The sequence below is a fragment of the Choloepus didactylus genome, chromosome 6 (assembly GCF_015220235.1).
Source record: "Choloepus didactylus isolate mChoDid1 chromosome 6, mChoDid1.pri, whole genome shotgun sequence".
In the NCBI taxonomy this organism is placed as follows: domain Eukaryota; kingdom Metazoa; phylum Chordata; class Mammalia; order Pilosa; family Megalonychidae; genus Choloepus; species Choloepus didactylus.
Genome location: NC_051312.1, coordinates 72653982 through 72798160, shown reverse-complemented (window position 1 = coordinate 72798160; position 144179 = coordinate 72653982). Strand labels below are relative to the sequence as shown.

Below are 144179 nucleotides of genomic sequence, written 5' to 3'. Positions count from 1 at the left end.
GGAAAGAGAAATTGATGGTTATATGTATTCTCAGTTTCCTTCCCTAATGGGTGATTCCAATTTAAAAAGTACAATTTCTTAGTCATGTTCAAGATGTTAATTAGTTCTTTCAGTTTCCCATAACGAAAATATGGCACAATACTTCTGAATGTCTGTTAGTCTACAAAATAATGCAGTTCACATTTTTAATTTATTTGCAGATGTATTAATTTTGTTATCAGAAATATAAAGTACCAGTGATTTCACCATTCTACAAAAAAAAAAAAAAAATTACATTTTGGTGTTATTTGTTCCTGTTATTTTCCCCTATACCAGTTCTGTAAAAACAATATTCTGCTCCCTTTATTTAATGTTATATATTAAGCATTTTCCTTTTCTCTACATAGTGTTAGTTTTCAAATACATTTTAATGGCTAAATAATTTACCATAATGTGCCATATATAATGAACCATTTCTCAGTTGTATTTCTACTACCTAAAATATTGCCTGTGACACACTGTAGGTACTCAGTAAATAGATGAATGAATACACATTATTGCTTTTGAACTGGGGTAAGTAGCCTTGTAATGGAACATTTTTTGTGCCTTTATAGATAACAATATTTTCATTGAATCCTGGTCAGCAGATCTCTATATTTTTAAAATTTCTGATACAATAGAAAAGAGTCATTTTGATTATTTTAGCTACCATTTCTCTTTTACTAGTAAAGTTGACCATTTTCCCTTTGGTTGTTTTTTAGATAGGAATCTTTCCCTTTAAATCCCAAATTTTTACTAAGAAATTGAAAGTGGCATTAAGGTGGGATCTTGACACCTTTTATAGACTTGATTATGTGTATTAGCAAAATTAAATTATACTAGAAAATTGTTTATCAGTATGTATAAACACCAGAAGCATTGAAAAAGTGGAATTGGTTGAGGATTTTAAAAATATAAACATGAATTTAAAAATTACACCCTTATAATAATTTAATGGTACTGCATATTACATGGCGTGTAGTGGTTTCTTCTGTTGGACTTAGAATGATGAGTTCATTATATCTTTGTGGTTGAAGCATTCTGGACAGCATATGAACTATTGAGATCCTTGCAGTGCAGTTCTCGGTTTATATGTTTTGTTGGACAAAAAAAATGTTTAAGATACTGAGTCAAAATTGTACAAATAAGTAAATTTATCCATTATGGTGGGAAAAATACTGTGAGGCTGCATCCAGGAGATAGAGGAGCTATATGAGGTCTAAATTTTGATCTTTGTTCTGTTTTAGAGCTAAAGAGACAAAATTGTGAAAATAGTGTTCATCTGGAATATGTCAGTCCCACACACAGAGTCAGTGCTCTTTTATTATAGTATACTTACTACAAAAGTTTTATCTCAGAAAAAATAGTTATCTTCAGAAGGGATATTTTAACATGTGGTCATAATCATTTTTGAAATAAAATAAGATGGGATATTATTTTGATTCTTGGATAGAGCAAAGCAGGGTATATAAATCCCAGCTATATCCATTATCCTTGTTTAAATAAGTATGGGACTCTGGGTAAGCGTTAATTGCTCGTCAGAGAAGAAACAGTGTTTCGCAGAATTTAGAAATTAATTTTAAATAACCTTCCTATACACTGGTGATAGTTTTTTTGTTTTGTTTTTTGCTTTTAATTTTTTTCTCTTTTGGGGGGGCTGGGTGAAAAGTATTAATCTAGATTTTGCTACATAATCAGTTTGGGTGAAGTATTGTTAAATAGCAATGTACAATTATAGCAATCTGATTGCTGTTATAGAAAATAGTAATCTGATTTTTTGAATACCAAATTTTCCTTATTAACAATTTGAAGTGATAAATGATTAAAATACTTAGATTTATAAAATTTGATCCTTTTTATAACAAATAGCAACCTTTGTATGATTACTTTAATTGTAGAAATTATGGTTTCTAAATTTCTGTTTTGATTGTCAACTTTTAAAATAATAGAATGAAGTTCTTTTGTTTATAAGAGAATAGTTTTACTAACAAGGGTTGGTCTGAAAGAAATAATTAAGGTTAAAAGGAGTATTCATAGTGCTTTCACAATAAACATTCTTTTGTTAAACTGATCTATATTTTAGGTGTTATCTATTTGAAAAATATGATAACACAGTATTGGCCTGATCGGGAAACAGCACCAGGGGATATATCCCCTTATACTATTCCAGAAGAAGATCGACATTGTATTCGAGAAAATATTGTAGAAGCCATTATCCATTCTCCTGAACTCATCAGGTATGTGTATGTTTGTTTTTTTTTTAATATAGCCATTGTTGTATTTATGTAATTTGCTGGGTTGGTTTTTTTATTTTCATCTTTTCAGAACATACATGCCTGTCATTTTTGTAGCAGAACTTACCCAACAAATGCTATTACAGAAAAATGCCTTTTTGATTTATATTCTTACTGCAGTTGAATTTTATATTTGTGAAACCAAAAACTTTTTAAACTCCATATAAAACTTGGTTTTGGAACATACTGTGATCAGATAGAACAGGGTGAAGAAAACTATACAATGCTGTCATGTCTTTTATATTAAGTAGTATCTTTATTTAAAAGCTTTTTATTTTTTATATGATTTTGCAGAATTTTAAGTGAGACTAGTTATAATGTGATGTTTTTAAATGACCCTTCTCAGTTAATGATAGTCAAAAATGAAAAAAAAAGAAAAACAAAAACACCTGCATTTGTAAAAATATTTGTTGGGTTTTGCAGAGTGACTTAATTTTGAATTATCTGCATTCTGTGTACATCTAAATATCAGATGAGTTGTTTGAAATTTGTTTTGCTCTAAGCAGCCATTTTCTGTGTATGAATTATCAAAATTTTTATCTAGGTGGCATTTCTTATTGTTTATTTTTGACTTTCAGGGTACAACTTACTACATGCATTCATCATATCATCAAACATGATTATCCAAGCCGCTGGACTGCCATTGTAGACAAAATTGGCTTTTATCTTCAGTCTGATAACAGTGCTTGTTGGTTAGGAATTCTTCTTTGCCTATATCAACTTGTAAAAAATTATGAGTAAGTGTCTCTGTCTTGTCCTTTAGAGATTTATTTATTTATTGTCCTGTAGAGTTTTGAGACCTAGGCAAGGTTGGGAAAATTTAACTAATTTGTTTGAACATCTAAAATTACACCTGGTATACACTTTAAAATCAGTGAAATGTTTGTTGATTTCAATTAATACTGTCTTTTTGAAGTAGCAGTCTTATTCTAATTCTGCAGTTCCTCTTCTATTGAATTGACTCATACTCTTTGTGCCCTTTTTTTGTAATCAGTCTCTACCTATTCATAAACCAAGTTATCTCTACGGTAGGGCTCCTCAATATGTGCTAATAAAGGCCGATAGGTAAACTTTTTAAAAATGAAGTTAATCAGAGCACATTGAACATTAGAGTTCTTTTATTTCTGGCTTTCTGTGAATTTTTGTCTTAATTTGGGTTCTTGAAAAACCTCTGATTCTTTAAAAAAAAAAACATGTGAATTCCATATTTATTTTAATTCACTTTTTAATTTACACTCACCTGTCTTCAGGGTTTGAGCAAATTATAGTTCATATAAGGGATTAGTTCCAATAAGAAAGATTTTAGGCCAAGGGATAATTTTAGATCTGGGTTTAGGGATCAGGAAAAACTCTAACCTTGGAAGTTGAGGTATAGTACTAAAGGTGGTAAGCCAAAATGTTTAGAGGATTTTTCTCTTAAGCATGTGGTGAAAATACTGAAATCAGTAGGTAGTTGAAAGTTTTGATCTAGGAAAATTAGGAGGAAGGCACACCATGATGGTGACTTTGTTTCCAGTCCTTACAGCTACACAGATGCCTTTGTGAGCTCTCTAGTTCTAAGGTTGGCTAGTTAGCCTGCAATACCCTCTTTGGGTCCCACCTCAAAGTAGCTGATAAACTGCTGCTTTTGTTCTGAGCAGGAGAGAAATATACCATTTACAGCATTGGTACTGGTGTTTTCTTGTGTTCCCACCAGCTACCCATCTTCCTGCTAAGGAATGTTCCAGCTGTTGCTCCAACTTCTGTCAGAGTGCCAGTTGTTGTAGTTCTGGTAAGTGAGTGATTAAAATTAGAGAGATTAACAATAATATTTCATTGTCCTTGAGGAGGTTCAAGCCTCTCCTGTTCTATAATCTTAGCAGGAGAGAATGTGATAGGGATTTTTTAAATGGGAAATACAGGAGGCTGCTACATTTTTGGAATTCCAGTTATTTTCAGTCAGTGTTCAGTTGTGGAGTACAAGGTGTTCATAAGGGATGTATGGACTGAAGCATTTCTATGAAAATTCATGGAGAAATTGGGAGTTGTGGTGGTCTTCGGAAGCATAGTTCCTCAGTAAATGCTTGTCAGTTGGAAGAGCACAGAAGGATTTGAAGACGAAGGCATATCACATGAAGGAGCACGTATGGAATAGTGTGGACAAAGAAAGAGAGGTACAGAGGTGGAATTTAGACACTGTCTTTAGTGGATAGAAAGGAGACCACTCAATGGTATGGATAATTTCTGTGGAGAAGTTGGGGCTGATTTCGGATGGTAAATTGGGACCCCAATACAGAGGTTTTTGAATGCCATGATTGAGAATTTAGATTTGATTTTTTAGATAGTGAAGAACTAATGAAGGGTTTTATTCTGTTTTGTTTTAAATAGAAAGACAATGGACTAGTATTTAAGGATTTTCTTTGAGCATGGTTTACCATTTTGGCACCCTGTATCTTTGTGGTAATAGACTATTATTAGTGTCACATTTTCATGCTTTCAGGAACTTTCTGGGGCTTTCGGGTCTTAAGAGTCAATAATTTGTTTGGTATCATAAATTACTTTCATACCCGTTAGTGTAGATTGGCAACTACTAGGATTTGTTTCATATTCAACTAACCAAAGTGTTAGTATTATAGCATCAGAGAGTCAAATAATAAGGCAGCACGTTATAGTTTGTATAATCATACTGGAGAGTGTAATTAGCTTCTTTTTATAAATTGTTATTGTTGACGCAGGTACAGATGACCTTTAAAAATGTTTGCTAGGTATAATTTCACAGCATATTAAAATAATTTAAAATATCTGTCAATTAATTGTATTAATAGTCTTGATCATTTTTAGTGTGACCATTTCTGTTGGTCTTTTCATTCTTGATAGTTTACTTTGGTTCTATTACATAGCAGGGAAAAAGAATCTTGGTTTTTAAGCGAGTCTCCCTTTATCTTTTAAAAATATGCTTAGATACTCAATTCTTAAATACATTTTTGCCTTTGAAGAAGGAGACTACCAAAAGATAAAATTGGGACCGGTAAGGAAAGTGAATTTGAAGCAGTTTTAGAATAATGACTCTGTAACCACTACTCTGTGTTGTACAAAACTACTCTGCCTATTGAATCCTTAATAACAGAAGCTGGAGTGCTTTTCTATAGTGCTAACCTATAGATTGGATTAATATTTAAAAATCATTAGACCATTTATCAGTATTGTTTAGGAGTTAAAATGCTAAGAAATCTATAAGCAGAAATGTCTCAGCTCATTGAAACCTTATCACAATCCTTGGAGCAAAATGTAATACAAATGGTTTTTGTATTTTAGAAAGGTAATAAGGTTCACATTATACATGTTATGTAATACTCCACTGAACTATGTAGCGACACCCGATGGTCAAACACATTATATCTGCTATAAAATATGTGAATACTGACCCCAAATGGATAAATAAGGAAAAGAGAATATTTTCTGCTTTAAAGTTGCCAATTTTCCCTTAATGGTGAATTTTATTTATTCATTAGCTGCTAATGTTGAAAAGTCAAGGAATTATAGCTTATTTGTGTCAGTAATAATTAAATAATGCATAGTGTAGTGCTTAAGAGGGCAGACCCTGGAGGCCAATTTCCTGTGTAGATGTTCATACCTAGTTGTGTAATATTTGGAAAGATATTTTATTTCTTTGTGCTTCAACTATTAAAGTCCAGATACTAATAGATATCTCAGAGAATGCCGAGCTCATGGTAATTGCTCAGGAAATGTTAGGTAAGATTCTATTATTACTTGAGGTTTTTCTCAAGTTGTTTTGTTTTGGTTTTGTTCCATAGGTTTTCCTTTCTCTTTCTAGGAATATAAAGTTGGCTAGGAAATATTTGCTTATATTGTGTAACCATAAAGGGATAGTTATAAATATATATATATATATAATTGAGACATAAATTCTTACAGAATTAGTTTGTATTCCTACCTAAAGGTACAAGAAACCAGAGGAACGGAGTCCATTGGTGGCAGCAATGCAGCATTTCCTGCCAGTTCTAAAGGATCGTTTTATTCAGCTTCTTTCTGATCAGTCGGATCAATCAGTCCTCATCCAGAAACAGATATTCAAGATCTTCTATGCTCTTGTTCAGGTAATTTTTATAAAGCATTTATATATATAAAAAGTCTGTTACCTGCCACATTAAAAGCTAATAGAATTTTAGGATCTGAGTTATAATTATGTTCAGAAATCTGTATTAAGTGAATCATTTGCTAGGAAAATATAAATTGCCAAAATTATGAATATGTTAAAAGTCTAAACAAACCAGCACATCTTCCCTCAAATAAATAAATAATAAATTTTCAATTGTAAAGGGTCAATCTCAAGTTGTCTCAAATCATCCAACAGTATTTATAGTATTGGTAGAATTTTCTTATTGTACCTTAAGAATTCATGACTCTGAAAATCAGCTTGATTATAGCTTAAATCTAATGCATAATTTGATATGCCAAATATACATATTGTCCCAATAATTATAAAAGCTGTTCCAAACACAAAAATAGTAATAATGTAGACTTGATTTACTCTCTCATTTCTGTGTATTCTAAAACGTCTTGGGGATAAAAGATATCCAGTGAAGAAATATGGACTATAATTGCTTGTCAATTGCCAGAATTTGATCAGGATTCAAATTCTGGTTCTTTATGTGATACTTAGTCATGGAAAGATTGGTCTTATCTACTTTAAACTTTGGTTCAGGTCATACCATTACTTACTTTTTAAAATCTCCTCTACCAAGACCTCTGACTTCACTTCCACTAAGATTGTAGCTGACTTCATTCTTAGGTTTGATTTTATATGTCTTTGCTAGATCTTTAAAGGCATTGTTATTATTATCTCCCAGTCTTATTGCAGGGCACTTTCTTGACACTCCATTGGATCCTTATTATATAATTATTTTTAAAAGTGATAGTTGAATAGACAGTATCTATAGTTTTTATATTTTTCCTAAATGGTAGTATCACAATTTTTAAATTAAAATAATAACTATTTTGTAAATTGTAGTAGGGCATAGGACAAAATAAATAGAATATACATACTTCCCAACTCATACCCCTGTTTTACTTGTGAAAATTGGTATCCTAAAATCCTAAATAGGATATTGATAGGATTTATCCCAGGAATGTAAGAACGGATCAATAGCAAAGAAGAAACTTTTGTGATTAATTCTTACATCACATTAAAAGAGAGACCTGAAAAATCTTCATGGGTGCCAGATAAAGCATTTGATAAAGTTTAACAACCATTCCTGTTTTTAAAATTCTTAGAATCCTAGAATAGAAACTTAATTAAAAGCTGTTCACTAGAAATTTACAGTAAATATCATACCCTAAAGTGAAAATAAGATACATTGCTAAAAAAGTGGGAACAAGACAAGGATGCGTACTGTCACTGCCACTGTTCACCACTGGGGAAAACTATCAGATCTACTAAAAGCAGGAAATTTGGATTGAAAGAAACACTTTTTATAGTTATTGTGAAGAGTAAAAGAACTGGAGGTATTTTGGTAAGGATTTTAAAATACTGATTCTGGATTTTAATTTAGTATACACTACCACTGGAACTGATAAACCAACAGAACTTGACAGAATGGATAGAAATTTTGAAGACTGTTGTGAACAGGGATGTGCCTAATGTAAGTTTCCCTATACTGTCTTTTATTGCTAAGAATAGATATATAAAATAATGTTTTTGGGGGATTATAAGTGCTATTTTCTGTAAATTTTTCTATGAACTTTTATAATTTGTGGTGCACATTTATCTAGTTACAGAGATACCATTTCATTGTTTGCATATACTAAGTGAGAAATTGTGATGGGTTAATTCACATATTATTTAATTGTTTATATGTATCTCTAATCCTCATTCCTCTTTTTCTTCTCAGTTCTTATCTAAGCATAGAGCTGGATTTTTTTTTTTCTGGTACCATATAAAAACAGGAATTTGTTACTTAGCATTTTAAACATGAATTACTAGATGATTTACTTTTCATCATCACCATTTTATATATCATTTTCTTTTTGCTTTTATTATGGTAACATATATAACAAAAATTTGCCATTTAACCATTTTTTTTTTTTTTAAACCCACATGAATCACTGTGGCATCCAGTTTCTATTCACAAAGAAAAAGCTCCAGTCCATCTTTTAATTTTTTTTGAAAAATTCCTGACATTACAGAACTAAACTGAAATGTATTAATATTCCACTCTTACATTTCCATGACAAACAGAAAAAAAAATTCATGAGCAAAAAAAAAAAAAAAAAACAGGGAGAAGCTTATAAAACTAAATATGGATCTCAGCATTAACAGCTGAACAGAGAAAGGAATTAAAATGCTTTAATTAAAAAATCACGAGTGGATGATAAAGTGTGTAGAAACTGAAAATTTACAAACTATTTAAAACCTGGAATCGCTGACTGTTCAGAAACTACACAGATGGATCATGGGTGGTGGTGAACAGCAGGAAGGGATTATGGATGAATCTGCATTGTTCTAGCTGCTCCCCATGCCACCCGTCTCCGAGGAAAGCCTGACATTGATTAGATATTGAGCCAGGCTAATGCTCGCAGCAGATCCAGTGATGGTAACCTGCCTATCAGTAGATCCTTCCACTGGGTTCGCAATTTTGATCTGCGCCCCAGACATCTGACGGATCTCATTGATTTTGGCGCCCTGACGCCCGATTATGCAGCCAGTCAAATTGTTTGGAATGGTGAGTTCATGAGAAGTAGTCTGAGCAGATGCATCCAAACCTGCCCAATAGCCTTTCACCTCTGGAGAGCTGGATTCAATGCCACTGAATCCGGTGTTGCCATGCGTCATGGGAAAATGAGACTGTTGCATCGCCAACTGGTGCAGCTTGGTCAAATCTGGCTGTGGAATGGCATACTGTCCTTGAATGGTATAGGCCTCTAGAGGTGGTCCCTCCAGGTCAGGGTTGAGGCACATGGACGGGGTGGTGTGGGGAAAGCTCGCACTGTCGCTGCCTGTGCTGTACCTGTCCTGACCACCTGCAAAGATGACCGGAGAACTGGACGGCTTGGGCCGGTACGGGATGGTCACGCCCTTTGGGGGGGGACTCCAACATGACCACGCAGATCTGTTTGACACACTCAATGATGGATTGCGGAATACCAGCAATAGTGATGGCCCTCTCAGTTGAGTTGGGGAGCATATCCCCGGCTACCTGGACCTGAGCCCCTGTACTCTCTCGTATTTCCTTGATCTTGCAACCACCTTTCCCAATGAGAGAGCCACACTGACTAGCAGGGACCACCAGCCTCAGGGTGACTGGGGGTCTACTGGCAGCCGTGCTATTGGTCATAGAGCTGCTGATGTCCTCTTCCAGTTTGTCAATGATCATAGCAAAGGCTTTAAAGGTGGCGTTAGTGGGTCCAGCCAAAGTGATAATTCTCTCAGGACAATTCCCTTCTGAGATGTTGATACGTGCACCACTCTCCTCGCGCATCTTCTTAACTGATTCTCCTTTCTTTCCAATGATACTGCCAACTTCCTTTCCATGCATAAGTAGCCGAATGGTGAGAGTGACATTTAATCCACCTTCAATCACACCGGTGTCCATGTCGAGCAGTGTTCTCGGGAGCTGGACTTTGAGTGGTCAAGTCTTTGGTCACTGGTGGGGGTGAAAGCCAAAAACTGCAGGCGCGAAGCGACTGTGGGGAAAAGGGGAGCGGGCGGGAGGCCGGGGGCGGAACAATAGGGGCGGGCGGGAAGGCGAGGGGGGCCCCCGCGGGCGGGCGGAGGAGGAAGGGGGGGTGGAGGAGAAGGAGGAGGAAGGGGGAAAGAGACCCCGGGGCGGGTGGAGGGCGGCGGAGGGCGGGCGGGAGAGGGCGCAGGCTGCGGCTGCTCCGGCTGCTGCCTCTGCTGGTCTGGGCGCCATTTAACCATTTTTAAGTGGACAGTTCAGTGGCATTACTGTGCTGCCTTACCATCAGTATCATCCATCACTAAAACATTTTCATCACCCAGAACTGAAGCTCTCTGTACCCATTTAGCAATAATTCCCCATCTCCCCAGACCCTGGCAACCTCTAATCTACTTTCTGTCCCTATGAATTTGTTCTAGATATTTCACATGCTCCTGAATAGAGGAAGAACTAGATTTACAAGTAGGCCAAACTTTATAGTTATGTGTTACTTTTTTTAGTAACACCTTAATTGAGATATAACTCAAATGCCACAGAATTCACCATTTTAATGTGTACAATTCAGTGGTTTTTAGTTCATTGAGAGTTGTGCAACTGTTACTTTTTATATTTAATCACAATTTAAAAATTACCCTAATTTTTTCTTTATAATCTAGTTTTCTAAAGAGATAGAGAATTGACAAGTTCTGAGTACCTAGTGTACTTCAAATGCTTTTTTACATACCTTCTCTTATTTAATTTTCAAAAAAAGTCCCCCTGAATTTTATTTTAAACTCAGACAAGGAAAGGTTAAGTAGTAGGGTTACTAGTGACAATGCTGAGAGAGAATCGAAAGCCATCTTTCTGATTTGTAGTTTATTGCTTAAAAACTTTTTTGTGCTGAAGAAATAAATGAAACATTTCTTCTACTCCATAGGAAACTAGTTCGGTGTGAATTTTTCTGTACGTATTAAACAGTATAAGATAAAACTTTTTAAAAAATCTCATATATGTATTCTTCATGTTTTTGGGGTGTAATTTAAATACAGTAAACGCATGGATTGGAAATCAACAGTTCAGTAAGTTTTGACAGTTAAGTGCACCCAGCCCAGAATGTTTGCTTGTATCTTATTCTAGTCATTCATCCCTGCCATCAAAGATTACTTTTGCCCATCCTAAAGCTTAATATAAAAGTTCTATTTTATGTCTGGCTTCTTTTGCTTAATGTAATGTTTATGAGATTCTTCCATGATGTGTATAGTAGTTGTTACTTTTTATTGCAGACTAGTATCTCATTGTGTGGATTTACCACAGCTTACCCATTTACATGTTGATGGACTTCTAGGTGATTTCTGGGTTTTAATGGATAAAGTTACTATCCATAACTTTTTGTGAATGAACACAATTTCATTTCTTCTGCATAAATACAAGGAATGGAATTGGGCCATATAAATAACTTCCAAAATGATTTCCAGAGTGGTTGTACCATGTGCTTTCTCTGGCAATATATGAGAGTTTCTGTTGGTCAACATTCTTGTTAGCTTTCTCATCCTAACTTAAAAAAAAAAGTCATAGATATCTTAGGTTAATATATAATTATCCAACTCATTCTGTTAATGGTTGTAAAGTAATCTATTAAGGGTGTTCCATAATTCCCTTATTAATGAATATTTAGGTTCTTAGCATTTTTTCTATTACAAATATTGGAATGAATATTCTCATACATACATTTTTGTGCATTTATACTAATATTTCTGAGACTAGATTCCCTAAATGGAGTTTCTAATGCCCTTCCGTTATGAACTCTGCTGGTTTTGACTAATATACCATAGTCAAGGCCTTTATATTATTTGTATTTTGATTGAAAGATTATATAGATTTGACCAATAATGTTTCTGTTTAAGTCTAAGAATTTAAAAATCATATCCTTCGTTAACCAAGCAGTGAGGGTACCTCTAGATTTAAATAAGGATTAATACTTTCCCCATGTTTAGCCTTTTATTGAGAAAGGCTGACATTGGAGGAACATTTACTTACTTGTTTATCTGTTCTCACTTCATGCTGTTCTTCCTAAATTGCAACAGTGCTGAATAACATCTCTTTAAATAAATGTCTCTTTAAATTAAGGAAACACTTCAAGTTGAAGAAGATGATAGACCTGAGTTACCATGGTGGAAATGTAAGAAGTGGGCTTTACATATATTAGCAAGGCTTTTTGAAAGGTAAGCTCCTGTCCATATATGAGGATTTAAATTAATGTGTTTTAGCTTTTGCTTTTATTAGTTCTGGAATGAAGCATGATAAGGAATCAGTGGGCATTTTAATTTTCTTTTAGGTATGGAAGCCCTGGCAATGTTTCCAAGGAGTATAATGAATTTGCTGAAGTATTTCTGAAGGCGTTTGCTGTTGGTGTCCAGCAGGTAAGTCTGATAGTATTTTAAACAGAAACATGTCATTATTAAGTTAATTTCTTTTGCTGATTTCTAGTTTCTTTGGCATCTGAGCATTGCACATTTGAACCCTATAAAAATTCTCAAACATTTTTAGTCTCAGGACTTCTTTATACTTTTATATTATCACAGACCCTAATGAGATTTCATTTGTTTAGATTATATCTAGTGATATTTTCCATAATAGAAATTAAAACAAATTTTATCAGTATTAATTCATTTAAAAATTACAGAACCATTACATGTTAACATAGAAAACATAATTTTTATGAAAAATAACTATTTTCCAAAATGAAAAATTTTTAGTAATATGAGTGGCATTGTTATATACATTTTTACAATCTGTTTAATGTCTCACTTAGTAGAAGGTAGCTGCATACTTTCCTACTTCAGCATTCAGTCTGTTGCAGTTTGTCTCGGTTGACGTAATTGAAGAAAATTTGGTTTCACAGAAATGAGGTTGGAAAAGGGAAGGAATGTTTCAATAGACTTTTCTGATAATTGTGGAAATTCCTTGATATCACACCCAAATTTGACAAATGGCGGTTTCCTTAAGGTTAATTTCATTGTGATGTTTGAAACATGAAGCTCAATGGTCTCCATTGTACCTTGAATAGTTCTTTTTTTCATTTATGGTTTTGGAACATCATGTGTTGCTGATTTTGAAAATGTTGACTCATTGAGTCAATAATTATAAAATTATTTTTAAAAAATTACTCTGAGGAGATGGAGAAGAGGCAGGGTTTAAATCAGCAGAATTCAGAACAATGGAGAGGATATAGAAAAGTACAAGTGGCTAACATTGGGATAAGGCTTCTGGTAAAATACATTCACCTGTAAAATGGGCATAATAATATACCTGTGAGGCTATGACTGCATGCACATCTATGTTTAATAAATGTTAAGTTATTAGCTCCCAATTGTATATATTTCTTCATTTTTAAAAAATCACATTCATTGATCTTATCAGGAAGAGCATTAATTATTAGAAAGCTATCAACCTCATGTGATGGATCCAAATATTCCAGAATTTTTAATTTTTGCTTGAAACTTCCATTTTTAACATCAGTAACAAATATTATCATTTATATGTTCATTTTGTTCACTTTTGGGGAAATACTCTGTCCATAGGCACATATCTAAATACCATAATCTGTCAGTTGATCTTTTCAAGTATATAATAATTTCGTGGAAAAAATGACTCAGCTTAAAACTTTAAATCACACAAGTGCTCGTCTTCCAAACATTGTACCTTGGCAAGAAGCTAAGTGCTATAAAAGTATACTTCTCATATAATAATTTTTTTTCTGGTTCATTAAGGAAATTCTTAAGTAAAACTTGTTCTGCAAGTATGTGGCTATAAAGAATGCAGTGACTGCTATACAGTTTAGAAAGTTTAAACCATTGCTTTTGTACCATTAATGCAAATGTCAACACAATAAAAAGACTGATAACTTTGTCTTATCATTATTATGAAAATAGTTTTGCCCTTGCAGATTAAAAGTGTCTTGGGGCCCACCAGAGGTCTGTGGTCTACAATGTGAATTCATAGGCTGAAATAACATGTAGAATTAGAACTCTTGACAGACGGACATTAAATAGGCAGATGAATAGTTTGGGCAAGGATTTCCTAGAAGATGTTTTTAACAAGACAGGGCTGTCTCAAAATATTGTTGTATGTTCAATAGGTAATATATTGTTTTCTCTCCTTTTTATGCTTAATCTGAAACTAGTCCTTTCACACAATATTGTTGCAAGTTTTTTCTTGTTTGGGTGCTTTGAGAATAAGTTTATTTTATAAAAGAATGTGGTTAATTTTAGGGGGTGATGTTGGCATTACGATAAGTGTCAGATGTTTTTGGTGGCTTATATGAGAGTTATTAAAATTTTTATGTAACTTTGGATTTTGATTAAAATTATTTTTCAAAGGTTTTATTGAAGGTGTTGTATCAGTACAAGGAGAAGCAATACATGGCTCCACGAGTTTTACAACAAACATTAAATTATATTAACCAAGGAGTTTCCCACGCTCTTACCTGGAAGAATCTGAAACCTCACATACAAGTAATAATTTTCTATTTGATATAATGTTTTTCTAGTAGATATTAATAAAAGCAACGTTAATTGCCATAAAGTTTGAAATATAAATAATTGCCCTTTTTTGTTGAGTTGTGTTAGTCTAGTTCTGACAGTTGTTTTGAGAGTAATAGCCAAAAAATGAGATGTAATACCTTAGCATAAAGTTCTGAAAGTGTTTTGTGAATACTTTAAGATCGTTACCTTAGCACTTGAATTTAAGTCCTTATTCTAGGATTATGCTTAGTTTACATTTTAGTCATGTAGCTTGAAGTAAGCAAAGGACTTTATTTCACCAGCTTTTTTCCCAGGATAATTGGCTAATCTACTGTTTCAACAAGTAATTTGTTTTATTTGGAGTTGTAGGATTTGATGGACTAAAATTTTATATATTTTATTGCCGCAGAATACTTAACTACTACCTAGGTTCAGATGTGTCTATTTCCTAATTACTAGTTGCAAAGAGGGTAAGAATATTTAGTCTGATCTTTAATCTGAGAATATGTTAACATGCTTTACTAAAGTTTTGATAGCCTTTAAAATACATATTTTAGGATTACTTTTGTTTTCAATTGAAGGTTTTAAGCAATTAGTAGTATTTTATTGAAGACTGACTTAAAGTTGTTGCTTTCTTAACTTTTAAATTGCAGGGCATTATCCAAGATGTTATTTTTCCATTGATGTGCTATACAGATGCTGATGAAGAACTTTGGCAAGAAGACCCTTATGAATATATAAGAATGAAATTTGGTAAGGAACTTTTATTTTTTAAAAACAAAACATGTCAGTAGGTAAAAAGATTTAGAGCAGTTGTGTATACCAAATCTAAGGATTAAGACCTGAGTTTTGGTACTGAAAAACTTCTTTGTTCACTTAATGTGTATTACCCCTTGTTTAAACCTTTGGGTCTATTCCTTAGGGCATTTATAATGATTATTTTAGTTTTAGCAGACACATATACATTAGTGTTACTAAGTTAAGATTATACTCCTGACACATGGTAAAACTATTAGAATTTCAACATTATACCTCATACTAAGTGACTAAACTATACATTTGGATTCCTGTCAGTCATCATGTATTTGCTAGACACTAGAGTCACATGGAGTCTCTGGAAGGAACTAAGATTGTAATTTGGCTAAAGTAATCTGTGCAGAAAAAGGATAAGGAATTAGGCTTGTGCAAAGTTATGTGGAGATCTGAGTTCATTTTCATACTTACGTAAAGATTTAGTAAAAACCTAAGTACCTTGCTTTTTAGAGGACATCATTTATAAATTATATAATGTTAGAGTGTTTTGGAGAAATTAAAATTGCTATTTTCTGTCTTAATTTTGAATTGTTCTCTAGATGTGTTTGAAGATTTTATTTCTCCTACCACTGCTGCCCAGACACTTTTGTTTACGGCCTGTAGTAAGAGGAAAGAGGTAAGTTATTTAAGGTATGCTGACTTTTTGTATATTAATCTGAAAACAACTTTTGCTATATTTTTAAAAATCTGTTCAAGAATACATTCAGATTTTAATGTTAGTTGTGTAAGTCATTTTGTTTTTGGTATGTTTTTTGTGGTTTGTTGTGATTCCTAATACTTTTACTCTTTTAACCTAGGTATTACAAAAGACTATGGGATTTTGTTACCAGATTCTTACAGAAGCAAATGCTGATCCTCGGAAAAAAGATGGAGCTCTGCATATGATTGGCTCTTTAGCTGAAATACTTTTGAAGGTATTATTTCTTGTGTGTATGTGTTTGCGTGCATGCAAAAAGTATACAATTCAATGGTTTTTAGTATATTCACAGAGTTGTACAATCATAACCATTATCTACTTCTAAAACATATTCATCATCTGAAGGTAACACCATGCCTATTACTCCTCATTTCCCCACAAACTTCCGAGACCTAGGTAAAAACTAATTTACTTTGTGTAGATTGTTCTGAATATTTCATATTAATGGAGTCATCCAATGTGTCCTTTGTGACTGGCTTCTTCCATTTAGCATGTTTTTCAAGGTTCATCCATGTTGTAATATGTATCAGTATTTCTTTTTCATGATGAATAATATTTCATTGTATGGATGTACCATATTTATCCATTCATTAGTTGATGGATATGTAGGTTATTTCTACGTTTTGGTTATTATGAATAATGCTCTTATAAACATTTGTGGAAAAGTTTTTACATGGATGTCTATTTTAATTCCTCTTGGATATATACCTACTTGCTGAATATTTTGAGTCTTTTTTCGAAAGCAGCTGCATAATTTTACATTTCCATCAGTGTATGAGGTTTCCAATGCCTCTGCATCCTTGCCAACACTTACAATTTTCTATGATAATCATCCTAATGGGTGTGAAATAGTTTTGATATGTATTTCTCTCATGCTAATATGTTTATTGGCCATTAGTGTATGCTCTTTGGGGAAATGTCTGTTCAGATTCTTAGCCCCCCCCCCCTTTTTTTTTTAATCTTCATTTTATTCAGATATATTCAAATACCACACAGTCATACGAAACAAATCGTACATTCGATTGTTCACAGTACCATTACATAGTTGTACATTCATCACCTAAATCAATCCCTGACACCTTCATTAGTACACACACAAAAATAACAAGAATAATAATTAGAGTGAAAAAGAGCAATTGAAGTATAAAAGAACACTGGGTACCTTTGTCTGTTTGTTTCCTTCCCCTATTTTTCTATTCATCCATCCATAAACGACACAAAGTGGAGTGTGGTCCTTATGGCTTTCCCAATCCCATTGTCACCCTCATAAGCCACATTTTTATACAATTGTCTTCGAGATTCATGGGTTCTGGGTTGTAGTTTGATAGTTTCAGGTATCCACCACCAGCTACCCCAATTCATTAGAACCTAAAAAGGGTTGTCTAAAGTGTGCGTAAGAGTGCCCACCAGAGTGACCTTTTGGCTCGTTTTGGAATCTCTCTGCCACTGAAGCTTATTTCATTTCCTTTCATATCCCCCTTTTGGTCAAGAACATGTTCTCCGTCCCACGATGCCAGGTCTGCATTCCTCCCCAGGAGTCATATTCCACGTTGCCAGGGAGATTCACTCCCCTGGGTGTCTGATCCCACGTAGTGGGGAGGGCAGTGATTTCACCTTTCAAGTTGGCTTAGGTAGAGAGAGAGGGCCACATCTGAGCAACAAAGAGGCATTCGGGAGGAAGCTCTTAGGCACAATTATAGGGAGGCCTAGCCTCTCCTTTGCAGCAATTGTCTTCCCAAGGGTAAAACCTATGGTAGAGGGCTCAACCCATCAAACCACCAGGCCCTATGTCTGTGGTCATGTTAGCAACCATCGAGGTGGGGTAGGCCAATACCCCTGCATTCTCCACAGGCTCCTCAAGGGGGCACTACATATTTTTTTCCTTGTTTTTCTTTTTTTTTTTTTTAACTTTCCTTTCTTTTTTAAATCAACTGTATGAAAAAAAAATTAAAAAAAAAAAACATACAATAAAAGAAAATTTCAAAGACACCATAACAAGGGAATGAGAAAAAGACAACTAACCTAAGATAACTGCTTAACTTCCAACCTGTTCCTACTTTACCCCAAGAAAGTTACCTAATATAGCAACATTTCTGTGAACTTGTTCCTACTATATCCATCAGAAATTAACAGACCATAGTCATTCCTGGGCATCCCCAGAACGTTAAATAGCTTATCTGTTCTTCTTGGATTATTGTTCCCGCTTCCTTAATTGCTCTCTATTGCTAGTTCCCCTACATTCTACATTATAAACCATTTGTTTTACATTTTTCAAAGTTCACATTAGTGGTAGCATATAATATTTCTCTTTTTGTGCCTGGCTTATTTCGCTCAGCATTATGTCTTCAAGGTTCATCCATGTTGTCATATGTTTCACGAGATTGTTCCTTCTTACTGCCGCGTAGTATTCCATCGTGTGTATATGCCACATTTTCTTTATCCACTCATCTGTTGAAGGACATTTGGGTTGTTTCCATCTCTTGGCAATTGTGAATAATGCTGCTATGAACATTGGCGTGCAGATATCTGTTCGTGTCACTGCTTTCCTATCTTCCGGGTATATACCGAGAAGTGCAATCGCTGGATCGAATGGTAACTCTATATCTAGTTTTCTAAGGAACTGCCAGACTGACTTCCAGAGTGGCTGAACCATTATACAGTCCCACCAACAATGAATAAGAGTTCCAATTTCTCCACATCCCCTCCAGCATTTGTAGTTTCCTGTTTGTTTAATGGCAGCCATTCTAACTGGTGTTAGATGGTATCTCACTGTAGTCTTAATTTGCATCTCTCTAATAGCTAGTGAAGCTGAACATTTTTCATGTGTTTCTTGGCCATTTGTATTTCCTCTTCAGAGAACTGTCTTTTCATATCTTTTGCCCATTTTATAATTGGGGTGTCTGTACTATTGTCATTGAGTTGTAGGATTTCTTTGTATATGCAAGATATCAGTCTTTTGTCAGATACATGGTTTCCAAAAATTTTTTCCCATTGAGTTGGCTGCCTCTTTACCTTTTTGAGAAATTCCTTTGAGGTGCAGAAACTTCTAAGCTTGAGGAGTTCCCATTTATCTATTTTTTCTTTTGTTGCTTGTGCTTTGGGTGTAAAGTCTAGGAAGTGGCCACCTAATACAAGGTCTTGAAGATGTTTTCTTACATTATCTTCTAGGAGTTTTATGGTACTTTCTTTTATATTGAGATCTTTGGTCCATTTTGAGTTAATTTTTGTGTAGGGGGTGAGGTAGGGGTCCTCTTTCATTCTGTTGGATATGGATATCCAACTCTCCCAGCCCCATTAGTTGAAAAGACCATTATGACTCAGTTCAGTGACTTTGGGGGCCTTATCAAAGATCAGTCAGCCATAGATCTGAGGGTATATCTCTGAATTCTCAATTCGATTCCATTGATCTATATGTCTATCTTTGTGCCAGTACCATGCTGTTTTGACAACTGTGGCTTTATAATAAGCTTCAAAGTCAGGGAGTGTAAGTCCTCCCACTTCGTTTTTCTTTTTTAGAGTGTCTTTAGCAATTCGAGGCATCTTCCCTTTCCAAATAAATTTGATAACTAGCTTTTCCAAGTCTGCAGAGTAGGTTGTTGGAATTTTGATTGGGATTGCATTGAATCTGTAGAAGAGTTTGGGTAGAATTGACATCTTAATGACATTTAGCCTTCCTATCCATGAACATGGAATATTTTTCCATCTTTTAAGGTCCCCTTCTATTTCTTTTAGTAGAGTTATGTAGTTTTCTTTGTATAGGTCTTTTACATCTTTGGTTAAGTTCATTCCTAGGTATTTGATTTTTTTGGTTGCTATTGAAAATGGTATCTTTTTCTTGAGTGTCTCTTCAGTTTGTTCATTTCTAGCATATAGAAACATTACTGACTTATGTGCATTAATCTTGTATCCCGCTACTTTGCTAAATTTGTTTATTAGCTCTAGTAGCTGTATCGTCGATTTCTCAGGGTTTTCTAGATATAAGATCATATCATCTGCAAACAATGACAGTTTTACTTCTTCTTTTCCAATTTGGATGCCTTTTATTTCTTTGTCTTGCCGGATTCCCCTGGCTAGCACTTCCAGCACAATGTTGAATAACAGTGGTGATAGCGGGCATCCTCGTCTTGTTCCTGATCTTAGAGGGAAGGCTTTCAGTCTCTCACCATTGAGTGCTATGCTGGCTGTGGGTTTTTCATATATGCTCTTTATCATATTGAGGAAGTTTCCTTCAATTCCTACCTTTTGAAGTGTTTTTATCAAAAAGGGATGTTGGATTTTGTCAAATGCTTTTTCAGCATCTATTAAGAAGATCATTTGATTTTTCCCTTTCGAATTCTTAATGTATTGTAATACACTGATTGATTTTCTTATGTTGAACCATCCTTGCATGCCTGGAATGAACCCCACTTGGTCATGGTGTATGATTTTTTTAATATGTCTTTGGATTCGATTTGCAAGTATTTTGTTGAGGATTTTTGCATCTATATTCATTAGGGAGATTGGCCGGTAGTTTTCCTTTTTTGTAACATTTTTGCCTGGTTTTGGTATTAGATTGATGTTAGCTTCATAAAATGAGTTAGGTAGTGTTCCATTTTCTTCAATGTTTTGAAAGAGTTTGAGTAAGATTGGTGTCAGTTCTTTCTGGAAAGTTTGGTAGAATTCCCCTGTGAAGCCATCTGGCCCTGGGCATTTATTTGTGGGAAGATTTTTGATGACTGATTGGATCTCTTTGCTTGTGATGGGTTGGTTGAGGTCTTCTGTTTCTTCTCTGGTCAGTCTAGGTTGTTCATATGTTTCCAGGAAATTGTCCATTTCCTCTACATTATCCAGTTTGTTGCCATACAGTTGTTCATATTATCCTCTTATAATTTTTTTTAATTTCTTCAGGATCTGCAGTTATGTCACCTTTTTCATTCATTATTTTGTTTATATGGGTCTTCTCTCTTTTTGATTTTGTCAGTCTAGCTAGGGGCTTGTCAATCTTGTTGATCTTCTCAAAGAACCAACTTTTGGTGATATTTATCCTCTCTATTGCTTTTTGTTCTCTATGTCATTTATTTCTGCTTTAATCCTTGTTATTTCTTTTCTTCTACTTGGTTTAGGATTGGTTTGCTGTTCATTTTCTAGCTTCTTCAGTTGATCCATTAGTTCTTTGATTTTGGCTCTTTCTTCCTTTTTAATATATGCGTTAAGTGCTATAAATTTCCCCCTTAGCACTGCTTTTGCTGCATCCCATAGGTTTTGGTATGTTGTGTTCTCATATTCATTCGTCTGTATATATTTTGCAATTTCTCTTGCTATTTCTTCGTTAACCCACTGATTGTTTAGGAGTGTGTTGTTTAACCTCCAGGTATTTGTGAATTTTCTAAGTCTCTGATGGTTATTGACTTCTAATTGTATTCCACTGTGGTCAGAGAATGTGCTTTCAATAATTTTAGTCTTTTTAAATTTATTGAGGCTTGTTTTATGTCCCAGCATACGATCTATTCTGGAGAAAGTTCCATGAGCACTAGAAAAGTATGTGTATCCTGGTGATTTGGGATGTAATGTCCTGTATATGTCTGTTAAATCTAATTCATTTATCAGATTGTTTAGGTTTTCAGTTTCCTTATTGGTCTTCTGTCTGGTTGATCTATCTGTAGGAGAGAGTGATGTGTTGAAGTCTCCCACAATTATTGTGGAAACATCAATTGCTTCCTTTAGTTTTGCCAGTGTTTCTCTCATGTATTTTGTGGCACCTTGATTGGGTGCATAGACATTTACGATTGTTATTTCTTCTTGTTGAATTGCCCCTTTTATTAGTATGTAGTGGCCTTCTTTGTCTCTCAGAACATCCCTGCATTTAAAGTCTATTTTATCTGAGATTAATATTGCTACACCTGCTTTCTTTTGGCTGTAGCTTGCATGAAATATTTTTTTCCATCCTTTCACTTTCAGTTTCTTTGTGTCCCTGTGTCTAAGATGAGTCTCTTGTATGCAACATATTGATGGTTCATTTTTTTTGATCCATTCTGCGAATCTATATCTTTTAATTGGGGAGTTTAATCCATTTACATTCAACGTTATAACCGTGAAGGCATTTCTTGAATCAGCCATCTTATCCTTTGGTTTATGTTTGTCGTATTTTTCCCCTCTCTCTATTAATATCCTTTATTGTACCCATACCGAATCTCTTTAGTACTGAACCTTTCTCCAAGTCTCTCTGTCCTTTCTTGGTTTCTCTGTCTGTAGGGCTCCCTTTAGTATCTCCAGTAGGGCAGGTCTCTTGTTAGCAAATTCTCTCAGCAGTTGTTTGTCTGTGAAAAATTTAAGCTCTCCCTCAAATTTGAAGGAGAGCTTTGCTGGATAAAGTATTCTTGGTTGGACATTTTTCTCACTCAGAATTTTAAATATATCGTGCCACTGCCTTCTCGCCTCCATGGTGGCTGCTGAGTAGTCACTACTTAGTCTTACATTGTTAACTTTGTATGTGGTGAATTGCTTTTCTCTTGCTGCTTTCAGAACTTGCTCCTTCTCTTCCGTGTTTGACAGTGTGATCAGAATATGTCTCGGAGTGGGTTTATTTGGATTTATTCTATTTGGAGTTCGCTGGGCATTTATGATTTGTGTATTTATGTTGTTTAGAAGATTTGGGAAGTTTTCCCCAACAATTTCTTTGAATACTCTTCCTAGACCTTTACCCTTTTCTTCCCCTTCTGGAACACTAATGAGTCTTATATTTGGACGTTTTATATTATCTATCATATCCCTGAGGTCTGTTTCGATTTTTTCAATTTTTTTCCCCATTCTTTCTTTTATGCTTTCATTTCCCATTCTGTCATCTTCCAGGTCACTGATTCGTTGTTCAGCTTCCTCTAGTCTTGTACTATGAGTGTCCAGAATCTTTTTAATTTGGTCAACAGTTTCTTTCATTTCCATAAGATCATCTATTTTTTTATTTAGTCTTGCAATGTCATCTTTATGCTCTTCTAGGGTCTTCTTGATATCCTTTGTATCCCGTACTGTGGTCTCATTGTTCATCTTAGTTCTTTGAGTAGCTGCTCTAGGTGCTGTGTCTCTTCTGATCTTTTGATTTGGGTGCTTGGGCTTGGGTTATCCATATCGTCTGTTTTTTTCATATGCTTTATAATTTTCTGTTGTTTTTGGCCTCTTGGCATTTGCTGAACTTGATAGGGTTCTTTTAGGATTTGTAGACCAATTGAAGTCCTTATCTCTAATTTATCAGATCTACAGCTTAGTGGAGTACACTTTCTCTAACTAACCAGCAGGTGGCGTCCACGAGCCACCTGTTCTCCACAAGCCAGTTCTCCCCTGCTTAGCCTTTGTGGTGAGTGGGGGAGTGAGTCTTGTGGGGTCCAATTGGTGTACCCAGCTCGCGTGTGTAGTTGGTGTTGCCTGCCCTGTATATGGGGCGTGTTTCTGGGCGGTCAGGGATGGGGGGTGGCTCTACCAATCAAATCTCCCTGGTGATCCTAGAGTTTTAAAGCTGCTGCAATAGTCTAATCCTTCAGTTCAGTCCTGCCACAGTTTATCTCTGCCACTGACCCACAAGTCCTTGGTATTGGCATATGGCTCCTGAGACTTGCAAGTGGGCCCCTCTTCCAGGCTGTGCACCCCGGGTCCTCTGTTGAGAGGTGACTGTGCTATGTCACAGGTGAGTGCCGTCCCCCCAGGGCAGTTCTGGGTTGCTGGGCTGTGTAGGGAGGCTCCCAGTCTGCTGAAATGATGACCGAATGGGGCTTTGTTAATTCACACTGTTCCACCTTCCCAACTCTGGGGCAATCAACTGAGGTTGCAGGGAAGGCTAATGTCCACGCCCAGTTTTGTGGTGTGTGCCTGTTATTTGAAGCGCTTCCGTCACACTGGGTTGTCTGGGGCGGCTCTGGGCTATGGGGCTGATGATGGGCAGGAGTGCTTCCTGTCCACCAGGATGATGGCTGTGAGCAGACATCCCCCCTTTTCTTGGGAAGTTGTGGTGTTTAGTGAATTTTCTCAGCCACTGGATTATTGCCTTTTGTCTCAGAGCTCTCTTAGTTCTGCTCTTGTCTTGACCTGCCCAAATTGTGTTCATGAGTGTTGTATGAAGTATGCCCAAATTCAGATTGCTCTGTGGTGTCCAGTCCACGCAGTTCCTGGCTTTCTACCTACTTTCCTGGAGGAGTAACTAAAACATACAGCTCACCAGTCCACCATCTTGCACCGCCTCCTCTTAGCCCATTTTTAAATTAGATTATTTGTGTTTTTATAAAGTTATTTATTCTAGATACTAGACATTTATCAGATTTTCATGATGTTCTTTGAAACTTCAGAATATTTAAAATTTGGTGATGTCCAATTTATCTATATTTTCTTTTGTTGTTCATGCCAGAGGTTTTTTCTTTTCTTGTTAATAGTTATAAAACAATGTTTCTAATCTAAAAAAATTGACCTTTAAGAAAATTTGTAATAATGGATGCATTCATTCACAGCCTTTGGAACATCATGCTTTTGTGACACAAATATTCTTTTCCTAACCTTATAGTAAAAAATAGCTGATTGGGTTAGATTTATATTAAAAGCCTAATCGTAATTGTTATGCATTGTACAATTGTTCGTTGTAAATAAGATCCAAAATTTGTTTTCATTTTCAAGTTAGTAAATAGGAAAAGTAAAGTATAAGTAAATTTTTAGTCATGGCACCTTTCCACTGCCACAGACATGGTGCTCCATAGAATTCATCACTGTGTTTTTGGTGTGTATCTTTCAGTTTTCCATACCTGCCCAACCCATCCTTCCCTTAGTTTATAAATTAAAGACAATCTATTATTTGTCATACCTTGCTTGGGCTTTTGAGTGAGTTATTTTGCTACATTCAGATATATTATGAATTTTTGAAATTTGTTTTATTTTGAAATAGTTTTAAACTTAGTATTACAAAAATTGCAAACATAAAAATTTCCCCTTACTTTTTACCCAGCTTCCTCTTATGTTATCTTACATAGCCGTGGCATAATTATCAAAGTCAGGAAATTAATGTTGATATAATACTATTAACTAATGTATAAGCATTTTTCATATTTGACAAGATTTCCCACTAATGTCCCTTTTTTTTGGACCATGACCCAATCTAGGATCACACACTGCACTTTCTTGTTTCTTTAGTCTTCTAAAGACTTCTAAAATTGTTCATAAGTTTTTAACGTTGATGGAATGTGCAACTCAAGGAGCTCCTCCTAAAAGCGTCTTGTTATCATTGAGAAAATACACTTGTTTCAGATTTATGAGAATATCTTTTTAGATATCTAATTTATTACCTTGAAAGTAGAGGTTTTTTCATTATAAAAGTTGCATATGAAGGGGGAAAACACTTCCGTTACTCAAATACAAGTGCTGTTAAGGTGTGGCATAAGTGCTTTCTAATTGCATGATGTAAAAAGGTATAAAAATGTATTCGATGTTTTTTGATGACAGAGTTCTAAAATAAAATTGGTTGTGAATCCTGGGTTTTACAGGCTCAGAATAAATGTGTGTTGTGACATCAGTAGTCATTTTTAACCCTGGTTTATCTATTCCAAATTTAAAATGATTGTATTTTTATTTTTAAAATGTTTATATTTGCAGAAGAAGATCTACAAAGATCAGATGGAATACATGCTGCAGAATCATGTATTCCCTCTCTTCAGCAGTGAACTAGGCTACATGAGAGCGAGGGTATGTTTTAAAGCTTTATTCATTTATATTTTTCTAGTAATGTTTAAATGACTTGTTTGTGTGGACCTTTATATTGAAACGTGTGTTCCTTTAAAAGCTGAATTTCATATTAGACCTGTTTTGTCTAAATTTTTAAATGGCTGCTGTAATGTGTGCATAGTTTTCATCTATGTCTGGTAGCAGTGTCTGTCTGCGTTTTGCATTCAGATCTTGCTATCCACGCATATGTCATGCAGCCAAAGATTATCTTGGGATCATAGTACTGGTCTAGTGTTGTCTCTGGACACACCCATCACTGGCCAGCCTCCAAACTCCCATACACAAGGCTTTGGGAATAGAGATGTAACAGGGAGGATTTAATGTAAGGTATCTATTGTAAATTACTGCATATTATTTTTTTAAAGGCTTGCTGGGTCCTTCACTATTTTTGTGAAGTGAAGTTCAAAAGTGACCAGAACCTACAAACAGCCTTAGAACTTACAAGAAGATGTCTGATTGATGACAGGGAAATGCCTGTGAAAGTGGAAGCTGCTATTGCACTTCAGGTGTTGATCAGCAATCAAGAAAAAGGTAAAGGATTTATATGTCAAAAATAGTGGAATGTCTGCACTTAATTGTATAAGACAATTCTAATAGCCTGGTACCTTGTCTTTCTTTGTGTTTGGAATTATTTCTTTTTTATTGTTTGGTGTATGTTATGTCAGGTTTTAAGATTTTGCTGTTTTGGCCTTTTTAGCTGTTTATTTTTCTTTTTCTCTTACAGCTAAGGAATACATCACACCATTTATTAGACCTGTAATGCAAGCTCTTCTTCATATTATAAGAGAAACAGAAAATGATGATCTTACCAATGTAATTCAGAAAATGATCTGCGAGTATAGTGAAGAAGTTACTCCTATTGCAGTAGAAATGACACAACATTTGGTAAGATAATTTGAACCAATGATTTAATCAAGTATTTTCACAGGTTGCTTGATTGCCAAATTTAGCTTATTGCATGTTTTTTTCACAGAGCTTAATGTATAGGAAGTACTATTTCTGAAGTCTTATATGTATTTAACTCATTTAATCCTCACACAATCTTATGTGAGAATTATTCCTATGCTTCATTTTTCTGTGGGGCATAGAAAGGTTCATTAACTTGCCAGAGAAAGTAATTTATGGGGTTAAGATTCACACTTTCTGTTTGCTTCCATGGTACATGTTCTTGTATCTCACACAGTATTATGACTGTTTTTATAGTTTTTGTAGTTTCCTGGAGTGATTTGGATCAACTTAAAGTTGGAAATAGGATAGTTACAGATTTATCTAAATGAAATTTCTGCAATAGTAGTTATTTTATAGTTAGCTTTTAATTACTGTAATTTCCTGCACTTCTTGATGGTTTAGTGATGGACATAGTATGCACTAAGCCTTAAATTGCTGAGAATTAGCAATGTAATTATTTATGGGTAATGGAAAGTATGAACAAGTTCCCAGGAGATATTCATTACAGTGATTTATCTGATGCAGTTTATATTCCTTCTGATTTTTGTTATTTGCTGTGTTTATGAGGGAAAAGCAAAAGGCTTTTGTGAAAAAGCGTATTCTTAGCTGATTTTGAAGTGGGATAAAGCCATTTGAATAAAGTAACATCCATTCAGTATGTATATTGCATTTATAATACATTAAGTCTTAGACCAAAACATGTTTATGCTGCTTTAATGGAAAATCTGAGATATATTCTTTTGAATGTAGGCAATGACATTTAACCAAGTAATCCAGACTGGGCCAGATGAAGAAGGAAGTGATGACAAAGCAGTTACTGCTATGGGAATTCTGAATACGATTGATACCCTTCTTAGTGTAGTTGAAGATCATAAAGAGGTAACAAAATGATCTATTGTTGTATAGGTTTTATATATAACTGATTACCTTGATTTTGAAATATTTGTTAGTTCACCTTTGGAAAGATGGGATTGATAACTTCATTAACATCTTAGTGTCCAGAGTATTAGTAGAAGGATTAAGAAGCAGGTATTTGTTTTAACATCTCTTTACCTTGGGACTCAGAATTTTTGGGTCCTTCTTAGGTTATCCTTCTCAAATACAGAAGTGTGCCAATACCTACGAATAGTTTTTTCCTCCTTTTCCCTTTTGTCTGTTGTAAGGGTAAGCCACATGTAATCAGGGATTTCTTTTGTAATGAAATATTTCATACCTAAAAAAAGAAGTAAATAGGAAACTGTAACCGGTACCTTTTTTTTTTTTTAATGCAATTTTGATTGAGCTAAAGTCACATACCATACAATCATCTGAAGTGTATAATCAGTTGTTCATAGTACCATCATATAGTTGTGCATTTATCACCACAATTAATTTTTGAACATTTTCATTACAACAGAAAATAAAAATAAAAATAAAAAAGAACACCCAAAACATCTCTCTCTCTCTCTCTCTCTCTCACACATACACATACACACACACATTTTTCATTTACTTTTTTTCCCATTTTTTTACTCATCTGTCCATACACTGGATAAAGGGAGTGTAAGCCACAAGATTTTCACAATCACACAGTCACACTATATAAGCTGTATAGTTACATGATCGTGTTCAAGAATCAAGGATACTGGGTTACAGTTTAACAGTTTCAGGTATTTCCTTCTAGCTACTCTAATATACTAAAAACTAGAAAGGATATCTATATAATGCATAAGAATAACCTCCAGAAAACCTCTCGACCCCATTTGAAATTTCTCAGCCACTGGGACTTTATTTTGTTCCGTTTCTTTTCCCGCTTTGGTCAAGAAAGATTTCTCAATCCTACGATGCCAGGTCTAGGCTCATCCCTGGGAGTCAAGTCCCACGTAGGGGGAAGGGCAGTGAGTTTTCCTGCCAAGCTGGCTTAGAGAGGCCACATCTGAGCAACAAAAGAGGTTGGTTCTCTAAAAGTGACTCTTAGGCACAATTATAAATAGGCTTAGCCTTTCCTTTGCAGTAACTAGCTTCATAAGGGCAAGCCTCAAGATCAAGGGCTCAGCCTACTAAACTGGTAGTCCCCAATGATTGCATGAAAATATCAGGAATTCCCCAGGTAGGGAAGTTGAATATTTCCACATTTTCCCCCAGTCCCTCAGGGGAGCTTTGCAAATACTTTATTCTCTGCCCAAATTACCCTGGGATGTATGGGGGCTTCACACGAACCTGTACAAACCAACCAGATCTCATCCCCTATTCAAGGTTCCATGTAATTATGGTGTTTGAATAAACTGACCATACAAACCAGCACCTTTTAACCACCATCTTACTTTATTTGCCTTAGGCTGCTTCACAAGGCAATTGAAGCCCCCTGTGTTTCACTTCCTAATCTCATTTCCCTTCTTCCCTCCTTCCCCAGAAGTAACCACTGTCCTGAATTTGGTGTTTCATAATTCCCGTGCAGATGTTTATAATGGTAATAAATGTATTATCCATAAACTGTATATTGTGCATGTTTTCATATTATCTGAAGTTGCCATCTTAGGAAAATATTTTTGTATTCTGAATTATAATTAGAGGAAAACGGCGGGATAATTTTTCTGCCACTCACTGATAGAACTTATCGATTACATCTGGACTGAATTAATTGATATTTACACATGAGCTGTCTATAGGCTGTAGGCTTCAGTGGTTGTGGATCCTTTATTTTCATAATGGTTTGCATTTTTCCAGAAAGTTATTTTTTCCCTTTTAGGTTATTAAGTAGGTTATTATGTATGTCTCATTGTAATGTTATTTTCTCATTACATTTCAATGTCAGTTTGGCTAGCAGTTTAATTTTTTTTTAAATTCAGTTTTATTGCGATACATTCACATACCATACAGTCATCCATGGTGTACAATCAACCATTCACAGTACCATCATATAGTTGTGCATTCATCATCCCAGTCTATTTTTGAACATTTTCCTTACACCAGAAAGAATAAAAATAAGAATAAAAATAAAAGTAAAAAAGAACACCCAAAGCAATCCACCTCTCCCCCCATCCCACCCTATTTTTCATTTAATTTTTGTCCCCATTTTTCTACTCATCCATCCATACACTGGATAAACAGTTGGCTTGCAATTTTATAATATAGAAGTCATTTCAAAATAAAGACTTAAAGCAGTTTAACAATACTGACTTCATATTTAAATGCAGTAAATTACAGTATTCATTATTTTAGTAATTTTATTCTGTGTGCTTCAATTTTATATGATTTTTTTTTCTTCTTTTTTAGATAACCCAGCAGCTTGAGGGGATCTGCTTACAGGTCATTGGTACTGTTTTACAACAGCATGTGTTAGGTATATACCTCTGGTTGTGCTAAGAATTTGTTATTATTTCACATCAGCAAGCATTGTCCTAATGATTTGGTATTCTCTTTTAGAATTCTATGAGGAGATCTTCTCTTTAGCACATAGTTTGACTTGTCAACAAGTATCTCCACAGATGTGGCAACTACTACCCCTTGTATTTGAGGTCTTTCAGCAAGACGGCTTTGATTACTTTACAGGTAAGTAAAAATACTTAGAATTTTTCCGTTTTAATTAATATTTAGCACATCATTTGAACATACACTTTTTTGATCCAAGTGCTTCATTGTTAGGATTTATTATCAAGTAGCAATCAATGGCAGTGATTTCTGTTAAATATTTTTATTTAGTTTTTCACTTGAGGTATTTTTCTTTTTATAACACATATACTGCTCCCCCCCCCGTAGATATAAATGTGTGTTTGCATGTGTATGTAATTTTGGTGTTTACTGAGTACAAAAGAATTCATTTTAATAATAGGAGTTTGTTTCTGAATTTAATTATAGGTGCATAAGACTTTAAAAGTGATGTCAAAGATTTGCTTTTGTCTATGAAAATATTTCAGAAATAAAGAATAAAGCATTTGTAATAGAATAGCTGTATAACTGATGCTTTTTATTAATACAGATATGATGCCTCTACTGCATAATTATGTAACAGTTGATACAGACACCCTTCTGTCTGATACAAAGTATCTTGAAATGAAATATAGTATGTGCAAAAAGGTAGGTAATCCTTAGATAATAACAAAATATTTTATGATGCTTTTGCTGTAAAAAGAATGAAATTGTGAAAATATATGTGGTATATTATACAACGTTGTAGCAAATATGTGGATCTGACAGAATTGAGGACTTTTAAAGTCATAAACTAAAAATAAACTTTAATGCATGGATGCCACAGTAATGTATTGATCAGTATTTGCCTTCCCTCTGCATTCTGACATTTCATTGTCATTAAATATTCTTAATTGTTAGACAGCTTGGAGTTTTCCTTAGTATAGTTCTTTGGAATTTATAAAAAAAAGAAAATGATGAAGGATTTATTTGAGAGGTTTGAAAGAATCAGGAATGCCTGAAGATGTATTCTAAAGAAAAACTTTGGAAAGTGTGGGGTTTATGGAGGGTATAGTAATGATTTAGTAAATAACAACACTAGTAGTATTTGAGGATTTGGTTTTTGTAAAAATCCAAACTATTTTCCCTACAGTTTGATTTGGGAGACAAAGTTGAATTGGGGTTTCAAGTAATGAGAGGTATATATTACCTGTTTTTTTTGTGTTTTTTTTTTGGTGGGGTGGGGTGCCTTTGTAATATCTATTTAATCCTCAACTGCAAAGGCAACTGAATTATCTGCTGTTTTATCTGTCTTATCTGCTATCTGAGTGCTCGTCCCCAAAACGATTTTGTATGAACTTTATTTTATGTGGAGCCCTTTTTAAAGAAACTATACAAGTAACAAAATTTTATGGTAGTAATGTAAGGCATTCAAGAATCTTTATATTCTAAACGCCTGCCTTATCATTGTGCTAGCCATCGTTGACATTCTTCTGCACATATTCTGTTAATCATCTAGTTATGTTCTTCATTGTATATTGACAATTATATTTTTTATGTTAACGCTCTGGGAACAGGGATACAGCTGTACCATCTATATTCCTATTCCAGAACACTACCCCATATACTTACAGTCCTTCAGCACTAATTAACACATCAAATCCATGTTCTTTATTTCTTGTCTGCGTTGATAAGGCAGCATTTGCCATCAAAAAGCTGCCCACTGCCCTTCATATGTCAGTATTTTTATATGGAGAAAATATTTTCCTAGCAATAGGAGCTTCTTAGTTTTTTGTAGTTCTTTACAAAAAAGGAAGAGGTCCCTTATAAAAGTAAGTTTGTAAACACTTATTTATAAGAAGTTAGTAGTTGTCAACATGCTATAGGCAAGAATGGCATTACAGGTAGGTACACTGATCAAGTGGACCAAAGTACCAGAATGCTGGACTATGATAGGCAAAACTGTAAATATGTATGTATGTATAATGAGCAGTGTTAGCATTCATATGAATTAGAATATTTTAGGAAAGATTCTGAGTTTGTACACGGGAAAGGAATGTGTTTCTTTGCTTTAAAGGTTTTGTAAAGCTTCATTACAATTTTATGTTTGTGTTCAGGTTCTTACAGGAGTTGCAGGAGAAGATGCAGAGTGTCATGCAGCAAAATTGTTAGAGGTCATCATTCTACAGTGCAAAGGGCGTGGCATTGATCAGGTGAGGGAATCTTTATCCTTCAATTTTTAAGGGGTGGGGGACAGTGGCTATATATTCTGTATATCGTTATTAGATAACTAAGATTTGGCTTAAAATTTAACCAAAATATAATAAAGATCACGTGTTTCATATGTATGGAAATATGACTGGTCAGTTTTATGACTACCTGTCATGCAAGGTGATAAGCTTTGGCTTCAGATTTTTTTTTTTGTAGTATGTTGTGAGACAGTATGGCTTGTCGTATTGTCATTTCGCAGTAAGATAGCTTTGAAAATTAAATTTCCAGGTCAGTCTCAAGAGGAATATTGTGATTCCATGATTCATATTGTGGGGTGGCACTAATACCTCACCGAAGACTTCACTTTCTCTACAATGACATTTCCCGATGAAATACCTCATTTGAGATTAAGATAAAAGCTATCCAATCCTCTAATGTGGGGCTAAAGGGTTAGTTGAGTTATATGGGTAGGGTAGTTAGAATGCTGTTAATTACAGTTTCACAATATTTCATGATCTTTTTACAGTGCATTCCCTTATTCGTTGAAGCAGCTTTAGAGAGACTGACAAGAGAAGTTAAGACAAGTGAACTTCGAACAATGTGCCTACAGGTTGCCATTGCAGCTTTGTATTACAATCCACACCTACTGCTCAATACTTTAGAAAATCTTCGCTTCCCTAATAATGTTGAATCAGTTACAAATCATTTTATTACACAGTGGCTTAATGACGTTGATTGTTTCTTGGGGTAAGTGACATAAATTGGATGTTTGGTTATTTAACTTTCTGTTGAATTCTGCTTATTAAAAAAAAGTAGAAATAATAAAATCTTTTTCTCACTTTTTTTTAAGGCTTCATGACAGAAAGATGTGTGTTTTGGGTCTTTGTGCTCTTATTGATATGGAACAAATACCACAAGTTTTAAATCAGGTTTCTGGACAGATTTTGCCAGCTTTTATCCTTTTATTTAATGGATTAAAAAGAGCATATGCCTGCCATGCAGAACATGAGAATGACAGTGATGATGATGATGAAGCTGAAGATGATGATGAAACAGGTAAGGAATTTGCAGTGAAGAGAACAAAAGCTCACTTAGTGGAAATATCATGGGACTTAGCTTGTTTTCTTGATTTTTATGTTCATCGATTCATAGAAAGACTTCCTTATCTTCCTACTGGAGTAAGTAAAGATTTGTTCATTCTACATGTGTTCCAAACCCACAGATTCAAAGATGAATAAGATATCATGTTCGCCTTCTAATTTTCTAGTCTAATGGGGAAATAATTAGCAATAACAAATAGAAGTACTGTGTATAATGAGTTTTTTTGTTTTTCTGTTAGAGCAGTTGTAGGTTTACAAAAGAAATCATGCAGAAAGTACAGTATTCCTATATATCCCCAAACAGTTTTTCCCATTGTTAATGTTTTACATTAGTGTGGTAACTTTCTTACAATTGAAAAATTATTGCTTTAATTATATGATAAACTATAGTCCATCATTTACATTAGGTTTCCCTCTTTGTGTAATAGGTTTTCAGTGCAAGGTGCTGAGTTCATTTAAGGGAGAGAGATTAAGATAGCTTCCTTTGTAAGTTGAGGGCTTCATAGGGGAGACAAAAGTATGGCTCTGTCATTATTATGTTTTTTAAATGAGTATATTCAGAAGTATATCAGTAGTAGGTTGAGGATTAAATGCTTGAATCCTTGACACTTGACATAATGCTTGGTACATGGCACTTATAACAAAGGTATACATTTACTACATTAATTATTACAAGATTTATGTTTTATAATGTTGGCTGGCTTTATTTTATTATAAACATCTACTATTACTAAAACCTAAGAGTACCTTCAGTATAAAATTAAGATGAAGAGAAGATTGTGGGAAGATGGTGGAGTAAGAAGCCAAAACAACTATTGAACTGGCAGGAACTATCTGAATCACTTATTTTGAAATTCTGGAATGCAACATTGTGCAGCATCCAGGGAGACCTAGAGGGAGAAGTTGGTAAACTGCAGTAAATACTGATGACTTTCACACTACATGCAATGGTAACACATCCCCTCTTCAACAACTGTGTGGTAAACAGCAGTGGGGATTGCAGCCCAGGATCCTGATGCAGCTTGGTGGCACCAGGGTAAACTATAAGGATCTAGTCCTCCATAATATGGGGGTGTATGTGGTCTGATTACTGCTATTGATCAGCTACTTCAGGTAGCTGGGGGCTGGCTCAGAGGACAGCCATTGTTCCAACTCCCCTAGGGGAAAAGTGGTAGAGGAATCTTAAAGAGGCAGTACCTATGGTATTTTTTTTCCTCTTCTTCTGTACTCTGTTTGAAGGAAAAATAGTTTGAAAAAGTCACACACTGATTCCTGCCCTCAATAGCAACAACAAAACACTAGCAATCCTAGAGGAATGGAAAGAGTAGATTTCCACATTAATACTCAGAATGTCTAGTTCTCAACAAAAACTTACAAAACACAAACAGGAAAGTATGGACCATTCACAGGGGAAAAAAAAAGAATTTATGAAAAACCATCTCTGAGGAAGCTCATACATTGGAACTATTATAAATCCACTGTCTTAAATATATTTACTGAACTAAAGGAATCTGAAAAACATTGTACAAAATTATAAAAAAGGTAGAAATTAGAAAAAAGAACCAGACAAATTTTGGAACTGCAAAGTACAGATTTGAACAGGCAGAAGAAAAGATCAGTTATCCAATGTGAGGTGAAGAAAGAAATAAAAAGAAAGAAAATAAAGAAATAAAAAATGAACAGACCCTGACGGGCCTGTGGGATACATCAAGAGTACTAGCTTATGCATTATTGGGGTCCCAGAAAGACAAAAGATTAAAGGGGAAGAAGTATTTGAAGAAATAGTGCTGAAAACTTCCTAAATCTTATGAAAGAAATGAACATACACATCCAGGAAGCACGGTGAACTCAAAGGAGAATAGACTCTAAGAGATCTACATCAACACACATTTAGAATGAAATTGTCAGAATCCAAAGACAAAAGAGAGGGGTTTGAAAGCAACAAGAAGAGACATGTCACAAACAAGGGGTCCCTAGTAAGATTAACGTTGGATTTCTTGTCAGAAACTGTGGAGCCAGAAAACAGTGGGATGGCATATTTAAACTCATTAAAAGAAAATACTGTCAGCCAAGATTATCCTTCAGTTTAGCGTTCAAAAATGAAGGAAAGTTAAGACATTTACAATTAAAAGCTGAAAAAGTTCATTACCAGAAGACATGCTCTATAAGAAATACTAAATAGAATCTTTCAGACTGAAATAAAAGGACACTAGACAGGAACTCAAAGCCATAAGAAGATACAAAGAATATTGGTAAGAAAATTGGTAGAAAATCCTGCCTTACTGTACTTTTGGTTTGTAATCTGAACCAATAACAATATAAAGTAGGAAGGATAGAGATATTCAGGAGTGGAGAGTTTGTATACTACTGAAACTAGCTGAGTACTAGTTGAACTAGGTTGTTATTAGCTGAAGATGTTATTTGTAATTACGGAATTAACCACTAAGAAAACAACTAAAAAATGCAGAGAAAAGGAAAGAGAAAGGACTCAAAAGGGGACACTACAAAGAAGCAATTACAATTTTTTTTAAAGCCACTGTGGGGTAATTGAGGAACAAAAAACATGCAAGACAGAAAGAAAACATGGCTGAAGGACAGAAGTAAATCCTCCTCAGTTACTACCTAAAAAGCCCAAGATTGGCAGAGTGGATGAAAAATCATGATCCATCTATATGCTGTCTTCAAGAGACTTACTTTAGGTACAAAAACACAAGGGTTGAAAATAAAAGGATGGAAAAAGATATTCCATGCAAACAGTAATCAAAAGGGAGCAGGATGGGCTATATTATTGTCAGACAAAAAAGTCAAAAAAGATTGAAACAAAGAAAGATATATATTGGTAAAAGGTTCATTCCAGCAAGAAGATACAATGATTATAAATACATATGCACCTCACAACAGAGCCCCAAAATGTATGAAGCAAAAATTTGACACAATTGGAGGGAGAAATAGATAGTCCTATAACAATGGTTGGAGGCTCCAGTACACCACTTTCAACAACTCATAGAACATCTACACAGAAAATCAATAATAAAATTATTGAACAACACTATTAACCAATTATACCTATATAGAACATTCCACCCAACAACAGCAGAATATACATTCTTTTTAAGTGTACATGAATAGGCCATATGTTAGGCCACAAATCAAATCTTAATAAATTTTAAAAACTGAAGTCATATAAAGTATCTTCTCAGAACACAATGGAATAAAGCTAGGAATCAATATCAGAAGGAAAATTGGAAAATTTACAGATAAGTGGAAATTAAACAACAAACCATTAAGCAACCATTGGGTCAAAGAAGAAATCACAAGGGAAAGTAGGAAGTACTAGAGACAAATAAATGAAACACAACATACCAAAGCTTATGGGAAGCAGCGAGGGGAATGCTTAGAGGGGAATGTATAGGTCTAATTGCCTACATTTAGATCACAAATCAATAATCTAACTTCACTTGTAAGGAAACTAGAACAAGAAGAGCAAACTAAACCCAAAGTTAGAACTAAAGTCAGGAAACAGAAGGAAATAAAAGGCATCCAAAGTAGAAAGAAGTAATATTATTCCTATTTGCAGATGACATCACATATAGACATTTTCAAAGAATCAACAAGAAAGCTAATCAGCAAAGTTGTAAGACACAAGATAAACATGGATTGTACACCAGTAGTGAATAATCTGAAAGGAAATCAAGAAAACAATTCCATTTACAATAGCATTTAAAAGACTAAAACACCTACAAATTTTAACCAAGGAAGTGAAAGACTTGATCACTGAAAACTACAAAACATTGCCAAAAGAAAGTAAAGAAGACCTAAATAAATGGAAATACATCCCATCTTAATGGCTTCGAAGACTTAAATATTGTTAAGATGTCAATACTGGTTAAAGCAATGTAGAAATTCAATGCAGTGCCTATCAAAATTGCAGTAACCTTTTGTGCTGAAATTAAAAAGCCAGCCATTAAATTAATACGGAAGTGCAAGGGGCCTTGAATAGCCAAAACAACCTTGAAAAAGAACAAGATTTGAGGGCTCACTTCCTGATTTCAAAACTTATTAAAAAGCTGCAGTTTTAAAATGCTGTGGTACTGGCCTAAGGGTAGACATCGATCAATAGAATAGAATTGAGAGTCCAGAGATATATCCACACGTCTAGCTAGTTGATTTTTGACAAGTGTGCCAAGTCTACTCAGTATGATGTACTAATACTGTTTTCATCAAATTGTGCTGGGACACCTGGAAATTCACATGGGAAAGAATGAATGTGCATATCTCCTCACTATAGAAAAAATTCAAAGGGATCAATAACCTGAATATAAGAGCTAATATTATAAAACTCTTACAAGCAGACATAGGGAAGTATCTTCAGGTCAGGACGTTGTAGTAGGTAATGGATTTTTAATTTTACTCAAAAAGCATAAGTAGCAAAAACAAAAATAAATAGATAAAATTGACTTCATTATTAAAATTTTTGTACATGAAAGGGCATTATTGAAGTGAAAAGAACCTACTGAATGGGAGGAAATATTTAGAAACTATATATCTGATAAGGGTTTAATATCTAGAATATTTAAAGAACTACAACTCAACAACAAAAAGAGCTTACCAAGGGTTGAATGTCATATTATGCAATCATTCAAATCTAGCTTTAAAGATATGTTAAATCATGATTGGGTTTTTGGACTTCCTTGAGAATTCAAGTTTCTATTCATTGCTGAGTATTTAAACACCAATTCCTGGCACTCTTTCTTAAATTTCTTCAATTGTGATTTATAATTTACTGGCAGCGATTGTGAACATTGTCTTTTTGTTGAATGGTAAAATATTTTAGTTTAAACAAAAATACTTGTTATGTGGTTTGACAGAGGAACTAGGTAGTGATGAAGATGATATTGATGAAGATGGACAAGAATATTTGGAGATTCTAGCAAAACAAGCAGGTGAGGATGGAGATGACGAAGATTGGGAAGAAGATGATGCTGAGGAAACTGCTCTAGAAGGTTATTCCACAATCATTGATGATGAAGATAACCCTGTTGATGAGTATCAGATATTTAAAGCTATATTTCAAAGTAAGTTAATTTATTTGTAATTTAAATAGCTCTTTGTGATCCACTGTTTTACTGAGCCAATTGCAGAATATCAAAACCAAGCTAGAATGTGGTTTAGGAGTGGTCGGCAAAATAACCAAAATTATTTCTACTGTTCCCATAGAATTTCGGGTTATTTTTTCCTCCTCATAATTTTACTTTTATTTAGTTTGTAATTTTTAAACATGCACATAATAGGAAAACAATCTAGTCCAAAAAGATTATATGATCACAGTTCCTCCTTCCTACTTCTGATTTCCAGTACGCCAGCTTTACCCAGAAGTAACCACTCTCACGTGTGTATCATTTAGTTGTATCTGTGTATTTACCATTATTTACTTGGATTTCTTATTTAAACAAAAAATACAACATTTGTGTTCCACTATCTAGTTTAAGAAATTAAAATTACTATGTTTGAAATCTCCCCCTCCTCCACTGTTAATCACTTTCCTAACTAGTAATTATTCCTATGCATTAGGATCTTAGATTTAGAACAAAGTTTTGGTAAGCCAAGGCTTTTAGTTTCCCCAGCCATGACAAATTAATTATGATACAAGTTTGTGGAAACATGAAGGAATGGTTTCAGAGCTACATGGCAGCACAAAATAATTGAGATGCCTAGAACTACTACTGATATGTTTTGTCCATACCTTTGTATTTTATAAACGTAAACCCATAATCAATTTCTAAAAAGGATGGCTTATAATAGAGGGCCCCTGTACAGTAAACTCAATCAAGTAGAAACAGAAAATCATGTGATAGTCACATTTTGCCCAAACTTTCTGGTAGCTAGTACATAAGGAAATCAGAGTTTACATTGTTGGCATTACTGTTTGGGGCTATATATCAGTTATCTAGTGCTTATTTTTATGGGAATATTGCAATGTTTAACAGGTGATCTTGTGACTTGGGAATATTTGTTTTCTGTTTCTTTACCTTGAGTTTGACTATTATTTTAGGCTATAGTATAAAGATAATGACTTAATTTTGATTTTAATTGGAATACTGCAAAACTGCTTTTGTTTGAAAAGAAATCTATTTAAGGGTGGCTTGAGAAGGCAAGGCATTTATTTTGCCATTCACTGCTTTTCTGCAGCTACTTGTTGATTTTATTTTTTAATTTAGGAATTTGAGATTTGTTCATTTTCAGGTTGCTTTAACTGAATTTTTAAGGTTGTTGGGTTAATTTCATTTCTAATGTCTTCCAGTTATATAACTTTTTATGATTCTATTAGGAGAACATTTGTTACTTTAAGAACTGATTTGGTGTCAAACTTTATTTTAAATAGGTATGAGCTATTAGAAAGATTAGATGTTATTAAGTCATAAAGCTGAACTTGAAAGTTCATTTCACAGTAGATTTGAGTTGAATTTCAAGGAAAGAGAACAAAAAAGTTATTATTGGGGAGAATATAAAATAGGTTTGAATTTCAAATGGGTGGGGATGAGATAAGAGGAACAGAATAGAAAGGAGCTAACCAGTACTCTTATTATTGCCTTCCTGGGTATTTTTAATTTTCTTTATGACAGCTATTCAAAGTCGTAATCCTGTGTGGTATCAGGCTCTGACTCATGGTCTTAACGAAGAACAAAGAAAACAGTTACAGGATATAGCAACTCTGGCAGATCAAAGAAGAGCAGCCCATGGTATGTTAATTGACCTTAAACTCTATTCAATTCATTCAGTGACTTTAAAATTTTATATGAAATAATTTTAAATTAATTAAAAGCCATAGGATTTTCTAACTTTTAATTTTTTTTTGTAAATCATATTTTTTATTGTGGAATATAACATATATACATAGAAGTGATAACTTTCCAAGTGCAATTTGACAAGTAGAGAGCAAATTTCAGAGAATGTTACAGGTTACAGTTCTACAGTTTCAGTTATTTCCTTATTGTGAAATATAACGTATATACAAAAAGTGATAACTTTCAAATTACAATTTAACAAGTAGCTATAGAACAAATTTAAAGAGTGCCATGGGTTATAGCTCCACCAATTCAGTTCTTTCCTTCTAGCTATTCTAATACCCTGGCAACTAAGAAGAAGAAAATTATATAGAGATGCAGGATTCATAATCCTTTGTTAAATTCCATCTTGTTTGTGGCTACTCCTTCCTCTAGTTTAATCACTTTCCTGATCTCCAGGGATGTATAGACAGTGACCATGCTAACTTGTTCATGTCTAACTCTAATTTGAAGGGTTTAACAGAATTGAATTTTGTTTTTGACTAATTTACTGTTTTGGTCCTTATTATAATTTTAGTCTTTATTTTTAAATGCAAATAACTACTTTGAGTAGCAGATTTAAACACAGTGCTTAAGTACATGATGATGATTTGATAGTAGAGCATTCTATTTAACCCATAAACTAGAGTGTGTCTTCTTTTCTTAAGTATTTTAAAGAAAATTCCAGGCATCATCTTTTCACCTGTAAACATTTCAATTATGCATTTCAAAAAAGGATGTCTTAGGTAATTATAGCTTAATAGTTTTCCATAGAAAATTAAAAGTTTAATATTATTTATAATATATCTAATGGCCAGTCCACATTCATGTTACCTTGCTTAAAATAGTGCTGCCTAATAGAAATATAATGCAAGCCACTTGTGTAATTCTAAAATTTCTAGAAGCCATGTTAAAACCAGTAAAAAGAAACAGGTAAGAATTTTAATGATATATTTTATTTAATATATCCAAAATATTTAATATGAATATAAAATTTTAGTGAGATATTTTACATTTTTTGGTACTGTGCCTTTGAAATCTGGTGTATATTTTTATACCTTAACAGTATCTCCATTTGAACTAGCCACTTTTCGAGTGGCTAGTGGCTACTATATGGAACACTGCATATCTAAGACATGTCATTTTTACATTTTGGTTTGCTAGGAATTACAAAAACTTTCCTAATTGTATCTCTAAAAGTTTTAATCTAGATTAGTTCCTTTCTCCTGGTTTTAATTTTCATGCCATTAGTTTGTTGAGCAACACAGGTGTCTATAGGGCATTTGACGTATTTGTGCAGTTGGGCTTGTTTTTTTTGTTGTTTTTCCTTCTGTGTTTTCTAAGACAGGAAGATAAGTTTACAGACTTAAGAGTTAGACAAAGTTTCACTGTGGGGGGAGGGGTTAGGTAAGATTGTTTAATATGTGGTCGTGCTGTGTAGTTCCTAAGAGAAATACCATAAAATTTTAAAAAGCATTTTCTTTAGGAAAATTTCATGTATATGTATTAGAGAATAGTGCAGCAATACCCAGAAAATCATAATCTTTTAATATGTAGTCATCTGCAGGTATAACAGATGCAGCTTTATAGGCCTTAATACCATTAGGTGAACTAGCTTTATATTCCAAGAAGGGCCCTCATTATAAAAAATGCACCACTTTCTCAAGTATTTTATATTTGGATTTGCCTCATTAAATTTCATAGCTTTTATTTTCCTTGGAGAGAGAATCTTACTGGCATATTTTACTCAAAATGAAGTATTCTTAAAGTTTTGTTTTGTTTTTTAAACCATAGGGAGGTAAAAGTTGGCTGAGAAGTCTGCAGCATACAACAGAAGGATTTGTTTTCTTTACGTACTGTGACCTCTTGCCACCCATAAATACATTTGGAAGGAGAACAGTGGCTGACTTTTGAAATTACTGGTTTCTATTGGTGGTTAAGCTATTAGGCTTGTTAATGACAATCCCTTTTCCCCCCAAAGTAGTAAGATGATAGAATGTTAATTCACTTAATTACTTGTTTTCTAGAATCCAAAATGATTGAGAAGCATGGAGGATACAAATTCAATGCTCCAGTTGTGCCAAGTTCTTTCAATTTTGGAGGCCCAGCGCCAGGGATGAATTGAGTTATCACTTTCTTTCCTGCTGCGTGATTGTAGTGAAGAGCTTGTGTTCCTCCTAGTAGTGGTTCCAGAACTGGTTCATGTTATTTACTCTAAACTAATTGATCAATAGATTGAACAAAAAACCCAGGAGGTGGGACCTGATCATGCAACCTGGCACTGGAAAACATACCAGAGGGATTTTGGTGGGGGAGGGAGGGTGACTTGGGGGGTATTTTCTTTATTTTTTGAAGAAAGTAAGATCCCGACTCTGAAGCATCAAATGACACTGTGGAAATCTACAAACAAGAGGAGATGTCATGAAGGCAGCTTTTCTTTTTCTGAGGAAAAAAATAGGCATGGGCTACAGGACTATGTAAAACGTCTCATTTACAGTATATGCTCAAAGGTAGATGTAATTTTTACACCTATGAGTATTTGTCCAATTTCTCTCTCTTCCTCACCATTGGGTATCTATTCTTTATATGTAAATAAGATAAGGTAATCTGATAGCCTTATTCAAACTTCATCATTTTCATTCATCAAAGATTGTTCCTATGTAGATTGGACATTTATTGTAGCACTACATAACTGATTTAAAAATCTGTAAATGAATTAGCACTTTCATATTGAAACAAGCCTGCTAGCCTATGTATAAAATAGCAAAATGTTTGCTGTTTATAAAAAGAAGGGATGTAATAGGGTGGGGTTCAGGGGAAATGTCGAGTTAATTTAAAAATGAAATAGCAGTTTTGTACCTGGTGACTTTGTGGTGAACTCACCTCTGATAGTGACTTGAATTCGGTATGTAAAAGGGGTTAATGATAATTTCATTGCTGCTAAAAAATGGCAACTTCCTCCGTGTCCTATGTTTTTTCTTAACTCTCGATGTACCAGTGGAAATTTGAATACAAGACCATACTGTAACAAATAAGAAAGGCTATCTTAATCTGAAGCATGTAAATTGGATATAAAGTTCTACTCTTAAAAGAGTAGATTGAAGAGTGTGGCTAAACATCTATATATGCAATCTATTAAAAGAACTTAATTCGGCTAAAATGTCTTTTGATTTGATTGCAGGGTTTCCCCTAATTATAAAATTTATTTTTCCTCATTGGCCTGTTTTTATCCTGTACCTAGAAGAGGTACATACTTAAAATTTGACATTCAACACTTGCCCACTCCCCTTTCTCCATTTTCCCTATCCTTCTCGTTGACCGTGGTATCTGATCCTAAAGAGAGAGGCTGAAGGCACATGCATTCCCTCCAAAAACCACTATTGATACCACTGCAAAAACAAGCCAGCAGCAAGACAATGTAGAGAGGTTGGTTTGTTCCCTCTCTACTACCTGCATGTTCAAAAATAAGCCTTTATTGATCTTAAACGGATGTCAGATCAATCATACATTCAGTTATTTTTTTATATACATATACACACAATGTTTCAAATTGAAAGCAACATCTCTTAATGGATTCAAAACTATTAAATGCTGTTGTCTAAAACAGACTAGAAAATTTATAACTGTAAAAATGAAACATGCACATATTGATATTTAAAATGCAAAATTAAGAAAACCCATTGGTGTTGTGTTTTTCTTGTATGCCATTAATTAAGCCACTTTCGTTGGCACTCTTTGGTTTTCTTTTTTAACACTGAAGGAGTGAAAGTATTTCCTATATTTATGAATTGACTGCTAAAATCTTGGCAAAAAAAAGCGCTAAAATGTGTGGGTGAAAACTTAATCAAGTATGTTTCTAGTTTCCCCAAAGTTGGACACCATCTGTATACCCTAGGTTACTTAAGGGGATTTCACTGTTATATAAATAACATAAAAATGGATAGTTGTATATATGCAACATTGTGTACAGAGGGGAAATATTTGAATAGTATTATAGAAGAAATACTTGTCTTCCTTTACCTTTTATCCCCCAGATGATAGCTAGTCTTTTTAAAATTTCACACTTCACTGCTCTTTGAATTGATTAATTCCAATTCGATTTTCACTTCTTGTTATTGGAAAACCATATCTAATAAAGGTTTTAGTTATTCCCCATGCACAGTATGAAAATTCTTGTTTGCTGAGGTTTTGTTTCAAGAAAACGTATTGATATGTCTTTGAGAATGTTTTGTTTTCATATAATCTAATCTAATCTAGAGTACATTTTAGAACCCTATTTTCCAGGGATTAGGATTTAATATGTTTTGGTTTGTTTGGTTTTAATTTATAGACTCTAATGTGAAATTAGACATTATACCTAAATTATATTTAGTATTAAATAGCATTTAAGTGGTAGTTTCTAATGCATCAAATGTTTCCTTAAGTTTAACATGAAATTATAATTTTTAAGATCATGAATCTTAATATGTTGTCAGTATTTCTAGATGTTTGCAGGACTTTTGGAAAATTTTTAGAGTATTTACAAACTTGTAAATAGTTGTATGTAGATTTTCTAACTTTTTTTAATTTATAGACATTAATTCAGATTCTTTGTGGGTTTCAGGATTTCATTGTGGCTGGCACTAGTATAAAAAAACTTTTCCAGTATTTTGTAAACAAGACATCCATTTTTTTAAAAAAATAAACCTAAACCATTTATCAGTATTAAATAAAGAAAATTAAATCTTTTTCTCTGCAGGTGATAAAATGGTGAATGCTCATATACACGTTTTATTAAGATAGTGACTGCTCATGTCTGTTAAGAGACCTAGAGTTAAGATCTGGGGTGGCCAAACTATAGCCCTAGGACTATATGCTGCTCTTCAGCCCTAGATGTAGCCCTTGAATTAAGCATGAAAAGAAAAAGTCATTAATAACTGTTAATATGATTAAGTTAAGCCATGTCTTTGGGAAGATCTAGCACAATGCCTTAAGCATAGGAGGCATAAGTGTTTGTAAAATGAATGGCCTAAAATTACATTAAAACATATCAGTTGTAAAACTCAGTTCTGTTCTATGTAATAATTTAAATTTTGTGATCATTTATCAGTGTCCCTTTTGAATTTTAGCTTTTACCTTTGATCAAGCTGGCCATCCTTGAAATAACACTTCACACTTCAGCTTGGTTAAGACAAGGTTACATATCAGCTTAAATGGATATTAAGTTCTGTGTCCTTTATCCTAATTCCTGGGGCGGGGGGACAGGCACTGCCACAGCATTTTGAAAGTGTTCTTGGGCATAGTACTGGACTCTTACTCTATTAGGGGAAAGGAAGAATTATTTAAATAAATTCAGACTCCCAAGGGCACTGAGAAGATTATGTTTATTGCTTTTCATTCTGGCTGTAACATAATTAGGATTTAAGTTCACCTGGAGATAAGAAAGACCCAAGTTAATAGTAGCTTAAACAGTATGTGTCCCCGGGGGCTGAAACTTGTCTAAAGTGATCCATTGCCAACCCAGGCCTTTCATCTGTTGTGTGTTGTGCTTCACATGGTCCAAGGCAGCTCACCACCATGCAAGACTTTGAAACAAGCAGCAGCAGTAACAGAGGCATGCCTCTGCCCTTTAAGTACTAGTACAGCAAGTTGCACACATTACTGCCTTCTCCATCAATGGTCAGAACCTATTCATATGATAATGTTTATCTTCAAAAGCAGCTGAGCAATGTGGTTCTTGTAAAGAAAAGTGAGATGTCCAGTTGGAAATCCTGGATTCTTACAACTGTGGGGAAGTTATCCCCCCTCCAGGTTTTTTAAACATGAGTCATAATTCCTTTATATATTAAAGATTCATAGCCTTTTACATTTCTTTTGAAATCCTTTTAACAACATTCTAGCAAACTAAGAATAGAAGGGAACTTCTTCAACCTGATGAACAGCACGTATGGAACACTCAAAAGTTAATATAATAGTGAAAGGCTGAAAGCTTTCTCCCTAAGATCAGCAACAAGACAAAGATGTCCCCCTTGCTATAGCTTAAACTGAAAAGTACAAAATGTTGAGAGAAAAGATGACCTAAATAAATGGAAAGACATCCTGTGTTTATGGACTGGAAAATAATACTGTGGAGATAGTAGTGTTCCCCAAATTGATCTACAAATTCAATGCATTCCCTAAAAAATCCTACCTGCTCTTCTGCAGGAATTAACAAGCTGATATGAAAACTCAAATGGAATTGCAAGGAACCCAAAGTAGCCAAAGCAAATCTTGAAAAACACTTGATGTTAAGACTGAACTACAAAGCCAGAGTAATCAAAACAATGTGGTATTCGTATAGATTCAGAGTCCTCAAGTAAACTCTTATATTTAAGACCAATTGATTTTCATGTAGGAAAGAATAGACTTCAACAAATGGTGCTGGGACAACGCGATATCTACATGCAAGTTGGAACCTTTCCTCATCCCATATATAAAAATAAATACACAGAAGTTGCTGGTGGGGCAAGATGGCGGACTGGTGAGCTGTATGTTTTAGTTACTCCTCCAGGAAAGTAGGTAGAAAGCCAGGAACTGCATGGACTGGACACCACAGAGCAATCTGACTGTGGGCATACTTCATACAACACTCATGAAACGTGGGAACTGCTGAGATCAGCGAAATCTGTAAGTTTTTGTGGCCAGGGGACCCGCACCCCTCCCTGCCAGGCTCAGTCCCGTGGGAAGAGGGGCTGTCAGCTCCGGGAAGGAGAAGGGAGAACTGCAGTGGCAGCTCTTATCAGAAACTCATTCTACTGACCCAAACTCCAACCATAGATAGACTGAGACCAGACACCAGAGAATCTGAGAGCAGCCAGCCCAGCAGAGAGGAGACACGCATAGAAAAAAACAACACGAAAAACTTCAAAATAAAAGCAGAGGATTTTTGGAGTTCTGGTGAACATAGAAAGGGGAAAGGCAGAGCTCAGGCCCTCAGGCTCATGCAAATCCCGAAGAAAAGCTGATCTCTCTGCCCTGTGGACCTTTCCTTAATGGCCCTAATTGCTTTGTCTCTTAGCATTTCAATAGCCCATTAGATCTCTGAGGAGGGCCCTTTTTTTTAATCCTTTTTTCTTTTTCTAAAACAATTACCCTAAGAAGCCCAATACAGAAAGCTTCAAAGACTTGCAATTTGGGCAGGTGAAGACAAGAGCAGAACTAAGAGAGCTCTGAGACAAAAGGCAATAATCCAGTGGCTGAGAAAATTCACTAAACACCACAACTTCCCAAGAAAAGGGGGGTGTCTGCTCACAGCCATCATCCTGGTGGACAGGAAGCACTCCTGCCCATCACCAGCCCCATAGCCAAGAGCTGCCCCAGACAACCCAGTGTGACGGAAGCGCTTCAAATAACAGGCACACACCACAAAACTGGGCGTGGACATTAGCCTTCCCTGCAACCTCAGTTGATTGCCCCAGAGTTGGGAAGGTGGAACAGTGTGAATTAACAAAGCCCCATTCGGTCATCATTTCAGCAGACTGGGAACCTCCCTACACAGCCCAACAGCCCAGAACTGCCCTGGGGGGACGGCACTCACCTGTGACATAGCACAGTCACCTCTCAACAGAGGACCCGGGGTGCACAGCCTGGAAGAGGGGCCCACTTGCAAGTCTCAGGAGCCATATGCCAATACCAAGGACTTGTGGGTCAGTGGCAGAGATAAACTGTGGCAGGACTGAACTGAAGGATTAGACTATTGCAGCAGCTTTAAAACTCTAGGATCACCAGGGAGATTTGATTGGTAGAGCCACCCCCCATCCCTGACTGCCCAGAAACACGCCCCATATACAGGGCAGGCAACACCAACTACACACGCGAGCTGGGTACACCAATTGGACCCCACAAGACTCACTCCCCCACTCACCACAAAGGCTAAGCAGGGGAGAACTGGCTTGTGGAGAACAGGTGGCTCGTGGACGCCACCTACTGGTTAGTTAGAGAAAGTGTACTCCATGAAGCTGTAGATCTGATAAATTAGAGATAAGGACTTCAATTGGTCTACAAATCCTAAAAGAACCCTATCAAGTTCAGCAAATGCCACGAGGCCAAAAACAACAGAAAATTATAAAGCATATGAAAAAACCAGACGATATGGATAACCCAAGCCCAAGCACCCAAATCAAAAGATCAGAAGAGACACAGCACCTAGAGCAGCTACTCAAAGAACTAAAGATGAACAATGAGACCACAGTACGGGATACAAAGGATATCAAGAAGACCCTAGAAGAGCATAAACACGACATTGCAAGACTAAATAAAAAAATAGATGATCTTATGGAAATGAAAGAAACTGTTGACCAAATTAAAAAGATTCTGGACACTCATAGTACAAGACTAGAGGAAGCTGAACAACGAATCAGTGACCTGGAAGATGACAGAATGGGAAATGAAAGCATAAAAGAAAGAATGGGGAAAAAAATTGAAAAAATCGAAACAGACCTCAGGGATATGATAGATAATATAAAACGTCCAAATATAAGACTCATTAGTGTTCCAGAAGGGGAAGAAAAGGGTAAAGGTCTAGGAAGAGTATTCAAAGAAATTGTTGGGGAAAACTTCCCTAATCTTCTAAACAACATAAATACACAAATCATAAATGCCCAGCGAACTCCAAATAGAATAAATCCAAATAAACCCACTCCGAGACATATTCTGATCACACTGTCAAACACGGAAGAGAAGGAGCAAGTTCTGAAAGCAGCAAGAGAAAAGCAATTCACCACATACAAAGGAAACAATGTAGACTAAGTAGTGACTACTCAGCAGCCACCATGGAGGCAAGAAGGCAGTGGCACGATATATTTAAAATTCTGAGTGAGAAAAATGTCCAACCAAGAATACTTTATCCAGCAAAGCTCTCCTTCAAATTTGAGGGAGAGCTTAAATTTTTCACAGACAAACAACTGCTGAGAGAATTTGCTAACAAGAGACCTGCCCTACTGGAGATACTAAAGGGAGCCCTACAGACAGAGAAACCAAGACAGGACAGAGAGACTTGGAGAAAGGTTCAGTACTAAAGAGATTCGGTAAGGGTACAATAAAGGATATTAATAGAGAGAGGGGAAAAATACGACAAACATAAACCAAAGGATAAGATGGCTGATTCAAGAAATGCCTTCACGGTTATAACGTTGAATGTAAATGGATTGAACTCCCCAATTAAAAGATATAGATTCGCAGAATGGATCAAAAAAAATGAACCATCAATATGTTGCATACAAGAGACTCATCTTAGACACAGGGACACAAAGAAACTGAAAGTGAAAGGATGGAAAAAAATATTTCATGCAAGCTACAGCCAAAAGAAAGCAGGTGTAGCAATATTAATCTCAGATAAAATAGACTTCAAATGCAGGGATGTTTTGAGAGACAAAGAAGGCCACTACATACTAATAAAATGGGCAATTCAACAAGAAGAAATAACAATCGTAAATGTCTATGCACCCAATCAAGGTGCCACAAAATACATGAGAGAAACACTGGCAAAACTAAAGGAAGCAATTGATGTTTCCACAATAATTGTGGGAGACTTCAACACATCACTCTCTCCTACAGATAGATCAACCAGACAGAAGACCAATAAGGAAACTGAAAACCTAAACAATCTGATAAATGAATTAGATTTAACAGACATATACAGGACATTACATCCCAAATCACCAGGATACACATACTTTTCTAGGGCTCATGGAACTTTCTCCAGAATAGATCGTATGCTGGGACATAAAACAAGCCTCAATAAATTTAAAAAGATTGAAATTATTCAAAGCACATTCTCTGACCACAGTGGAATACAATTAGAAGTCAATAACCATCAGAGACTTAGAAAATTCACAAATACCTGGAGGTTAAACAACACACTCCTAAACAATCAGTGGGTTAACGAAGAAATAGCAAGAGAAATTGCTAAATATATACAGACGAATGAATATGAGAACACAACATACCAAAACCTATGGGATGCAGCAAAAGCAGTGCTAAGGGGGAAATTTATAGCACTTAACGCATATATTAAAAAGGAAGAAAGAGCCAAAATCAAAGAACTAATGGATCAACTGAAGAAGCTAGAAAATGAACAGCAAACCAATCCTAAACCAAGTAGAAGAAAAGAAATAACAAGGATTAAAGCAGAAATAAATGACATAGAGAACAAAAAGCAATAGAGAGGATAAATATCACCAAAAGTTGGTTCTTTGAGAAGATCAACAAGATTGACAAGCCCCTAGCTAGACTGACAAAATCAAAAAGAGAGAAGACCCATATAAACAAAATAATGAATGAAAAAGGTGACATAACTGCAGATCCTGAAGAAATTAAAAAAAATTATAAGAGGATAATATGAACAACTGTATGGCAACAAACTGGATAATGTAGAGGAAATGGACAATTTCCTGGAAACATATGAACAACCTAGACTGACCAGAGAAGAAACAGAAGACCTCAACCAACCCATCACAAGCAAAGAGATCCAATCAGTCATCAAAAATCTTCCCACAAATAAATGCCCAGGGCCAGATGGCTTCACAGGGGAATTCTACCAAACTTTCCAGAAAGAACTGACACCAATCTTACTCAAACTCTTTCAAAACATTGAAGAAAATGGAACACTACCTAACTCATTTTATGAAGCTAACATCAATCTAATACCAAAACCAGGCAAAGATGCTACAAAAAAGGAAAACGACCGGCCAATCACCCTAATGAATATAGATGCAAAAATCCTCAACAAAATACTTGCAAATCGAATCCAAAGACACATTAAAAAAATCATACACCATGACCAAGTGGGGTTCATTCCAGGCATGCAAGGATGGTTCAACATAAGAAAATCAATCAATGTTTTACAACACATTAACCAGTCAAAAGGGAAAAATCAATTGATCATCTCAATAGATGCTGAAAAAGCATTTGACAAAATCCAACATCCGTTTTTGATAAAAACACTTCAAAAGGTAGGAATTGAAGGAAACTCCTCAACATGATAAAGAGCATATATGAAAAACCCATAGCCAGCATAGTACTCAATGGCGAGAGACTGAAAGCCTTCCCTCTAAGATCAGGAACAAGACAAGGATGCCCGCTGACACCACTGTTATTCAACATTGTGCTGGAAGTGCTAGCCAGGGCAATCCGGCAAGACAAAGAAATAAAAGGCATCCAAATTGGAAAAGAAGAAGTAAAACTGTCATTGTTTGCAGATGATATGATCTTATATCTAGAAAACCCTGAGAAATCGACGATACAGCTACTAGAGCTAATAAATTTAGCAAGGTAGCGGGATACAAGATTAATGCACATAAGTCAGTAATGTTTCTATATGCTAGAAATGAACAAACTGAAGAGACACTCAAGAAAAAGATATCATTTTCAATAGCAACTAAAAAAATCAAGTACCTAGGAATAAACTTAACCAAAGATGTAAAAGACCTATACAAAGAAAACTATGTAACTCTACTAAAAGAAATAGAAGGGGACCTTAAAAGATGGAAAAATATTCCATGTTCATGGACAGGGAGACTAAATGTCATTAAGATGTCAATTCTACCCAAACTCTCAATGCAATCCCAATCAAAATTCCAACAACCTACTTTGCAGACTTGGAAAAGCTAGTTATCAAATTTATTTGGGAAGAGAAGATGCCTTGAATTGCTAAAGACACTCTAAAAAAGAAAAACAAAGTGGGAGGACTTACACTCCCTGACTGAAGCTTATTATAAAGCCACAGGTGTCAGAACAGCATGGTACTGGCACAAAGATAGACATATAGATCAATGGAATCGAATTGAGAATTCAGAGATAGACCCTCAGATCTATGGCCGACTGATCTTTGATAAGGCCCCCAAAGTCACCGAACTGAGCCATAATGGTCTTTTCAACAAATGGGGCTGGGAGAGTTGGATATCCATATCCAAAAGAATGAAAGAGGACCCCTACCTCACCCCCTACACAAAAATTAACTCAAAATGGACCAAAGATCTCAATATAAAAGAAAGTACCATAAAACTCCTAGAAGATAATGTAGGAAAACATCTTCAAGACCTTGTATTAGGTGGCCACTTCCTAGACTTTACACCCAAAGCACAAGCAACAAAAGAAAAAATAGATAAATGGGAACTCCTCAAGCTTAGAAGTTTCTGCACCTGAAAGGAATTTCTCAAAAAGGTAAAGAGGCAGCCAACTCAATGGGAAAAAATTTTTGGAAACCATGTATCTGACAAAAGACTGATATCTTGCATATAGAAAGAAATCCTACAACTCAATGACAATAGTACAGACAGCCCAATTATAAAATGGGCAAAAGATATGAAAAGACAGTTCTCTGAAGAGGAAATACAAATGGCCAAGAAACACATGAAAAAATGTTCAGCTTCACTAGCTATTAGAGAGATGCAAATTAAGACCACAATGAGATACCATCTAACACCAATTAGAGTGGCTGCCATTAAACAAACAGGAAACTACAAATGCTGGAGGGGATGTGGAGAAATTGGAACTGTTATTCATTGTTGGTGGGACTGTATAATGGTTCAGCCACTCTGGAAGTCAGTCTGGCAGTTCCTTAGAAAACTAGATATAGAGTTACCATTCGATCCAGCGATTGCACTTCTCGGTATATACCCGGAAGATAGGAAAGCAGTGACACGAACAGATATCTGCACGCCAATGTTCATAGCAGCATTATTCACAATTGCCAAGAGATGGAAACAACCCAAATGTCCTTCAACAGATGAGTGGATAAATAAATGTGGTATATACACACGATTGGAATACTACGCGGCAGTAAGAAGGAACGATCTCGTGAAACATATGACAACATGGATGAACCTTGAAGACATAATGCTGAGCGAAATAAGCCAGGCACAAAAAGAGAAATATTATATGCTACCACTAATGTGAACTTTGAAAAATGTAAAACAAATGGTTTATAATGTAGAATGTAGGGGAACTAGCGATAGAGAGCAATTAAGGAAGGGGGAACAATAATCCAAGAAGAACAGATAAGCTATTTAACGTTCTGGGGATGCCCAGGAATGACTACGGTCTGTTAATTTCTGATGGATATAGTAGGAGCAAGTTCACAGAAATGTTGCTATATTATGTAACTTTCTTGGGGTAAAGTAGGAACATGTTGGAAGTTAAGCAGTTATCTTAGGTTAGTTGTCTTTTTCTTACTCCCTTGTTATGGTCTCTTTGAAATGTTCTTTTATTGTATGCTTGTTTTCTTTTTAACTTTTTTTTCATACAGTTGATTTAAAAAAGAAGGGAAAGTTAGAAAAAAAAAAAAAAGAAAAACAAGAAAAAAAAAAAGATGTAGTGCCCCCTTGAGGAGCCTGTGGAGAATGCAGGGGTATTCGCCTACCCCACCTCGATGGTTGCTAAGATGACCACAGACATAGGGGACTGGTGGTTTGATGGGTTGAGCCCTCTACCATAAGTTTTACCCTTGGGAAGACGGTTGCTGCAAAGGAGAGGCTAGGCCTCCCTATATTTGTGCCTAAGAGTCTCCTCCTGAATGCCTCTTTGTTGCTCAGATGTGGCCCTCTCTCTCTGGCTAAGCCAACTTGAAAGGTGAAATCACTGCCCTCCCCCCTACGTGGGATCAGACACCCAGGGGAGTCAATCTCCCTGGCAACGTGGAATATGACTCCCGGGGAGGAATGTAGACCTGGCATCGTGGGACGGAGAACATCTTGACCAAAAGGGGGATGTGAAAGGAAATGAAATAGCTTCAGTGGCAGAGAGATTCCAAAACGAGCCGAGAGGTCACTCTGGTGGGCACTCTTACGCACACTTTAGACAACCGTTTTTAGGTTCTAAAGAATTGGGGTAGCTGGTGGTGGATACCTGAAACTATCAAACTACAACCCAGAACCCATGAATCTCGAAGACAGTTGTATAAAAATGTAGCTTATGTGGGGTGACAATGGGATTGGGAAAGCCATAAGGACCACACTCCACTTTGTCTAGTTTATGGATGGATGAGTAGAAAAATAGGGGAAGGAAACAAACAGACAAAGGTACCCAGTGTTCTTTTTTATTCCAATTGCTCTTTTTCATTCTAATTATTATTCTTGTTATTTTTGTGTGTGTGCTAATGAAGGTGTCAGGGATTGATTTAGGTGATGAATGTACAACTATGTAATGGTACTGTGAACATTCGAAAGTACGATTTGTTTTGTATGACTGCGTGGTATGTGAATATATCTCAATAAAATGAAGATTAAAAATAAATAAATAAATAAATACAAAATAGATCAGACACCTAAATGTAAGACTTCAAACCACAGAACTCTTAGGAGAAAACAGGCATAAAACGAGGCAATGAATTTTCAGTTGTGATACCAAAGCACAAACAACAAGAAAAAATAAATAGGACTTCATAAAAATACACACAAAACTTTGTGTTTCTAGGAACACTATCAAGAAAGTGAAAAGACGGCCCACAGAATGGGAGAAAATATTTAGAAGTCATATATCTGATAAAAGACTTGTATCGATATATAAAGAACTCTTAAAACCCAACAAATAAAAAGACAACCTAATTTTAAAGTCAGGATCTGAATATTCCTCCAAAGAAGATACAAAAAATGGCTAATATCACATGAAGAGATGCTAAACTTCAGTTATTAGGAAAATACAAATCAAAACCACAGTGAGATCCCCCTTGACACCCACTAGAATGGCCATGATCAAAAAGGTGGACAATAACAAGTGTTAGTCAAGATGTGGAGATTTGGAACTTTCATACATCGCTTGTAGGAATATAAAATGGGACAACTGCTTTGGAAAGCAATTTGACAGTTCCTCAAAATGCTGAACACAGAGCCACCATACGACCCAGCAATTCTAGGTGTATATACTCAAAAGAAATTAAAACAAGTCCACACAAAAACTTGTACACAAATATTCATAGCCACATTAGTCATAATAGCAAGTGTAAACAACCCAAATGTTTATTAGCTGATGAAAGGATAAATTTATATCCATAAAATGCCAGTATTATTTGGCAATAAAAAGAAATTAAGTACTTTTGTATGCTAGACAGATGAACCTTGAAAACATTAAGTTAAAAAAAGCCAGACACAAAGGCCATATACTGTACGATACCATTTATATGAATTGTCCAGAATAGGCATATCCATAGTAACACAAAGTAGATTAATTATTGCCAGTTGCTGAAGGAGGAAATAGGGAGTGACTGCTAATGGGTATGGGTTTCTATTGGGGGTTATGAGAATGTTCTGTTAGATGGTGGTCATTATACAACGTTGTGATTATAGCAAAAACCACTCAAGTGTACACTTTAAAATGGTGACTTTTATGATATATGAATTTGTTTCTAATATCCCATTATCCTGTCAGACAAACCTCAGCTGATGCCAAATTTAAGGGAACAAAACCTCAACATTCTGTAAATGTTGCATCTCTGGTATCTTTCAGTGTAATACACAATATTAGGAATTTCAAGTCTGAGCCAAACTTACTCTCCCCAAATCTAAGTCTTTTTCTACAAAATGCTATCAATTATATTGCTTGAGAACAAGAGCTTCACCTTTAAGAGAAAAATAACAAAACAAAAAAATGTTCGCTCTGTTTTCCCACAAAAATAAAATCATGTTAAAAACTGTTCTTTACCCTAGACTGGCCACTATGTAAGTAGACTGCTGAAGCACTGCAAACTTAGTATGTATATATCAATTAAACTATTGGTTTTCCTTTTGTCTGCAATGCTCTACTTTGAATTAAGCAAAAGTAGTTAGAAGCGAAAATGACAGCTAGTAACTTACGGAAGTTGTTTCAGAGTGACTTCTGGAAACTTCAGGGGCTTTAGAGATTTCTAACATTTGGTAAATTAGTGCATTTCCGTCCTGGTTTACCACTAACCACAACTGGTAAACCTTGGTAGCTCTCTATACAGAGGCAAGTTGAGTGATATTTTCAAAGATAAGTGGGTTTAAAGTGGTTCAAGGATAGAGTTGGTAAAATGAAAAAATTGCATTCAAACTGGGATTACTATAATCATCTTGAAGTGAGGGGAATCACGAAAGTAACTATTAAGAAAACAGTAGCAGTTGGTATAATACCTATGCTATTTGGTCAAGCATATTTACTGAGAACTATATTTCTGAGATTGTAAAGGAACATTTTAAGTAAACTAATCAGATAATGCTTCCAAAATATATGTTCTAATTAAGTCCTGATTAATTAAAATTTCAGTAGATAGGTTCACTTTCACTGTGGCAGCTCTTTTGAGTCAGGAGATTAAAGTGAGTTTAGTGACAGACCATGGGCTCTTAACTCTAGGTCCTTAAGTCCTATGAAACTGCAAACTTTTTGTACATTTTTCATAGCTTTCATCGGAGTCAAAGGATTTATTAAAGTGCTTAAAAACCACTGCTGTAAATTATAAAAAGTGAACTGGGGAGATGGGCTAACATTTATTAAGCACTTGGAAATCATCTAGCCTCTGAAAGTACTGTGCTGTTTGTTCACTTACTTTTCATATATCCTCCTGATCACAATGTTAAATACATGATTTTATTTTATGCATGAGAAAACAAGTTCTAAGACCAGTGACACAGCCACAGCCCCCAATAGAGAGAAGCCTCTGATTTGGTTTTAAATTCTTTAGCTGTTTATAAAATCTACAAGTACACTGTAAAAAAAAAATCAAATATATATATATATTACATAAACAATTTAATAAGCTAGTCACTTATAATCCCTGCTCTCAAAGGGAATCACTTTTAAGAGTTAAATGCATAATTTGTTTTTGTTTTTTTTTTCTATACATGTATATCATAATGGCTTTAAGACATTGTACAAATTGCCAAAATCAATCAATTCTCCAGGTAGTTTTGAGTTACTGAAAGAAATGCTTCAGCAAACATGATGGTAACAGTTTTGAAAAAGGCTAGAAATAAGTTAGCCTAATTAGGAAGTGGGAAAAATGGTCCAACGATACGTAAGAGTCTGAACTAGGATGGACTGGCAGTGAAATTATTTTCAAGCCACTGATTTAATGAGATGTGACCACATTCAGAAAGGGGTGGTGATCTGGAGGAATATCTGAAGACTATGGATGACCCTGGATACTATGTGCATTTGAACTCTCTTCTATGGGCATCGACAAATACTGCTAACACAAGGTTCTACTACCTTTGACAAAATCAGAATTAAGGTATCTCCCTGAATCAGACAGCTGAATTATAGCATCCTATTCACCACCACCATTCAACTTTTACAACCACCCAATATATGCCAGTTTCTCTCTGAAGTTCTGGGATACAACATGCCCTGAAACTTCAACCTACAATTAAATTCTTTTGAGGTTCTGCTTACAATGTTTTAATGAGTAGACTAAGAAAAGCATGGGAATTAGTAATAAATGGCCAAATTGCATACAAATATTTTGATACTTCATAGTAACATCTCTGATTATAAAGTAAAGTACATCTGAACGGTACAGAAAGGTATATATAAAATCACCTTGTTTTTCATCTCAGTTCTTTGTCTCTGACAAAGAGAATCTACCTGGATAAGACTTTAAAAATGAGCTAAATCTCCAAGTTTCAAGTAATCTAATTCATTTTTATGTCACATTTTTCATAAGGCCTAAAATAATCAGAACTGTAAAAAAAATTCTAAAAGAATGTACAGTGTGTTCAAACGAAGTTCAAATAAAGACCTACTTTCCTCAAATGGCGTCTGGGCACCAATTACGAAACTTAACCTTGGTTAGCATCCGCAGTCTCTAACCCCTCACCCTTCTTCCTCCAAAGAGTGTCAGCGTTGCGATGTCAAACTGACTCAACTGTATGTAAATCAAAATACTTTAATTATTCTCAGGGACCGGCTATCTTCAAAGTCTTTTATAATTTATCCCCTTGGACAATTCCATAATCACCTGAAAAGCAAAAGACACCAAATCATCATCCAAATATCCCCTAAAGTCTGTTTTTATAAGGATACAAATCTCCTGCTACAGCCGGCCACCCTCCTCATTCTCTTGATAACGCAATTCTACACCTTACATGTCCAATTTAATAAATCTTGGGTATCCACGTCTTATCTATCCTTACCCCGACTGCCAAAGGAAATTAATATTTACTGAATTCTCCTGAGAATGGACTAGTATTTCCAATGATTTAGGAAAAACAAGCATTCCCTAAACTTCAAAATCAATTTTTACCCATTCTTAATGGATTAGGGGAGCCCGATTCAATGCTTTCCCAACCATTTTGACTTTCCTTTAATTCACGACATACAAAGGAGAGAACTTTCAAGGGTCAAAGAACACGGAGAGGGCATTTCAGACAACTTCAAAATCTGAGCCGAAACTACACGAAAGCATCCGCAGCGTCTCCCAGCAGAGTCCAAGACTACCATCCCGGCACCAAGGCCCGCTGGGGCTTCTGGAGAAGCGCAAGTGGGCTTGGTATTCAGCGACCCGTACACAGCTACTCTCGGGAAAGCAGAACTCTCGGCCAAGACCAAGGGCCTCATCCGGCTCCGAGAGCCCCCAGAGAGCCGTTAGAACAACCATCCTGTGCTAATCCTCCCTCTAAACGGGACGACACACGGCAATCGCTAGGCAACACCCATCCGGTCTTCAGATCGCGCTCCGGCAAGCCCACCGGGACAACCAAAGTCTCCTCCTAGCCCCTGTGGGGAAAATGGCTTCCATCACCCCTTCTCCCTCCCGGGTAATCACAGGACCAGCCACCCTCCCTAGCTACAAAATGGCGCCTCCCGCTGGGGCCCCTGAATCGGCATAATTCACTCGCTAATGAGGCCGCGTCCGTCTGGGATGAGCGGCTCTGCCAACCATTCAGACACAGGAAGTTTCAGTCTGCACTTTCGGAGAGCCACTCAGATGCGGAAGGTAAGGCTAGGCGATGCTAACGTCACGGCCAGGGGGTGTGGCCAAGCCGTTCTCCTCTTGCGTCGGCTAAGTTTAAACCAATGGCAGACAGGAAGTGTTTGCTGAAGGACGTAGTGACAGCCCAATGGAGGCTGGGGGTGGGTTTCAGACATTCTATGCGGGTTGCGGGGCCTGGGGGCCGGACGGCTGTTTCCTGTCCTGGTGCATGGTGGTCGGACGAAGGAATTGTTGGAAAATTTTCTCGGAGGTTCGTATATAAATGTGTTTTTACCCAGTGTGCATTATTCTCCGCCCGGCCGCCGCCCTCAGCGCGGCGGCGCGGGCCCAGTCGGGCCCGGGCTCCAGCCCTGGCTGCTCGGCCTCCACCGCTGGCCCTGTGGATCCTACGGCGGGCCGTGGTGGAGGCGGCTGGCCAGAAGCGGAGTTTATTAATAACCCGGGGCCGCCGCTCTGGGTGACGGCGGAGCTTTTCTAGTTGAGGACCGCAACCTCCCCCTCCCCCCACGTCTCTGCGCTTTGCGTCCCGCCTGTTCCCCTCAGGGGACTGCCGAGAGGAGGGTGGGAAGGAGGGGAGGGTGGAGCCCGGCGGTGCTTCTCGGCTTGACCTCCGCGCGGAGCAAGTCCCTATGCGCCAAGCGGCTGCTGAGGCGAAGCTCCCCTGGAGGGGACGCCGGATCCACGGTCCGCGCCAGGCCTCAGCTTGGGCGCCGGCGGCAAGGCTGACCAAGGGCCCGTCGGGAACCCCGCATGCAGAGCGCACCTGGAATTTTTTCCCTTCTCGATCGTGCAGATTTCTCGTTTCTCTTATGTGCCCCTTTTCTTTCTTTAGGCTCAGAGGCCTGACGTCAGATATTGAAATTTGGCAATGTCATCATCCTTTACTGATTTTAGCTAAAGAGTGAATGAATCCCCATAGTTGCTTTCTAACGTTTTGTTGTGGGACACGCAGTAGGTTTTATTCCCTCCTGTTTTTGCTTTTCTAACCTTGATTTTTTTCCACATAAAAAGAGTAGGAAAGAGACATACCATCGCTGAACGCATTATGTGTTTAAAATCAACTTCAGCCTTTTCTTTTGAGTGTTTAACCAGCTGATAAAATCAGGTGGGGATGTGGTGAGAAATTATAGGTCCGAGGCTGTGGTCTCTGCTTTGTCCAGTAGAAGATACATGTGGTTGGCTGTAGTTAACAAAAAAAAAAACCTTTGCAATATTTAATATTTCTTCTTGCTGAGTGTGTAGTTTTAAGTTCGTTGGTAAGTGTTTAGGAAGAGAATATGTGATACAGAGAGCACCCAAAATATTATGCTTAACTGTAATAATTCATATACCTGTTAAATTATAAACATCTGGCTTGGTGAGAACTTGAGTTTTTGCAAAGGAATAAAGGGACTATAGCAATAGAGGGAAAGTACTATTGCAATAAAGAGAATGCTCTGACCATAAGGTTTGCAAGCATCTGTAGAATTAGGCAAAAGGGTTTTTCCTTAGACAAGAAAGAACCAGGTGTAGGGAAGTGGGGTGAAAAGTTGGCATGATCAGATAGTAGGTCTGAGGATGTTTTATGCTGAAGGCAGCCTATTTTCAGGATCGCAGGTCTCAAGTAAAATTTGACCTCCCAGTTCACAGAGTTGTACGACATTCACCATGGTCAATTTTAGAATGTTTTCATCACTCACAAAAGAAGCCCCTATCCATAAGCAGTCATCCTACATTTCTGCTCAATGCCCCCTTTCCAGTCCTAGGTGACCACTAATCTACTTTCTGTCTCTGGATTTACCTTTTCTGGACATTTTCACAAAAATGGAATCATAATATGTAACTTTTTGTGTCTGGCTCCTTTCTCTTAGCGTAATGTTTTCCAGGTTCACCCCTGTTTTTGAATGTATCAGTATTTCTTTTTATTGCCAAATAATATTTTATTGTATGGATATACCAAATTTTATTTATTCTTTTGTTGATAGACATGTGGATTGCTTCCAGTTTTTGGCTATTATGAATAATGCTATGAACTTTAGTGTACTAGTTTTTGTGTGGACATGTTTCATTTCTCTTGAATATATACCTAGAATCAGAGTTGCTGGGTTATGATGGTAACTGAGTTCAACTTTTTGAGAAACTGTCAAACTGTTTTCCAAAGTGGCTGCACCATTGTACATTCCCACCAGCAGTGGATGAGGGTTCTCATTTCTCAACATCCTTGTCAGCACTTACAGTTATCATTCTTTTTTTAATCATAACCATCCTGGTGGTTGTGAAGTGGTATCTCTTGTGGTTTTGATTTGTATTTCCCTGATGGCTAAATGATGTTGAGAATTGTTTCATGTCTGGTTGGTCTTTGTATATTTTCTTTGGAGAAATGTCTATTCAGATCCTTTACCCGTTTGAGAATTATATTGTCTTTTTATTATTTAAGAGTTCTGTGTATTCTAGATACAAGTCCTTTATCAGATATATGATTCATAAAATGTATATAGCCATCTGCACGTTGGGATACTGCTGTAAAGTAAGGATTAGTCATATTCTTCAAGTAAAGATGACCTACCTGGATCAGCAGGTGCTTCTGTTACTTTAGCTGTTATTAATGATTTATAATGTATATGCAATTTATGATCATTTGAGAATTTTTCTGAGTCTTGTAATGTCTACCATTACTTACTTTTGAGTTTTTACCTAGTTTTTGTGTGTGTGTGTGTGTGTGTGTGTGTGTTTTAATCTTAATTTTTATCTAGTTTTGAGTCTTTGAGCTCCTGGTGTATTTCAGGACAGTGATTTTTGAAACACTTGGGTTGTTTGTAGTTGCTCCTGTTTGAAATTTGCATTTTAGGAGGGCCTTAGTGAGATAATGTTTTATAGTTTATTGTGCTGTCTATCTAGATGATTTTGTTTTTAGGTGGATTTAGACTGTGAAACCCTTCTCTCCCTCATAGAAAAAAGAAAAAAAAAAACAAAACTTAAAAAAGGATACACTTTTCTCCACTTCCTCATAAATCTAATTGCATATAAAACTGTGCTGCATTGGGGTGATAGATATTGGTGGTGTAGCACAATATTGTGAATGTAATTAATACTACTGAATTGTATACTTGATAATGGTTAAAATGGGAAACTCTGAGTTGTGTATATGTCACTACAATAAAAAGTTTTTGAAAGTGTAACTGCTGTGGTGGGAACTCTGCATGCTGTGGAATAATTGTCTGTTACTGTGTAGACAGAGGCATTTAACTCCAGACTACATTTTTCCATTTAAAATACCATTCCCATTTACTCAGTGCTTAATCTGGCTAGGCACTGAGTTAAGTGATTGTTGGAGTGCTTTACATACACCTACATAAACTCAGTGCTCAGGCCAAACCTAAGGAAGTACTGGTATATCCCTGTTTTGCAGGTAAATCAACTGAAGTTTAGAGTTGCTTGTCTAACTGTTATGTGGCAAAGCTGGTACTTGAACAGCTGAGATATTCAACAGCCCTACCAAGTACCTTTTTTAACTTTTAATAAAGAAGATGTCTGTGGTTCTTAAAAAGGTACAATATTTTGAATACTGTGCAAGAAATGTAATAGCATGCATGTTACTGTGTTATTTGTATATCTTCAAGTTAAATAATGATGAATGCATTTAGGCCTGTATTGAAAATACAGGGATTTATATAATATGGAGGTAATGGTCACATTAATTGGAATCATTTAAATTAATAGCACCTTATATGCTATGTATTCACACATATAGCAGCATATTGTAAAAAATGAGGCACTATGAAGAGAGCATTGGTATGAAGGAAAACCTAATCTTTAATGCAGCCTCAGGTGATTAGCCATGACCTTGTGCAGATTGCTTACTTTGTGTTCATTTGTTCAAATATTTAGTAAGCATTTATTATGTGCCAGACACTCTTTTAGGCACTGGAAATTCAGTGGTGATCAGGACAGACAGGGGCCCTGAAGGAGATAGAGAGTGCTCGGATAGAGACTAAGGGGATGGTGGTAGAATGAGACGGGACCTACTGTAGATAGGTGATGACACCTGACTCTTGTAAAGAGTGAGAAATAGTGTTTCCAGCAAAAGAAACACTATGTATAGTGTAAAAGCCTGAAGCAAGAAGAGTTAGGTCTATGTTCTAAGAACTAAAAGGTCAGCATGGCTGGGTGTATATAATGGAGGAGGACAATTTGTAAAGCACACTGAAAGCATGAGGTATGTTTGAACTTGTTAGATGTTTATTGAATATGTAGTCATAAGTATCAAAAATCTAAAGACACACATAGGACTATATAACACAAGCATTGAACCCTAACATAAAATGTGGACTATGGTTAATAGTATACTTATAATAATTTTCTCATCAGTTGTGAAAAAGGAGCTACACTAATGCAAAATGTTAAAAAATAGGGACAAGTATATGGGAACTCTATTTTCTGCATGATCTTTCTGTCAACTTCTCTAGTAATAAAAATATCTAAAGACCCTAAGGTGCTACCTAGACTAAATACCTACCCTAGACTAATACCTATCCTAGATTAAAGGTTTACAATCTGATTGGGCAGACTGGATGTAGGTTGTGAAGGAGTGGCTAAAGGAAAGAAGGGCACTAACTAGATTTCAGAAGTCATAAGCATTTCATCTAAAAACAACATTCTATACGTCTCACTTTCCTCATATGTAAAAAGAAAACTGACATGTTTTAGTGCCTCCTGAGTTCTACAGGCTTTCCATACATTATTACATTTAATCCCTGCAAAACAGTCCTATCAAGTAGGTTTTCTCCCATTTTTTCAAAAGAAAAAATGAAGCTCAGCTGGTAAAATGAAGCTTAGCAGGATTCAAATGCATAACACTCCAGCAAATTATAAAACCTATACAAATGAAAGCTATGATAATGAAAGTATAATCACCGATTCAAAGTGGCCTGGGCTACAAGCCATATAACAATGCTGTAGGATTCAGATGATAACAGATCTGGTAGTGAGGAAGAGGCACTATGGAAGAGTCAGTAACTGTTGGACTAAAGGCTCTTCCTTGTACCCTTCTTGCTCTTTGGTTCCTAGGAAATGTTTACTTATCTTTTTAGGCCCAGATTCACATGTCACCTTCTTTGCTTCCTTGAGGCAAAATTAGGTGCTCCTTACTCTATTAATGCTTGCCTTGCAACTACCTTTTTTAAAAATTTAAAACCTTAAAATAACACATGGCAAAAACAATTTTTAACTTAGAGAATGTAGATGGTAAAAACTACAAATCCCTTTCCTGCCCCACCTGTTTCCTAGTCCCACTCCTGGCAGGTAACCACTTGGATATACTTCCTGAAATTTTAAATGTGTATTCAAGCATATGCAGATATTTATATACATTTTTAAAAGCACGAATGAGATCATACCATATATACTGTTTTGTAACTTACTTTTTCCCACTTATGTATTTCATGCTATTTCATGTAGATCTATCTCATTCTTTTTAATGTTTGCATGTTCCATTTATGGATGTCCTATAATTAATTTAACCTGTCCTTATAGACTTTTAGATCACTAACTGTTTTTTTGTTCTTTTTGTTTTTTTTTTTTGGTATTATAAAAAGTGCTCCAGTGAACTTTGCAAACTTTTGTGAATGTCTTTTTAAAATAAATTCCAAGAGCAGTTGCTTGGTTAAAGTTTTGCATTTAACATTTTGATAGTTGGTGCCAAGTTGTTCTAATCAAATTATGGAGCTTATTCTTTTTCACCTTGTGGGGTTTTAAAATAATATTACCTATTTTTTAAAATTGTGCTAAAATACACAACGTAAAATTTACCATTGTCATTTAAAAAAATTCTTTATTTTTTTGTGAAATATAACATATGCAGAAAAGAGGTAAATTTCAAAATATAGTTTAACAAGTAGAGGAAATTTCAAAGTATGGTATAGGTTATAGTTCTACAATTTCAGGTGTTTCCTTCTAGATATTCCAACCCGTTAGAGACTAAAAAGAAATATCTGTATAATGATTCAGTAGTCATGATCAATTGTTAAATCCTGTCTTTTCTGTTTGAAGTCCTCCCTCTCATTTGATCATCCTCTCAGACTTCAAGGATATTTGGACAATGACCATTCTAACTTCTTCATGTTGAAAAGGGGTATTGACATTATGAGGTATGGAGATGCAACTGGTTGATGTTCTTGGAGAGATTGGTTCCTCTGGGTTTCCACACTTATCTGGCGTAGGCATAATCTGGAGGTTTTAAGTTTCTGAAAAATAAATTTATTGAGTAAAACTTTTAATAGAGTCTCAGATAGAGCCCTGGATATTCTTTAGGCATACCATGGCAATTTACATTATATAGCTGAAGCTTGCATAAGGGTAACCTCCAGAATAGCCTCTCATCTCTAATTGAAATCTCTAAGCCACTGAAAACTTATTTTGTTACAGTTCTTTTCCCCATTTTGGTCAAGAAGGCATTGTCAGTCCCATGTTGCCAAGGCCAGGCTCATCCCTGGGAGTCATGTCCCACATTGCCAGGGCAATTTACATCCCTGAAAGTCATGTCCCATGTAGGAGGAGGCACTGTAGTCGTTTTAAAGTGTCCAATTCAGCAGCATTAAGTATATTCACAATGTTACCAACTGTCTATTTCTAAATCTTTTTCATCACCCCAAGCAGAAGCTCTGCACCTGTTAAGCAATAACCCTCCATTTCCCCCACTTCCCCAATCCATGGTAACTTCTGATCTACTTTTTGTCTCTATGAATTTGCCTATTCTAGATATTTCATATAAGTGGAATCTGACTTATTTCACTTAGCTTAACGGTTTTTAAGGTTCATCCATGTTAGGCTTCATTTATTTTTTTATGACTGAATAATACTCCACTGTATGAGTATACTACATTCTATTTATCCATTCACATGTCAATGGACTCTTTGGTTTTTTTTTACCTTTTGGCTATAGTGAATATGCTGCTATGAACGTTGGCATACAAGTGTCTGTATGAGTCACTGTTTCAGTTCCTTTATGTATATATTTAGGAGTGGGATTACTGGGTCATAGTCATTCCGAGTTTAGCCATACTGTTTTCCACCTATATTTTGTTTTAATTACCTGTTTTCACTTGTCTTCTACCATGGAAAGAGTTTCTAAAAAACAAAGATGTGTTCTTTTTTTTTACTTCTCTGTAGCCCTAATAGCATGCACATTGTCTGGTATATTAAATATTTGTTGTATAAATTATCCAGGATTGAGAAGAGTAATTCACATTTAGTAAAGGAGAATAACAGGAGATGAAATTAGAAAAGGAGCTTGAATGTCAGATTAAAGAATTGGCCTTTGTCCTGTAAGCAGTAAACCATACATGATCAGAGGGAAAAAATGTTCAAATCAGGAAGGATTCTATCCTAAAGTTCCTTCGCAACTATCTTAAGTTCTTGCTCTTCTTTAAAGTGACCCAGACTGGAACACATCATGCTAGTGATTTTTGAAAAAGGCCATGCTGAACTTCAATCCACAGACCCATATTTAGAGAAAAGTCTTTGGCCTTCTATTAAAAATTGGTGTATGAACATATGTTTTTAGATTTAAATTAAAATACAGTATTTAAGGTATATGTCATTTTTATGATTTCCTTCTTTAATCTTTTTTATAAACCATCTACCTGTTCTTTTTTTTACATTTTAAATGGTGAAATATAACATATATACAGAAAGTGATAACTTTCAAAGTACGATTTATCATGTAGCTATAGAGCAAATTTCAAAAGAATGTTATGGGTTACAGTCCTACCATGCCAGTTATTTCTGTCTAGTTGTTCTAGTACCCTAGAAACTAAAAATATATATATATTTATATAAAGATTCAGTATTTGTAATCCTTGGTTAAATCCTATCATCCACCTGTTCTTATATTAGGGCTTCTAGGGTAATAACCAGTATCAGTAAAGATGTAGTATATCTAGGATACTCATGTTGATGATGGTAATGAAATTGACACAGCCGTTTTAGAAAGTAATTTGGGTAGCAAATTGTAATAGCCATAAAAAATGCTTATTTTTTTAATCCAATAATCTTAATCCTGGGATTTTATTTTTAGGATGTCATGGAGTTGATGACTGTGTTATTGTGAATGTAAGAATGAAGGTTTAATTAAGGATGGTCCAGATGTTTTTGTTCTGGGTGCCTGGGTTTGGCAGAAATAGGCAAGTTCAGATGGCAAACCAGCTAGATTGGAAAGGTGAATTAGCACACTATTGTGTGTTTGGAATGTATAGTGTTTATTCAGACAGAAAGAGGATATATTTTGACATAAATGGAATCAATCACAAGATCTCCCAGAGACCTACCCACCTGTTTGGTAGAGTCTATCTGTGATTTCAAGATGAGGGACATGATGGGGGCTGGAGTTTTTCCTTTTCCTGTGACATTTGTCCTTTCTCTTTATGGCTGAGGGGAATAAGAATCATCTGCAGAATTTAGGTTGGGCAGTTTGGAGATTTAGGAATGTATAGAAATGTTCTTAGTTGATGTATTAGATCTGTGTTTTTAAATTAAGGGCACACACCAAATTCAACTGGAGAGTTTTATAAATGGACATGCTTCTCTAAGAACTCTATGGAAAATAATATTCCAAGAAAACATACTAGGAAATGTATGTCTGTGGTTAAAACCCTGCAGTTTAAAATCACTTTTAGTAATATTTTTGTCTTCCTTTGTGGGGGGGGCGGGGCGAAGCCTTCAAAAGGAAATTCAGATTTTTTAGTGTATCTTTTTTTAATGCATCTGTGATGAAATTCTTACGAACAATGCCTTGCATACAGAATGTACTTAGATTTATAGATTGTAAGGTAAGGTTGTGATGGTGGTTGCTGTTTTGATTTAAGTTACATTTAAAGAGGATTTCTGGGGATATATGGCAGAGTAGGCAGCTCCAGGACACAGTCCTTCCACCAAAACAGCTATTAAACAGGCAGGAACTCTCTGAAACAACTATTCTGGGGCTCCAGAGGCAAGAAAAACACTGCACAGAATCCAGGGAAGAGTGGGAGGAAGAGGCTGCAAAAGTACAGTCAAGAACAGTGAGTTGCTCTCTGCGTGGCGGGTGACCTTAAGGTCCAGTCCCTGGCTAGTTTGCTGTTGGCATAAAGGAACATAAAAATCCTCTTCCTTAAGAACAGGGGTGGGCATGGCCGATCGTTGATCATGGTTTTTGATTAGCGAATTTAGATAGCAGGGTCCTGGCTCTTAGCTACGGTTTTAACCCACCTCAGACAAAGGCAGCTGCAGCCATTGTTTTGACCCCACCCTGGGGAGAGATGGTGGTGGTGGAGATTTAAAGACACAGTGCTTCCACAGGGCTATGGGGAGCAGTTATGAGAAGGGCTGCATTTGCTGGACAGTCCAGGGAAGCAATCTTGAGGAAACACCAAAGAGGCTTTTGGCATCCCTTCAACAAGGAACTTTGGAGCCGGTCTGTGCCCCCTTTGTGGGTCCCTGATGACCCTGTTTTGTCTGGGAAATAGTGAGTTGGGAAAGTCCTCTCCAGGGTGACCCTACTCCCAGAATCTGCCTTCCAGGCAAAAGCGGCTAGAAATAATGAAAGGAGAGTAAAAAACTGCAGAGGCAAAACAGACAGAACAGAACAAGATTCCTGGAGAAGGAACAGAGGAAAGGAAATGCTCTCCTGGAGGTGAAGTAATTGCACAAAAAGTGCAGTCTTGAACATTGTACCGCATATTCAGGGCAAGAATCAGATGAAGAAGAGTTAAAAATATCTGATCAGTTAGACATGGGTTATTCTAAAGGTATACAATAAGGAGGAAGGTGTCAAAGAAGAACCTTAACATAAAGCCAATCAACAGTAAAAGCCTAGGAATCAGAGAAACTGACCTTCAGAGTAAACTCATCTGTTCAATCAGATGCCTAGACATTAGAAAAAAATTACAAGCCATACAAAAAAACGAGAAGATATGACCCAGTAAAAGGAATATATTAAAACTTCAGAGGAGACACAGGATTTGGAACAACTAATCAGAGATGTTCAACCAAATCTCCTAAATCAATTCAAGAAGATGAAGGAAATGGTTAAGGAGATAAAGGTTGTTAAGTCATTGTGTGAGCGTAAAGAAGAATTTGACAGCACAAAAAGAAACAAAACAAATAATGGGGATGAAAGACACAATAGAAGAGATTTAAAATACACCAGAGGCATACAGCAGATTTGAACAAACAGACTAAGGAATCAGCAAACCAGAAGACAGGACAATAGAAATCTTACAGACAGGAAACAGATAGAGAAAAGAATGGAAAAAATTGAACAGGGTCTCATGTGACAGCACGAAGCACACAGATACCCATCACTGGTGTTCCAGAAGGATAAGAGAAGGGAAATGGGGCAGAAAGGATACTTGAGGAAATAATGGCCGAAAATTTCCCAACTTTTGTGGAAGACATAAATATTCACGTCCAAGAAGTGTAACATACGCCAAACAGAATAAATCCTAATAGACCTACTCTGAGACACATGCTAATCAGAATGTCAGATGCCAAAGGTAAAGAAACAATCCAGAAAGCAGCCAGAGAAAAGGGATTCATTATATTTGAGGGACCCACAACAAGACGGAGTTCGGATTTCTCCTCAAAAACCATGGAGGCAAGAAGGCAGTGGTATAATATACTTAAGGTACTGAAAGAGAAAAACTGCCAGCCCAAAATTCTTTATTGGAGAAAACTGTCCTTCAAAAATAAGGGAAAGTTTAAAATATTCACAGATAAACAGAAACTGAGAGAGTTTGTCAACAAGAGGCCTGCCGTACAAGAAATACTGAAGGGAGTTTTGCAGGCTGAAAGGAAGAAGACAGAAGAGAGTGACTTGGAGTAGTGTGAAGAAATGATTATCAGTAAAGTTAACTAAAAGGATTCAAAGAGAGACAAAAATAAGGCCTGACATATAAAAACAAAAGGATAAAATGGCTGAAATAAGTATTGACTTTGCAGTAATAACATTGAATGTGATGGATTAAATCCCTCAATCAAAAGACACATATTGGCAAAATGGATTAAAAAGCATGATCCCACTATATCCTGTTTATAAGGGACTCACCTTAGTCCTAAAGTCACAAATGGTTGAAAGTGAATGGTTGGAAAAAGGTATTCCATGTAAATAGTAACCAAAAAAAAAACTGGGGTAGCTATGTTAATATCAGGCAAAATAGACTTTAAATGCAGAACTCTTAACAAGAGACAAAAGACACTATATATGAATAAAAAGAGGGAAACCACCAAGAAGAAATAACAGTCATAAACATTTATGTACCTAACCAAGGTGCACAAAATACATGAGGGAAACACTAACAAAACTGAAGGAAGAAACAGACATCTCTGCAATTAAAGGTGGAGACTTCAATATGCCACTTTTATTAATGACAGACCCTCCAGACAGAGAATCAATAAGAAAACAGAGAACTTGAATATATGATAAATGAGCTAGACCTAACAGACGTACACAGAACATTGCACCCCCAAACAGGGAAATACATTCTTCTCAAGTGCTCATGGATCATTCTCTAGGATTGACCACATGTTGGGTCACAAAACGGGTCTCAATAAATTTTAAAAGATTAAAATTCTACAAAGCACTTTCTCTGACCATTATGGAATAAAGCTGGAAATCAATAACAGGTTAAGAGCTAGAAACTTCGCAAATATATGGATGCTAAACAACACAGTCTTTAAAAAATGAGTGGGTCAAAGGAGAAATTTCAAGGGAAATCAGTAAATATCTCAAGACAAATGAAAATGAGGACACAACATATCAAAACTTATGGGATGCAGTGAAGGCAGTGATGACAGAGAAACTTATAGCCCTAAATGCTTACATTAAAAAAGAGGAAAGAGGTAAAATCAAAGACCTAACTGCACACCTAGAGGAGCTAGAGAGAGTAGCTAATTAATCCCGAAGCAAGTAGAAATAAAGAAAGAACAAAGATTAGAGGAAAAATTTAAAAAAAAAAAAGAGGGAATCAATAAAACCAAAAGAGGGTTCTTTGAGAAAATGAATTAAATTGACAAACCATTAGCTAGACTGACAGAAAAGAAGATGCAAATAAATAAAATCTTTAATGAGAGGGGGGACATTACTACTGACCCCGGAGAAATAAAAAGGATCATAAGAAGATGCCTTGAATAGCTATATGCCAACAAATTAGACAACTTAGATGAAATGGACAAATTCCTAAAAATACATGAACAACCTACACTGACTTTAGAAGAAATAGAAGGGTTACTACGTAATTTGTTCTTTAAGGCCAACATCACCCTTGTACCAAAACCAGATAAAGATACAAGAAAAGGAAATTACAGACCAATTTCTCTAATGAATATAGATTCAAAAGTCCTCAAAAAAATACTTGCAGATTGATTCCAACAGCACATCAAAGAACTATACACCATGATTAAGTGGGTTTTCTCCCAAGTCTGCAAAGGTCATTCAAAACAAGAAAATTGCTTAATTTAATACACCACAGTAACAAAACAAAAGGGAAAACCCACATAATCATCTCAATTGACACAGAAAAGGCTTTTGACAAAATCCAGCATCCTTTTTGATAAAAATACTTAGAAAATAGGGATAGAAGGAAACTTCCTCAGTATGATAAAAGGCATATATGAAAATCCCACAGCTAATATCATACTTAATGGTGAAAAGCTTAAAGCTTTCCCTTCAAGATCTGGAACAAGAAGAGGATGCCCATTGTCACCACTGTTACTCAACATGGTGCCAGAAGTTCTAGCCAGATTACTTAGGCAAATTGGAAAGAAAGATGTAAAACTTTCCCTCTTTGCAGATATCATGATCCTATTTATAGAAAGTCCCAAAAAATGTACAACAAAAGATACTAGAGCTAATGAGTGAGTTCAGCAAAGTGGCAAGATACAAGATCAACACACCAAATCAATAGTGTTTCTATACATTAGTAATGAGCACTCAGAGAAGGAAATCAAGAAAAAAATTCCATTTACAATAGGAACTTTATCAAATACCTAGGAATGAACTAGCCAAGGATATAAAGGACTTCTGCACAGAAAACTATGAAACATTGCTAAAAGAAATCAAAGAAGACCTAATTAAATGTAAGGACATTTTGTGTTCATGGATTGGAACACTAAATATCATTACTATGTTAATTCTACCCAGATTAGTTTACAGATGCATCGCAATCCCAATCAAAATTCTAACCACCTACTTTGCAGAAGTGGAAAAGCCAATTATCAAGTTTATTTGGAAGAGTACGTGCCCCCAGATAGCCTAAAACATCTTGAAAAAGAAGATCAAAGTTGGAGGACTCATACTTCCTGACTAAAACATATTACAGGGAAGGAAGAAGATGGCAGCATAGAAAGGAGTGGAAGCTAGTTAGTCCCCCTGGAACTATTAATAAACAACCAGGAACAACTAGTAAATAATCTGGAATAACTGGTGGGGGGTGTGATTGTCCACAGATCATACACCAACCAGGATTGGTAAGAATGCCTGAGATCGCAGGATGGAATCTGTAAGTAAAAATTGCGGACCCATGCCAAGAGCCCCCGCTGCCCAAGGCAGCCCAAATTGCAAGGCTTCACTGTGATAGAGAGCAGCACTCTATGAACAAGCGAATATACCTCAGCCCAGCTCCAACTGGGGCTTTAAATGTTGACTGCTCAACAATAGCTATGAATCACCAACAAGTGGATGGAGGCTTTTGGTGAAGACTGACCTTGGAGAGCCAGAGGACCTCTCTGGGAGGGAGGGGGAGCCCAGAGGACAGGGTGCTATCTCTGGCTGATGGGTGACTCTCAGGGTGGCCACAGACTGGCCCTAAAGGGAGCTTTCTGTCCCTTTTTTGCCTGAGTGGAGAAAACCTCAGCAATTTTCAGTTCCCAGCACTCTGACCCAGACAAGGGTGGAGATAGCAGAGTTAGAGAGACTATCCAAATGCAAATGACATCTCCCTAGGGATGAATCTTCCCTGAGAGGAAAGAGGTGGTGTCAAGCTCTACCACCCACCTTCCATTCAGAACCAGACCCCAGAGCCTGGGGGAAAACAGTCATGGGCCACACCGCCTTACACCAGTCTGGAGTGACAGGCTGACAGGCGCCACCAGCTGGGCAGAAAAGCACAATGGCTTGAGACTTCACAGGGTCTATCAATCTTCTAAGACACACCCTCAGGGAAACCTGATACTATTGCCTCCTTCTGAGACCTGAGCCCGTTCTGGTCTTGGAAATCCTGATGGGGGTAACCAAGGAAACCAGATGCCTAGACAGCAGAAAACTACAACCTACACTAAGAAAAACAAAGTTATGGCCCAGTCAAAGGAACAAACTTACACTTCAACTGAGATACAGGAATTTAAACAACTAATAATAAGTCAATTCAAAAAGTTTAGAGAAGGTATGGCAAAAGAGGTGAAGCGTATAATGAAAACACTGGCTGTACATAAGGTAAAAATCAAAAGTTCTAAAAAAACAACTGGCAGAATCTATGGACATGAAAGGCACAACACAAGAGATGAAAGACACAATGGAAACATACAACAGCAGATCTCAAGAGGCAGAAGAAAACACTCAGGAACTGGAGAACAAGACACCTGAAAGCCTACACACGAAAGAACAGATAGAGAAAAGAATGGAAAAATATGAGCAACGTCTCCAGGAATTGAATGACAACACAAAATACAGGAATGTACGTGTCACAGATGTCCCAGGAGGAGAAGAGAAGGAAAAGGGGGCAGAAGCAATAATGGAGGAATTCATCAGTGAAAATTTCCCATCTCTTATGAAAGAGATAAAATTACAGATCCAAGAAGCTCAGTGTACCCGAAACAGAATAGATCAGAATAGGCCTACACCAAGACAATAATCATATTATCAGACATCAAAGGTAAAGAGAGAATCCTGAAAGCAGCAAGAGAAAAGCAGTCCATCACATAGAAAGGAAGCTTAATAAGACTATGTGCGGATTTCTCAGTAGAAGCCATGGAGGCAAGAAGGAAGTGGTGTGATATATTTAAGATACTGAAGGAGAAGAGCCACCAATCAAGAATCCTATATCTGGCAAAACTGTCCTTCAAATATGAGGAAGAGCTTAAAATATTCTCTCACAAACAGACAATGACAGAGTTTGTGAACAAGATACCTGCTCTACAGGGTATATTAAAGGGAGCACTACAGGCAGAAAGGAAAAGACAGGAGTGAGAGGTTTGAAATACAATTTTGGGTGATGGTAGCACAACATTGTAAGTACACTGAACAAAGATGACTGTGAGTTTGGCTGAAAGAGGAAGGTTAGGAGCATGTGGGAGACCAGAAGGAAAGAGGAAAGATAAAGATTGAGACTTTATAATTCAGTGAAACCTAGGGTGCTCAACGATTGTGATAAAAGGTACAAATATGTTTGTACATGAGGGAGAACAAATGAATGTCAAATTGCAAGGTGTTAAAAGGGATTGGGGGAAAATACAATCAATGCAAATTTGAGAGTATAATTAACAGAAACATTGTATTATGCTTCCTTTAATGTAACAAAGGCAATATACCAAAGCTAAATTCATATGGGGGGGGCATAGGTGAGGGGTATGGGACTCTTGGCATTGGTGATGTTGTCTGACTCTTTATTCTACTTTAGCTTAATGCTATCTTTCCTTTCGTTGCTTCCTAGCTGTCATGTTTTTTTTTCTTTCTTTTTTCTTTTTCTTGTGTCTCTTTCCCTTCTTTGACTCTTCCTCCTTCTTTGTGGAAGAAATAGAGATGTCCTTATATAGATAGTGGTGATGGTAGTGAATACATAAATACATGGCTGTACAGGGAACCATTGATTGTTTACTTAGAATGGAATATATGGTGTGTGAACAAAAGCATATTAAAAAAAAGGTTGATGAAGAAACCTTGGGGGCACTATATTGAGTGAAATAAGACAGACACATAAGGACAAATATTGCAGGGTCTCACTGATATGAACTAATTATAATATGTAAACTCATAGACATGAAATATAAGTTACCAGGATATAGAAAGAGGCTAAAGAATGCCGAGCGGTTGCTTATGAGCAGAATGTTCGACTAGGGTGAACTTAAATGTTTGGAAATGGACAGAGGTGATGGTAGCACATTGTGAGAATAATTAACAGTGCTGATTGGTCTGTGGTAGAAAGGGTAAGCTCAGAGTCACGTATGTCACCAGAAGGAAATTTGGAGGTTAAAAGATGGGAATGTATAAAACAGTGAATCTTGTAGTGCACAGTGTCCATGGTTAGCTGTACAAATATTAGAAATCTGTTTCATGAATTAGAACAAGCGTATGACACTATAACTAGAAGTTAATAATAGAGGGACATATAGGAAAAAAATGTGTACCTATTGCAAACTGTATACTACAGTTAGTAGTATTTTAACACTCTTTCATCAACAGTAACAAATGTGCTATACATATACTATGAGTCAGTAATGGAGGAGGATGTTTAAGGGTATGGGAGGATTGGAATTTCCCTTTCTTTGTCTTTAAGTCTTTTCTGGAGTAATGAAAATGTTCTAAAAATTGAAAAACAAAAATTGTGGTGATGGATGCACAGCTGGTACCGGGGGCAACTGATTGACCACTTTGGATCTTTGGATAGTTGCATGGTATGTGAACAGTCTCAATAAAAAATAAAAAAATAAAACTCCTCAAAGAAAATGCTGGGAAACATCTTCAAGATCTTGTGGTACACAGTGATTTCCTAGACTTTACTCCCAAAGCATAAACAACAAAAAGAACAAATAGATAAATGGGACCTCCTCAAAATTAAAAACTTTTCTGCCTCGCAGAACTTTCTCACGAAAATGAAGACAGCCTACTCAATGGGAGAAAATACTTGAAACTACATATCCAGTAAGGGTTTGTTATCCAGAATATATAAATTACATTTAAACAAAAAGATTGAAGTAGGTACGTAATTGTGAAAACAAACCCTTGGTTTCCTTAACTTCATATCTTATTTTTTACAAGTACTGCTGGGCTGTGGTACAACTGGTAGTCAGTTTTTCCTCAATCTCTTATAGGCTGAGATAATATTCAATTTTCAATTTTCATATAGATATGAAATTTAAAAGTATAAACATATGCAGAAATGCCTTTTCTACCTTACATTCAATGGAAGCAGAGTCGTGTTTTCCACAGAAAAAAATATATCCAGTGCTTTTTTTTTTTTTTCAGTTAAGCCATGTCATCTTTCTAAACACTCCAGTGTGAGTCAAGTGAGTTTTGTTTTTTTATTAAATTCAGTTTTATTGAAATACATTCACACACCATACAATCATCCATGATATACAATCCACTGTCCACAGTATGATAACATAGTTATGCGCTCATCACCACAGTCTCTCTCTGAACATTTTTCTTACATCAGAAAGAACCAGAACAAGAATAAAAAATAAAAGTGAAAAAAAACACCCAAATCATCCCCCCATCCCACCCCATTTGTCCTTTAGTTTTTATCCCCATTCCTCCACTCATCCATACACTAGATAAAGGGGGTGTGATCCACAAGGTCTTCACAATCACACTGTCACCCCTTGTAATCTGCATTATTATATAATTGTCTTCAGGAGTCCAGACTGCTGGGTTGGAGTTTGGTAGTTTCAGGTATTTGCTTCTAGCTATTCCAATACATTAAAGCCTAAGAGGTGTTATCTATATAGTGCATAAGAATGTCCACCAGAGTGACCTCTCGACTCTATTTGGAATCTCTCAGCCACTGAAACTATTTCGTCTCATTTTGCATCCCCCTTTTGGTCAAGAAGATACTCTCAGTCCCACGATGCCGGGTCCACATTCATCCCCGGGAGTCATACTCTGCGTTGCCAGGGAGATTTACAACCCTGGGAGTTGGGTCCCACGTAGAGGGGAGGGCAGCGAGTTCACCTGTCGAGATGGCTCAGTTAGAGAGAGAGAGGGGGCCACATCTGAGCAACAAAGAGGTACTCAGGGGGAGACTCTTAGGCACCATTACATACAACTTTAGACTCTCCTTTGTGGTAATGAGCTTCCTGTTCTCAGTTGCATTTATTTCTGCTCTAATCTTTGTTATTTCTTCCCTTCTGCTTGCTTTGGGGTTAGTTTGCTGTTCTTTCTCTAATTCCTCCAGGTGAGCAGTTAACTCTTCAATTTTTGCTCTCTCTTCTCTTTTAATATAGGCATTTAGGGCAATAAATTTCCCTCTCAGCACCGCCTTTGCTGCATCCCATAAGTTTTGATAAGTTGTGTTTTCATTGTCATTTGCCTCGAGGTATTTACTAATTTCTCTTGTAATTTCTTCCTTTACCCACTGGTTTTCTAAGAGGGTGTTGTTTAGCCTCCATATGTTTGTGAATTTTATGACCTTCTGCCTTTTATTTATTTCCAACTTCATTCCATTGTGGTCTGAGAAAGTGTTTTGTATAATACCAATATTTTTAAATTTGTTGAGACTTGCTTTGTGACCCAACATGTGGTCTATCCTAGAGAATGTTCCATGAGCACTTGAGAAAAAAGTGTATCCTGCTGTTGTTGGATGTAGTGTTCTATAAATGTCTGTCAAGTCTAGTTCATTTATCATACAATTCAACATCTCTGTTTGTTTAGTGATCCTCTGTCTAGATGTTCTATCCATTGATGAGAGTGGCGTATTGAAGTCTCCAACTATTATTGTAGAGGTATCTATTTCTCCTTTCAGTGATCGCAGTGTTTGCCTCATGAATTTTGGGGCATTCTGGTTTGGTGCATAAATATTTATGACTGTTACGTTTTCTTGATGAATTGACCCTTTTATTAATATATAGTGTCCTTCTTTGTCTCTTTTAATTGTTTTGCTTTTGAAGTCTAACTTGTCTGATATTAATATAGCTACTCCCGCTTTTTTCTGGTTATTGTTTGCATGAAATATCTTTTTCCAACCTTTCACTTTCAGTCTGTGTTTGTCCTTGTTTCTAAAGTGAGTTTCTTGTAGACAGCATATAGATGGGTCATGTTTTTTAATCCATTCTGCCAGTCTGTGTCTTTTATTGGGGAGTTTAATCCGTTTACATTTAGTGTGATTACTGTAAGGGCAGTACTTTCTACTACCATTTTGTTTTTTGGAATTTATATGTCATATCTTATTTTTTCTTCTCCTTTTACCTTTCCTGATAATCTTCATTTCTGCACTCTTCTCCAACTCTCTCTTGTCTTTTCCTATCAGCCTGTAGCACTCCCTTTAGTATTTCTTGTAGTGCCGGTCTCTTATTCACAAACTCTCTCAGTGTCTGTTTGTCTGAAAATGTTTTAATCTCTCCCTCATTTTTGAAGGAAAGTTTTGCTGGATATAGAATTCTTGGTTGGCAGTTTTTCTCTTTCAGTATCTTAAATATATCATGCCACTGTCTTCTTGCCTCCATGGTTTCTGCAGAGAAATCTGTACATAGTCTTATTGACTTTCCCTTGTACGTGATGGATTGCTTTTCTCTTGCTGCTTTCAGAATCCTCTCTTTGTCTTTGACAGTGGACAATCTGACCAGTAAGTGTCTTGGAGTAGGTCTATTGGGATCTATTCTATTTGGGGTATGTTGTACTTCTTGAATCTCTAATTTTCTGTCTTTTATAAGAATTGGGAAATTTTCAGTGAATATGTCTTCTATTACTCTTTCTGCCCCTTTTCCCCTCTCTTCTCCTTCTGGGATACCCATAACACGTATATTTGTGCGTTTCATGTTGTCACTCAGCTCCCTAAGACCCTGCTCATATTTTTCCATTTTTTTCACCATCTGTTCTTTTGTGTGTATGAATTCGAATGACCTGTCTTCCAGTTCACTGATCCTTTCTTCTGCCTGTTCAAATCTACTGTTGTGTCCCTCCATTGTGTTTTTCATCTCCTCCATTGTGGCCTTCATTCCCATGAGTTCTGCCATTTGTTTTTTTAAGTTTATGAATTCTTCTTTATGGTCAGCCAGTGTCTTCTTTATATCCTTCAGCTCTTTTGCTATATCTTCCTTCATTTCATCAAATTTATTTAGCATTAGTTACCTCCACTCCTGTGTCTCAGCTGAGCTATGAGTTTGTTCCTTTGGCTGGTCCATGTTTTCGTGTTTCCTGGTATGGCTTGTTATCTTAAGTTGTCTAGGCATCTGATTCTCTTGATTAGTTTATTTTGGAGCTTGTTTTCTGTCTTTTACTTAGTGGTTTTCTTGTTGGTTGGCTTTGTTTTCTGGCCTCTGTTATTCAGTTCAACTTATTCTAGACCTCTAACTTAGGTTCTATTTAGTTGATCGGAATTTTTCCCCTCTTGTTTTTTCTGTTTCTTGCTCTGCCTCTATGTAACCTTTTTGTGAGTGGGTCTCCTCAGATATGGTCGACCCTAGTCAGATTTTCCCAGTCTAGTGAGGCCCAGGTCTCATTGGGAGGGTATGGAGTTTTCCTGAGAATGAGACCCTCCTATGAGGCCTTTAGAATTGGTGCTTTTCCTCTCCTGTCCAGCAAGTGGCGCTGGCCAGCCCGCAGCTCCCCAACCAGTGTAAGGAGGTATGGAGCCTTTAGTTCTCCTGGTGACTCTGATCCTGTCAGGGGCGTGGCTGACTGAAGCTGGAATCTGAATTCCAGCCCCTGGGGTATGAATTCCCAGAAGGAGGACTGCCAGTTGAGCTGCGCCTCCCTCCATTCTCCCAATCCTCAGAACTCCAGTTGTCTCTCAGGGGCACTATTCCCTTCTCCTCTCTCCTCTTTGGGGCCTCTCAAGGTAGATTCCTTGGTCATCCTGAGTTGCCAATTAAAGACGGGGTGGAGGCCTTCAGTAGTGAATACGGAATTCAAAGACAGTGTAGGTACTCTGTCTCCCCTCAAGCCCAGCCTAGTCCCTCAACCTGGGCTTTCCGATAGAAAATAACCACATATATTACTTTTAGATTAAAAAAAAAAAAAAAAAAAAAAAGGTAGAAAAGAAATCAAGAAAAAGAAAAAAGGAAAAAAAAAGAGTCTCTTTTAAACGTTTTTCCCCAGCCTGGAAGTTTTGTCAGTGTCAGAATACAGCATTTAAAGATATGCTTTGGGCTATTGTCTGATAATTACTCTCCAACCGCTTCAGTTCCACCCCTGCCAGGGGCTATTGAAATGCAAAAAGATAAGGGATCAGCAAGAAGCCAGAAGGGACAAAATGTAAGGGAAAAAAAAATGGCTTTTTTGGAGTTTGGGAATGGGTGCCCGCTTTTACGTGTCCCCACTTCTTGGAGCCCAGCCCTTCTTTAGCACCCCAGCTCCCAAAGTTAGTTAATTAATTTGTTAATTAATTCTGCAGTTGAGGCTGGTTTGAGCCTCCCTTCTTGCCCTCAGCAGGTTGCTGTTTTTTGGTTTTTTTTTTCCCCCCCTTTCAGGGAGCCGGCAGCAAGACAGTCTGTGAGGTCTGGGTGGGGAGGGGCACCAGACCTCTGGTCTGGGAAACTTACAATGTTCGCTGCGATCTCAGCTTTTCCTCCAATTCCAAACTTGTGTCCAATGTGTGACTGGTTACTGGAGACCCCCAAAACACTGTTTCATATAGTTCTTGGGTAATTGCCAGCTGCTCTAGGGGAGAGACGAAATTCTGCTCCTCACCACTCCGCCATCTTGCCCCGCCTTCCTATCCAGTGCTTTTTATACTATAGGTTCCCTGTATCCTCTTTGGCATATAGGCACTTCAGTCTGCAAATCTTAAAAACAACTAGTGATCTTCTACTACTATTCTTTAATGCTGTTGGATCTGTTTAATTGAAACATATTATGATACTTTGAAAATTGTTATCCTGTGAATAAATTTGTGTTAATCAGGGTTTTCTTTCTCTTTCTTAATTTGGTTATACAGTAAATTGGATATATAAACCTTCTGTCATTTATTACTTTGATGTGAAAATTTTAATTCATATAAATGTCTTACTCATTTTCCGTTTTTTATTGTTGAATATAACATATATACGTAAAAGTGACAGCTTTCCAAGTGTAATTTCACAAGTAGTTAGAAAGCAAATTTCAAAGAATATTATAGGGTGCAATTCCACAGTTTCGGTTATTTCCTTATTATGAAATATGACATAAATACAAGAAGATAATATCTTTCAAAGTATGATTTAACAAGTAGATATAAAGGAAATTTCCAAAGTTGTTATGAGTTATAGTACCATAGTTTCAGTTATTTCCTTATTGTGAAATACAGTGTATATACAAAAAGGTATAGTTTTCAAATTACCATTCAACAAGTAGCTGTACAACAAATTTCAAAGGATGCTATGGGTTACAGTTCCACCATTTCAGTTCTTTCCTTCTAACTATTCTAATACCCTAACAACTAAGAAAAAGAAAATTATGTAAATATTCAATATTCATGATCCTTTTTCAAATTCCATCTTTTCTGTTTCTACCCCTTCCTGTAGTTCAATCACTTTCCTGATCTTCAAGGATGTCTAGGCAGTGACCACCCTAACATGTTCATGTTGAAAAGGGGTGTCAACTTTGTGAGCAAAGGGGACATATCTACTTGATGTTCTTGAAGAGGCTGTTGCCTTTGGGTTTTGGGACTTAGCTGGCATGGGAGCACTCTGAAGCATCTAAGTTTCTTATGAATAAACTTAGTGAGTGAAACCTTTTTGGAGTCTCAGATAGGGATCCAGGTACTCTTTAAGGTTTTCGGGACTACTGTTGACTTGGGCTTATCATATTGTGATAATTTGTCATATCTAGGTGAAGCTTGCATAGGAGTTATCTCCAGGACAATCTCCTGACTCTATTTGAATTCTCTTAGCCACTAAAACCTTCTTTTGTTGCTTTTCTTTAGCCCCTTTTGGTCAAAAAGCATTCTCAATCCCTCAGTGCCAGGGTCAGGCTCATTCCCGGAATCCATGTCCCACATCGCCTGGAAGGTTCATTCATCTTGGGAGTCCTATCCCACTTTGGGGGGAGGGTGATGAATTTGTTTGCAGAGTTAGGCTTAGAGAGAGAAAGTCCACATTTGAGCAACAAAAGAGGTTCTCTGGAGGAGACTCCTAGGCATAATTAGAGGTGAGCTTAGCCTCCTCTCTATAGCCATTAGTTTCACCTGAGCAAGCCTCAATATCAAGGGCTTGACTTATAAAATAGGGGGTTCCTAAGTTCACATAGCATGTGTTACATCCATGATAATCCATTCATATGTCACATTATCATAACTTAGTTGGACAGTCGTCATCACTTTCCATTTCAAATGATTCTCATGTCCCCAAACATCTCATAGCTCTTATCAGCTCTTAATTAATTGTTCCTAATATTTGTGTAATGTGGTATGGTATTCCTATTAATTATTATCCCTAATATGAAATATGTAGATTTTTCCCATATACCCTTCTGTTGTCAACTCTCTGGGCTAGTGCCATACCTTAGAAGTATACCATGCAAGCTCCTGTCTATAATTGTGGTACTGATCTGTGGGAAACATGCCTTTAAACAACCCCTTTCATTCCTATTTGCCTTCAGTATAGCTCTATACTTATAATCCCATTAACAAACAATTATATTGTAGAATATAATATATGTACATAAAAGTGATAACTTTCAAAGTGCAATTTAACAAGTAGTTAGCAAATTTCAAAGAATATTATAGGTTACAGTTCCACAGTTTCAGTTATTTCCTTATTATGAAGTATATATACAAAAAGGTAATATCTTTCAAAGTATGATTTAACTAGTGGATATATAGGAAATTTCCAAAGTTATTATGAGTTACAATACCATAATTTCAGTCATTTCCTTATTGTGAAATCTAGCATATATTTCAAGTTACAATTTAACAAGTAGCTAAATAACAAATTTCAAAGGATGCTATGGGTTACAGTTCCACCATTTCATTTTTTCTTTCAAAGTATTCTAATGCCCTAGCAACTAAGGAAAAGAAAATTATGTAAAGATTGAGTATTCATAATCCTTTGTTAAATTCTGTCTTGTCTGTTGCTACCCCTTCCTCTAGTTCAGTCACTTTCCCGATCTTCAAGGGTGTCTAGGCAGTGACCACCCTAACCTGTTCATGTTGAAAAGGGGTGTCAACTTTATGAGCAAAGGGGACACATTTAGTTGCTGTTCTTGAAGAGGCTATTGCCTCTGGGTTTTGCTACTTAGCTGGCATAGGGGCACTCTGAAGAATTTAAATCTGATGAATACACTTAGTAAGTGAAATTTTTATACTGTGGTATTCCTATTAATTATAGTCCTTAGCACGCAATGTATAGATTTTTTCCACGTACCCTTCTGTTGTCAACTCTCTGTGCCAGTGTCATACCTTAGAAGTATATCATGGAAGCACATGTCTATATTTGTGGTGCTGATCTGTGGGAAACATGCCTTTAAACAACCCCTTAACAGTCTTATTCTTAATGAATAAAATTAAAAGGTTGTACTTAAAAATACATTTGTAAAAATATACTACTTTTTATCTTTTCGGGGGGGCAGTTCAAGGTAAGATTTAGTTTGAAAAAAAGAATTCTGCTAATAAAGATTTCAAAGCTTCTATATAATATACACTGAGATGGTGATTTGAAAAATGGGGTGCACTAACAAAAAGTAGAGGTGTCTCCAAAAATTGAAAATCTGAAAGTTCTTCAAGATGAGCTCCCTTTTTCCGTTCATTTGTTGAAACTCTACCCCCAGGCATAAACAGGAGTACAACCCACAGAATTGGAGGAAATATTTGCATGTCAAGGGACTTGTATCTAGAATATTTTAAAAACTCTTACAACTTAACAATATAATATCCTGATTTCAAAATGGGCCAAGAATCTGAATAGACATTTTTCCAAAGTAGATATGCAAAACACCATAAAAAGATGCTCTACATTATCAGCCATCACAGAAATGCAAATCAAAACCACAATGAGATACCTCACAACCACTAAGATGGCTATAATAAAAAAACATAAGATAATAGCAGCAGTTAGCTAAGGTATGAGAAATTGGAACCATCATACATTGCTGGTGGGAATGTAAAATAGTGCAGCCACTTTGGAAAAGTTGTAGTTCCCCAAAATTTGAGCATAGAGTAACCATATGACCCAGTAATTCCACTCCTAAGTATATATACCCAAGAGAAATGAAAGCATAGCCACCCAAAAACATGCCTGTGAATGTTCTCATAGCAACATTATTCACAATTGCCAAAAGGTGGAAACAACCCAAATGTCTATCAACTGATGAATGGATAAATAAAAATCGTATATCCATACAATGGAATATTATTCAGAAATAAAAAAGAATGAAGTACTCCATACAATGGAATATTATTCAGAAATAAAAAAGAATGAAGTACTGATGCATGCTACAATGTGAATCAACTTTAAAACATTGTGCGAACTGAAAGAAGCCAGTCACAAAAGGCCACACATTATATGATTCCATTTATATGAATTTTTCAGTACAGGCAAGTCTATAGAGATAGAAAGTAGATTAGTGGTTGTCTAGGGCTGGGAGTAGAGGGAAATGGGCATTTCTTTTAGGGGGTGATAACAAATTTCTAAATTTAGATTGTAATGAAGATTGCACAACTCTGAATATACTAAAACTATTGAATTTTGTATACTTTAAATTTTGTTATGTGAGTTATATCTCAAATATATTTTTAGAAAAGAATAAGCAGGAGGAGAGTTCCTCTTGAATAACACATCTCACAAAACCTGATTTTGCTTTCTTCTCTGGTAGTAGCCTTTACAGTAGTAGGAGAAAATCATTAGTAAAACAGAGACAAGCACCTGTAAAATCTCTTTTTGTTTAGTCTTAAACTAAGGAGAAGCATTAATAGCAAACATTTATGTAATGTAAGCACTGTTCTAAATGATTAATATTTATCCTCACAGACGCTCTGTGAGACACTACTTTCATTTTACAGATAGGGAAACATGGCACAGAGAGGTTAAGTAACTTGCTCAAGGTCACATAGATAGTATGTGGTAAAATGAGAATTTGAAACAGACTGTTGGGCTGCAGCATCCTCATTCTTTAAATGTAATGATATACTATTTCTTAAAAACATTCCTTCCTACACATGTACTTTCTAACCTGTAGGGGCCTCTTCCTCAGATATTTTGTTCTAGTATCTGGCTGGTTACTTCAGATAAACTGCTTCCACCTGGAGGAAAACAGGCGCTTAAAGCACACTGTGATAAATGTTATGATCGTGGTATAGACAGTATCATGGGAAATATGGTTAAGGCATTGTGATCCAATTTAGGATGGTTCAGGTAAAACTTCCTGTTGGTAACTGAGACCTGAAGAATTTAGCCAGGTAAAGAGAAGAGGAAGAGTATTCCAGATGGTGTGAATAGCATTGTTCAAAGGCTCATATGCAAGAGATATCATGGGCTGTTCTGGGAGTGGCATATAATCCAGTAGCTCATTAAAGAGTTGGTGAGACAAATCATTAGAAGGCAGACTTCACCTATTTATGCTGTTACATCAGGGACATCATGTAACCTTTCTGCACTTCATTTTCTTCATCTGCAAATGGGGATAAAATGGTACTTAATTCATAGGATTTCTGTGAGTATTAAATGAATTAGCAATGCCTGACATATAGTGAACATTATGGAGGGGTTAGCTATGATCACTATTATAATTTTCTGTTTACTATATATTACTATTAGTATTTTATTAAATTAAATATTGTTGGCATTTACTATTAAATGATATTAGTATCATTAACTATTAGAATTTTAATCAATATCACTGGAGTATAAAATGTGAGAGTATTGTGACTAGGGTAAGACTGGGAGAATAGAGTGACCAACTTGTCCCTGTTTGCCCAAGAATAACCAGTTTTGAAACTGGAAGTCCCACATCCCACATGCTTCCTCAGTCCTGACCAAACTGGGATGATTGTTCACCCTACTGGAGAAGTTGATAGAATCCAGATGGTGAAATTTCAACTATACTAGAGAAATGGGAAACTTTTGAAGATTTTGAAGCAGAGACGTGCTATGATTAGAGATTGGAGAAGAACAAGAATGGATTTTCAGAGGCTAATAATAATCCAAGTGGATGAGTGGTAGCCTGAATTAAAACAGTCTGATGAGAGAAGTGAATGAATTTTACAGATATTTAGGAAGCAGAATTGGTAGGTCTTAGTGATTGATTGGAGAATTGGGGAGATTTGGGGCCACTGGGCTGGTGATTGCATTTATTGCTAAGGTAGGAAATACAGAAAGAGAATTTTGTGAGAAATGGTGTGTTGAGTTGGAGGTATCTGTGGACCATACAGGGTTATCAAGGCCAATCAGCAGGTGGATATAGAGGTTAAGAGCCCTTCAGAGAAAGTACTCGCCATATTTTAGAGAGCTTATACATTCAGAAGATTTTTGAAATTGTTGAAATAGATGAGATTGCCAAATAGAAAAAATGCATTGATTGTTGGGGGAGGAGGGACTAAGAACCTTGAGGACTTCAATATTTAGTAACCCATAGAAGAAACTGAGAAGGATTTCCTAGGAAGTTGAAGGAAACTAGGAGAGTGTGGGTATCACAGAAGCCGAAATAAGTGTTCCAAGAAGGAAGTAAAGATCAGTAGTATTGAATCTAGTAAGGTTAGAATGAAAAGTATCCATTGGCAATTTTTAAATATTTAACTATTGTCAATGTTTAGTCATTTTTTAAACTTTCAACACACACAATAAAAAGCATAAATCTTCAGTGTTCAATTTGATGAGTTTTGGCCGTTGTATACATGCAAGTAACCACCTCTGAAAAGAAGATATAGAGTATTTCTATCACCATAGAAAATTCCTTGTGCTTCTTTCCAGTCAATTCCCCAACCCCATAACCACATTCTGTTCTGATTTCTACCACCATAGATTAATTTAGCCTTTTCTTGAAAGTTACATCAATGTGATATGTTATTTTATGTCTGGCGTCCTTCCCTCAGTATAATTTTTTTTTTAGATTCTTCAGTGTTGCGTGTACTAGTTCATTCCTCTGTTTATTGCTGCAGAATATTCCATTGTGTGGATGTATCACAATTTGTTTATCCACTCTTTTATTGATGAACATTTGGGTTATTTCCAGTTTGGGACTATTATGAAAAAAACTGCTATGAATATTCTTGTCCAGGTCTCTTTGTGGACATATTTTAATTTCTCTTGGGTAAATACCTAGAAATAGCTATTGGATTTTAGATTGAAGTAGAGGTCGGTGACCAGCTAGAGCAGTTTTCAGTAGAGTTGGTGGCAGAAACGAGATGGTAGTGGGAAATCAGGAAATATTCTTAACAACAATTCTAAAGAAGTCTAAGAGAAGAAGGAAAGAGAGACTAGTAGCTTAGTTGTTTGTTTATTTGATTTTATTTTTGTGTTTTTAAGTTACTGATGGGAAAGAACAAGGAGAGAGAAAAGAGGTCCTCGAGCTTCTTAAGGAGGAAAGACAGGTGAAATCCAAGCACAGGTTAAAGGACTAAGTCTTACCTCATGGAAAAGCTATTTCCTCTAATATGGTAGGAGAGAAGGAAAAATTAATGTGTGGAAATGCAGTTAAGTGAAAGGTTTGTTGGCAGTGAATTCCTTTCTGATGACTTCTATATTCTCTATGAAGGAGGGGCTGATTCACTTGTGGAAAGTGAGGTGGGCTACGGAGAGGCGGGGAAGGGACTGTGAAGGGAGCAGGAGGTTTGAGGCAAGATGTGAAACTGATGGGCAGGATTTATCAGTGCACGCAATCATTTACTGTTGAATTATGAAAAGCATGCCTTGGACTTTGTGTTAATATGCTTACTTGCATATTAAGTGAAATTTCAGCTTATTTCAAACAGTACTTCCTTAGCATTTTCTTACGGTTCATAAAAATATTCTTTATAATTTTTATTTCATATGTATCATTCTTTGTTTTCAAATGCCTATGTTTTTCTCCAAGGTAGAAAATGTTGTTAGCCCAAATAAATCGAGATTCTCAGGGAATGGCAGAATTTCCTGGAGGAGGAATGGAGGCTCAACATGTTACCCTGTGCTTGACAGAGGCAGTAACTGTGGCAGGTGAGCAGTCTTCTTTGAAGGGATTATATGGATTAGGAAATACAATTTATCTTAAGGGAAGATGAAAACATACAATACTATGTTTACTACCCTATTGTTCATTTAGCTAAAGATGACACAAAACTAAGCCTTTCAGTATTTGTGGATGCTTAATGTGGATGCTGGGTCCAGTAGAGTGGGGAAATTTGTTTTTTAAATACTTAAATAAATCCCATTTGACTTTGTTAGGCTCTCTGCCTTTTTGTCTTATTTTCATTTTTTTAAGTAATTTAATCAGCATGCATGTATGATGGTTATCTGAAGGAAATAATTTTTTTTAATAGATGGTGACAATTTAGAAAATATGGAAGGTGTAAGCTTACAAGCAGTAACACTTGCAGATGGTTCTACCGCTTATATACAACACAATTCTAAAGGTATGTGCCCCACATACAGCTGATTTTGGTTAATACCAGTGCTTCATAATCTCAGAATTGGAGCACCTCACAACTATTACTATTATCTCCTCCCAATCCCTCCTAAAAAGACTTCATAGCATATAGTAATTTTAAATAAATAATCTCAATTTGACTTGAATTTTGTTTTGATAATTTAGAGATACCCTTTGAGATACTTTGAAGATACTCTGAGGTATCAAAATTAGCTGGGGTGGGGGGGGTAGGCAGAGGTGTGTTCCCCAACCTATTTCTAAAAAACCTTTATTGCTTTTTGACTTCAGTTTATTTATTATTTAATTTTATTAATTTTTTTTACAAAATATACATAAGAATAAAGACTGTTGGTTTTGCTTTTATAACATTGTCTATGAATCAGTGTTTACTTTGCTCTAGAAAATAGCTGAATCCTAAAATTCCTTGGTTTTTATGGAAATTTACTGAGTACTTGTCTACACAGACAAGGGTCTTATAACCTCCAGAAGTGCAGATGACAGCTGGCCTCACATGCACTGACATTACTATCTACTTTCCCAGTTTTACCTTCCCTGTGGTCAGGGTCACTATTCCTTAGTGACTCTGAAAATTATATAGATTCCACTCGTGTAGCCTGCTGTGGCGAGCCATTCTTCCTCTTGAATTTGTCTAAGTGAAAATTGGAGGGGAGGAAGGATGGCTGAGGGAGGATTTTCTGCTTTCTGTAGGATCACTGGATGTGTTATTGAATTGCCTCAGAACATTGAGGAAGAATCAAGATGAACATGATCTTAAGTAGTGTATGTTTTTATAGTTGATATCATTTTGAAATTGTATACAGTTTAAAATTTTTGTATGTGCTAATTTATTGGCTTGAATCTCATGCTTCAGATGGAAAACTCATAGATGGCCAAGTCATTCAGTTGGAGGATGGCTCTGCTGCGTATGTTCAACATGTACCCATACCTAAAAGCAGTAAGTATTTAAAATACAGCACAGGAAGCTCTCCTGAATCTCATACTTCATTATTTCCAGCCTCTAGCTCCCTCTTACTATCTGAATTTGGACATTATCTCTAGATCTTTTAAAAGGAGAGATCAGTAGATATCATCGAGAGGAGTTAAAGATCATTTTAACTTAATTGAGAATTTTTCTCAAAGATAGTGGAAAAGAAGTTACTGGATTGCACTCTAGAGATAAGTGGACAATAGTCCTAAGTGAATTTTTCTGTTATATGAGCTGAATCCTACATTTCTCACATTTTCTTCTTTTTTTCCTTCTAAGTCTTCTTACCCTCTGATAAATAGCCTAAAATAAATATTCTTTTTTTTTAAGCTTTAAATACCTTTCTCAGAGCAACTGTACTGAAATTATTTAAATATTCAAGGACCCTTAAGTATACGTTGTTATAATGTATTTAATTTGTTGTTGCTAAGTGAATTAACTGGAACATGTTTAGAAAGCATGAGATCTAAATGTAAGCATTGTTCTTGAGCAGGGGACAGTTTGCGTCTAGAGGATGGTCAAGCAGTGCAGTTAGAAGATGGAACTACAGCATTTATTCACCATACCTCAAAAGGTAAAGGAGCGTTGGAAATACAAATACAATAAAGGAGAAGTGGGGATGTGGAGAAATAAAGACCTGCCTTTAGCTGCCGAAATGCTATCTGAGTTCAAATCCTGGTTTCTCTATATACTGATTTTGACTGTTGTTACTGTTTTTTTGTTTGTTTTTTTTAATTTCCTATTTCCTAAAGAAAGTTACTTTTATTTCTCCAAGTCTCAGTTTGCCCATTTGTCCAATGTGGGTAGTAAATATACCTGCCTTATGGGGTTGTGCAGATTAATTGACGTAACATGTAAAGCACATAGTCTAATGCATTCAATAAAAGTTTCTTCTCCTTTTCCTTTAAATATGTAACCATTCATCAGACTTTATCTTTAATTTAATGCCTTTCTCTTCCGCTCCTTCAGATAGTTATGACCAGAGCGCATTACAGGCGGTTCAGCTAGAAGATGGCACTACAGCTTACATCCACCATGCAGTGCAAGTCCCGCAGTCTGATACCATCTTGGCGATTCAAGCTGACGGGACAGTAGCTGGTTTGCATACTGGGGATGCCACTATTGACCCTGATACTATCAGCGCTTTGGAACAGTATGCAGCAAAGGTATGGTGTTTTACAATGTCAAGAACATCCCAAATACAGCTTCTTTATTTGTCATTAAAAGAAATGAAAACAAACAAACAAAAAAACACACTTGGAGACTTCTGAGGCGATGGCAGAGTAGGGAGCTTCAGGACTCAGTCCTGCCACCAAAACAACAGTTAAGTACACAGGAACTGTCTGAAACAACTGTTTTGAAACTCTGAAGGCCAGAGGAACTCTTTACAGCATGCAGGGGAAGAGCAAGAGGGAAAAGGCAGATAAATTATGGTAAAGAACTGTAAATTGCTCTCTCCAGTGGCAACTGGAACCCATCCCCAACTCTCATGACAGGCCGCCTTGGGGTCCAGTCCCTGGCTAGCCACCGGTGACAGAGAGAGACATAAAAATCCTCTTCCCCAAGGAAAATAGATGAAAAATATATCCAGATAGAAATGGGAAGGCACTCAATATGGTATAACACAAAGAAAGCAAATGAATGAATAAGTAGGCTTTAACAGAGAGGAGGGACATAAAAGGTATAAGACTTACAAAGGCTAAATAGCGAAATTGCAGAAGAATGTCTGTATTATCACTAGTGGCTTTAAATGTAAATAGATTAAACCCTCCAGTCAAAAGGCAAAAATTGTCAGAATGGATAAAAAAGCATAACCCAACTATGTGCTGTCTGCAAGAGACATACCTTACAGTCAAAGATGGAAGTAGGTTGAAGATGAAAGGATGGAAAAACATATCTTACAAGTAGTGACCAAAAGAGGGCTGAGGTGGCTATACTAATATCAGATAAAATAGCCTTTAAGTCAAAGGCAGTTTTGAGGGACAATTTGTGGGCAGATGGCAGAATAGGGAAGGAGCTGCAAGGCTCACTTCTCTCCTCAAAGCAGTGCATGGACAGGTAGAAACTGTCCAAATTAACTGTTCTGAGGCTCCAGAGATCAGGGGAGGTGTGTGCAGCATCCACAGAAGTACTGGGCGAAAAGACAGAAACCATGGGTCAGAGACTGAGTAATTCCATCCATGACTCCTGGCTCTCTCCCCCACCCTCAAGGCAAGCAGTCTTGGGCAGTCTGACCCCTGCCTGGTGGGTTGCTGCAGACTGGGACAGCCACGAGAGTCTTCAGTACTGGTCCAGCTATTGGCCAGCAGATTTAGACTGCTGGATCCTGCTCTTCTAACTGGTCCAGTTCAGATGCCACCACACAGTTCTTCCTCCATGTCAGAAGCAGAACTGGCAAAGGACTAAAAATAGTCTGTGATAGTAGGGCTGAGGGGACTAGGTTGCCAAACATTGCCATCTGTTGGGCAGGTCATGAAAGCACACTTTTGGGAAATGGAAAAAGGTTTTGCAGAGAGTGCCATCTCATGAGCAGGCCAGGAAAGTGCAGCCTTGGGAAGCTGAAGGCAAAAAAAAAGGTCTTTGGAATCTTTCCTGACCTTCTACCCAGGGCCCTTTGGATCTGTTCTGCACCCCCTGCATGAGTACTTGGCCCTGTTTTGGCCAGGAAATACTGACAAACCAACTGTCAAAGAATAGCATAACACAAACTTAATCAACACAAAATCCTAGACAAGAGAGAAAAACCAGCCTTCAGAATAAACTCTTCAAGATAATCAGATACCCAGATATCAGCAAAAAATTATAAGCCATACAAAGAAACAGGAAGATGTGGCCCAAAGGAACAAATTAAAAAGTCAGAGGAGATACAGAATTTGGAATAACTAATCAAAAATGTTCAAACAAATCTCCTAAATCAGTTCAAGGAGATGAAGGAAAATATGGCTAAAGAGATAAAGGATATTAAGAAGACACTGGGTGAGCATAAAGAAGAATTTGAAAGCATGCAAAGAAAAATAACAGATCATGGGGAATGAAGAGCACAACAGATGAAATTAAAAATACGCTAGGGGCATACAACAGCAGATTTGAACAGACAGAAGAAAGGATCAGAGACCTGGAAGACAGGACATCCGAAATAGAACAGACAAAAGAACAGGCAGAGAAAAGAATGGAGAAATTTAAGCAGGGTCTCAGGGAGTTGTATGACTGCATGAAGTACACAAACATATTGTCATGGGTGTCCCAGAAGGAGAAGGGAAAAGGGACAGAAAGAATAATATCAGTAAATAATGGCCTAAAATGTCCCAGCTCTCATTAAAGACATAAATATGCATATGTAAGAAGCACAACTTACTCCAAACAGAATAAATCCTAATAGACCCACTCCAAGACACATACTAATCAGAAGAAATGCCAAAGATAAAAAGAGAATTCTGAAAGTAGCAAGAGAAAAATGATTCACCACATACAAGGGACACCATTGAGACTAAGTTCTGATTTGTCATCAGAAACCATGGAGGTGAGAAGGCAGTGGTATGGTGTATTTAACATAAAAACAATTCCCAGCCAAGAATTCTTTATCAGGCAAAACTGTCCTTCAGAAATGAAGGAGCATTTAAAGTATTCATAGATAAACATCAGCTAAGAGAGTTTGTTAACAAGAGACCTGCCCTACAAAAAATACTATAGGGAGTTCTGCAGGCCGATAAAAAACAGGAGAAGGAGGCTTGGTGGACAGTGTAGAAATGAAGATTATCAGTAAGGGTAACTAAAAAAACAATTACGAGGGATAAAGATGGTCATTATGTACTGATAAAGGGAACAATTCAACAGGAAGATAGAACAATTATAAATTATATATATGCACCTAATAGCAGAATCCCAAAATACATGAAGCAAATACTGACAGATTTGAAGGTAGAAATTAACAGTTCTACATAAAACATAGGAGACTTTAATACACCACTCTCAATAATGATAGAACATGTATTTGGAGATAAACAAGTCAGTACAGGACTTGAATGATTCACTAAATAAACTGGAACTAACAGACATATATAAAACACTGCACTCAATGAAAACAGAATACACATTCTTCTTGGAATGCACATGGATCATTCTCCAGGCTAGACTATGTGTTGGTCATAAAACAAGTCTCAATAAATTCAAAAATATTCATCATACAATGTATACTCTCCAACCACAACAGAATGAAGCTAGAAATCAATAAGAGAGGGAGAAATGGAAAAGTCACAAATATGTGGAAACTAATATACTCTTAAACAACTAGTGGGTTAAGGAGGAAATCAGAAGCGAAATTAGGAAATGACTTGAGGCAAATGAAAATTAAAACACACCGTAGCAAAACTTATGGGATGCAGCAAAGACAGTTCTGAGAGGGAAATCTATGGCGTTAAATGCTTACATTAAAAAAAAGGACTTCAAATAAGAGACATAACCTCAAAACTGGAAAAACTAGAAAAGAAGAGCAGACTAAACCCAAAGTGAGCAGAAGGAAGGAAATAACAAAGATCAGAGAGGAGATAAACAAAATACAAAATAAAACAAAACAAAAAAGAATCAACAAATCCAAAAGTTGGTTCTTTGAGAAGATCAATAAAATAAAACTTTAGCTAGACTGACAAACAAGAAATGAAAGAGGATACAGATAACAAAAATCAGAAATGAAGAGGACTTACAAGAGGATACTATTAACAATTGTATGCCAGTAAATTAGATAACCTAGATGAAATGGACAAATTCTTAAGAAACACACAAACTACCTAACTTTTTAAAGCTTTATCTTACTCCTTTATTTCTAGGTATCCATTGATGGAAGTGAAAGTGTAACAGGTACTGGAATGATAGGAGAAAATGAGCAAGAGAAAAAAATGCAGGTATTTAAAGCTACTTGTTAATATAATAGTCCCTTCCTCTTAGCTTGTTTATGCCCTTCCGAGGATGAAAGCAAGAACAGGAAAGTCGTTGCCTCTCCAGGAAAAGCCCACCAATTCAGAAAAACAGTCTGTTAATAGTTTTCTCCAACTGCCTCAGGTCACATGAGAGTGCATTACCTGAAGCAAAGTGGCACTAAAGGAAATAGAAATATCATAGAAATCTGGGAGTAATTTGGGTTCTAGGATCCAAGAACATTTTGGAAACACAGTGATCTTCTGATCATCTCCCCGCATGGTAGTTTGTGGACCTTTTTCCTGGGGCTCCATCATTACAGTGACTTACCTCCTCTCTTGCTCCTTTGCTTTTTTTATCTTTTTGTTCCTTGTGCTTCTGATTTCTACCATATTTTTCTGCTGAAAATCTAGAAGGAAGGTCCAGCCTAGTTATTTATCATTGTTCCTACTGGGCAAAGCTTTTTGTACTTTTTGTACCAGGCTGCTTCCTGGGCTGCAAACAGCCTATTGATTGGCTGCCTTTGATTCAAATGCTCACCCTGGGTCCAGTCATTGGCCACTCCTTACCCAACTGATAGCCTAGAGTAGCGGAGCTTCTAAGAGTTTTGCAGAAAGTACAAAGAAGTCTCAGACATGTTCTTGGAGGTCTTTCACAATTCAAAAATTCAAAACTTGCATAATTCAAGACTTACTTAAGTGGGTTGGTGGGGGTCAGGGCAGTGTTCTTAGAGCTTATATAATTTTTGTAACATATTCTTGCTTCAGTGCTGCTCTTTATTTTCTCAGCATTTATCTAATATTTTGCTGACTATTCTCTCATAGCAGTTTTTTTTTTGCATTCTTCAAAGAGTTTTACCATATTTAACTCCCATTCTACAGTTATTGCTTTAGGGTCACATTTTTCAACTTGAGCATTAGCTTTACAATTTAATGACACTGAGTGATACTATTAGGGGTTACCTAATTGATAATAATAGTAAATAATAAAATAACAGGAATCACCAAAATCACTGATTTAATTTTGATGCTTCTAAACATTGCTGAATAGCCAACACTTTTGTTTACCAGCTGAAGTGGTGCCATGAAGGGGCAATAACATGAACACAGTTTGAAATTCACTTGCTTCAAAACTGTGATTCTTAACAAAATTGTCAAGTCTTTGAATGTACATTATACTTAACGTTTTGTGAATAAACTAAGACTTTAATTTTTTTTATACTGTACTATGTCAAATCCACCTAAGTTAAACTCTAATAAAATGCAAACACATTGTAAATATATGCAGAAGATGTAGGTCATTGGCTTGGAGTGGCCCAATGAGAGTTTTTTCTCTTATAGTGACGAAAAATGAAGTTTTTAAGTAACAGAATGTTTTTAAAGAAATACAATTAAAATTACACTTCTTAATAAACTAATATGGAATGGATCTAACCAAAATATGTGTGACTTTACTATTGGGCTGCGTAACATTATAATATATTATTGTCATAACATGGAAGAATTAATTTCTGAACTAAGAAACAAAACTAGAAATTCTGAACTGCTGAGAATGTCGTAAAATGCCCCATTATTTTTTATCTGCAGACGTATAACCATTTGGTGTTGGTGTCAGTAGACAAAGAAATAGGAGGCAGTTGAGTAGGATTCTTTTTTTGACTGTAGCTTTTTCTCCTTTGCCCTCTTTACCTTTCCCTTACAGACTAGATCTGCGCTGTCTAATACGGTAGCCACTAGCCACTTGTGATTATTGAGCACTTGAATTGTGGCTAGTCCGAATTGAGATGTGCCGGAAGTGTAAAATACACACTGGATTTTGAGGACTTAGTACAAAAAAAAAAAAGAATGTAAAATATCTCACTAATATTTTTTATATGATTACATGTTGAAATGATAGTATAATATTTTGGACATACTCGGTTAAATAAAATACATTATTAAAATTAATTTCAACTGTTTCTTTTTACCTTTTTAATGTAGCTACTAGAAAAATCTTACATATGTGACTTGCATTTGTGACTCATATTTCTCTCAATAGTGCTGGAACAAAACTTCATAAATCCTCCATCTTCTATAACAATTGAGTACCATATTGGAGTTTGAGGTCCCAGTACATGGTATTAAAAGGCCAAAATATCCCAAAAGAAGCATTGCAAATAAGCAGAACCTACAGTACTGATACTTTCTGGGCTTTTCTCTTTGTGCTCCTTCTACTTCTGGCAGGAGTTGGTAATGAAGTTGTAAATCCATTCCTGGCTGAATTTTAAAGAGATCTGTAATCTGTGCAGTAGATTTTTTTTTTTTCTAAATAGTTTTGTTTTAAAGCTCTAGATTTTTTTTCATTGTGATGTTTATAGTTTAGAGCTTTTTCTTTCATCTGTGATATAAAAATACTAGTTGTGCTGCTGAGCTGATCTCCTACATGGAACCAGATTTCACAGGACCCAGAGGATTTAAAACAGTGGTTCTCAAGTGGGGGGGTGGGGGGGTGGAGATAGCCCCCAAGGGACATCTGGCAGTGTCTGGAGACATTCACAAATGGGGGAATACTTCTGGCATCTAGTGAAGAGGCCAGAAATGTCTATAGTGCACAGGAAATCTCCCTGCAACAAAGAATTATCCAGTTCAAAATGTCGGTAGTGTTGAATTTAAGATACCCTGATCTAACGTAATCTATTTAAGAATGCCTATGTGTTCATTTGTAAGAAGTATAAGGATGATGTATGTGTGTGTTTGGGAGAGACTATGGCTGTTGTCATTGCCCTCTTGCTACACCACCCTTAGTGATAGAAAACAGCATGGTATTGAAGTAACACATAATTTGTAATCAAAAGATCTGAGTTGAGTCTCCATTCTGCTATATAGTAGCTGTATGACTTTGGATAAGTTGTTACTTAACTTCTCTAGATCTACGATTTCTCATCTGTTAAATGAGAAGAATTACATTTATCTTACCCATCTGATGGGGTTACTAGACCCAAATGAGATTTGCCGTTGATGTCATATTTTAGGTAATACATGAGAATATAATTGGTAAATTTGTAAGCACTGTACAGATCTCAATCATTATTGATGTTTAGGCCTTTTTTCATGGTTTTCCAAGCTTTAACTGCATTCAAAACCAAGTTTATTTATATTGGAGATCCAAGTTCTTTAGTTTGGCAGTGGTTTAATCAGGGCTCTAGTAGTTGAAAAGCACAGTAAACTAGTCAAGCTAAGCTAAAGGGGAAAAAAAAAGAGGTATGTTATAAGGATACAACACAGCTTATAGGAATCCAAGAACAGTAACTGCTGAACAGCTGGGCTTCACAGGAACTAGAATTGCAGAGGAGTCAGGAGTGGAGGCTGATCTCACTCCTTTTCCTTCCTCTATCACCCCCACCCCACCCCTTAAGGGATCTCTGCATCTCTTCCTTGGCATCTCTGCTCTCTTCTTTATACTGCAGGCAGTCTTCCTCTACACCTTCATTGAATTCCCACCTGGCTCATCACAGCCGTGCTTTCTCAGATTCACCACCCACTACCAGCTCAAGATTTCCCTTTATTTCTAAGGGCAAAGCCCAGGGAAGGAGAATTTATGGACTTATCTTGACTTTTTAAGCCAGACCACATAAGCCCACATAAGCCAAAGGCCAGACTGTAGATGTGCCATCTCCCTGATCAACGAGGTCTATGGATGAGGCAGCCAGGTCTCTAAGAACATGGGTAGGACAGTGACCCCAAAACTTGTTTAATATAGGAAGTTTGAATGTGGATCATATTTTATGTTTATTTTCTCTACTTTTTTTCTAGCTATACAATCTTGAGTAAATGAACCTTGCTTTCGTGTCTCTTTTTTTCATCTTTAAAAGAAAGGTAATAGATCAGTGGTTGTTAATCAGGGGCACATATGAGATTAACCTGTAGCACTTTTAAAAAGTAAACCAGACTGAGACTTATTTCCAGAGATTCAGATAGAGTAAGTCTAGGATGGAGCCCAGAGTTGTTGGGTTTTTTTGTTTTGTTTTTAATAATATTTTTAGTAGAGGTGTTTGTTTTTTGTTTTTTTTTTTAATATTGAGATGTACAAAGAAGAAAACCCCAAAATGGCCCATAATCTTACTATACAGATAACTACTATATACTTTTTTTTAAAAAGGTATTATTTATGTTTAGAAAATCCCAGTAGTTTAGATTGGTAAAAATAAAAAATGAAGGATCCACTTCCCAATAGTAATCATTAGAAATCTGTTGCTTTTAAAAATCTTCCTGGCAATAGTGATGTAGCACATGGGTTCCTAAAGGTCTTCTGATACCACACGTCTTTGATTAATTCCTGTCTTCAAAGAGAATATATATATTTTTTTAAGTTGCTTTCATTTTCCCCTTCCCCAAAGGAGTAAATTATTTACATTGTAATATACAAGTTTACACACATCAAATAACAAGAATCTTATCTGGCAGGCCCATGAGGATGTTATAGTAGGTGGAATTTTAAGTTCTGAACCAGGCATTAAAATGCAGCAGTCATCTTCAGTCCTACTTCTGACTCTGACTACAGAAGCTTTGCCGGTTGGTTAACACTGGGCCACCACATCCTCAAGACCGCTAGGTTAATAACCTGAGGTCTAGAGCCAGGCCCATTCAAATCCCACTTCCCAGCTATTTGCCCATGGGAAAGTTACATTCCTTAACCACTCCGTGCCTCATTTGTAAATTATATATAATATTTGATTCGTTGGGTAGCCATGGAGACCAACCAGACAGCACAAGCAAAGCACCCACCACAGTGTATAACATAAATGCTAGTCCTTGATAAATAGTTAATTTCTCTATTATTGAGGTCACTTCAGAATTCGGTTTTAGACCCACTTCTGTATTTACCACTGGGATTTGTACCTCCTTAGACTCGTAGAATGATAAAGCCAGGCGGGACTTGGTGAATTACCTATTTAGTGCAGTGGTTTTCAAACTCTGCTTTTGGGGGTTCTAGGGTTTCTTAGGACTCTAAACCGCTCAAACCTGCCTAGCCACCGGCAGTAATGCTTTATTTATTTTATGCAGTAGAGTCATATATAAGATTTCATCTTGCAAAGGGGTTTGACTTTTAAAAAACCAAAATACTAATTTAATGTGTTCATTATATAGATGGGCAAACAGGTCCTGTGTGACTTGGACAAGGTCACACAGTGAATATACGGCAGAATTAAAGCTAGCTTTTAATTCTCAGAACATACAGTAAGCATAAATAGTAATGAAGTCATTTTCTGTACATGGTTTTGGAAACTGATTAGTATTTCACTGTCATTAGCTTCTAAGCCACTGAGACTTTTACTCTATGATAATATATCAAGTTGTTCAGTTTACAGAGACCACATATACTTGACAGTGCATAGTCCTGAAGTACCTATTATAGCCTTAGCCTGTTAATTTAGTTTTTGAGTTTTGGATTCTGTCCATTTTTGCCCCTAAACTGCCTGTAGAATCATCTGTTGCTTTCTGTTCCATACTCATGTCCTATGCTGGTTTTCATCGCTTCTTTCCTGCATATCTGTGATTATATAAACTTTTTTGGTCTTCCTACCTCTATTGTCTTTTCTCTTGGTTTCATCTCCGTCTCTAGAATCTCTTTCTAAAACACACTGATCTTGGCCCATCCTCTACTTTAAAATTTTCATGATGACTTTTGCTTTCAGTATCAAAGCTTACTCTTCAGAATGGTATCTAGGGCTCTTTACAGATGTGTTCCTAAACTTCTCTTTCACTTTGATGTTATTCATTCTATTATGTAGACATAATACTCTCCTATTAATAGTTTCTTCCAGACATACTTCCATACCTTTGGTCACTCTATTCCTTCTATTTGGATGGCCCCCTCTCCTCTCTTCAGCTGCAAATTTCAACTCTACGCAACTTGTCTTAACTCACAGCTCCCCCACTTTTGCATTTTCTCTCTATAGAACTTTACCTGGACTCCTGTAATAGCAGTTACCACATCCTATTATAATACTTCATTAATATGACAGTTTTACTAGCTAGAATAAGAGCCCTACTAAGGTAATGACCATATCTTATTCATCATTTTATGAAATGTGTACTTAACTAATCATTTGTGAAATATTTCAGAATGTCTGATGGTGGGGCGGGGGAGGGGTGTGGGTAGAGAGGAGGTTAGGTTGGAGATAGAATAAGAGAAAGTTAGTAAAAATAATGCAGATTCCAAGTAGAATAAAACAGATTATTTGAGAATTGAGAAAATAAATGTTAGCTGAGCTTAGGAGATAAAAGGCTTTATAAGGAAATGTTTCCAATAAGGGATGAAGTGACCTTAACACGCCCCCCCCCCCCAGACATTCTATGTATTTAAATAAAGCCAAATTGGCTTTTTTGACTATGTCTCCCTTGGCCTCTTACAGAGTTTTCCAAATACTTTGTGCTGTAGGGCATTTCTATTTCAGTGGTTTTTTTCAAGAGATTCCTTTTGCTAATTGCATGTTGCTACAGGTACTCATCCTGCTGTACTTTGCGTTGCGAGGCCTTGAAGCCAGGTCTCTTTTGGATATTAGAGCCTTAGTGGAAACAGCTCTTAGTAATAATTCTCATAGGCATGCCAAATGCTAGTGAGTTCAGCTGGCTTAGAAATAAGAAATTATGTTGTTGCTACCCTTCTCCTTCCCGCCCACCGCCCCACAGGCACACCCTTAGAGACCTCAGTACTTCTCCCCAAACTGAAGTTTCTGACTCTTACGATACCACTGTGAGCTCTTGAAGCAATCCAATGTAGACATAAGAATGGCAGCAGAAACAAGTACATTTTCTGAAAAAAAATCGCAATACTTGTTATAGTTTAGGAATTCAATATTATTTGACTGTTTGGGCTTAAATTAGATGCCAGACCCTTGATGTATATTTCATACTAGAATTGAAGCTTAGTACATTGAGAGTGTGGGAGACAGCAACACAGCACAAAAAAGTTCCAGGTATGGGTCTCTCCAGGATCATTTGCTGCCACTATCTGAGCTGAAGGTGTGAGCTCTTGGAAGGTGGTAAGTATACCTACTTCCAGAAGGCTCTTAGAGAGGAGGAGGAGGAAACAGCAAGAGGAACTGTTTTGATTTGGGGTCTTATTTTCAATTAAAATCTTCCTTTAGGAGATTTTATAAAGCTTAATTCTAATTCTGCTAAAATAAAACTCTACACATTAATTAATATATGCCCATTTTAAAATACTGAGTGGAAGCACACCAAGATTTTAGCATAGTTTTCTATGTGGATTAGATTTAACAATAGATTGTGTTACAGATTTTGAATAGATTCACGTGTTAGGAAACACAACAATAAATGTAAACAGTAGATTTCTATCCTGAAATTACAGCTGACTTTATTTCTCTTTATTCTTTGCCATGTACATGTATTACTGTTATAGTCAGAAAAATTAATAATAATTCATTTTTAAAGGATTCATAGAGGCTCTTCTGGTTCCTGCAAAATAAACAGAAACTTTCTTATTCCAGTGATCTTCTATTCCCATTTTTATGGCTTCCTTGAGATATATTTCACATGCCATAAAAATCACCCATTTAAAGTGTAAAATGTAAAGTTCATTGGTTTTTAGTATATTCACGGAATTGTGCAACCATCACCACGATTTAATTTTAGAACTTTTCCACACCCTAAAAAGACTTATTTCCTTTTCTTTTCATATGTTTTTAGTGCTATGAATGAGTCCTTTTATAAATCTTACGGCATTTTTGGTGTGTGCCTAGCACTGTGGGATACAAAGGCATATAAGGCATAGTCCTTGACTTGAAGGATGTTTTAGACTATTATAAAAGGAAGTAGCTTTAAAGTAAGACAGTTGGTTCAAGTGCCATCCCGATGATAGAAGCAAAATATTACTGGGATGCTGAGGAATTGAAGAATCTGCTCTGTTTGGAATGATGAGAACAGCCCTCATGGAGATATGCAAATGGGATTTCATAGGTGGTGAAGATTTGAAATTATGTCATTCCTTGCATAGGTACTTCTTAGTCTATAAGGCATTTACCTTAAGCCCATTGGGAATTGTGCAGGCTTTTTATTTAAACGTTTTACCAACATAGGCGTACTTTTATTAAGAAATTTGTGGTCTGTAACACTTGGTGCGGACCACCTCGGTACATGGGCATGGCTAAATTAATAGCTGGTGATTTAGCTCTGATATTGAGATCTGCTTATTTTCTAGGTTATTTAACAATTAGAAGGAAAAGCCTAAAGCAGATTCTGTGTAGCCATCAGTGTCCATGTTGGGCCTGCTGAACTGCCATCTTCAATACTGTTACCATCTAGTATTGGGGCCCTCTCAATTCCCGCCCCCCACCCTCATTCTAGCCTCTGTAACTCCTCCACTCTCCCATTACCATTTGTACATGTGTATCACTGTAGTAGATCATGACCCAGAATGGTGAGGACCTGACCCATTCCCAGAGTTTAAATAGCTTTATTCCAGAAGCGCAGAATGATTTTTTAAAACATTTTAGTTAATATAAGAATGTCATATAAATTAAATGTATTAAGTCATAATTTTGTGCAAATTGAAAATACCTGGGTTTACCTGAATATAAGAGAAACACGTTATTTCAAAACCTAAAAGTTGAGTAACATAAATGAAAATTTTTGCTTATCAGTTCTTACACCAGAAATCATTCTGTAAAGCATAATATTTCTTTAAGAATGAGGGAACAAAGCAACAGAAAATTAAAAATAGATATATGAAATTTTTATTTACCCAAAAATTTATGTTGATCTGCAAGTGGTGGGAGCATAGCAGGGTATCTTGTGGAAATAAGAGATTTCTCTTTAACAGAAACCACCAGGGTCATCTGCTTAATTTCATTATGCCTTTATTTTCTGATTAATCTTTCAGTTTGTAGTATCCATAGTAAGTATCTCTTCAGTAAAGATGATCTTTGCCTAATTATTTTGAAGTTTTTATAATATAAAAAAAACTCTAGCACAGTCATTTTTGAGTCATCTGTGACAGTCTACACAGGATGTTGCAGCACTGTCACCACATGGCCCACAGAGTAGAAAGTCATACTTCAGTGTTCATGGTATTTTATTTCTAAAATAGGTGGTCTTCTTTAATAGGTGATCATCTTCAAAAACCTTTAAAATCAGTGCTATTGTTTGAATGCTTGTGGTATTGAGTCCCAGAAGAATGATCTACGAATATCAACAGAGACTAGAATCACGTGGATTGTAATGTCTCCTACAGGTGACTCAAATGACCTAACCCCTTCTTTTACCATTAGGCAAATGCTGATGAACAACAACAAATGATTTTGCCTAATGGGAAAATGCTTTTGACATTGTTTTTAGAACGCATGTCCTAAAATATATCCCTGGAGTATGTCAAGAGTACCTGTATACAATGGAGATGCTACATGAGTTGATTTTTCTAGAATGGGAATAGAGCTGTGCAAGTGGTCCTGGATGTCCTTTGACTACTTCCGGAGCCCCTGATTTCAGCCATGGAATCAAATTAACCTAACTGGCTCAAAATGATAGAATCTTAGTAAAGTGATGGACCTAGTCTGAAAAACCACGTTACGGGTTTATCTTTTTAATTCTGAAATAGTAATTTTATCTATTTTATGCAAATAATTCTAAATAGTACTTTTTGTTTCATCTAGATTGTATTACAAGGACATGCAACAAGAGTAACTGCTAAGTCTCAACAGAGTGGAGAGAAGGCATTTCGATGTGAATATGATGGATGTGGAAAATTATATACAACAGCTCATCATCTTAAGGTGTATATAAAAGAAGACCTGTATCTAATTATAACAGTACCTAGTCCATTTAATGTTAACATGACATATTTGTGGCATTCAGTCAATACTGCAAAATCTACATAACTAAAAATTTTCAGTGTTCTATTTTCTCCAACTTTTCAAGATACAATCGCTTGCTCACACTCATACACAGTCACACACAAAAGCCTATACAGACTTTAGAAACTGTCAACTTTTAGAAGGCTTGTACTATGTTTTCTTCATCCCTGTATCCCTGTGTGGCATACCACCTGGAACATGGTTGGTAGTCTATATATTTGAATATATTTTTGTCAGATGTGAAATTTATATAATTATATGAGAGATGTGTGTGAAATCACTATTTAACAGTGATACATTGGAATCTGGCAAAAGTTGGTGTCTGTCTGTCCTGTCTTTCAAAGATTTGGGCCAAGTATTTTTATTTCAGTTACAGCTAAACACAGCATACCATAACTCATAATAATAATAATAATAGCTAACATTTATTGACTAATTTACAATGTGTCAAGAACTGTGCCTTTAGCATATTTGGAGTAGTGGCCGTAGAGTCCATCTCCAACTAATTAGTAGGAGACTTTGATAGGTTTCTTGACTTTCTGGTACCTCATTTTCCTCATCTATAAAATTGGATAATAAAAGTACCTCCTTCATAGGGTTGTCTTGAGGATTAGAAATTGATACTGTACATGTGAAGTACTGATGAGTGGCCTGGTATATGGCAAAGGTTTAATAAATGTTGGCCATTGTCATTATTATTCATTTCTCCCAGGAGCCCTCTAAGGTAGATACTATTATGTACCCACTTTGCAGAGAGACTGTGAAGCTTTGAAATGGTGAGTACCCGTGGCCATGCCACTGGTCATTGGTGAAGTCATGCCTCAGAACCAGGGCCCTCTAATGGCAACCTCCACATTCTTAACCTCAAATTGTGTAGCCTCTTCCTATACCCTGCTACTGTTAATCATAAGTTACGTGTTTCATACAAACACCTTTGACCACTCTAGAGAAACTCAAACCTCAAATGTTCCTGGTCTTTATTTAAAATGGGTATTTCTTAACATATAACATATAGATCTATATTGAGGATTATCAAGCTGTGGTTTTTGTGAAAAGAAAAGTTATCTTTTGTTTTAAAAAAGCATACAAAGAGCAAAATAATTCAGCAGTGGGGAAAAAAAATAGGTCTATGTTAAAACCATCTGCGTGAGGAATGTCTGAAGGAAATGGAATCATGACTTAAGTTTTAATAACAGGTCCATGAGAGATCACATACAGGGGACCGGCCTTATCAGTGCGAGCATCCTGGCTGTGGGAAAGCATTTGCAACAGGTAAAAACATGAATTCTCTTTGTTTCTTGATTCCACTTACGAGTTGAGTGGAGATAGGGCAGAGGCAGGAAAAGGAGCACACGACCAGTTTGTTGTTCTCCACCTTAACTGCCTCTTGTCCTCTTGCTCTAGCCCTCCCTCTCTGTTCTCATTTTTCTCCTCAGACCTATTTCTGCCTTCTGTGTTCAACGCTTTTCACACTGTGCTTTCTTTTGGCAGGAAAAATAAAAGTGGAGCTTTAAAGGCTGACACAGAATTTAACAGTAGGACAGACCTTAGAGAATCATGGGAAACTGGGACTTAGCAATGGGACACATCCAGCAGGGCCAGGACTGTTACCAGTCCTCTGACTTCCACTCCATTCCTCATTCCACATCTCACTTCCTCTTTAAGCTTTTGGGGTATGAATTGTTAACACCTAATAAAATTGGGGTACTTTAAAAACACACACATACACACACACACAGTCCTCTCTAGACAGAGATGAAACTATTGGATTTTCAGTGTGACAAGTACTAAGATGTCCATAGCTCATGCATTTTGTCATACATTTAAAGAGTTATTCTGTTGTGTTTGCCCAGAATTATATGTTTGGTGTTCACTGTATTTTTCAGTATCTTATTCTCGATTTGCATGTTTAGAGAGGGGTATTATGTAATTAAATTTCTTTTGAATTTTCCTTAAAGGTTATGGATTAAAAAGTCACGTCAGAACTCATACAGGAGAAAAGCCATATAGGTGTTCAGAAGATAATTGTACTAAATCTTTCAAAACTTCAGGAGATCTACAGAAACATATCAGAACTCATACAGGTACTGGGGTGAGCTGAACATTCCATCTAGATCAGGAGTTCTTAACCTGCTAAAAAAGTTTCAGGGAGTCAGTGTCAGGGACTTCATTTAAAATTATGAAATTTGATAAATTTGTTGTATGTGCCTGTGTGCTTCTTTCCAGTATGAGGACTTATGGCTTTGTTAGATTTTCAAAGGGGTCCGTGTCCCAAAAGTTAGGAACAGCTCTCGACCGCTATCCCTCTCAGTTTTCAGGAATTATCTGAGCGGCAGTGTTATTTACCTAAGATTGCACATCCAGTTAGGAGCTGAACTGAGACCAGAACCTAAGGTAACAAATTCCTTCTATTTGGTATTACTTCTCCTGCATCATGCTGCTGCTAAAGAAGGCATCTGAACCCCTAACAGCCCCACAGAAAGAAAGACTTGTTACTTCCTTATGATTACCTCTACTCCCCTTTAAATTTTTCTCTCCTTTTCCTAAGTGCTACTTTATTCTTACCTCCTCACCCCTCCTGGTACTTGATAACTTGTTAAATTGGTATTATAATGGTAATTATTTGTTTTGGATCACAGCTGGAAGAATTTCAGAACTTTCAATAAGCCATACTACTATAACCTGTTAAGTAATATAGCATAGGATGATTTAGTTTGAGGTTTTAGTACAGATGTTTTAAACCTGGTATGATAGCATTGCCCCAAATGCTGTGATTTTTGTACTTCAGCTAAGTATTCTAAAATAGTTTAGCAAATTTCCATGGAGAATTCTTCTAGCCATTAAAGTTTAACCTTTTGTTTAACTATGTTCCCAAATTAGCTTTGAGTTACAATGTTCAGGAGCAAAACTGTAGATCTCTGTTTCCATTTCATTTATGCACTTAACTTTTATCCATTTTTATAAGAGACAGGTATTTCTAACTCCTCAAATTCTATTGGATTTGCTATACAAAGCCAATTTTTTAATGTAAAACGTATATAAAACTAATGATCCAGTACCATCAATATTATCAGAAACATCAGAATTATGATTCCTTTGATGGTACTCATTCAGCAACCACATGTTCATATACCAGTTCTAAAATCATGAGTATTTTCATTGGTATAATGTTGAATGACTAAGGAGCTTCTGGGACTCCTATTACAAATATAGGTGATTTCAGTGAAGGAAAAAAGCAAATGCTACAGAATCAAAGAAGTGCTATATATAGTATGATGAAAATTGTTGCAACTTGCTGCTTCCTTATTTTGAGAAGACTTTAGAGAGTATCAGGGGTATCAGTAACTGGAGAAAAGAGACTTGCCCAAGGTAAACTCTTTGTTCTCTTAGGTTGAAATACTGAACAAAACTATCACTATGGAAAGGATCAGAAATTCCTGCCCCTTTTTTGATTATTTCGTTCCTGAGGGCAGAAATCTTGTGAACTGGTTTTCACAAACAGGGAAATAATTATTTCATTTGACCAAAAGAAAAATAACAAACCTAAAACTGTTCCTATAGATAAATATTTATATCACTCTATCTAGAGAGAGAGATTTTTTTTTTTCTGCTCAAGAAGTTGTTTGCTTAATTTGAGTCCATTTTAGAAAAGAGCACATGAGAATCAAAAGTAAAAGCTACTTTTTGCTTGACAGTTTAACAGCCTTTTGGGTTCTGAGGTTATGCAAAGCAAAAATGAAGGAAAGGAATAAAATGGGCAGAGTAGACTTTTTCATAAGCTTAGGCTATGAGAATAATAATATATTCAGCGAGTATTTTTGATGTCTATTTTGTTGTAGGCACTAGATTTTTTTTTAAAAGAGACAAAAAAATTATTTTGCTTTGAGGTATAGATAAGTAAAGTAGGAGGTAAGCCTTTGGAGAATTCTAGGATTGTTCTAACTTAAACCCTTCTCTTCACTTCATTTTTCTTTTTATAATTCTTTCTTATATTTCTTTCTCTGCTTTCCTCAGCTCATTTTTTTATGCCCATCTGGATAATTCAGACTTGGAGATTCATTAAATCATTGATGAGTTTTGACTACCATTCAGGTTTTCCTTTGTCATTTTAAGTTTAGAGTGGAGGATGCTGTTTACAGGAGGAAAAAAAGGTATCTGAAAGGGAAGCTCAGCACAGGAAGGCTAGAGTCTTGAGCATGATCCTAGGCAGAATTGAAGTATAAGACAATTCAGTTTTCAGTTTTTCTATATATTTTTGTACTGTTTAATTTATTCCCCTTTGTGTTTTCAGGAGAAAGGCCCTTTAAATGTCCCTTCGAAGGCTGTGGTCGGTCCTTTACAACATCAAATATCAGAAAAGTACATATTAGGACACATACAGGAGAAAGACCTTATTACTGCACAGAACCAGGATGTGGGAGGGCATTTGCCAGTGCAACCAATTACAAAAACCATGTGCGGATACACACAGGTAAGTCTGGTGTTGGTCTCAGTTCATCTCCTTTCGACTCTTGCCTCTTGCAGAAACCTTTTTACCTCATCTCTTCTTCCTTTCATTTGGCATGGTGGAAAAGAATTGAGCAACTTAAAAACGTTTTACCTTAGTGTCCCTACATTCATATATTCCACAAACAGCTTTTGAGCATCTTTTCTGTGCTCCCCTGCCAGGCATCAGAGATATATAGAGAGACAAGGTATAGTCAAGGGCAGTCTAAATGGGAAGAGAGATATTGCTCATGTAATTGCTGTAAATTGTCTACCATTGTATAACAAGGTGCTGTGAGAGCAGAGAAGGGAGCAGCCATCTCTGCAAGAATAGGGAAGCATTCAGGGAATGCTTTGCAGGGGAATTTGACTAATCGACTGAGTCCTGAAGTATACTGAGTAGAGGGAAGAATATTTCTAGCAGGGGAAATGTCACTGATAAAGGCACAGTGTTGTGAAGAAGTGTGACTTACTTAGAGAACAGAATTTGGGGTAGTTCCATGTGACTACAGCATAGAGCATATATAGAACAGAGGTATGAAGTGAGGCCAGAGGGCCTTGTGTGTCATGCTGTCATGCTAAGGGTGTTTCCTAAACTGGGCTCTTTGGACAGTGGGGAGAGGTGGTCTGTGGATGTATGCTCGCTCTTTTTTTTTTTTGAAACAGCTTTATTGAAATATAATTTACATACCATACAATTCATCCATTTCAAATAAATGATTCCATGTTTTTTAGTATATTCACAGGATTGTGCAGTCATCACCACAATCCAATTTTAGAACATTTTCATCTCCCTCAAAAGAAACCCTGTCCTTATCAGCTGTCACTCCCTATTCCACTTTTGACTATTATGAATAATGCTGTTAGGAAGATTCACGTGCAAGTTTTTGTGTAGATATGTTTTCATTTCTCTTGGGTATGTATATGCCTAGGAATAGGCTTGCTGGGTCATATGGTAACTCTGTGTTCAACGTTTTGAGGAACTGCGGAGCTGTTTTTCAAAGTGGCTGCGCTGATTTACATTCCCATCAGCAATAAGTGAGGGTTCTAATTTCTCTGTACCCTACCTAACAGTTGTTATTATCTGTCTTTTTGATTATAGCCATCCTAGTGGTTTTTTTTGTGAGATAGTGTTGATTTGTGTTTCCCTGATAGCCAATGATGAGAATCTTATCATGTGCTTATTGGCCTTTTATATACCTTCTTTGGGGAAATGTCTATTCATATCTTTTGCCCATCTTTAAATTAGGTTATATGTCTTTTTGTTGTTGAGTTGTCAGAGTTCTTTATATATTGTGAATACAAGTTCTTTATCAGATATATGATTTGCAAATATTTTCTTCCATTCTGTGGGTTGTCTTTTCAATTTCTTGATGGTATTATTTGTAACACTCAGGTTTTTAATTTCAACATTCCGGTTTGAGGATGTATTCTTTTCTTTTTTTTTAATTAGAGAAGTTGTGGGTTTACAGAACACTCATGCAAGAAATACAGTACTCCCATATACCACCCCACCACCAACACCCTGCAGTTGGTATTGAACATTTATTATAATCGATGATAGCATATTTTTATAATTGTACCCGTAACTAAAGTCCATAGTTTAATTTAGGGCTAAATGTTTATGTAGTGTAGTTCCATGGATGTTTTTAAAAATTTTATTCTTTTATCATACATACAATCTAACGTTTCCTCTTTTAATAATATCTAGATACATAACATATATCAGTTATATAATACATATATCAGTTGCTGTTGATTGAGTTCACAGTGTTGTACTGCCATCACAAGTATCCATTACCAAAACATCAATCCAAATAGAAACTCTACATTTTAAGCCTTAACTTCCCATTCCCTATCCCCACCCTGTCTCCTGGTAACCTGTATTAACTCTATGAGTTTGCTTATTCTAATTGTTTCAAATTGGTGAGATCATACAATATTTGTCCTTTTGTGCCTGGTTTATTTCACGCAACATGATGTCTTCAGGATTCATCCATGTTGTTGCATGTATCAGGACTTCATTCCTTTTTACAGCTGAATAATATTCCATTGTATGTATATACCACATTCTATTTATCCATTCTTCAGTTGATAGACCCTTGTATTGCTTCCATCTTTTGGCAATTGTGAATAATGCCGCTGTGAACATCAGTGGGCAATATCTGTTTGAGTCCCTGCTTTCAGTTCTTTTGGGTATATACCTAATAGTGGGATTTTCAAGTTGTATAGTAGTTCTACACTTAGCTTTCTGAGGAACTGCCAAACTGTCTTCCACAGCGGCTACACCATGTTTCATTGCCACCAGCAGTGAATGAGTGTTCCTGTTTCTCTGCATCCTCTCCAACATTGTTGTTTTCCATTTTCTTAATAGCAGCTATTCATTCTAATGAGTGTGAAATAGTTTCCCATTGTGGTTCTGATTTGCATTTCCCTGATGGCTCATAATGTTGAGCATCTTTTCAAGTGCTTTTTGGCCATTTGTATACTTTTTAGATAGATGTCTGTTTCACATCTTTTGCCCATTTTTTTCCTTGCAATTTTATTGAAATATGGTCACATACCATACAGTCATCCAAAGTGTACAATCATTTGTTCACAGCATCATCATATAGTTGTGCATTCGTCACCACAGTCAATATTTGAACATTTTCATTACTCAAAAAAATAATAAAAATAAAAATCAGAATAAAAATAAAAGTAAAAAAGAACACACAAAACAACCCATTCCCCCCTATGATTCATTTACTTTTTTGTCCCCATTTTTCTACTTATCTGTCCATATACTGGATAAGGGGAGTGTGAGCCACAAGGTTTTCTACAATCACACGGCCATACCATGTAAGCTATATTGTTATACGCTTGTCTTCAAGAGACAAGGCTACTGGGTTGCAGTCCAACAGTTTAAGATATTTCCTTCTAGCTATTCTAATACACTAACAACTAAAAAGGGATATGTTTATAACATAGAAGAATAACCTCCAGAATGACCCCTTGACTCCATTTGAAATCTCTCAACCACTGAAACTGTTTCATTTCTCTTCCCCCTTTTGGTCAAGAAGGTTTTCTCAATCCCATGATGCCAGGTCCAGACTCATCCTTCAGAGTCATGTCCCACATTGCCAGGGAGATTTACACCCCTGAGAGTCATGTCCCACATAGGAGGGAGGGCAGCAAGTCCACCTGCCAAGTTGGCTTAGAGAGACAGGCCACATCTGAGCACAGAAGAGGTTCTCTGGGGGTGACTCTTAGGCACAATTATTTGTACATTTAGCTTCTCCTAAACATATTTTGCCCATTTTTAAATTGGTTGTCTTTTTGTTGTTAAGCTGAATGATTTCTTTATATATTCTGGATATCAGTCCTTTACATCTTGGTTAGATTTATTCATAGATATCTGATTCTTTTAGTTGTTATTGTAAATGGAATTTTTTTCTTGATTTCTTCTTCCAGTTGTTCATTGTTTGTGTATAGAAACTCTACTGATTTGTGGATATTGATCCTGTACCCTGCTACACTGCTGAATTCACTTACTAGCTCTAAGAGCTTTGTTGTGTATTTTTCAGGGTTTTCTGTATATAGGATCATATCATCTGCACATAGGGAAAGTTTTACTTCTTCCTTTCCAATTTGGATGCCTTTTATTTCTTTTTCTTGCTTAATTGCTCTGACAGGGACTTCCAATAGAATGTTGAATAACAGTGGTGACATTGGGCATTTTTGTCTTGTTTCTGATCTCAGAGGGAAAGCTTTCAATCTTTAACTATTAGGTAAGATGTTAGCTGTGGGCTTTTCATATATGCCCTTAATTATGTTGAGGAATTTTCCTTCTATTCCTAGTGTTCTAAGTGTTTTTATCAAGAAGGGGTGCTGTATTTTATCAGATGCCTTTTCTGCATCAATTGACATGGTATGTTTTTTTTCCTTCATTCTGTTAATGTTGTATTAATTAATTTTCTCATGCTTAACCATCCTTTAATATGAGAGATAAATCCCACTTGATCATAATGTATAAGTCTTTTAATGTGATGTTGGATTTAGTTTGTTAGTATTTTGTTAAGGTTTTTGCACTTATATTCATAAGAAATATTGGTCTGTAGTTTTCGTTTCTTGTGGTATCTATATCTGACTTCAGTTGAGGGTGATGTTGGCCTCATGGAATGAGTTTGGAAGTGTTGCCTTGTCTTCAATTTTTTGGAAGAGTTTGAGCAGAATTGGAGTTAAATCTTCTTGGGATGCTTGGTAGAATTTCCCTGTGAAGCCATCTGGTCCTGGGCTTTTCTTTTTTGGGAGGTTTTTGATTACTTGATTCAATCTCTTCACTAGTAATTGGTTTGCTGATATCTTCTGTTTCTTCTTGAGCTAAAGTAGGTATTTTGTGTGTTTCCAAGAATTGGTCCATTTCATCTAGGTTATCTAATTTACTGGCATACAGTTGTCATAGTCTCCTCTTATAGTCCTTTTATTTCAGCGGATTCAATAATATCCCTTTTGTCATTTCTGATTTTTATTATTTGTATCCTCTTTCATTTTTTGTTTGTCAGTCTAGCTAAAGGTTTGTTGATTATATTGATTTTTTCAAAGAACCAACTTTTGTTTTTGCTGATTCTCTCTATTGTTTTTTTGTTCTCTATTTCATTTATCTCCTCTCTGATCTTTGTTATTTCCTTCCTTCTCACTTTGAGTTTAGTTTGTTCTTCTTTTTCTAGTTCTTCCAATTTTTGATATTATGTCTGATTTGAAGGCTTTCTTCTTTTTTAATGTAAGTATTTAGAGCTCTAAATTTCCCTCTCAGCACTGCCTTTGCTGCATTCCATAAGTTTTGGTTTGTTGTATTTTCATTTTCATTCACCTCGTTTCCTAATTTCACTTCTTATTTCCTCTTTAATCTATTGGCTGTTTAAGATTATGTTGCTTAATTTCCACATGTTTGTGATTTTTCCATTTCTCCCTCTGTTATTGATTTCTAGCTTCATTCCATTGTGTTCAGAGAATATACATTGTATGATCTCAGTGGTTTTTAATTTATTGAGACTTGTTTTGTGACTCAACCTATGGTCTAGCCTAAGAGAATGATCCATGTGCACTTGAGAAGAATGTGTATTCTGTTTTCATTGGTTCAGGTTTCTATATATGTTTGTTAGGGCTAGTTAGTTTAGTGTATCATTTAGGTCCTGTATTTCCTTATTGATCTCCTAACTCGATGTTCTATCCATTATTGAGAGAGGTCTGTTAAAGTCTCCTAGTTTTAATATAGAACTGTCAATTCCTACCTTCAAATCTGTATTTGTTTCATATATTTTGGGGCTCTGATATTAGGTACATATATATGTATAATTGTCACATCTTCCTGTCGAATTGTCCCATTTTTCAGTATATAATGACTTCTCTGTCCCCTGTAGCTGTTTTTACTTAAAGTTTATTTTATCTGGTATTAGTAGAGCCACCCTAGCTCTCTTTTGGTTAATACTTGTGTGGTATATTTTTTTCCATCCTTTCACCATCAACCTACTTGTATCTTTGACTTTAAGCTGGGTCTCTTGCAGAGGGCATGTAATTGGGTCATGCTTTTTTATCCATTCTACCAGTCTCTGCCTTTCCACTGTTTAATCCACTTACATTTAAAGTCACTACTGATAACACAGGACTTCCTCCTGCCATTTTGCTATTTAGCCTTTGTAAGTCCTTTACCTTTTTTGTCCCATACTGCTGTTAAAGCCAACTTATATATTTATTTGCTTATGTATTTATTTACCATATTTAGTGCCTTCTCACTTCTGTCTGGATATGTTTTTCATCTGTTTTCCTTCTGGTTACTATGGGGTTTACATTTAACATCCTAAATATATAATAATTGTACTTGGTTTGATACCAACTTAACTGCAATAGCATGCCCATATACTGATCCTATACCTCACCCCCCCCCCCCCTTTTTGGACTTGTTACCACTTATATCTTTGTACATTGTATGTCAAAAAAATCTAGGTTTGTCATTGCTTTTTATGCATTTGCATTTTAGCACCTAGGAAGTAAGAAGTGGAGTTACATACCAAATAATACAATACAATAACACTGGCATTTACAGTTACCCAAATGATTACCTTTACTGCAGGTCTTTATTTCTTTTAATTTTAATTTTTTATTTTTATATTCATTTTATTGAGATATATTCACATACCACGCAGTCATACAAAACAAATTGTACATTCGATTGTTCACAGTACCATTACATAGTTGTATATTCATCACCAAAATCAATCCCTGACACCTTCATTACCACACACACAAAAATAACAAGAATAATAATTAAAGTGAAAAAGAGCAATTAAAGTAAAAAAGAACATTAGGTGCCTTTGTTTGTTTTTTTCCTTACCCCATTTTTCTACTCATCCATCCATAAACTAGACAAAGGGGAGTGTGGTCCTTATGGCTTTCCCAATCCCACTGTCACCCCTCATAAGCTACATTTTTATACAATCGTCTTCAAGACTCATGGGTTCTGGGTTGTAGTTTGCTAGTTTCAGGTATCCACCACCAGCTACCCCAATTCATTAGAACCTAAAAAGTGTTGTCTATATTGTGCGTAAGAGTGCCCATAGAGTGACCTCTCGGCTTCTTTTGGAATCTCTCTGCCACTGAAGCGTATTTCATTTCCCCCTTTTGGTCAAGAAGTTGTTCTCCAAGAAGATGTACTTTTAAGAAAACTTAAGTAAACTTGGTAAAGTCTAAGGGATAAGAAAATAAATCTCATCTGGAATCATTCTTTAATAAATTTCAGTTTTCTGTTTGCTTTTTTTTTTTTTAAATCATGGTACTCAGACTAACCCTTGATATGGAACAAATACACATGTAAAATTTCACTTAATATAAATGTTAGTTTTTTAACTAACTGCCAAGTAACTTCACAGAAATCTTTGGTATTAAACCTCTAGGGTGGTACTTCTTATTTTAGGTCTCAGACTACTCTAAAATCAGGTGAACTATGGACACAATCCCTCCCTTAAACAGCAAAAATTTCAGGGAGATCATGAACCCCCTGAAGCCCAGTAACTGATTTCTATGGATTCCAGGTTAACCCCTGCTTTAGCTTAACTGCAGAAATGTTAACATACAGTATTCATACAGATCTAAGATAATTAGTATGAAACAGATTTGGACTTCTCCCCAAAAAGGGGATTTGGGAGACTGTGTTTTACATGTAGAATTAGGAATTTGATGTTACCGATAAAGGTGTTATTATTCCATTAGTAATAAACCTGAAACATCATAAATAATTTAATGAAAAAAGCTATGAAAAACAAAGTGTTATATATTTTCATTTTAAAAATAAAAAGTTAAGATGATTATACATTTGTATCTGATTAACTTGTACACAAAAGAAACACAATTTTAAGTATTGTGTACAATTGTGTACAACTTCACTACATCATTTCCTTTCCTCAAACATTTTAAGTTTTTAAAAAACAAGGCTGGAGGGGATGTGGTAGGAGTAGGAAGGGGATGTGGTGGGTGTCATACTGGCATTTAATATTAATTCCTGGGATTAACTTTTAAATAGCTTTTCCCTACCAAAGCAGTTGGCTGTTTTGAAAAACAACTTAAGTGTGTGACCCAAAGAATTAAAAGCATTTCTATAATCATAAAACCAAAAAGAGAACCTCTAAAAGCACAGATAAATTAGAGAGAACTGAGCCCCAGAGGCATACATGCAAACACCTGTCTACCTGACATTTAAGATGAAGCAGCACAATGAATGGATCATGATGGGGGGGGGGGGGGGGCAAAAATGTCAGGAACACCCTAACATGTTTAGTTTAAGAATCAATTGTTTACTAGATCAAGGTGAATTGAGAAAAACACAAAATGCTCAAAAACAAGTACTTCTGGACACTGGTTTTGTAATTATTTAGCTTATGATAGCTCTTTTCACCATTTGAATCTATTGCTTTTATATTTAAGAAACTTCCATAAAAAGCCTTCACATACCAGACACTGCAACTGTCTCACTGGATAGTCCTAAAAATGGCACTACAAGAGTACATGTTATTTTGCTTTGAATTAAGAGGTGAGAAATTTGAAAAAAAAAGCAAGGCTAAAATTTTCTCATTGCAATGAATTATACAGAAGTCTCACCAGAAATTCTTACATTTCAATTTATGTCACTAAGTTAACCAAGTTTGAACATGAATTTCTGTATTAATAAAGTCTGAATAATTATGTTATCTTGAATTTTAGTAAAATATTTATCGAAAGTTTTGGGAACAAAACAAAATGGGTAAGTGAAATACATTATATATCTCATTGGGATAAATTGTCAACCTCCTTCCCAACAACCTTCTACTTCTTCCTCTTCCAAAGTCTCAGGGAGAGTTTGCAAATGAGAGTAAAACAGCTTGCTTAGAACACAGACGCTTTTCTGAACAGTTTCTCTGGTGACATCTGCTTGCCTTACTTTTAGTGCCTTGGCTTCAATTTGCCGATAGCAAGAGATACCATATACTGTGGTTCCATTTCCATTTCTGGGTGGCAAGTGAAAAAATACAGTATCTTCCTGGTAGTTATGAGCCCCATCTGGTAAGGCAAGGAAGGGCAAATATTTCCATTCTTCAGGTAAAGTGTGGCTGTCATGTCCATCTCCTGGAATCAGGGGCGGGTAAGAAAATTCAACCTGGCAGCCCTTCTTGTGGTGAAAGCCGACCACCACGATGTGCAGTACGGGCCCCCGGGGGGCGCCGTCGCCGCTCCGCCCGGCCTTCTCCATGGGTGGCCGCCCAGGGCCCGCACGACGACGGCTTCAACCGCCAAGGGTGGCAGGCGCGGAGGGCCGGGCGACCCCGCGGTCCCCAGGAGGACGGAGAGGGGGCGGACTTGAGGTGTCAATGAGGGCCGCGCAAGGGGCGCGCAGGAGGCCGAGCAGCTCCGACAGCTCCGCGCCGCCCCCGGCAGCAGCAGCAGCTCTCGCCTCATCCACTTCCGCAGCTTCCGGCAGGTCTTTATTTCTTTATGCTGCTTTGAACCACTATCTAGTGTCCTTTCCTTTCAATCTGAAGAACTTCTTTTAGCATTATTTGTAGGGCCAGTCTACTGGTGATGAAGTCCCTCAGCTTTTGTTTATCTGGAGATGTCTTCATCCCTTCCTCATTTTTGAAAGACAGTTTTGCTTTCCAAGATAACAAAATTCTTGGCTACCACTTGTTTTCCTTTAGCACTTTAAGTATTACAACCCCCTGCCTTCTTGCCTCCGTGGTTTCTGATGAGAAATCATGACTCAATCTAATTGGGACTCCCTTGTACGAAACACGTTGCTTTTCTTTTGCGGCTTTCAGAATTCTCTCCTTGTCCTCTACATTTGATAGTGTAATCAGTATTTGATGGATTGTATTTTTCTTCGTTTTTATCCTGTTTGGTGTTCTCTGAGTTTCTTGGTTGTGCATATTCACCTCTTTTGCTATGTTTAGGAAGTTCTTTGTCTATTCCTTCTGTCCCTTTCTCTCTTTCTTCTCCTTTTGGGATTCCCATAATGCATATATTGTGCTTGATGGTGTCCCATAGCTGTCTTTGGCTATTTTCACTTTTAATATTTCTTTTATTCTTTCTGCTTCTCAGCCTGACTCATTTCACGTGTCTTGTCTTATCTTCAAATTCACTGATTCTTTCTTCTGGCAGCTCCAGTCTGCTCTTGAAACTCTACCGGGCATTTTTCATTTCAGTTATTGTGGTCTTCAACTCCAGTAGTTCTGTTTGGTTCCTTTGTAAAATCTCTACCTCTTTACTTAGTCTCTCATATTGTTTGTTCATTGTTTTCCTGATATACTTTGGTTCTTTTTCTGTACTTTCCTTCCTTTCCTTGAGCAATTTTAAGATTATTTTTTAAAGGCTTTGTTTGGTATGTCTCATTCTCATCTTCTTTGTTCGTGTTTGCTATATTTTTATCTTCTTCCTTGGATGAGCCATCATTTCCTGTTTCTTTGTTTCTCTTGTACTCTTTTGTTGCACACTGTACATTTTAACCGTTTAAATATTAAGTCTGGGATTTACTCCCTGGGATGTCTGTTTCTTGGTTTTGTAACCAGTTGGTGATAAGACAGAGATTTTCTTGAGCTTCAGTCCTTTTATCAGGAAGGTCTGCCCAAGGTGTATGTAGTGTGCAGGATTTTCCTTGTCTTTCTAGACCTCTGTCTTGCCTGGGTTTATGGGTTTTTGCTGTTTACAAGAGTTTGGTTGTCCCCTCTGTTTCCCAGGAGACAGACCACCCTCTCCCAGTTATATAGTTAGTTAATTGGTGTTCTAAGTGTTTCGTCTTATGCACACATTCTTGGTGAATTATAATACAGCCATTTAAGAACCTTTTCATGATATTTGGAGAAATTGGCTGGGGTTTTTGGATGGGCTCAGAAAACATTATTACTTTTCCTATATGAATAATGGAATGTAGCCTCATTATCTGAAAGCTTGCAATTCAACATGTTTTATGGGCCAAGTTAGATTCCCATAAGCGGGATGCCTGAATTAATTTTGGCCAAACTGATGTCTGTGGCTGCACATTGGATTCATCTTTTTAAAAGAGACCAAGTCCCCAGATCCTTACTGTAAAGAGTCTGACTGAAGAGATGCCTGGGCATCAGTATATATCAAAAGCTCCCCAGATCTTTTATGTGCAGTCTTGGTTGAGAAGATGTAAAGAGATCCAGTAGGTAGTTGTAAATGTTGGTCTGACTCAAGAAGTAGATGTGGGCTGGAAGAAGAGATTGGTTGATGATCACCATAATGCTATACGTGGTGTCCAAAGATTTAGCCGTTAAAATGCAGTCCAGTCTTGTGAGGTTAACCAAATGACTGGTGAGCTGTGCAACTAGCCAACAGGAAGTTCAAGAGAGCAGTCCTACTCAAGTCTGGACTGTGGTTTGGTGCCACCTGGTGGCAGTTGTGTGCTCCAGCCTAAATATCAGTAAGAACAATTTTCTGAGTTGGAATTGCCTGCCACTTCCCTGCCTGGCCCTGCCCTCATATCTTCCCTGTAACCATCCACCAAGATAAGAACTTTGACCTGCCCTGCTCTGAGAATGGGACTGGGAGAAAACAGGAAGCAGTCTCCAATAACTTTATTTACAAATATATTTACTCTGGGTTACATTAGCATTAGATTTTACTGTTTGTGGGTAGTTTCACTGTGTTTGGAACCATGAGAAAAAACACAATTAATTACCCAAGGAAGGGTACATTTAAACTAGGACATACACAGGTATGCTCACATGTGTATACACATTTTAGAAATTATAGGTTCACATCAATGCCTCCAATTCCAGTCTGTCCCCACAGGGTTCTCTTTTCTTACCCGATTGCATATGTATCTGTCCCTTCTTCCACAGGGAGCACCCTTGCTTCCAACAGCATTGGCAGAACTATTCATTTGTTAAGTCTTTTATTACATTTCAAATAGTTTTGGAATTGCTTCATCCATACCACTACAATAAGCAAACCTATTAAAAATACTTGAATTGTTGGCAATTCTTACCCACCCACCCCCAACTCACCCAAGACTGAGGACATTAATCAAATGCTGTGTATGTGAGTTATGTGGATTAGTTTATTCTTTCTTCCTCCACCCTCCATCCCTTCCAGTTAATGTTATTCATTAAAGCTACAATTAGATTCATTTGTTCCAGTTTGTTTTCAGTTTTAAGTTCCCCCAACCACGTTAACACTGTCTAGATGTTTTATGATATTTAGTAATTATTGTTAATTTTGTTTACATTCTGTTAAAAAAAAATCCTTCACATATACAATCTTCAATATTTACAGATGAAATAGAATGCTATCTGGAGCTGTTTCAGAATATTCCAGAGTAGGAGGAAGGGGGATAATGTATGAATAAATTAAACAAGACTGGCCATGAACTGATAATTGTTGAAGCTGGGTGATTGGTACATGTGAAGTTTATTATTACACTGTTTCTCTGTACTTTTGTGTATGTTTGATATTTCCTGTATAAAAAGTTCTAAAAATGTATGTGTTGTCTGTATTGTTCTCAGGTTGTTTCATGGAACAAGAATTATAGTTTTTATTTCCCTTTGTATTACCTAGTTGTTTTTAGTGGATGCTCAGTTGCTTTTAATTGGACATAAGAAGTCAAGTGAAGTTAATGTGAAACATATGTGTGCCTTTAGATATATTAAGCTATCCAACTATGTCTGATAGACTTTTTAGAAAACCCTTTTTTATTATCCTTTAAAAACCCTTAGGGTAAGCTTCATTAGTTATAGTAATAAGTGAATTTATCATTGTTATTATTAGTATAATATTAATGATAGCTGTATAATCTAGTTACAGGAAACAGTAAATTCCAGTTTCGTCAAAGCTAAGAGTTAAAGTGAGCAACATCTCCATCTTTACTTTTCTTATCCCCTGAAATTAAGGAAAAATTGGTAACTTTGATGCACATGGACTGCACTCAGCTTGCAAACTGCCTTTTGCACCAATTCAAAGCCATAGTTAGAAGTCTTTTCTTGCATGCAACCTCATAGCAAAATGGGAAGGGATTTGGTAACTAGTTATTTGTGCCTTTAGTGTCTTTTTTTCCTAGGGAGGTATGAAATGATCATGGCCTAAATGTATCAAAGTTGATTTGGGTTTTTTTGTGTTTTTGTTTTGTTTTTGGTACTGTTCTTTATTTAGGGGAAAAGCCATATGTTTGTACTGTCCCTGGCTGTGACAAAAGGTTTACAGAATATTCCAGTTTGTACAAACACCATGTTGTTCACACTCACTCCAAACCATACAACTGTAACCACTGTGGGAAGACATACAAGCAGATCTCCACGCTGGCCATGCACAAACGGACAGCTCACAATGACACTGAGCCCATCGAGGAGGAGCAAGAAGCCTTCTTTGAGCCTCCCCCAGGTGAGGGCTTCATCTCGTGCTTGAGAATCAATGGTTATGAACATAATTTATGATTCATAGCATTTTCTCACATGATCAAGTTTTAGTCTTAAGACTGTTTTGTCTCTTTAACTGATGCTTTCAGAAACTGTGTTTTGCCTATTTTGGATGTCTCCTTTCCTGAGAGCCTTAGCTGTGTAGTCTTCATCATGCTGCCCTTTACAGCTGATTCGTCAGTCACTCTTTCTTCACAGGTGAAAAAAAGTTGGTTAAGTAGAAGGGAAAGAACAAATCATTACCTGCTCAAATGATTCCCTATAGTCCTAATTCGTATTTTCAGGTATTTGTCGTGCATTAATAAAATAACAATTCCTTCAGTCCTAAATGCTATCTTTTTCTTGAGCCAAAACACTGTAACTGTACATGGTTAGATAATACAATAATTGAATCCTTTCAGAATGTTAGAAAGCAGGCTTTTAATGATGTCAAACTTAGGTTGTAAGACTCTTCCTTTTTATAAGTTTCTTCATTCTCTTCCTTAAGTGTTGATTTTTTATATTGTCAGAATTTCTTGTATTTTAGAAAATAGTACACAATGTAATCAATGTTTTATTTTTAAAAAAACCGAACTAAGATTGTTTTTCCAGGGATAGTATGATTTGTGTTCCTTTTCTCTCACATGATCCCCTTGTTTTTGTAACCCATTAGAATAATGGTATATAAATAGCTGTGAAATAGAACAAGAAGAAACAAGTAATGACTGTTATGATAACCATAGCCACTGGTTTTGAAAAACTCTTAGATTAGCATAGTAAGTCCTTTTTTGGAGGGGGGGAAACATATTTGCCCCCTTTCTGGCTTCATGGACCACTTCATAGAAAGTTATGGAAGAAGAAAGGGACCAGTAATCTTTCTAGTTGCCAAGTATAGCAGTAATAGACTTAACTGGTTTACTTGCTTGTTCTTTATGAAATAAAGAAGTGGGTAGAGGTTTCTGTTCTGTTGCTTATTAAATGATTAACCTTACTCTAGATAATAGGCTATTATATTGTCTTTACTCAATGGTATCATTGTATACTGATGACTTAAAGTCATTTGTGTTAAAGACTAAGTATTTTAGTATCAGTAGGTTGTGTTTACAAACCATTCAGGTTTTGTGGTTAATGTTTAAAAAGATTGTCTTACCACTTTTAATGATTTCTTAAATGAATGCAAGAACTTTGTGCATACCTGTCTTTTTGGAAGGATTATTTGCCAGTCATTTTTCCTTTGTAGTTCCTCCCCTCCCTGGCCGCAGCACACATGTACAGTATGACACAATCACTCCAACCAAGAGAACAAAAGAGATCCTCCAAAATTAGAACACTTAAATTTGATTGTGGAAAGGTTTGATTTGGTTTGGCTTTGCAAAAGTGGAGGTGGAAGAATTGGAAGGAGGTGCCGGGGGCTGTTTCATTATTTCAGAATATGATACTTTTATATTTTTTAATACAGTTTTGTTGAGATATATTCACATACCCTACAGTCATCCACAGTGTACAATCAGTTATTCCCAGTACCATCATATAGTTGTGCATTCATCACCGGAATTGATTTTGGAACATTTTCCTTATTCCAAAAGAAATAAAAGTAAAAAAGAACACCTAAAACATTCCACCACCACTCATTCCACCCTATTTTTTATTTAGTTTTTGTCCCCATTTTTCTAGTCATCTGTCCATATACTGGATAAAGGGAGTGTGAGCCACCAGGTTTTCACAGTCACACAGTCACACCATGTAAGCTACGTAGTTATGCAGTCACCTTCATGAATCAACTGGGTTGCAGTTCAACAGTTTCAGGTATTTCCTTCTAGCTATTCCAATGCATTAAAAACTAAAGAGGGATATCTATATAGCACATAAGAATGCCCTCCAGAGTGACCTCACAACTCCATTTGAAATCTCTCTGCCACTGAAATTCTATTTTGTTTTATTTCACTTCCCCTTTTTGGTCAAGAAGATTTTCTCAATCCCATGATACCAGGTCTAGGCTCATCCCCAGGAGTCATGTCCCATGTTGGCCAGGAAAATTTACATCCCTAGGAGTCATGTCCTACATAGTGGGGAGGGCAGTGAGTTCACCCGGGCTGAGAGAGAGAGAGAGAGGCCACATCTGAGCAACAAAAGAGGTTCTCTGGGGGAGACTCTTAGGCACAATTATAAGTAAGCTTAGACTCTCTTTTGCAGTAACAAGCTTCATAAGGACAAGTCCCAAGATTGAGGGCTCATCCAACTAAATTATTAGTCCTCAAAGTTTGTAAGAATATCAGTAATAACCCAAGTGGGAAGGTCCAGCATTTCTGCCTTTTTCCCCCATTCTTCATGGGGAGGCTGCAAATATATTTTTGTTCTCTGCCAAAATTACTTTGGGATGTATCAGGATTTCACACTACCCTGTACAAACCTACCAAATCTCACTTCCTGTTCAAAGTTCCATGTAATTGTGGTATTTGAATAAACTGACCTTGCAAGTAAAATTATTTAGTGTGCTGCAGAAAATATAGATCCTGCACCAAATAAATATTTCTTCCCTTGCTCTCTCACATAGAAGTTGAAGTTTTAAAACACAGTATCGTCCTTTACCCTTTGGCCTGATTTGCTTTAGTCCTAATCAGATCCTCTTCATTCATAATTCTAATTGAAGTCTGAACACTTTTTCAGCTTTTTTTAAACAGTTGCTGTATGAGGCAATACTGACATTCATAGCTGCTGAGCTGTAGCTCTGAGTTTCAGGTATCACACAGATACCCAAAGTTCCAGAGACAGACTAGGTTATACACAAAGAGCTCAGCATCTCAGAATTTGAAGATAACCATTACAACTCAGGAATAGATGTGACTGCTGTAAGAGCTTACAATCTAAGGACCATTACAATAAGCGTTCCCCTGATAATGTGTGCTCTAAGATTAAATTCTCAGAGTTTACACGTTGTAGTTAGTTTATGTTAGTGAGGCATTACAATGTTTATCTTTTTTGTTTCTGGCATACTTCACTCAAAATGATGTCCTCAAGATCCATTCATCTAATTGCGTGTCTCACAGCTTCATTCCTTCTTGCAGCTGCTCAATATTCTATTGTATGCATACACCACAGTTCACCATTCTGTTCATCATACGATGTACCCTTAGGCCACTTCCATGCATTGCAAATTGTGAATACTGCCACCATAATTACCAATATGCCAGTATCCACTCATTTCCCTGTTCTCAGATCTTCCAAGTATATACCACATAATGAGGTTGCAGGACTTTATGGCACCCGCATCATTAGCTTCTTGTGGAACCATCACACTGTCCTCCAGGTAGGCTACACCATTCTACTTTCCCACCAGCAGTAAATTGGTACATCCTTCTCTCCATGTTTTTCTCCAGCACTTTTATCTTTGTGTTTTTTCCTGCAATTTTATAGAGATATATTCACATGCCATACAATTATCCACAGTGTACAGTCTGTTGTTCACAGTATCATCATGTAGTTGTGCATTCATCACCACAGCACTTGAAAATAATCATTATTCCTAAAAAAAAATTTTAAGAATAATAAAAAAGATTTAAAAAAATTAAAATACCATACAAAGCAATATAATAATTAGGTCAGACAACACAAGAATCCTGTACCCTTCCCCTATGTCCTCCTTTCTTAGACATTTAGCTTTGGTATATTACCTTTGTTACATTTAACAATGTTACTGTTAATCACAGACTCCAGTTTGCTTTGATTATATTTTTCCCCAATACCGTCCCTTTTTCAATACCTTGCAAGGTTAATGTATATTTGTTATCCCATATGTAAAAACATTTTTACATTTATACATTTCATCACAATCCTTGACCATGCTAGGTTTCACTAAGTTATACTGTCCCAGTCTTTATCACCTCTTTCCTTCTGGTGTTGTACATACACCTAGCCCTCCTCTTTCAGCTTTACTCACAGACGTTTTTGTTCAGTGCACTTACAGTGTTGTGCTACCATCACACAGTTTTATGCTATCCATTTCTGGATCTATACAATCAATCCTTTTGAACATTCTATAGTCCTTCAGCATCAAATGCCCAATCTCTACCTGCTTTCTACCTCCTGATAACCTGTGTTCTCAGCTTTTAACCCTCAACATTTGCTCATTAATGTTAGTATCTGTCCTTTTGTTTCTGGCTGACTTCACTCAACATAACATCCTCAAGGTTCATCCATGTTATTGAATGTTCCATGACTTTGTTCTGTCTTACAGCTGCATAATATTCCATTGTGTGAGAATATAATACATATACATTTTAATCTGTATAGTTTTCTTTTTAATATTTAAATGTCCTCTGTTGTCTAAAAGCTTGCTTGGTTGATCAAATAAATATTTGATTCATTTGTTTTAAACAGGTCAAACTGAGGATGTTCTTAAAGGGCCCCAGATCACATATGTTACGGGTGTAGACGGGGAGGATGTTGTATCTGCACAAGTAGCCACAGTAACCCAGTCTGGATTGAGTCAACAAGTTACACTCATATCCCAGGATGGAACTCAGCATGTAAGTATCCACCAAAAGCCAACCAAATTAAATGATGCTTTTCTTAACATAGGCTTGAAAGATCCCAATTGAGAAATTTGTGCCCTGGAATATCAAGTCACAAAGTTTGGACTTCAACCTGTAGACAGTTGCAGATCCCCTGTAGGTTTTTTCAGTAGTGTGCTGAAAGAGACCCCAGACAGGAAAATTAGTAGACAGGAATGAATGTGACTCTGTAGAAGTCAGATGGTGTTATTGGTATAACTCAAGTGTAAGGTGAATAAAGGTCAGAACCACGGTGAGATTGAGGGCTTGAAAAGTAATGGATCCATGTGAAAGACAGCTCAGAGAAGGGATAGAATGTGATGGTTGATTAGATCCAGGAGGTGAGATTGAGAAATCGGCAGGGTCTTGGCTGAGGAGGCAAGGATATGACGGCATCATTAAAAGATCCTGATAAGTCAGTGATGGGCAAGTCTGTAAAATTCCCAAAATGTGACTCCTTTCAGCAATCATGAGCATTCACACAACTGGCTTCACAGAGTTGGTGGAACAGGTATCTTGATTGTCTCAGGAAAATTGCAGTATAATGGTTTTTCTCTGATAGACGGATTTGTTGTTGTTCTGCATGCTACTAGCATAAAATAATTCAGATTTTATTTTATTTTTAAGCTCTTGCCAAAGTTCTCTAAGTACCTGGTGGAAATAGGCACATGGGGTATGATGTGCTTCTTTATCCTCACACAGAACTCTCTCCCATCTGTCTCTCTTAATGCTAAACCATCCATGATTAATCTGTCCTTTGTTTTGATAACTCTTAACATGCTGATGTTATCTAGGAGGCAGAAGATATTCAGGATTGGAAAATACAAAGCACTTGAACCATTCTCTTCATCCCCCTTTGCCTCACTTTTTTTTTTTTTAATTCAATTTTATTGCAATATATTCACATACCATACAGTCATACAAAGCATATATTCAGTTGTTTACAGTACTATTATATAGTTATGCGTTCATCACCGAAATTAATTTTTGAACATTTTCATTACCACACACACAAAAATAATAAGAATAAAAATTAAAGTGAAAAAGAACAATTCAAGTAAAAAAAGAACACTGGGTCCCTTTTTTTTTTTTTTTTTTTTTTTGCCCCCATTTTTCTACTCATCCCTCCATACACTGGACAAAGGGGAGTATGGTCCGTATGGCTTTCCCAGTCACATTATCACCCCTCATAAGCTACATTTTTATACAATCACCTTCAAGATTCATGGGTTCTGGGTTGTCATTTGATAGATTCAGGTATTTACCGCTAGCTATTCCAATTCATTAGAACCTAAAAAGGGTTATCTATATTGTGCATAAGAGTGCCCACCAGAGTGACCTCTCGGCTCCTTCTGGAATCTCTCTGCCACTGAAGCTTATTTCATTCCCTTTCACATCCCCCTTTTGGTCAAGAAGATGTTCTCCATCCCACATTGCCGGGTCTACATTCCTCCCCAGGAGTCATATTCCACGTTGCCAGGGAGATTCACTCCCCTGGGTGTCTGATCCCACATAGGGGGGAAGGCAGTGATTTCACCTGCCAAGTTGGCTTAGCTAAAGAGAGAGGTCTGCCTCACTTTTGACATCACTAATTTTACAAGATATTCTTTGTCCACTGACTGGAATGCAAGATTAAACATTTTTACTAATACAATTTTAATTCAACATCAGCCTTTTTCTTGAATTAGAACATCATAGACAGAGGGCCTCTGGGGGTCATTTTATCTAAGCCCCTCTCTGTGCAGGAGTTTCCTCCACTGCAGCAGGGAAACAGCATTTGCTGAGATACCCCCAAGGGATGAGGCAGTTTCTCTGTTAAGATGCAGCCTGTTCCATTGTTGGATAATTCCAGTGCTTATCAAACTGGAACCCACCCTATATCATCTACTCATGGCTCTTCTAACCACAAAGAATGAGTCTAATCCCTCTTCGTGTGTTCCAGAATAGCTGTCTTCCCCATCTCAATGTTATGTTCTCTAGACTTAACCATTCCATTTCCTTCAGGAATTAGATTTTCATTCCATTCATTTAGTCAGTTAAACCAACAAATATGTATTTAGCATCTACCTCATGCCAGGCTTTTGGAAGATAAGTCTGTGGGTAGATGGGAAGGAGGATCTCATAGTCTACTGGGAGACAGACATTTCTAAAATGAATGATAATTCCTCATAACAAGGAGTATATAACTGATGAGTGTAAGAAATACTGTGGCAGCCCAGAGGAGGGAGTAGATGATTCATCCTGAAGGAACTTGGAGGCCCTTGTAGAGAATAGCCATTCAGTTGAGTCTTGAAAGATTTTCATGAGCTCACCAGCAGAGAGTGAAGGGAAGGGCAAAGTCATGAAGACATAACAGAATATGATACTCTCTGGGACTGAAAATGACTAGCTGTGGCTGGAGTGCCAGATGCTGGTTTTGAGGTAATGGAAGATGAATCAGGAGAAGTTGGTAGGGCCCAGATCATGCAAGGTCAGCACTGGATAACTGGAGACTAGTTGGATTAGTGCAGAAATTGAGATGAGAGAAAAAGAAGGGTCTGAATTGGCAGTAGAGATGGCGAGGAAGAGATGCACTTAAGAAATACTCAGTTTTTCTGATGCCCTGAAAGTTTATTCCATTATAAAAGGCTTATTTGTTCCCACAGAGTAAACTTATATAAGGTTAAGCTTAGTCCTTAATAAAGATTGCCAAACATAACAGGAAACATTCTCTGATTTGTAAAATACATTGTATCGCAGGTCAACATATCTCAAGCTGACATGCAAGCCATTGGCAATACCATCACGATGGTAACGCAGGATGGCACGCCCATCACAGTCCCTGCTCATGATGCCGTCATCTCCTCAGCAGGAACACACTCTGTTGCCATGGTTACTGCAGAGGGTACAGAAGGGCAGCAGGTAATTACTTTCTTCTGTTATATCAATCAACACATAACATCAATATCAAAACTGTTATATAGATGTACATTGTGGTATATTGGTTAAGAATTTAAGATTGAATTCGAACCTGACAACTTCTTTTCTACTTAACCCTCTGAGTCTCAGTTTTTCCTTATCTGTAAAATGGGAGTGATAGTTGCACCTACTCCAATAAGGTTGCAATAGGGATTGATTGAAATAATTTTTATAAAGTACTCAGCACAGGCATATACTAAGTGTTTAATGGTAGCTATTCCTGTCATCATCATAATCATCGTCAGATACTTAGGAGATAAATCCATTTGCAAAATTTACTTAACTTAATTTTTTGAATGTATAATATATTCACATGGTTCAAAATGTATATACAGGTATGCTGTGAAAAGTCGTCCTTCCACCACTGCTTCTATCAACCTGGTTCTTGTCCCCATAGATGACCCATTTTTATTAGTTTCTTGTCTGTTCCTCCAACGATTCATTAAAGCAGACAAAGAAATACAAATATATATTTCCCTTCTCCCTCCCTTCTTCCTTTTTTTGTTAGTGGTAGTAAACTATACTGTTCTGCACTTTAACAATATTTTTAGAAAATCTTTCTATTTCAATATATAGACAGCATCCTCATTCTTTTTTAAAGCTGCCTCATATTCCATTGTATGGATGTCTGTAATCTATTTAAACTGTCTTTTGCTGTTTCAAACAATGTATAACCTTGTGCACATGTGATTTTGCATATGTGTAAGTATATCTGCAAGATAAACCCTAGAGTAAGATTGCTGGGAAAAAAGGTATATGCATTTGTAATTTCAATAAATGCTGCCAAACCTCCCTCCTAGGGTTGTGTGAATCTGCATTCTCACTTGCAGTGTTTGAATGTGCCTCTTTCCCTTCTGTTTTTCTTCTTCTTTTAACTTTTTATTATAGTATCATATATACAACTCAACATTTTTCGTTTTAACCACTTTCAAGTATACAATTCAATGGCATTAATTACATTCACAATATTGTGTTACCATCACTAACATCCATTACCAAAACTTTTCCATCACCCCAAACAGGTTCTACCCATTAAGCATTAACTCCCCATTGCCCTTCCTTCCACCCCTGCTCCAGTAACCTATAATCTACTTGTATCTATGAGTTTGCATATTCTGGTTATTTCATATAAGTGGGATTATACAATGTTTGGCCTTTTGTGCCTGGCTTATTTTACCTAACAGGATGTTTTCAGGGTCCATCATGTTGTAGCATGTATCGGGATTTCATTTCCTTTTTTTTTTTTTTTTTTTTTAATCTTCATTTTATTGAGATATATTCACATACCACGCAGTCATACAAAACAAATCGTACATTTGATTGTTCACAGTACCATTACATAGTTGTACATTCATCACCTAAATCAATCCCTGACACCCTCACCAGCACACACACAAAAACAACAAGAACAATAATCAAAGTGAAAAAGAGCAATTGAAGTAAAAAAGAACACTGGGTACCCTTGTCTGTCTGTTTGTTAGTTTCCTTCCCCTATTTTTCTACTCATCCATCCATAAACTAGACAAAGTGGAGTGTGGTCCTTATGGCTTTCCCAATCCCATTGTCACCCCTCATAAGCCACATTTTTATACAACTGTCTTCGAGATTCATGGGTTCTGGGTTGTAGTTTGATAGTTTCAGGTATCCACCACCAGCTACCCCAATTCTTTAGAACCTAACAAGGGTTGTGTAAAGTGTGCGTAAGAGTGCCCACCAGAGTGACCTCTTGGCTCCTTTTGGATTCTCTCTGCCACTGAAGCTTATTTCATTTCCTTTCACATCCCCCTTTTGGTCAAGAAGATGTTCTCCGTCCCATGATGCCAGGTCTACATTCCTCCCCGGGAGTCATATTCCACGTTGCCAGGGAGATTCACTCCCCTGGGTGTCTGATCCCACGTAGGGGGGAGGGCAGTGATTTCACCGTTCAAGTTGGCTTAGCTAGAGACAGAGGGCCACATCTGAGCAACAAAGAGGCATTCGGGAGGAGGCTCTTAGGCACAATTATAGGGAGGCCTAGCCTCTCCTTTGCAGCAACCGTCTTCCCAAGGGTAAAACCTATGGTAGAGGGCTCAACCCATCAAACCACCAGTCCCCTATGTCTGTGGTCATGTTAGCAACCATCGAGGTGGGGTAGGCCAATACCCCTGCATTCTCCACAGGCTCCTCAAGGGGGCACTACATATTTTTTTCCTTGTTTTTCTTTTTTTTTTTTTTAACTTTCCTTTCTTTTTTAAATCAACTGTATGAAAAAAAAATTAAAAAAAAAAAAAGCATACAATAAAAGAACATTTCAAAGAGACCATAACAAGGGAGTAAGAAAACGACAACTAACCTAAGATAACTGCTTTACTTCCAACATGTTCCTACTTTACCCCAAGAAAGTTACCTAATATAGCAACATTTCTGTGAACTTGTTCCTACTATATCCATCATAAATTAACAGACCATAGTCATTCCTGGACATCCCCAGAACGTTAAATAGCTTATCTGTTCTTGTTGGATTATTGTTCTCCCTTCCTTAATTGCTCTCTGTCGCTAGTTCCCCTACATTCTACATTATAAACCATTTGTTTTACATTTTTCAAAGTTCACATTAGTGGCAGCATATAATATTTCCTTTTTGTGCCTGGCTTATTTCGCTCAGCATTATGTCTTCAAGGTTCATCCATGTTGTCATATGTTTCACGAGATCGTTCCTTCTTACTGCCGTGTAGTATTCCATCGTGTGTATATACCACATTTTATTTATCCACTCATCTGTTGAAGGACATTTGGGTTGTTTCCATCTCTTGGCAATTTTGAATAATGCTGCTATGAACATTGGCGTGCAGATATCTGTTCGTGTCACTGCTTTCCAATCTTCCGGGTATATACCGAGAAGTGCAATCGCTGGATCGAATGGTAACTCTATATCTAGTTTTCTAAGGAACTGCCAGACTGACTTCCAGAGTGGCTGAACCATTATGCAGTCCCAACAACAATGAATAAGAGTTCCAATTTCTCCACATCCCCTCCAGCATTTCTAGTTTCCTGTTTGTTTAATGGCAGCCACTCTAATCGGTGTTAGATGGTATCTCATTGTGGTCTTAATTTGCATCTCTCTAATAGCTAGTGAAGCTGAACATTTTTTCATGTGTTTCTTGGCCATTTGTATTTCCTCTTCAGAGAACTGTCTTTTCATATCTTTTGCCCATTTTATAATTGGGCTGTCTGTACTACTGTCGTTGAGTTGTAGGATTTCTTTATATATGCAAGATATCAGTCCTTTGTCAGATACATGGTTTCCAAAAATTTTTTCCGATTGAGTTGGCTGCCTCTTTACCTTTTTGAGAAATTCCTTTGAGGTGCAGAAACTTCTAAGCTTGAGGAGTTCCCATTTATCTATTTTTTCTTTTATTGCTTGTGCTTTGGGTGTAAAGTCTAGGAAGTGGCCGCCTCATACAAAGTCTTGAAGATGTTTTCCTACATTATCTTCTAGGAGTTTTATGGTACTTTCTTTTATATTGAGATCTTTCATCCATTTTGAGTTAATTTTTGTGTAGGGGGTGAGGTAGGGGTCCTCTTTCATTCTTTTGGATATGGATATCCAACTCTCCCAGCCCCATTTGTTGAAAAGACCATTATGACTCAGTTCACTGACTTCGGGGGCCTTATCAAAGATCAGTCGGCCATAGATCTGAGGGTCTATCTCTGAATTCTCAATTCGATTCCATTGATCTATATGTCTATCTTTGTGCCAGTACCATGCTGTTTTGACAACTGCGGCTTTATACTAAGCTTCAAAATCAGGGAGTGTAAGTCCTCCCACTTCGTTTTTCTTTTTTAGAGTGTCTTTAGCAATTCGAGGCATCTTCCCTTTCCAAATAAATTTGATAACTAGCTTTTCCAAGTCTGCAAAGTAGGTTGTTGGAATTTTGATTGGGATTGCATTGAATCTGTAGATGAGTTTGGGTAGAATTGACATCTTAATGACATTCAGCCTTCCTATCCATGAACATGGAATATTTTTCCATCTTTAAAGGTCCCCTTCTATTTCTTTTAGTAGAGTTATGTAGTTTTCTTTGTATAGGTCTTTTACATCTTTGGTTAAGTTCATTCCTAGGTAATTGATTCTTGTAGTTGCTATTGAAAATGGTATCTTTTTCTTGAGTGTCTCTTCAGTTTGTTCATTTCTAGCATATAGAAACATTACTGACTTATGTGCATTAATCTTGTATCCCGCTACTTTGCTAAATTTGTTTATTAGCTCTAGTAGCTGTATCGTCGATTTCTCAGGGTTTTCTAGATATAAGATCATATCATCTGCAAACAATGACAGTTTTACTTCTTCTTTTCCAATTTGGATGCCTTTTATTTCTTTGTCTTGCCGGATTGCCCTGGCTAGCACTTCCAGCACAATGTTGAATAACAGTGGTGACAGCGGGCATCCTTGTCTTGTTCCTGATCTTAGAGGGAAGGCTTTCAGTCTCTCACCATTGAGTACTATGCTGGCTGTGGGTTTTTCATGTATGCTCTTTATCATATTGAGGTAGTTTCCTTGAATTCCTACCTTTTGAAGTGTTTTTATCAAAAAGGGATGTTGGATTTTGTCAAATGCTTTTTCAGCATCTATTGAGATGATCATTTGATTTTTCCCTTTCGAATTGTTAATGTATTGTAATACATTGATTGATTTTCTTATGTTGAACCATCCTTGCATGCCTGGAATGAACCCCACTTGGTCCTGGTGTATGATTTTTTTAATGTGTCTTTGGATTCGATTTGCAAGTATTTTGTTGAGGATTTTTGCATCTATAAATTAGGGAGATTGGCCGGTAGTTTTCCTTTTTTGTAGCATCTTTGCCTGGTTTTGGTATTAGATTGATGTTAGCTTCATAAAATGAGTTAGGTAGTGTTCCATTTTCTTCAATGTTTTGAAAGAGTTTGAGTAAGATTGGTGTCAGTTCTTTCTGGAAAGTTTGGTAGAATTCCCCTGTGAAGCCATCTGGCCCTGGGCATTTATTTGTGGGAAGCTTTTTGATGACTGATTGGATCTCTTTGCTTGTGATGGGTTGGTTGAGGTCTTCTATTTCTTCTCTGGTCAGTCTAGGTTGTTCATATGTTTCTAGGAAATTGTCCATTTCCTCTACATTATCCAGTTTGTTGCCATACAGTTGTTCATAGTATCCTCTTATAATTTTTTTAATTTCTTCAGGATCTGCAGTTATGTCACCTTTTTCATTCATTATTTTGTTTATATGGGTCTTCTCTCTCTTTGATTTTGTCAGTCTAGCTAGGGGCTTGTCAATCTTGTTGATCTTCTCAAAGAACCAACTTTTGGTGATATTTATCCTCTCTATTGCTTTTTGTTCTCTATGTCATTTATTTCTGCTTTAATTCTTGTTATTTCTTTTCTTCTACTTGGTTTAGGATTGGTTTGCTGTTCATTTTCTAGCTTCTTCAGTTGATCCATTAGTTCTTTGATTTTGGCTCTTTCTTCCTTTTTAATATATGCATTTAGTGCTATAAATTTCCCCCTTAGCACTGCTTTTGCTGCATCCCATAGGTTTTGGTATGTTGTGTTCTCATTTTCATTCGTCTCTATATATTTCGCAATTTCTCTTGCTATTTCTTCTTTAACCCACTGATTGTTTAGGAGTGCGTTGTTTAACTTCCAGGTATTTGTGAATTTTCTAAGTCTCTGATGGTTATTGACTTCTAATTGTATTCCATTGTGGTCAGAGAATGTGCTTTGAATAATTTCAATCTTTTTAAATTTATTGAGGCTTGTTTTATGTCCCAGCATATGATCTATTCTGGAGAAAGTTCCATGAGCACTAGAAAAGTATGTGTATCCTGGTGATTTGGGATGTAATGTCCTGTATATGTCTGTTAAATCTAATTCATTTATCAGATTGTTTAGGTTTTCAGTTTCCTTATTGGTCTTCTGTCTGGTTGATCTATCTATAGGAGAGAGTGATGTGTTGAAGTCTCCCACAATTATTGTGGAAACATCAATTGCTTCCTTTAGTTTTGCCAGTGTTTCTCTCATGTATTTTGTGGCACCTTGATTGGGTGCATAGACATTTACGATTGTTATTTCTTCTTGTTGAATTACCCCTTTTATTAGTATGTAGTGGCCTTCTTTGTCTCTCAAAACATCCCTGCATTTAAAGTCTATTTTATCTGAGATTAATATTGCTACACCTGCTTTCTTTTGGCTGTAGCTTGCATGAAATATTTTTTTCCATCTTTTCACTTTCAATTTCTTTGAGTCCCTGTGTCTAAGATGAGGCTCTTCTATGCAACATATTGATGGTTCATTTTTTTTTTTATCCATTCTGCGAATCTATATCTTTTAATTGGGGAGTTTAATGCATTTACATTCAACGTTATAACCGTGAAGGCATTTCTTGAATCAGCCATCTTATCCTTTGGTTTATGTTTGTCATATTTTTCCCCTCTCTCTATCAATATCCTTTATTGTACCCATACCGAATCTCTTTAGTACTGAACCTTTCTCGAAGTCTCTCTGTCCTTTCTTTGTTTCTCTGTCTGTAGGGCTCCCTTTAGTATCTCCAGTAGGGCAGGTCTCTTGTTAGCAAATTCTCTCAGCATTTGTTTGTCTGTGAAAAATTTAAGCTCTCCCTCAAATTTGAAGGAGAGCTTTGCTGGATAAAGTATTCTTGGTTGGAAATTTTTCTCACTCAGAATTTTAAATATATCGTGCCACTGCCTTCTTGCCTCCATGGTGGCTGCTGAGTAGTCACTACTTAGTCTTATGCTGTTTCCTTTGTATGTGGTGAATTACTTTTTTCTTGCTGCTTTCAGAACTTGCTCCTTCTCTTCCGTGTTTGACAGTGTGATCAGAATATGTCTCAGAGTGGGTTTATTTGGATTTATTCTATTTGGAGTTCGCTGAGCATTTATGATTTGTGTATTTATGTTGTTTAGAAGATTTGGGAAGTTTTCCCCAACAATTTCTTTGAATACTCTTCCTGGACCTTTACCCTTTGCTTCCCCTTCTGGAACACTAATGAGTCTTATATTCGTACGTTTCATATTATCTATCATATCCCTGAGGTCCGTTTCGATTTTTTCAATTTTTTTCCCCATTCTTTCTTTTATGCTTTCATTTTCCATTCTGTCATCTTCCAGGTCACTGATTCGTTGTTCAACTTCCTCTAGTCTTGTACTATGAGTGTCCAGAATCTTTTTAATTTGGTCAACAGTTTCTTTAATTTCCATAAGATCATCTGTTTTTTTATTTAGTCTTGCAATGTCTTCTTTATGCTCTTCTAGGGTCTTCTTGATATCCTTTGTATCCCGTACTATGGTCTCATTGTTCATCTTTAGTTCTTTGAGTAGCTGCTCTAGGTGCTGTGTCTCTTCTGATCTTTTGATTTGGGTGCTTGGGCTTGGGTTATCCATATTGTCTGGTTTTTTCATATGCTTTATAATTTTCTGTTGTTTTTGGCCTCATTGCATTTGCTGAACTTAATAGGGTTCTTTTAGGATTTGTAGACCAATTGAAGTCCTTATCTCTAATTTATCAGATCTACAGCTTCGTGGAGTACACTTTCTCTAACTAACCAGCAGGTGGCGTCCACGAGCCACCTGTTCTCCACAAGCCAGTTCTCCCCTGCTTAGCCTTTGTGGTGAGTGGGGGAGTGAGTTTTGTGGGGTCCAATTGGTGTACCAAGCTGGCGTGTGTAGTTGGTGTTGCCCGCCCTGTATATGGGGCGTGTTTCTGGGCAGTCAGGGAGTGGGGGTGGCTCTAACAATCAAGTCTCCCTGGTGATCCTGGAGTTTTAAATCTGCTGCAATAGTCTAATCCTTCAGTTCAGTCCTGCCACAGTTTGTCTCTGCCACTGACCCACAAGTCCTTGGTATTGGCGTATGGCTTCTGAGACTTGCAAGTGAGCCCCTCTTCCAGGCTGTGCACCCCCTGGTCCTCTGTTGAGGGATGACTGTGCTATGTCACAGGTGAGTACCGTCCCCCCAGGGCAGTTCTGGGCTGCTGGGCTGTGTAGGGAGGCTCCCAGTCTGCTGAAATGATGGCTGAATGGGGCTTTGTTAATTCACACTGCTTTACCTTCCCAACTCTGGGACAATCAGCTGAGGTTGCAGGGAAGGCTAATGTCCACACCCAGTTTTGTGGTGTGTGCTTGTTATTTGAAGCGCTTCCGTCACACTGGGTTGTCTGGGGCAGCTCTGGGCTATGGGGCTGGCGATGGGCAGGAGTGTTTCCTGTCCACCAGGATGATGGCTGTGAGCGGACACCCCCCTTTTCTTGGGAAGTTGTGGTGTTTAGTGAATTTTCTCAGCCACTGGATTATTGCCTTTTGTCTCAGAGCTCTCTTAGTTCTGCTCTTGTCTTGACTTGCCCAAATTGCAAGTCTTTGAAGCTTTCTGTATTGGGCTTCTTAGAGTAATTGTTTTAGAAAAAGAGAAAAGGATTTTAAAAAAAAAAAAAAAAGGGCCCTCCTCAGAGATCTAATGGGTTATTGAAATGCTAAGAGACAAAGCAATTAGGGACATTAAGGAAAGGTCCACAGGCAGAGAGATCAGCTTTTCTTCGGGATTTGCATATGAGCCTCAGGGCCTGAGCTCTGCCCTTCCCCTTTCTATGTTCACCAGAACTCCAAAAATCCTCCGCTTTTATTTTGGAGTTTTTCCGTGTTGTTTTTTTCTATGCCTGTTTTCCTCTCTGCTGGGCTGGCTGCTCTCAGATTCTCTGGTGTCTGGTCTCAGTCTATCTATGTTTGGAGTTTGGATCAGTAGAATGAGTTTCTGATAAGGGCTGCCACTGCAGTTCTCCCTTCTCCTTCCCGGAGCTGACAGCCCCTCCTGCCACGGGACTGAGCCTGGCAGGGAGGGGTGCGGGTCCCCTGGCCGCAAAAACTTACAGATTTCACTCATCTCAGCAGTTTGACATTTTCATGAGTGTTGTATGAAGTATGCCCAAAGTCAAATTGCTCTGTGGTGTCCAGTCCACGTAGTTCCTGGCTTTCTACCTACTTTCCTGGAGGAGTAACTAACACATACAGCTAACCAGTCCGCCATCTTGCCCCGCCTCCTCGACATCTATCGATTTCATTTCTTTTTATGGCTGAATAATATTCCATTGTATGTCTATACCACATTTAGTTTATCCATTCATCTGTTGGATACTTGGGTTGCTTCAATTTTTTGTGAATACTGCTGTGAACATTGGTATACAAATATCTGTTCATGTCCCTGCTTTCAACTCTGTTTGGCATATCATATGGTAATTCTGTTTAACTTTTTAAGAAACAACCAAAATGTTTTCCACAGTGGCTCCACCACCATCCTCACCAGTACTTGTTATTTTCCATGTTTTTAATAATAGCTGTTCTTGTGGGTGTGAGGTGGTATCTCATTGTGGTTTTGATTTACATTTCTCTAATTGCTAATTATATTGAGCATCTTTTCATGTGTTTATTGGCCATTTATATAACTTCTTTGGAGAAAGCTCTGTTTAATCCTTTGCCCAGTTTTTAATTGGGTTGTCTTTTTGTTGTTGTTGAATTGTAGGAGTTCTTTATATATTCTGGATATTAAACCCTTATCAGATATATGGTTTACAAATATTTTCTCCCATTCTGTTGGTTGTCTTTTTACTTTTTGCTCTGATGCCCCCAAATTTTTTATTTTGATGGTCACATTTATCTGTTTTTCTTTTGTTGCTCATGCTTTTTGTATAAAGTCTGAGAATCCATTGCCTAATACAAGGTAGTGAAAATTTTTCCTTGTGCTTTTTTCTAAATTTTGTGGTTTTAGCTTTTATATTTAGGTCATTGATCCATTTTGAGTTAATTTTTGTATATGGTGTAAGGTAGGGGTCCACTTTCATTCTTTTGCATATGAATATCCAGTTTTCCCAGTCCAATTATTTAAAAAAAAACTAGTTTTCCCTGTTGACTTGGTACTGTTATCAAACCAGTTGGGTCTTTCCTTTTGGTGCTACTGCTGCAACCATGGGTATGCTGAGGCTTTAGGAGAGGCTCACCTCCAGCATCTTCCACTGTGGCACAAAGAAGGTTTCATTGGACCCCAGTGAAACCAATGAAATCTCCATTGCCAGCTATCATCAACAGATTTGGAATCTGATCAAAGATAGGATGATCGTCCCTAAGGCTGTAACTGTTCATTCCTAGATTAGATGCCATAAAAACACCTTGGACCACCAGAAGGGCGGGCATATGGGCATAGGTAAATGAAAGGGTACTGCCAATGCTCGAATGTCTGAGAAGCTAACCTGGATGAGGATGAGAATTCTGCGCTGGCTGCTCATAATATAATGTGAATCTAAGAAGATTGACCACTACATGTATCACAGCTTGTACCTGAAGGTGAAAGGGAATGTATTCAAGAACAAGTGGATTCTCATGGAACACATCCACAAGCTGAGAGTAGACAAGGCCTACAAGAAACTCCTCGCTGACCAGGCTGAGGCCCACAGGTCCAAGACCAAGGAGGCACACAAGCGCCATGAGGAGTGGCTCCAGGCCAAGAAGGAGGAGACTGTCAGGACTCTCAAAGGAGGAAGACACCATGAAATAAAACCCCCCTTTTCTTGTCTCTACATAGTGGCCTTGGCAATTATATAGAACAATCATTCAATAAAACAAGCCTTTACCTGCTTGCTGTCCCACCCCCGCCAAGAAAAAAATCAAATGGCCATAGATGTGAGAGTTTATTTCTAAACTGTCGACTCTATTCCATTGGTATGTGTTCAGTTTGCTAAAGCTGACAGAATACAAAATACCAGAAATGGATTGGCTTTTCCAATGGGGGATTATTAGTTCACAAATTCACAGTTCTAAGGCCATGAAAATGCCCCAATTAAGGCATCAATAGGACGATACCTTCTCTGAAGACAGGCTGATGGCATCTGGGGTTCCTCTGTCACATGGGAAGGCACATGGCCGGAGTCTGCTGGGCCTCTCCCAAGATTAGCTTCTGGTTTCCATTGCTTCCTTCAAAATGTCTCTGGGCTTCTGTCTTAACTTCTCTCTCAGCTTCTGTGGACCTTGCTTGTTTCTCTGAGGATATTTCTCTTTAAGCATCTTGGGGTTCCTCTCTCAGCTTTTCCAGGGCAAACTCTGGATTTCATCTCTTAGTTGCTCTCCTCATTCTGTTTCAACGGCTGTCTCCAAATGTCTTTCTGTCTGCATCTCCAAGCGTCTGGATCTGTGTGGGCTCTGAGTCCTCTCTCTCTCCCTGAGCTCTCTTAAGGACTCCAGTAAACTAATTGAGACCCCACCTTCAAAGGACAGGGTCACATCTCTGTGGAAATAATCAAATCAAAAGGTCCCACTGACAATTGGGTGGGTCACATCTCTGTGGAAGCAACCTATTCAAAAGATTCCACCCACAATAGGTCTGCCCCCACAAGAGTAGATTAAGATAACATAGTCTTGTATGGGGTACAAAACAGATTCAAACCAGCACAATCTGTATATCTGTCCCTGTCCCAATACCACACTTTTTTGAATACTGTGACTTGATAATAAGTTTTGAAATCTAGAAGTGTGAATCCTCCAACTTTGACCTTCTTTTTCAAGATGATTTTGGCTATACGGGGGCCCCTGCAGTCCAAGTGAAAGCTGTTGCTTTCTGCCACACCCCTCTCCCATTTGAAGTTCAGGGGTCCTAAGGATTTGAGGAGAGTTTATACACAGACTTCACCCACTGTGTGGTTCTCTCCTTCTGGGATACCCCTCTCAATTTACCGTCATTCTGGCAATTTTTGACTCCATTATCTGACATCTTATTTGCCGTGTGCTGCTCAGACTGGGGAGTGCCTTCACTGGAAAACATAGCTGTAACTCATTGTGCTCTCCTTCTTTCAAGAATCCCCTCCACTTTCTGCCTGCTTTTGATCCCTCTCCAGTGCTTCAAGAGCTGCTTTTCATATTTTTGTCCAGAGTTTATAATTGCTATCTGTAGGAGAGTTAGTCCAAAGTAAGCTACTCTGCCATTGCTGGACTGAAATCTGTTTTTCTTAGAAGATTATGTAACATGACTGGATTGATCCAAATTATCTTTAGCCTGAAAATCTAGTGTTTTTAGTGTATTAATGGCCAAGTAAAACAGCAATTTTAGTTTTTAAACTTGCTTCCTCTGAGTTGGGCTGCATAAAATTTTAGAATAGCATATAACAGAAGTAGTTGATGTCATTTTTTATGTTCTCTACATAGAAAAGCAACATTTGTGGTTTAACAGCTACAAAAACACTTTAAACCACTGTCTAGATACATCAGGGAGAATATAGAAAGATTCTATGGAATCTAAAAATGGAAGTGTGTGTTACAAGAGATTTGCTGTAATACTGGTTCTTTCAGCTTTGCTGGTTAAGTAGAAATCTAATCTTAAATGCTACAGGTTTACATAGGAAAAAATAGTATATTATCTACCACTGATTGAAACTTGGGAATAAATAGATATTTGAGATGTGATTTAGTCCACATGTATAACTGCCCAAGCAACCATTAGGAGTAATAGAACCTAGGTGCAGCCAAGTCTCCCCTGGCTAATGGGACCTGGTGTAGCAAAACCACTTCTGTGTCCTCAGCCCTGTTTTGCCATTGGCTCACTTTATAAGTTTATAAAGTTTATAAGTCCCTTCTCTCTGAGCCTCAATTTCCTCAAATAAAAGAGAGAATTCCAGAATAGATAAAATATAAGGTTTCTTCCAGCTTTGGACTTCTACAGGTCTATGGTCAAAAAAGAGTTTTTGCTTTTAATTTGAAGCCAGTCTCTTGCTTTAAATGGACTTTAACGTATTTAAATTGTAGGCTTAATTCTTCGTGTGTTCTGTTTTTTTGTTTTGCTTAAGGTTGCAATTGTGGCTCAGGACTTGGCAGCATTCCATACTGCCTCATCAGAAATGGGGCACCAGCAGCATAGCCATCACTTAGTAACCACAGAAACCAGACCTCTGACCTTAGTGGCAACATCCAATGGCACCCAGATTGCAGTACAGGTGAGTAAGGGCAGCTGTCCTCAGTCAACAACAGTGCCACTCCTCTCTCTCAATGGAATACACTGTGATATATATATTTCCTTGGAGATAAACCTAGTGTAAACATAGACTCTAAATTAGTCCTCTGAGAATCACCTCATAGTTCCATTTTATAGTGAGGTATGTCAGGCCCCGAAGGAGCCGGTCTCTGGGAAGAGTTACTGGATTCAAGCAGAGAATCTAGAGTCCTAGATGCTAGGTGTGATTATCTATTTAAGATCACCTCTCCTTGGGGAGAATTGTTTTTTCATATGTTTATTTGAATAAAAAGTTAGAATATACCCCAGAAAATGCCAGCCATTGGTTTTATTTATGGATATAGAAGCTAAAAGCTCAGGAAGCTCTCTAAATATCTATCTCTTTTGGTCAAAGTGAGTAATGTCCCTTGAATGTATGAAGAGTTCTTCAAAATCCTAAAAAAAGAAACTGCATTGTTCCCCGCTGCAGGAATACGGTTTTATGCTCTTGATGATTAGATCAGCAGAAGTATCTTAACCCAAGTGTCAGAACTACAGAGAGAAATTTTACTTCTGCATATAGCATATAATATTTCTTTGACACTATCTTGATTGTGGCTTTTCAATTGTCAGTGTTTAATGTGTATTCCTGTTTCAGCTTGGAGAACAGCCATCTCTGGAAGAAGCCATCAGAATAGCATCTAGGATCCAACAAGGAGAGACGCCAGGATTGGATGATTAATCCTCAGAACAATACAGCAATAAAACAGAGGGAGCCTTTCATTTTTTTGGCAGCAGAGATCCATTCAGCCTGGGCCCAGGAATATTAGAAGTTTTCCATTCCCTGATACACTGTATACATTTTTATGCAAGAGTGGAGAACATTTTATTCTTGACACTGTTGTGTATATAACCCTTGGAATAGATTCCCAAACTGATTCACTGTGTACAGGAAGTATGAAATTAGGGCAATACAGTACATTTTCATGTTAACTCTTTTATCAGATCACAAACTCCTGGAGTCTACATGCAAGACCAATGAAGTCTTATGGAGTGTTATGATGGATTTTAAACTTACTGTGAAAAAAAAAAATAAAGGCTGTGTCTAAAATGTCAAAGGTTCTATAAGTCAAACAATCAATAATTCCAAAAGCCATCATGGATAATAAAGGATGTAAAGCCTTCAAACATTTCCCCTAGTTAGCTGAGTGTCTGCAGTTTTTATTCTACTATATATTTGTCCATTTTTATTTGTATCTCATGGTTTGAAAACTATTCATATATAGTTTCCCATCCCTTTTAAAGACCAGCTCTTCAAGTTGAAATGCTAATTATATTAGCATTACAATGGATTATGTATAAAATTGCAAGGTTTGGTTACTTAATATTAAAAAGTTAAATCCAGTGCTTTGGTTTTGTTAAAGATTTTACTTAGTGTTCAGTTTTTTGTTAATGTTCTTTAAAATAATGATCTATTCAAGTTTGACCACAGGCTGGTGCCTGGGATAACAGTGCTGTGATGGGAAATGGCTTTACTCTTAAATTAAGTTAGTGGGTTGGTGTAAATTATTTATTTTTGTTTATGTACTTTTGTTTTAAAGCTTATTTACCCAAAAGTTTATTATTAATTCTGAATACAGCAATTTTTTAAATGTTACCTTTATATTTGTTTTATTAAATTGGTGTGTGGGGGGGAATTGCAGAAAATACAAATGTAATCAATTATAACTCAACACACATATATTGAGAGTATATTGTATATCAGGCACAGAGTAAGAACTTTTACATGCATTTTTTTGTAATCCTCACAACAATTTTGTGAGCTGTATGGGATTTACTATCCCCGTTTTGTACATGGGGAAACTGAGGGTCCAAAGAGGTTAAGTGTCTTACCCAAATCCTAACAGCTATGAAAAGGCAGGGCAAAGACTTGAGAACTCAAACATCTGACTCCACGTCCAGTGTGTTTTTTCACTGCACCACAGATGCCTCTTCAAATGATAATTTTAATGCATTT

At 36.7% G+C, this 144179-nt stretch overlaps 3 protein-coding genes, 1 non-coding gene and 1 pseudogene across 6 annotated transcripts in view; 4 read left to right on the top strand and 1 right to left on the bottom strand.

The window, feature by feature from the left end:
- The window catches only part of IPO7 (importin 7), a 59209-nt gene extending 13965 nt beyond the window's left edge, over nt 1-45244 (top strand). The window contains exons 3-25 of the mRNA XM_037840009.1: nt 2102-2255; nt 2891-3049; nt 6253-6409; nt 7865-7954; nt 12095-12189; nt 12303-12387; nt 14347-14481; nt 15144-15243; nt 15843-15919; nt 16101-16217; nt 25601-25690; nt 26095-26260; nt 26454-26614; nt 27428-27556; nt 29933-29999; nt 30083-30208; nt 30636-30733; nt 32182-32277; nt 32802-33022; nt 33126-33331; nt 38244-38450; nt 39999-40115; nt 42227-45244. Coding sequence (XP_037695937.1) covers nt 2102-2255; nt 2891-3049; nt 6253-6409; nt 7865-7954; nt 12095-12189; nt 12303-12387; nt 14347-14481; nt 15144-15243; nt 15843-15919; nt 16101-16217; nt 25601-25690; nt 26095-26260; nt 26454-26614; nt 27428-27556; nt 29933-29999; nt 30083-30208; nt 30636-30733; nt 32182-32277; nt 32802-33022; nt 33126-33331; nt 38244-38450; nt 39999-40115; nt 42227-42324 — 2951 coding nt within the window. The 3' untranslated portion in view covers nt 42325-45244. The remainder of the gene's footprint in view (nt 1-2101; nt 2256-2890; nt 3050-6252; nt 6410-7864; nt 7955-12094; nt 12190-12302; nt 12388-14346; nt 14482-15143; nt 15244-15842; nt 15920-16100; nt 16218-25600; nt 25691-26094; nt 26261-26453; nt 26615-27427; nt 27557-29932; nt 30000-30082; nt 30209-30635; nt 30734-32181; nt 32278-32801; nt 33023-33125; nt 33332-38243; nt 38451-39998; nt 40116-42226) is intronic.
- LOC119537519 (poly(rC)-binding protein 2-like) lies at nt 8428-10014 on the bottom strand. Its single transcript, XM_037840011.1, is given in 2 exon segments — nt 8428-9397; nt 9399-10014. Coding segments are annotated over 2 exon segments (1089 nt in total). The 5' UTR covers nt 9905-10014; the 3' UTR covers nt 8428-8814.
- Nucleotides 25833-26014, top strand: LOC119538928. The gene has a single exon (XR_005217710.1). It is a non-coding gene; the product is annotated as a small nucleolar RNA SNORA23 (small nucleolar RNA).
- A 14025-nt stretch (nt 45245-59269) lies between the features above and the next one.
- ZNF143 (zinc finger protein 143) lies at nt 59270-143819 on the top strand. 3 transcript variants are annotated; one of them, XM_037840008.1, is made up of 16 exons: nt 59270-59350; nt 87968-88086; nt 88410-88502; nt 89388-89471; nt 89992-90075; nt 90471-90667; nt 94325-94399; nt 104065-104184; nt 105462-105537; nt 106224-106349; nt 108557-108736; nt 121426-121653; nt 126045-126193; nt 128957-129118; nt 142020-142166; nt 142821-143819. In XM_037840008.1, the coding sequence occupies exons 2-16, from the start codon at nt 87975-87977 to the stop codon at nt 142902-142904; spliced, it is 1917 nt and encodes a 638-aa protein (XP_037695936.1). In that variant the 5' UTR covers nt 59270-59350; nt 87968-87974; the 3' UTR covers nt 142905-143819. The 3 variants fall into 3 exon arrangements, with proteins under 3 accessions (XP_037695936.1, XP_037695935.1, XP_037695934.1); XM_037840007.1 differs by having other exon boundaries at nt 59287-59350; nt 87972-88086; nt 89995-90075; XM_037840006.1 differs by having other exon boundaries at nt 59287-59350; nt 87972-88086.
- LOC119537516 lies at nt 139156-139741 on the top strand (annotated as a pseudogene).
- Nucleotides 143820-144179: the final 360 nt, after the last annotated feature.

Bases quoted from the DNA above. Each gene is read 5' to 3' on its own strand.
- ZNF143 (XM_037840006.1), top strand. From the start codon at position 59,309: ATGGTGGTCGGACGAAGGAATTGTTGGAAAATTTTCTCGGAG. The intron at 59,351-87,971 runs GTTCGTATATAA...TCTCCAAGGTAG, and splicing joins GTTGGAAAATTTTCTCGGAG to AAAATGTTGTTAGCCCAAAT. The intron at 88,087-88,409 runs GTGAGCAGTCTT...TTTTTTTAATAG, and splicing joins AGAGGCAGTAACTGTGGCAG to ATGGTGACAATTTAGAAAAT.